Raw genomic sequence first — 121062 nt, forward strand, 5'->3', positions numbered from 1 at the left:
TCCGCTCGCATGCTCTGATGAAAAAAGTGGTCAGTATCCTAAGCGTGACGGTAGAGCACGACAGCCGTGTGAAATCTGAAACCAGTGCTTTTCATTTGAAATGTGAGTGTCACAATAATCTGCGGAGTCACTTTGTCGCCAGCGGCCCGTTTGCAATGTGGGCATGGGCCCGTGTGCGCTGCGGGCCCCCCTGCCGCACGGGCCCCAGTGCGGCTGCACTGCCTGCACTGTCTGTAGTTACGCCCCTGATTGTGATAATTGGATTAACCTGATGGCTTCTAATTGCTTTTCCTTCTAGAAAAGGAGTGACTGTCTGTTGCATTTTGAGCACTGAGGATAGCAACCTGCTGAAACGTTTGCTCATGCTCCTCTGTTTTTAACGCACTTGCACTTTGCTCTTTATTGCACCATGCAATTGAAAGAATAAAAATGATATAGTTTCTTAGACTTTTTAGTCTCTTGTGGATTCAGTGTGCGGTCAGCCATCTCTTTTGTTTTGCTTAAGTCATTCCTTCATATACCAAAATATATTTCAAAATGTATTTCAGCAGTAAGAAAATAAATTTTCAATTGTATAGTATAGACAAAATGCAAATGTGGATGGGACATAGCATAGTAGCAATCAAAACGCAATTTTTTAAATTATTATTATTGTCATTATTATTGTTGTTGTTGTTGTTGTTGTAATTTAATGCAAGTTTAATATGACAATTATACCAATTAAGTGTACATCAAATAAAGATGTAAATATAAATACATTTATGATGATAAAAACTGCATAGAAAATATGGTCAAAAAATTCCATACAAATACAGTTCTGATAGTCTGGTTATGTAATGTAATGCATGTAGCCTAAATGATGTTTTTATTAATCTTTGCTTCCTCCAATGGCTTCATTGTGAGAGGATTCATTTTTAAGATCTACCTGTTCCGTATAATCAGGGTTACGCGCAGATGCTTTCGTTCCCTCGCCATATAGAAGAAACCTTGGTTTCTATTCCAGCGTCATGTTGCTGGAAGACTTCATAGACAAATAATTTCCAAAGGGGCGCCACCAACGGAAGATGACGTAGCAGAGCGACGGAAAAACATCTGAGACAGCAATTCTCAGTTTGTGATTTCAAGGAAGATGTTGCAATGGCTTCTGACGACTTTTGCCGTTGTTGTAAAAGAAATATGATAATAGCTGGTGTCCATCGCCACTCCATCAACAATTTTGCAAAATTTGGAAAACCTAATAGCATCTCAGACTGATTGAAACATCTCGGATTGACGGTCGAACAGAACATCGGGCTCTGATCGCATTCACCCCCGTTGTAGGCATTTGTATTGTGATTAGAATATGATTTGAAATATTTTAAAAATTGAATAATATTTGTCTTTGGAGAATTGTGTCCCACAAACCTTTTTTAAATGCTGTGATATCAAATGTGTTAGAACATTTTCAGATTTTAGCATAGTTACGCTAGTTATTTATGTACAATTTTTACAATTTTAACATGACTAGCAGATCTAGTGTGAGGAAATAAGCACAGAAAGGCCAGATCCAGAGCTGTATGTGGTGTATGGTAGTAGCCAGTGTAATCCACATCTGTTAGCCGAGTGTTGTTCTTTGCTCGGGTTTTAACTAAAAATGAAAAGTTTAAATTGCTTAAAGGGGGGGGGGGTGAAACACTCAGTTTCAGTCAATCTCATGTCAATCTTGAGTACCTATAGAGTAGTATTGCATCCTTCATATCTCCGAAAAGTGTTTAGTTTTATTATATTTATAAAAGAAATATGGGCTGTACCGAGTCTTTCCGGAAAAAAACGAGCGCCTGGAGGCGTATCGTGTGGGCGGAGCTAAAGAATGAAGAGCGCGCAAAGCGATGACTTCCTCAAGCGTGAAGAAAACCATGGCTATCAATTGGATTCAGCTAATACGTGATCCAGAATCATTCGGAGGCTGAAATAACTTGAACAGGAGAAACAGCAACATCAGGACGTCCGTCTCTGTGGTATGGACTGTATTTAGTGGCCTGTCGACATTTGTGTGTCTATACTCGCAGTTTATGAGGACATGATTCTGTTTATGGACTATTGTATGCGACTAAACCTTAGCAGTAGCAAGCAAAACGGTTTTGCATGTCAGACTAGTGTAACGTTATCCAGAACAACAATGGAGTAACCGTTAGCGCATTTGAATGACGAAGCACGCGATCGTGTCGTTTACTGATGTTTACTTACACGACGATAGCCAACAGCACAGACATTTGAAGCAGTTTTACTCACCGGCTGCTTCCAAAGCAGGACCGAACCTTTATCGCTGGGACCGCTCTGTCCAAGTCCTGTGACAGCAGTTACCGTGGAGATCCGCGATGGTGTGAAGCTTCCCGTCATTTCTGCGTTCAAATCGGTTCAAATGCAGCGCTGCCTTCCGGGAATGCTGTGCTGAAGTGTTGAAGTCGCTTGATGTCACCCATAGGAATAAAGTGGAGTGTGGCGCGTCATAAGTGTCCACGGATGACTGGATCTGCAGCAGAGCGAGTATTTATGGGCATGCATTTCCTCTCTCGCTCTAGTCACGCGCGCGCGGCCCATACAAGGACCTTCCGCTCTAGTAACGTCAAGCCGACCCATACTCGGAAAAAACTCTCCGAAACTTGTGAGAAACCGGAAGGAGTATTTTTGACAAAGAAATACTCCATCAAACGTCCAACATTCGTTTTTGAAACTTTGTCTATGTTAAGGATGGGAATCCAAGTCTTTAACAGTGTAAAAAGCTCAGTATGCATGAAACAGCATCCCCCCCCCCCCCCCCCCCCCTTAAAACAGATGCGATAGCTGATTCAAACAAGTGATGTTCATGGCGGCATCTGTCCTCATCATGAAAAGTCCGCCCCAACATTTCTGGGTTGTGTTTCCCAAAAGCATCTCTAGCCAACTATGGTCGCAAGTTCCATCGTTACTTACATAGTTCAACGATTTGGTGTTTCCCGTCATCATCATTCCAACGAACATTTGCGAACTGCATCGTAAACTTCGAACGACAGCTCTCGACCTGTGGCTAGAAGCATACTTTCTTGTCTGCATGACGTGGACTTGCATAAAGACTTATCTTGAGCAAAAAAAGCAAGCTAACATTTAGTACAATCTACATCTTTTATTTTGAATGCATACAAATGTCCTTTATGTCTTTTACATTTGTCAAGAGATTCAATTTTTTTTTAACAGAGCGCATGTGCAGACGTGCCCAAGTATGTAAGAACGAGCCTATGATTGGAAATAAAGCAGAACAGGAAATAAGGCACAATCCCATATAATAATGTTTATAATTTATAGCAAAAAAACATGGATGAATTCAATCTCAAAATAATTCATTCAAGCAGTTATTACTCCACCACCTGCATGACATCAATATGGTTTCGGGAAACTAGCGTTTTATCACTATCGTGACTAGCTAGTTGATTTCTTCAACATGGTAGTTCAGCAGTGAGTTACGGCGTTGTACGGGAAACAAACCCCTGATTGATACCGCGATTTCAGCCGATTAGAAATGGGCTTGAATGGGCTTTTTGCCAGACTACTTGCAGAACAAATCTAAATTTGCCTGAAGTTGTCTGGGTTTTTCCAGGCTAGCCCTCTGTGCAAACTGGCACACATCCTGTGGTCCCAAGAGAAAGAAAGAGTCCTGTGTCTCGCAGGGATCAGACGTCCTGTTGAGGCAGAGGGGTTGAGGTTTGGGGAGTGGAGTTCATCCAGAGATGGAGAAGGCCATGTGTGAGAGGTTCGGCCCAGTGGAAGTGGATCTGTTTGCATCTCGAGAGATGTCCCACTGTTCACTGCATGTGATTCTTTCTCGTGCACTTCGTCATTCAAATGCGCTAACGGACTCCATTGTTGTTCAATGTGATGTGGCCGAGGCTGCATCTGTACACATTTTATCCAATCGCTCTGCTTCTGGGAGTCTTGGAGTGGGTCCGCCGAGAAGGGATCAGCCTACTTTTAGTAGCACCCTTTTGGCCGACCTGTGCATGACTCATGGACATTGTAGCACTGCTAGACGGTCTCCCGTGGCAGGTCCCTCTGAGGGTCTGCTATCCCAGGCAGGGGGCACAAAAATTCACCCCCAGCCAGAGCTGTGGGGGGCCCGGTATCTAGAGACTGACCTGTCATCGGGTGTTGGCAACACCTTACTCAGCTCCAGGGCTCCTTCCACCAGCCAAATTGTACAGCCTGAAGTGGAGTGTGTTTTCCACTTGTTGTAGAGAGCGTGAGGTGGACGCCCAGTGGCGTTAGTGCTGGAGTTACTCCAAGACCGTTTCTCTACTGGTCTTCTTACTCCGTCTACATTTAAGGTGTATGTGGCTGCCATTGCGTCTCTCCACTCGCAAGTAGGTGCCACCACCCCTTATCGTACCTGTTTTACCATCTATATTACACATTACTGATTTGCCATGTGAAATACAAGAACTGAAATTTGTTCAGAAAGCAAAATAAGTAACTCTAAACAAAAGCAAAGTATGGAACGCAGAATGTTGAATGCAGAATGGAACGCACAGGATTGTGGGATATCAACGGCAGCAAAGGATACATGTATGCTGCCTTCAAAAATCGCTCAGATCTCAAAAGACAGGAAGTGAAGCTAACATTAGATTCGGACATGCCTTGATGGCTTCCTACCTTGAAATGTGTCCTCTGAGGCAGCATTTTACAGGTTTCAGACGCAGTCCTTGTGTATATATAATGTGTAACACTTGTGTTTTGTTAGTTGCTATGGGTGTTATGTGTGGTGTTTCTTCATGTGTACCTGTTCCTAGTATTTCCCCATGTGTTTCATTAAAATATTCCTGCGTTTAGGTCCACTAGCTACAAAACAGAAATGAAATATTAACAACAACTGAGATTACATACCTCAGAGATAAATTAAAACATTTATTCTGCATGTGTTTATGCACCAATTAAAGATTATTGTTATTACAATGCCCTGCAGCTCAGTTCCAAAATGACAGTCTATGTACTACTTATGTTCTACAAACACTTGTGCATTATTTCATAATGGATTTTATACATTGTAACATGTAACTTTTTTGCGGTGTGCAAAACACATTGTTTTTGTGATTACAGACACATATTTTAATGAGTTTTAATCTTTTGATATGACTTATGGTGTAACAATAAAATTGTGATTTATTGACAAACTACATTTGCTGTTCATAATCAAATTATTTGTGGAAGGCTCCTCCTGCATTAAATAAGGAGGTGATGTAGTCAGTTTTATTTACTACACTACACAAGTTTACTTATTTATTGAAGTCGTGTTTAGAGACGCGTACAAAGAAAGGAGTTTCCACGACATTCTTGACTCGTAATGTGTGACTAAATTTAATAGATAGAAGTTTTAAGCACAATAGTTCATGTCAAGACACACTTTTCATGTTGATGCATTATGTGTCTTGTGCTTCGTACACAGACCAGATGTCCTGAAAGAACATCACAGTTTCAGTGTAAACTCTCATGGGAGTGTCGTTTGTTCATGTTTTCATTCATTCCTGCGAGTAGCTGCATGTTTGACAACATCCAGAGAGCATTCTTCATCTAAAACTTTACAAAGCAAATGAAAAAAAAGTGTTATCTGGTAGTGCAATAAATGGCATTTATAAATTCGAATCTTTCACTATAGAATGGAAGAGATGATTTCTGTATTATGTTTTCATTACAGCAAAATATCTCTTATCTTTTGTATAATATCTGTATAGAGAATATGATTGAATTCCATCTCTAGCTTTAAGGGCACGCAACATTATAGTTCTTAAACACGCTTTCATTAAAATAGTGCATTACAGACTCTCTAGCAAACTGTGTACTATAATAAAGAGTCAAAGATCAGCACATGGATGCTGATGATTGTGTTCTTCTATCAAACAAGGCTGGACAAGGCAAACAGAAGCTAGCTGACAGGTGGAAGTCACCGCCGTCTTTCTTGTGGTGGATAGTAATGTTGACACTCAAGATAAGGGAAACACTATGCATAAACATTGTGCAACCCAACCTTTTGCTACCTGTGAACGTTTTGCCATTGGACAAAGCGGAGTCTGCAGTATCTGACACAGTTTGGGCAGAGTGTCATAGATGGTGGTTTGGAAAAACGCATGAGTTTATCAACATCAATTGTTCAACTTGTTAAATTTTGGTGAGGATAATAGACAGCCATTGTCCATTTTAAATTATTTCTTTATTTGGTTATTTTGCATATTATAGCACATGTTAGATCTTGTCTGTCTGAGCCAGTGTTTTTGGGTGGGATCTGGTAGTGTGAATAGCCTTATGTTTGTTCATACAATTTTCCAAAATAAGGAGAGATGTGAGTGCTATGATAGGTGAAATGTTTTCTTTTGTGTTTATATGTTGTATTTTTCATATAATTACAGTATTTAGGTTTATAATGTCATGCTGTGATATTCTGGGTAACTCTTTAGAATACTGATCCTTCATTAATGAATAACTACATAGGAACAAATGAGTAATGCAGTAATAATATATATATATATTACTACATTATTCATTACCATGATTAATGCATATTATATAATTCATTCTAAATTGAAGAGAATGGTAACCCACTAATGTTACTACATTCTTCTAAAGGAATTATGGTAACGCAGATTACAGCCTAAAAGTACTGCGTATAAGCAGAGGTGGACAAAGTACACAACTCTATTATTTGAGTAAAAGTAAAAGTACTACTGGTCAAATATTACTCGTTACAAGTAAAAGTTGTAAAAACAGATTTTTACTCATGTAAAAGTACAGAAGTATTTGTTTTCAAAAGTACTTAAGTATAAAAGTAAATTTCCTTATTTATGCCAATGCATTACTTTATTATTGTTGTATGAATGCACATTATACCACCATGGTTTAAGTCAGTCAGTGATGCTCCATCTGACATACTAGCATACGACAACAAATTTGAACAGCAAACGCTCTTTACAAAGCTGCTGTCACTTTAAGGCCGAATGCACTTATCCAATACATTAATACACATCTGATATTCTCCCAACTTTACTCTTCTCTTTCTCTCAGACGTTTATATTTTTTATATTTTATAAGACATGCACCAAGTGTAAGCCAACTAAACTAATCTTGATTTTTTTTTAAACTGAAACATACTTTCAAAGTTTGGCTATGGGTGCACACACTTGTGCCTAAGAACCGTCTTCTTCCATTTTGCTATGAACAGATCAGTGTTCAAAGTTGGGAAAATGTATATGACCCTGATGAATGTATATGAGTGATTCCTGACAGACTGTCTGAAACAACAACAAAAAAACTTTTAAAGAAGGAAAAATCATCCTCCAACTTTCAGTGCTGCTACAGAAACGATTTCGACCTTGATAGAAATATAGTGGAGTAAAAAGTACGATATTTGTCTTTCAAATGTAGTCAAGTAAAAGTCCAGAAAAAATTATACTCCAGTAAAGTACAGATACTCAAAAAGTGTACTTAAGTACAGTACTCAAGTAAATGTACTTAGTTACTGTCCACCTCTGCGTATAACTAAGTAAAGCAAACTGACAGCATAACCTTTGGTAATTATAGTGTAACTATAAAGTATGTATATGAGAATAATATGTCATTTTTGGGGGATAAAGGGGTAATTATCAGAACAAATTATTTATACTGTAAGTATTTTTTAACTAAGGGGTAATTGTCTTTGTTAAAGTGGTAATTGTTTCCCTCTTGTTCCATGTAGTTACATGGCGAGTACAATGAACAACACAAGAAAAATCTGATATCACTCAGAAACATTTATTTGAAAAACAACTTTATTAAAAACAGATTCATGACACTTCTTATTAATAAAAAAAAACACTTTTCATTTCAAATAATAACATTCAGACAGAAAGAGACACAAGTAGTCCCTTTTTTATTTCTCTTGCTTGGGTTCTCCTCCTCGTTCCACTTCTTCTTTTCGTTATTTTCACTGATGGATCTCATTTTGCGAGCAAAATGTGTCATTTTGACAATGAGGGCCACTGTTTAGGCCTGTGTGTTAACTGTTTTGAAAATGTGGCGTTTGAGTTGACAGCTGCATCAAAGCAAACAAGAAAAACTGTAACTTTGTTGGATTTTTGTGTAAATTTTGAGGACTGGTCAGGATACATTTAATAAACATAATGGGCCATTAAAGTACCATTAATGAGTACATAAGTACAGCTGCATTGGAGTGTATTAGGAATACACTAAAGTAATGAAACTTTCTTTCACCATTTCAAACTGACTATATCTTGTTTTCTTTCATTTTCTCATAATTAGCCAACATATAACATTTATAACTACTTGTATGTAAAGCCATTTTGCAACCGTGCAAAATTGTGGAATGTGCAAGAAATACATTTGAATTGAATTAAACAATAGCCTACCTGATATCGAAAGTGTGGGCAAATTATTGAAAAGTTTAAGGTCATAATTATAAAACTTCATGATTATTATTATTATTATTATTATTATAAATAATTTTCCTAAAACACATTTACTGTAAAGTTTTATCTATCTATCTACCTATGCTGTTTTTAAACTTAACAAGAACTCTAATACAGTGAATTGAATTGTACATTGAATCATAACAGGTCATAACAGAGGATTCAACACAAATGCATTACTGAAATGGTACTTAAATATTTAACAAATTAATTTTATTTGCAAATTTCTCATTGTTGCATTTGCACTGTGGGATATTTCGAAAAAATGATGGCATTACAGCACCTGTTAGCAGAACAAACTGTTTCAGTTCATACCTCACATTTCTATTGGTTTGCACAAAAAGAAAGCCTCATCTAAACAAAATTACATAGCATCATCTAAAGATAATTTAATCATTCTCAAAATCTGCAACATTCCCAATAGTGTGCTCTCAAGTGAGTTGGGTTATTTAGCGATAGTACAGAAAAAATGATTGTTTGTGAGTGTGATGGCATTGGCTTTATAGTGTGTTTGAAACATTGATCAAGCATAGCGGTCAGACCAGTGGGGGACAAGGTTTAGCTTCCGCAGTTTTGTTGTTTTCAAGTCATGTCAAAAAGAATGTATTTATTAGTTAATAAGGTGCGTAATGGTGAGGATACATGTCAGAGCCAATGCAGAATCGGCCCTAGTGCAAAAAAACTATTCTAATAAGTATTTCCAATAGGCCTACATTTATTTCATACTAACTATATTACAAACCCATTAATATAATTACTGACATATCACCGAGACTTATTGATATAAATATTAGAAATAAACTTTATTTGGAGTTCTTCATTGCACAATGCATATTTCTTATTAGCCTAAAATGTGTTTAATATCACTATTACTAAGGATAGTATGATAATTGTATCAGTCAGACCTAAGATTTTTTATGGATAATTAAAGAATGTTAACTGCAAAATTTAACAGACTTTAACTATACCAACTGAGTATACTAAAAGTACAACTGCAGGCTATTTATAATAAATACACAGATCTAAATGTATTTGTAATGTATTAAGCATTAAATAAATGTATTTCACATAATGAAATTGCATTGGCTCTCGTATGTCTTGTGGCCAATCGCGTCATTACGTCAGCTTTGATTGTAAAATGTCATTGGCTCTTGTGCGTCTCGTCATTAATCATGTCATGCTAAAGAGTCGGTGTGTGTATCATTTGAATGATACATGAATAAGTGCATTCACTGGAGCGCCGGGTTGGATCATAATTTCAGACATTAAAACATTAAGATCAACTTTGTTCTTTACATGAAGATATTGTATGACTTCAGAAGACTTGGAATGCAACACGAGTTAATACTTTTTATACTGTTTCTGGTTTGATGGGAGACTTTGGTGAGCCAGATGCAGTTGACTCTCCCTGAGTGTGACCATAGAGCTCATTTTCAATCATCTCGCTGCATTCGGTGACTGACTTTCTGAGTGGTCTGTCAGGTAAAGGTGGGCTGCTCTCATCTGTACATTGTTCATTTTCAGCATCTCCTTTGAGCAGATGTGAATATACTAGAGTGTCATCTATGTACTCATAAGCGTAAGGATCCTCCTCTTGTGTTTTGGGGATACCATGGAGGCCTGGAAGGAAAGCATTGGGATTGCAGACGGACACTGGGGGAGCCTTTCTCCTCTTCTTTTTCCTGTGCAATATTAAGATACTTTGTTAGAATTAAATCAAGTGTAGCGTCAGTTCTGGCAGGTCATGTCAGTCAAACTAGTATCAGATGACTGTCAGCTGATCACGTCTACCTATAGGAATACAACGTCTATCACAGCATAAAATTCTGAATTATTTAATATGAACATTAATGATTTCTGCAATACATTCTGTTGGTTCTGTTCTGTTTACTCTAAACAAGTTATTGCTTCTCTCCCTGCTCTTATCCATGCTCGGCTGCATGGATGCGCAGGGAGTTCTTGCCTAGAACAGAACTATACCGCCAGTTTGCAGCGTTTGGTCACTTGGTGGTGCTATAACTGGAGAAAAAAAGTGAAAATGGCTGATCTTAATTTCGTAATTCCCACTTCCAAAGTCGTAATTACAAGCTCATCACATTGAAGTGAGTGATTTCAAAGGCCGTTCATGTGCAATTTTTAACTAGGAAACTCATATTTACGATAATTCCGATAGCACTTGAAGGCAGCGTTGAGAGTAATGCGCTACAAACTTACTTTAAGCATTGACGCCCATGTAACTACATTTTTATCAAGTAATGCAATTACAATTACTGAAATTTAAATGAGTTGGTTATTCGCGTTCCTCTCTTTTGTGAAAAAAGCTCAAATCTAGGCCCTAGGTTTGTTTTTATTATTTTTTTATCCTCCCTATTACACTCTTTACAAATATTAAAATAGTTCAGTTTTGTTTTTAATGCCAAAGTTGTTATATTTTGTTTAGGTTCTTTATTAAATGAATTCAGAAAAATGTTTGGAGCATTTTTTTGTTTGTTAAATTAAATATTTTATTTTTTAAAGTGACAATTAAGTGGCCAGCGGCCGACAGTGAGTTAACCACATGTTTGATCAATTAAGCCTCTCAAATCAACTATTGACTTGTCTTGCCTATAATAAAATCCATAGATAGCAAACACTTCAAGCATCACAATTTTAGGTTAAACATTTAGCCTTTTTGAGCATCTAAGGCCACATTTACACTGCAGGTGTTGATGCACAAATTCGATTTGGTGACTATATCCGATTTCTTTGAACCCGCTTACATCATCTTTTAAAAGTGACCCATATCCGATATTTGTATTTACACTATACACTGGCGAAACAGGCCAAGATGTTCTGACCAGGAAAGTAAAACAGTGCGATATGTAATGGACGCAATGGATGTAGACGAAATGATTATTCAATGTTTTGCTTTCCACACCATCTTTAAAGGTCAGCAAAACATTGCTCTCGTAAGCCAGAGAAAAAAAGAGGAGAGCCCTTGATCGCAGTTCGTATCCACCTGAGTTGACATCATTGGCCTCCGTCCCTTTTTCAGTGACATATGACTCACATTTACTGGGGATTATACAATTTGACCGCTTACATGGCAGACGCAAATGCACATATCTGAAACATATTTATTGCCATACGAGTGAGGCCTGAATTCGATCTGAGGAAAGCGGAATTTATGCGGTTTTTTTCCTGCTTAGACACATTCACGTCATATCCGAACCATGCCACATGAGAGGGAAGAGTCGGAATTGGGTCACATGAACCATTCAGGGTAATGGGGCCAAAGTGGCAGGTTTTGGCTTGCTTTACTCATTTGCGCCAACGTGTGTCACAGCAGTGGCTTCATATCTGACTACAACGTCATATAGCCTATAACACACTCTCACACATTTATTTTTTAACAATTTTCCAGGAGTAAAATTTGCATGTGTGCTTTAAAACGATCAGATACAGGTCTTTTTGTGAAATTGTCAAAACAACCAGGTCTTTTCACAATCAGATAGATAACTGGTCAGAGAAAACGAATGAAGTGACCAGATTAAAAATGCCATAACTCTCCCAGCTGCGCCAAAGGAAAGCTTGCTGCTGCTGGAGGTGGATACTTAACATCGCACTACTGCTTGATTTGAAGGCCTGTTGCCCTGTTGATTACAATAAATAGGTGTAAAAATTGTGTTTATTGTGTTTATTGTTTGACTGTGCAGTACTATTCATATTTACATTCAAAAAGCAGACATAAAAGTAATTTAAACGATACTTTCCCTAGTAACAAATTACTTTTGATATACAGTAATTGGTAAAGTAATTAAATTACTTTTAAAAGAAGTATCTAGTAACTGTAACTAATGGCTTTTTTTGAGAGAACTGTAACTAGTTACTAATTTTCAGTAACTTGCCCAACACTGATTCAAATCAGTTGGCCTCAAAAGACAAATTTTAAAGGTCCCATGGCATGACATTTTTATTTTATGAGGTTTTTCAACATTAATATGAGTTCCCCTGGCCTAAATATTGTCCCCAAGTTGCTAAAAATTTTGATCAGTATAAAACGAGTTCTGGCTGTCTTTCTCTGCCTTTGAGAAACTGAGAGCTCAGACGAGCTGATCTTGAATTCTCCTGTTATGACGTCATACCAGGAAAGGTTACCACCCCTTCCTCTGCTTCACCCGCCCAGAGAATTAGTAGAGAAAGGAGTCAGTTTATCAGTGGATGTCAGCAGCTCAGGCTTTACCATACGGATTCAACAGTACCACCACAAACAGTGAGTAACAGTGTTCATTAATGCCTGATCTGGGATCAGTGAGTTCTGATGTGTAGCTAATCATTCAAGTTCACACAGACTTTCTTTCAAAATCGTTTAAAACTGTCAGTCCTGCAGCTGGCCGTCTTGATGCATCAGTGAATCAAGCCAGTGACTAAAACCATCAACTTAACGTTGTTTCTGTTAGCAGCATGAGACAAATCTGTTATTTAAATGACTAAACTACAGAGAGCATTCAAAGAACACTTTATAATGTTCGGATCGGTCAATCACACGTCTGAATGATGCTGCTCATTATGCTCAACAGAAGCTCTTACTGTATTCATGTCGATGTCGTGTTTGTTGTTAGCTGTGGTGAAAGCATTTTGTGAGAGAAATAACGTTGCAAAGTTCACTCGTGTTTATTCAGAGCTCTCAGAGACAAACAAAATAAACTCACGCTCTCAACAACTCGGTAGAATAACACTTCCAATCTTTACCCAGCTCTGTCTCTCTTTGCTTCTCTTTCCACTGGCAGCGCTGCAGCTGCCTGCTCTGACTAAACCACGCCCCCATCCGCATGTTATCTAATTTTAAATGTAAAGATCTCAGCCAATCACAACAGTGGGTGTTTTCACTGAAGACTCACATCAGACACGCCTCTTGAAACAGAGCATTCTAAACAGAGGGCTAATATCAGTATAGAAAAAATGCCTTTTATTTCTAAATTATGACATTTTTTATGCAAAAAACATACTATCAATATAAGTACACCCCAGGAAACATTATAAAACAATAAAACAACCCATGCCATGGGACCTTTAAAGAAATTGCCATCAGGCACTATCACATATTACATGCGTGGAACTTGTATACTGATTGTACATTACAAGATATTTCACACATACATATGCTATTCAAATCATATGTTGGATCTCCTCATTCTGCACAACTTTCACTCTAAAAAATCCTGGGTTGAGCCTTTTGGGTCATTGTTTTTTTTACCGTTTGTGTACTTTTTGTATTACCCAGATCCTGGGTCAGACATAACAACCGAGTGGGTGAGTTATTTATTGCAGGCTTTTTGCGGACTTTGGTAAAATACAGGATTGTGTATTTTGTTTATAAATTTGTTATTGTTCTGTATATCATTTGCTTTTATGCAAATCAACATAAAGAGGCACGATGTAAGTCACCTACGCGAGTGTCACATTTGCTTTGTCATTTTAGATTAGTTGATTTTAAATTTCATAGCATCAACACATCTTTAAAAAAGGTTGGGACAAGGCCATGTTCACCACTGAGTGGCATCCCCTCTTCTTTTTATAACAGTCTGCAAATGTCTGGGGACTGAGGAGACAAGTTGCTGAAGTTTAGGAATAGGAATGTTGTCCCATTCTTGTCTAATACAGTCTTCTAGTTGCCCAACTGTCTTAGGTCTTCTTTGTCGCATCTTCCTCTTTATGATGTGCTAAATGTTTTCTATGGGGGAAAGATCTGAACTGCAGGCTGGCCATTTCAGTATCCGGATCCTTCTTCTACGCAGACATGATGTAATTGATGCAGTATGTGGTCTGGCATTGTCATGTTGGAAAATGCAAGGTCTTCCCTGAAAGAGACGACGTCTGGATGGGAGCATATGTTGTTCTAGAACTTGGATATAGCTTTCAGCATTGATGGTGCCTTTCCAGATGTGTAAGCTGGCCATGCCACACACACTCAAGCAACCCCATACCATCAGAGATGTAGCTTCTGAACTGAGAGCTGATAAGAACTTGGGTTGTCCTTGTCCTCTTTAGCCCGGATGATATGGCAGTTTTCCAAAAAGAACTTCAAATTTTGATTCGTCTGACACACAGAACAGTTTTCCACTTTGCCACAGTCCAATTTAAATGAGCCTTGGCCCAGAGAAAACGCCTACGCTTCTGGATCAAGTTTAGATATGGCTTCTTTTCTGATCTATAGAGTTTTAGCTGGTAACGGCGAAAGGCACGGTGGATTGTGTTCACGACAATGTTTTCTGGAAGTATTCCTGAGCCCATGTTGTGATTTCCATTACAGTAGCATTCATGTATATGATGCAGTGCCGTCTAAGGCCTGAAGATCACGGGCATCCAGTATGGTTTTCCGGCCTTGGCCCTTACGCACAGAGATTGTTCGAGATTCTCTGAATCTTTGGATGATATTATGTAGTGTAGATGATGATAACTTCAAACTCTTTTTATACCCAATCATGTTACCCAATGTTATGTTTAAACTAGTGGTGGGCCGTTGTCGGCGTTAACATGCTGCACTAACGTGAGACTCTTATCAGGCGATAAAAAAATAACGCTGTTAACCTATTCTTAAAGTTGGGTTGGGAGCTGGGACTATACCAGCGTTTCCCAACCGGGTGTGCCACCTGACGTGAGCAGGGGTGCCGTGTAAAAGGTGCACTTGCACGGCGGTTCATCTCACATCTGATGATGCATCTTTAATATAGGTTGTAACTTGAAAATAATGCTTTATGTATGTTTCTGTCGATGGATACACGTGCTGGCTCCTCAGTTATACATTACAACAGCGATAATAAAAGAAAAAAAATGTGGGCAAAACGGCATTTCACATTTCACAATGTCTCACTTTCAACATTTTATGTTATCTATATTCTATTGTGAATAAAATATAAGTTTATAAGATTTGTAAATTATAGCATTCCTTTTTTATTCACAATTTCTACAGTGTCCCAACTTTTTTGGAATCGGGTTTGTACTCTATCTGTGTTTGATCATCATTCTGAATGATACAGTATTTAGATGAAAAATAAACTCTTTGTAAACTGTTCAGTGCATGCGAGTGCTGCCGTATGTCCGAATATGATCGCCGTCATCCCCCGCGTGAAGAGCCAGAAGATGCAAATGAGAACTTGCACGCGCTGTGAGAAGATTTATCTCTGTGCATCATCCGAAAGCATGCACATGTCTCACAGCATGCAAATATTGAGTTCTCTTTCAAGTCTTGCTCTCGAATGGACAAACTCACACAGAAAGTATGTCAACATGTTCATCTTGATGAGTATCCGAGCAAACATAGTCTGAATATGCCTTAGAGAATTTTATACAGTCAAGAAAGACGACGCATATCCCTGCATTAGGTATTAAAGGGACAGTAGCCTTTACTGCTGTCTGTCAAACAAAAGATCACTCACTGCTCTTGATTAAATAGCTTGTGTAAGTTTAATAAGGATTAATCTTTAATTTAAACAGTGAAATATGCTATTATTTTACATTTGATTACTTTATTCAATTTCTCTACCTAAAAACTAATGTTAGACCTACCTGAAAAGCAGTTTATTTTATTAGTATCTTTGCTCAATAGTATTTATTTGTGCTGCTGCTTGTATTTAAGTTATTTGTTCTTAGTTTCTTTATTTTTATTTGACAGTAGTCATTTTCCCCCTGGACATAGTAAATACAGAAACATACCGAAACCGTGAACCTAAAACCGTGATACAAACCGAACCGTGAGCAATCTGTACCGTTGCACCCCTAGCGTAACACATGTGAGAGGGTAGCGCACACATTCTGAAAGCCTTCGGCAGAATTCAGATGAGCCATTTTAATCTAGATACGTTGCAAACTGGTGCTCCAGCTGTTCTTTATAGGTACATCTTTTCCTGCCTCTTATTGCGTGCTGTCCCAACTTGTTTGGAATGTGTAGCTCTCATGAAATTCAAAATGAGATATTTGGCATGACATTTCAAAATGTCTCACTTTCAACATTTTATGTTATCTATATTCTATTGTGAATAAAATATAAGTTTATAAGATTTGTAAATTATAGCATTCCTTTTTTATTCACAATTTCTACAGTGTCCCAACTTTTTTGGAATCAGGTTTGTACTCCATCTGTGTTTGATCATCATTCTGAATGATACAGTATTTAGATAAAAAAAATCAACTTTTAAACAATTTTCTTTAAAAGAAGAGGGCCAGCTCTTTGTTTTGATATATTGCATGCTCAGATGTTCATAAAACAAAACATTCTATGAGCTATTACATTTTTGTGAAAATGGTGAAAAACCCTGGCGGTGGCTGACAACTTTATTTTTTAAACGCTGGCAGCGAAAGAGTTAAAGTGCTTGAACCCCTGTAAAGGCTGCTTTCAGCTAAATTAAAAAAATTCAATTTTAAATCGAAAACTCTCACCTGAGAAAAATCCAGATCCCCACAGCTGTTATGATCATTAACACAATGCCCACAATACTCAGGATGATAGCCAGAAGTTTGTCTGAAAACATATCAATACATTTCACTTCATCAAGTCTTTCCCCAATTGATATATTATATGTAAGTTCAAATGGGAATCTAGTGGACAGAAGAAAGTAAGGCTCTTACTTGTGTTGTCCGGCAGAGTGATCTCCATAATTGCCCCAAAGGCTCCTGTCGGGGACTTGCAGTTAGTCATGTTAAGGTAAAAACTTTCTGGGACCAGGACATCAATAATATTCTCATCCTTTTTAGTGCTGTACACCATCGTTTGAGACTGAATGGTCTGCACTGAAATGTCTGTGTTCCCCTCCTCACACTTGGGCTGGCTGACATTCCTGAACTTCAGATTGCTCGTTAGCTCTGTGTTAATGATCCAGGACACAGTGCTGGAGGGTTTCATCCCAGACGGCCAGGCTGGTGTCACCAACACAGTACGGTTATCCATTTTGTGTGAAACAGTGAAGTTATAGTGCTCTGTATGAGAAAGGCAGAAGAGCAAAACTCAATAACTGTTGTGATTTTTTAAATGAAGTCACTCAAACTGAATTTATTTCAATGCTTTTCTCCAAAACATGTTGGCCATAATTATTGACATCCATTTATTAAATACTTTTTGCAACCTCCTTTTGCCAAGATAACATCTCTGAGTCTTTTTCTATAATGCCTGATGAGTTTGGAGAACTGGCAAGAGTTCAGAGACCATTCCTCCACACAGAAGCTCTCCAGATCCTTCAGATTCCCAGATCCATGTTGGTTCTCTTCAGTTTAGCCACTCATTCTCTAAAGGGTTCAGGTCAGGGAACTGGGATGGTCATGGCAGAAGCTTCATTTTGTGCTCAGTGACACATTTGTGTCTTGATTTTGAGGTTTGTTTTTGGATCATTGTCTTGATAGGAGAACCAGCCACGGTGATACTTGGAGAGTCTTTGTCCACACAAACTTTTCTCCTCTCCATGCATTAGGACGATATTGAAGGTGTCAGGGTTCTAACCTGGCAGCTCTATCTGTTTTGTCTTTGTTTAATGTTTCTATGTTTGTGTTGTGTCTTAGTGCATGGATCTGTCTCTCTTTGTGTCTGTCATGTGTTCCTCTTGTCCTACCTCCTTGTTTGCTGTTACCACGCCCCCTTGTTTAGTCTGGTCTAGTCCTCGTTTCACTAATTGTGCTCACCTGTTCCTCATGTGCTCTGGTCCCTTTATATTGTGCTACCTTCCCTCATGTCTTTGCTGGTTCGTTGTGTATGTTTGTGAGCGTTTGCTTGTGCGTACATGTCTCTAGCTCCTTGTCTAGCTTAGTCTAGCCTTTTCTAGTTTTAGTGTCTCCTGTTTTTCTAGCTTTGCATTTATTTTCAGTTTTTTCTTTGTTCCTGAGTTTTTGAGTCTAGTGTAGTTTCTGTCTTTATTTTGCTCATTTTCTCCAGGTTTTATTTTGGCATTTCTCTTTAGCCTTATTGTTTAGTTTTCTTGGTTTCGATAGCTTACATTTTTATTTTTCCTGTTTTCCACTTTTATTTCTCAGTTAAGTCTTTTTATAGAGATTAGTTTTGTTTTATTTTTCCTTGTTTTCTAGCTCCAGTTATTATTTTAGTTTTTGTTTTATTTAGTCATAGTTCTTAGTTTGTCTGTTGTTTCTTGTTGTCTTGTCTAGTGTCTTGTGTGTGTCCTGTGTTTTCTGTCCTAAGTTTTTCCCTGGCCGCTGTCTCCACTGCCTCTCAGCCAAGAAGGGAGCTGATTCTGTGAGACCCTCAAGCCCTTGGTTCCTGCCTGGATTGGTTCACCATCGCCCTGCCTGGAGTTGCCTCACGAGCTGCCGTCAAGTTCATTGGCTGCCTGGACTGGTCTCAGTGGTCATCCTCCCCTGCCTGTCGTCGTGGTGTCTGTCCCCTGCCCTGGTGTTTGGACTGTCACTCATCCACTACCCTCTTGTGTCTTGTTGATCTGTCTTTTTAATAAACTGTCCTTTTGTTCACTCTGCATCTGGGTCCTCCACTTCCTGATCCTTGACAGAACGAACCAGCCACGATCGGACCCAGCAGAATGAGCTTCCGTATCGTTCCTCCTGCGACTGCTCAAGAGAGGTTGGCACTCCAGCAGGGTGTGGCATCCCTTCGCCAACAGGGCCGGGAAGTGCGGTCCTTCGCCCAGTTCTTCTGGACAATGGCTAAGGGCCTTGAGTATGATGATGCAGCCCTCAAGGATGCCTTCAACATCTGTCTGGATGACCCCCTACCACAGTGGGAGATGGAACAACTTAGGATCCTGGATTTCTGGAACTTCTCCAATTACTTGCATCACCGCAGGGATTGGCAGATCCTGACACCACCCGAGCCAGTCGAGCCCACACCTGTCAGTCCAGAGCCAGTCGAGCCCACACCTGTCAGTCCAGAGCCAGTCGAGCCCGCACCTGTCAGTCCAGAGCCCGCACCTGTCAGTCCAGAGCCCGCACCTGTCAGTCCAGAGCCCGCAGCGGCCAGTCCAGAGACCGTCGAGCCCGCAGCGGCCAGTCCAGAGACCGTCGAGCCCGCAGCGGCCAGTCCAGAGACCGTCGAGCCCGCAGCGGCCAGTCCAGAGACCGTCGAGCCCGCAGCGGCCAGTCCAGAGACCGTCGAGCCCGCAGCGGCCAGTCCAGAGACCGTCGAGCCCGCAGCGGCCAGTCCAGAGACCGTCGAGCCCGCAGCGGCCAGTCCAGAGACCGTCGAGCCCGCAGCGGCCAGTCCAGAGACCGTCGAGCCCGCAGCGGCCAGTCCAGAGACCGTCGAGCCCGCAGCGGCCAGTCCAGAGACCGTCGAGCCCGCAGCGGCCAGTCCAGAGACCGTCGAGCCCGCAGCGGCCAGGCCAGAGCCAGTCGACTACAAATTGTCATGCCCTCGAAAGCGGAAGAAGAGGAGAGCCCATGCCTGCAAGTCAGCTGCCATTCTAGATGCCCCTCATCTGTTGGTCCAGGAGGGCCGGAATCAAGCGGCTCCAGCCCCTGAGCGCAGTCCAGTGTCGGCTCCAGCCCCTGAGCGCAGTCCAGTGTCGGCTCCAGCCCCTGAGCGCAGTCCAGTGTCGGCTCCAGCCCCTGAGCGCAGTCCAGTGTCGGCTCCAGCCCCTGAGCGCAGTCCAGTGTCGGCTCCAGCCCCTGAGCGCAGTCCAGTGTCGGCTCCAGCCCCTGAGCGCAGTCCCGTGTCGGCTCCAGCCCCTGAGCGCAGTCCCGTGTCGGCTCCAGCCCCTGAGCGCAGTCCCGTGTCGGCTCCAGCCCCTGAGCGCAGTCCCGTGTCGGCTCCAGCCCCTGAGCGCAGTCCCGTGTCGGCTCCAGCCCCTGAGCGCAGTCCCGTGTCGGCTCCAGCCCCTGAGCGCAGTCCCGTGTCGGCTCCAGCCCCTGAGCGCAGTCCAGTGGCTCCATCTCCTGTTCCTAACCCAGTGAGGGCTTCACCTTCTGTCCCAGGGCACACTTCAAGGCTGGCCGTCCCAAGAGCCCGCTTCAGAGGAGGCCGTCCCAGAGCCCGCTTCAGAGGAGGCCGTCCCAGAGCCCGCTTCAGAGGAGGCCGTCCCAGAGCCCGCTTCAGAGGAGGCCGTCCCAGAGCCCGCTTCAGAGGAGGCCGTCCCAGAGCCCGCTTCAGAGGAGGCCGTCCCAGAGCCCGCTTCAGAGGAGGCCGTCCCAGAGCCCGCTTCAGAGGAGGCCGTCCAGAGCCCACCAGTCAAGCCCAGGAGGGCGCTCCCGAGTCAGTCCCTGAGCACGCCCGTCAAGCCCAGGAGGGCGCTCCCGAGTCAGTCCCTGAGCACGCCAGTCAAGCCCAGGAGGGCGCTCCCGAGTCAAGTCCAGTATCTGTCCCTGAAGTCATGTCCAGTCAGAGGTCCCCACCATTGAAGAGGCCCCATGCCTTTGGTCGGGTGCCTAATACCCCTCCCATCCCACCCTCCCTGTTTCCTGGTCCTTGTGGGTTCCCTAGGTCGGCACCCCCCTGGTCAGCCCCTAACCACTCCCCTAGATTATTTTCCTCCCCAGTTCTGCCTCCCATGTTTCCTGTCTGCCCTGGTACTCCTAGTTTTGTTCCCCGCCCACCCTCCCAAGTGTTACCGCCTTTGTTTCCCTTGCCTAGTTTGGACGCCAGGGGGCGTCCATTGGGGGGAGGGTACTGTCAGGGTTCTAACCTGGCAGCTCTGTCTGTTTTGTCTTTGTTTAATGTTTCTATGTTTGTGTTGTGTCTTAGTGCATGGATCTGTCTCTCTTTGTGTCTGTCATGTGTTCCTCTTGTCCTACCTCCTTGTTTGCTGTTACCACGCCCCCTTGTTTAGTCTGGTCTAGTCCTCGTTTCACTAATTGTGCTCACCTGTTCCTCATGTGCTCTGGTCCCTTTATATTGTGCTACCTTCCCTCATGTCTTTGCTGGTTCGTTGTGTATGTTTGTGAGCGTTTGCTTGTGCGTACATGTCTCTAGCTCCTTGTCTAGCTTAGTCTAGCCTTTTCTAGTTTTAGTGTCTCCTGTTTTTCTAGCTTTGCATTTATTTTCAGTTTTTTCTTTGTTCCTGAGTTTTTGAGTCTAGTGTAGTTTCTGTCTTTATTTTGCTCATTTTCTCCAGGTTTTATTTTGGCATTTCTCTTTAGCCTTATTGTTTAGTTTTCTTGGTTTCGATAGCTTACATTTTTATTTTTCCTGTTTTCCACTTTTATTTCTCAGTTAAGTCTTTTTATAGAGATTAGTTTTGTTTTATTTTTCCTTGTTTTCTAGCTCCAGTTATTATTTTAGTTTTTGTTTTATTTAGTCATAGTTCTTAGTTTGTCTGTTGTTTCTTGTTGTCTTGTCTAGTGTCTTGTGTGTGTCCTGTGTTTTCTGTCCTAAGTTTTTCCCTGGCCGCTGTCTCCACTGCCTCTCAGCCAAGAAGGGAGCTGATTCTGTGAGACCCTCAAGCCCTTGGTTCCTGCCTGGATTGGTTCACCATCGCCCTGCCTGGAGTTGCCTCACGAGCTGCCGTCAAGTTCATTGGCTGCCTGGACTGGTCTCAGTGGTCATCCTCCCCTGCCTGTCGTCGTGGTGTCTGTCCCCTGCCCTGGTGTTTGGACTGTCACTCATCCACTACCCTCTTGTGTCTTGTTGATCTGTCTTTTTAATAAACTGTCCTTTTGTTCACTCTGCATCTGGGTCCTCCACTTCCTGATCCTTGACAGAAGGGGGGTGGGCCGACACCCTTGCCTCTTCATCATATGCATCTTATCCTTTTGAATGATTTTTAATAACCTCATGAATTAAATAATCAGTTATTATTCTTTCAAAATAATGAATTATTGACAATCAATATTTTGTGATCATTAATACATTTAACTATTATTTAATATGATGTCTGCTGTATGGTGTCTAGTTTGCTTTCCAAAGACAGTCTGACCGAGATAGCCTGACTTCTATCTCTGGGTCCTGACCAACAGGGCCTTTGACAGAAAGTTAGAACTTCCAAGAGGTGAATCCTGCCTGTTGTTAGTAACCCCAGGACAGGATGGGGTGGGAGGATTTGAGTCTCCCAATTGTGATTTCTTCCAATTTATATAGTGTGATTTTTCACATTGATAGAAGTACATTTTTGTCTTTATATTTCTTTATAGAATGAGGTAGATGATATTAGTCATACTAATTTTTTTCTGGAGATTCGTTTGTCATGTGGTGTTGATATCTTGTCCTGTTGATAAGCTCACAGGACGCACTAACCTTGGAGGAGAGATGTGCCCTAGAGTCTTGTGTGTGTGTGTGTTACATGTTCTGTGCAGGTCTTCCGACTGGATTGGACCGCTTTTCTCACACCCTAGACCTCTTGGGGTATTTCTAGGACTCCTCTGAAGTCAACACTACCCCAATCTTGGGATTGTCTGATGTATACATCCTGATTAACAAAAACAACATCATCTCCTATCTATTCTCGTGTGACACATTGTTTAGACTTTATGCCAATCAGGAATATTCCACGTGTCCATAATGATGTACATCATGCTCTTGAAATTGGTATAACTAGTGTGGTAATTTTGTGTAGAGTAGAGTCTGGCCTGACACCGCCCTGAGAGACTCTGAAGCTGACTCTACTGATGAAACTGCAAACTATTCTTCAGTAAAATTCTCTCCGATGATTGAACATCCTGACTCCTGGTCTTCATTTCGCATATCTAGTCTATGGGTCAAAACTGTAACCCCTAACAATATATACACACGTCCTCTTCCAGGCAGATTTGTAACATCTTTAGTCGACTGGAAAATCCTAATTAGTGCCCTGATGATGAAAATGGGGAAATTTTCAATGCTTTAGCTATTTTCCTAGTCACTTTCTTTTCACATCAGGGGCCATATTCAAAAAAACATCTTAAGGCTAAAGGTAGTTTCTTACTAGCCGATATAGGAGAAACTCTTAAAAATAATGGCCGTGTCAGTCCTATTTTTTAGGACTACTAAATATTTGCTCTTAAAGAGTATTGCACTAAAACTAGCTCCTAAATCCACAAGATGCTAAAAGTAGTCCTAAGTCAATAAGACCAAATATCTAAACAATGCTACTGGCTTTTGCTGCAACCCACCCAAAGACACTAAACAACATTGAGGCAATAGGGATAATTAATGCATCTTTAATAAAAAATAAAAATAAAAATAATAATAATGTCAGATTACCAGTGCTAGTTGATTTTACGAGTTCACACTTACAAATGTTTGAATAAAGTAAAACAATATAAGCCCTTATCTGTACCCAGACCCAGAGTTCTGCCCCATATCGCCGACCCAGAGAGAGAGGAACAGGGTGGCGGAGTGATGCAGAAAACTGCGGAGGTAACTAACGTTAGTCGGCTCTCAGCTGTGTATATATACCTTCTCTCGCGCTGATTAGATAGACAGTTCGAACGTGCTCCTCACAAACTTTGTTAATAAAACATAATTTTTGCTTGAATACTGCAAACTCTATAGATGCAATCATGTAAGAGGCTGACAATTAGCTGAACATATACTAGTTTAATTAGTGACACATTTTGAAATATTTATTGGAATATGGATAACATTCTTATTTTAAACATTTTGTTTGAATATAGCAACATGAAACCTCAACAAAATGTTTTTATAATTAAATCTCTTAAAGAGAGCCCTCCCCTATCAGCCAATCACTGTGGTGGTCATAGTTAGGGTGATGACATCATCCATAGCAGCAAGGTCAACTCCACCCTTACTCTTAGCTTAAGACTTCTCTCTATTCTTTTGCGAAAGTTGTTCCCAGCAGTTTTGTGAATAGGTTTAAGAGAAAACTCTTAGCTAAGAACTTTTACTGACATTTAGGAGAACTCTTAGTGGTAAGATTCACATTTTTGTGAATACAGCCCCAGAACTATATTCTGTTTTTACTCATTGTGATGACGATTAAGGGAATTTGGTCTTTGTGTTTCCTCATATTTATACTCCTGTGAAACAAGACGTCATAGCTGGACAATTTAATGTTTCTAATAACCTCAGTCTGCTCAAAAAAAAAAGAATTTTTAATGGGAATATGTGACCCCGTCTGTGAAACCCCGGCTAAAGTAGCAAAATTTAATTATGAGATTTTGATCGTCAAAGTGAATTATACCAAGGGGTTTGAGATACAATACTCAATTCTTTATACACAACATTATAAATACTGAAATTAGTGATTTTATTGACACTACACTTTATACTTTTGCACACAAAAAATATCGGATGCGGGCTCCCTAAACGTCGATTTAAATCATCTCAGGGGGTTTTCATCACAACAACACCAGCGGATTAGTATGATAGATCGGTTCAGGAACTTCTTTTTTTACCATTAGGAAGACATTGATATCAAACGGCACAAGCTGGAAACAGGTCATTGCGATTTAAGCCGGATTCAGATGTCTGGCGAGATATTTTCGTGTCATCGCCAATATTTTAATATTTTCTTCTTTGTTTTGTAGCTCAACATTGTGCCAATAATAACCATCCTAATTTAAAGTCATATTAGGCCTGCTATGTGTCAATATAAAACATGTTGTGGATGGTGGTGCGTCAGATTAATGCAGTTTTTCCAAACCGGGGTGCGCGGGGTGCCGCGTAAAAGGTTTCAGCACGGACTTTGCATCGCGGTTCATCTCACATCTGAAGATGCATCTTTAATATAGGTTGTAACTTGAAAATGATGCTTTATGTATGTTTCTGTCGATGGATACACGTGCTGGCTCCTCAGTTATACATTACAACAACAGCGATAATAAAAGAAAACGTGGGCAAACGGTCTCTCTTAGTAAACTTTGTTTAATGCATGTGAGTGCTGCCGTATCTTCGAATATGAATATGGGTGTAGAGCCAGAAGTCGCGATTGAGAACTCGTGCGATTGCGATGTGAGAAGATGTGTCTCTGTGCGGTCATCAAGCGCGCACATGCACGTCTCAGCGCGCAACTATTGAGTTATCTTTCAAGTCTTGTGCTTGAACGGACAAACTCACACAAGAAGTAGCCTGTCAACATGTCCATCTTGATGAGTATCCAAGCAGACATAGTCTGAATATGCCTTAAGTGAACATACAGTCGAGAAAGCGACACCCCTGGGTCTTAAAGGGGCAGTAGCCTTTACTGCTGTCTGTTTAATGTCAAAGAAGATTAAGAATCACTCACTGCTCTTGATTGAATAGCTTTTGTAAGTTTAATAAGGACTAATATTCAATTTAAACAGTTAAATATGCAGTAATTTTTCATTTGATTACTTTATTCAATTAATTTACCTAAAACTTATGTTAGACCTACCTGAAAAGAAAAGAAAAACGCATTATTTTATTATCTTTGCTCAATAGTAATTATTTGTGCTGCTGCTTGTATTTAAGTTATTCGTTCTTTTCTTTATTTTTATTTGACAGTAGTCCTTTTTTCCATGAACATAGCAAATATCGAACCATACAGAAACCGTGAACCTAAAACCGAATCGTGAGCAATCTGTACCGTTACACCCCTGGCGTAACGTATGCGAGGGGGTGCCACAAAATTTAGAACATTTTTAAAGGGTGCCATGACTGAAAAAAGGTTTGGAAACACTGGATTCATGAATTAAGTTATCTAGGCTATTTGACATGGCAGCACTTAAACGCGAGCAGGAACAGAAAATAGCTGATTGCTTAAACAGCTTTTCCAATATTAATCTCTGTGGAATTACCCCGAATAATGATATAACCGGGTTTACTGAAGAAAGTGCAGGTTTGGAACAACATGAGGGTAAATAAATGATGACAGAATTTTCATTTTTGGGTGAACTATCCCTCTTTTATTTTTTATTTTTTACTCTAGTATTGTACTTAATGTTACACAGTAGCCCAGTAAAATAATTTAAGTTAGAGATTTTCTACTGAAATGTAATATATTAATTTATATATTAATGACTTTTTCCATGGATATTTAATTTTATTAATAAAGTTATACAAATAATTTCAATTAATTGACATGGTAATTGTTGCTACAATCAAGCTCTTGTACCCCCAATTCGTTTGAATGTTTTTGTGCTTTTTGGACATGCATCATCATAAATAGGCCTGTTTTACAAAACTTTAAGAATTTTCCCATAAATGTGTCATATATCACTGAACATGGGAGAATCTCAGCTTTAATGTGGTATATGGCTCATATTCAGGATAATTATGCATCAAATGTGTTGCAGTTTTAAAAATAAGCTTGTGTTTACATTGGAATTTCTCAAAACATGATTTTCTGAGCCCGAAATTCAGCAAATCTTTAACATAGCCATACTCAGTTAATATTAGAGATATCAAGGTAATATTTTAACAGAATGTTCTTTACATTATGTAGAAAACAGTGAATCACAAAAAAATGACATTAGGAGGGTTTTCTCAGACAGGGTCACATATACATTCTAGGAGTGACAATAATTGTGGTCAATGTGCTTTGGAAAAAAAAAACATTTATTTCATAATGTGATTTTCCCCAGACTTCCTATTCTTTCACTTCAATGATAGGTTAGGTTTTTGCATTTTTTTTTTGAATGATAGATCAAAAGAATAAACAATGCAGATTTATTTTTAAAGTCATCTTTGATCATATTTACCAGGGGCTCATATACACTAAATCTGACCATGACTATTTTCAATTTAAAATAATTTTTTTTTTCTTTCTAAAATGTAAGTTGTTTCTGTGATCAAAACTGAATGTTCAGCTTCATTACTCCAGTCTTCAGTGTCACATGATCCTTCAGAATTCATTATAATATGATAATTTGCTCCTCAAGAAGCATTTCTTATTATTATCAATGCTGAAAATTTTCAGCATTTTTCAGCAAGTTTTGCTGCTTAATATTTTTAGAAAGTTATAAATATTTTATTATATTATAAATGCCTATGGGCACTTTTGTAAAAAAGGATTTAAAAAAAAATATCTAACTGAAACATTTTAACCGTAGTGTGGTACAGACAGTTTCTACACCGTTTTACCTAAAGAGTTTCCTCAAGATAAAAAGCAGATTATGTACAGTAATGTATGATGAATGTATTATGAAATATTTTACCTGATATGCTTTGTGTAAATGAATAAGTTAAAAAGGGTTTAGTTGCCAAATTCCTGTCACTGAAACCTGTAACGGAGGCAGTTACTGCAATACTGGATTCACGGATCTGGATTTTCTCAATGGTTCCCTTTGGACAAAACTGCCCAACAATGATGCCAGGGTTAAGATGGGACACATTTAGGAGGAGAATGCTCTTAGATTTGTCCTCAGGCGGACAGTAACGCAGACCGTCTGGTGGAGACTGTAGCTCCACTGCACTGTTCTGTGGGCCATGAAGGTGCCATGTCATCGTCTTCACAACTCCTGGGATACATTGCTGCCCGTAATTGAAGGTTAAGGGGAATGAAGTGGATGCACAGTCTCTCCATTCTTTACATTCTGTTGATAAAGAAACAAAGTAAGTGACGATGAATAGAGAAATGCTTAATTATTATGGGCCAAGAACTGAAAGAGCATAAAGGCCCATTCACACCAAGAATGATAACTTTAAAGATATACTATAACAATAACTATTTTAGCGTCCACAACGATTGGATGATAACATTCTGTGTACTGCATATAGTCATGAGCTGCTGAAGCTCATTAAAGTCGGTGGATTCTGATTGGCTGTCATTGTTTATATAATTTTATCAGTTGGAAAAATCAATCTATAAATCCAACAATATCCTTCCCTCATTATCAATATACTTAAGGATTATTGAAGCTTTATAGTTGTTATCCTATAAATTATCTTCCTTGATGTTGTCAGGCGTTAAAGGATAAGTTCACGTTAAAATGAAGATTTCCTGATAATTTACTCACCCTCATCTCATCCAAGATGCCCTTAAGCCACATGCCCTCTATGTAGATATCAGAGAACAATTTAAAATATTGTTTCAACTCATTCTAGGGCCACCTTTAATCCAGTGTGTTACAGAGCAATGCGAAATGAGCCTTTAGGTAAAAAAATATATATATTACATTACAAATGTATATATATATATATTTTTTTTATTTTATATTAAAATATATATATTACAAATATATACGTTTTTATTTTATTTTTTTAGAAAATGTGACCCTATTCCTCATCTAGGATCGTACAGAGACCCTTGAAGCACTTCGAAACTGCCTTGATTTGGACCTTCAACATTTTGGTTGCCATTAAAGTTAATTATATGAAGAAAAATCCTGAAATGTTTTCCTCAACAACAAAAAAACAAAGTAATTTCTATTCCACTCAGGGTTTTTCCTACATTGATTTTTTTTTTGGCGGCCGCCAAAGCACATTTTTGTCCCGCCAAAGCCTGCGTGATTCTGCTCGTTCTGACACTCAGTTAACGAGGGCGCACGTTAACTGACGGAGAACGAGCAGAGCCCACACACACACTCTCTGCCTTCAAAACCATCACCGTTCTCTCTCTTTCTCACTCGCGCATATCAATCAAAATCAACAGAACTGACAAAATGGTAAAAGGTCGGAAGACTGAATCCGTGCGCCACGTGGCGCGTTCTCACAATATTTTCCCTGAATTACTGCTGGATGTGAACTGTGCTTAATAAACGCACCTCTTTTGACACGTTTTGCACACGCAGCTGACATAAACCATACTTTCAAATAAACTGAAAAATATCTTTATGAAGTGTTTTCTGTGATCAATCTTTTGCGTTGTTTTAACAGTCTGGGTTCACACATAACGCGTCCGCTTTTGTCCGATTCGCAAACTAATGACTCATTTGAACCGATTCATTTTAATGAACTGATCTATCTGTGAACGCAAGTGTGCCATTAAACAAGAGAGGTTAGTAAGAATTAGTCTTAATAATCCACAGTATTTTCATGTATTTATTTTGAGTATTTATATTGATAATGTGTAGTAACTACACTGATTCCTTTAGACTGGAATAAGGTGAAACCAGAACAACGCAAGTTAAATTGTTTATGGCAGAGAATTAGATTATTTGTTATTAAATTTTTGCCAAAATAATGAATCAGTAAACCATGCAAACTGTGTAAAAATGAGGAACTAAAGAAACAAATATTAAGACATCATACAAAATGAGATATCAAAATTAGATGAGCAAAAAAAGCAAAAAAAAAACATTTGCATTTATTTTACATTTATTGTCAGTATTGGGCTCACAGATGACGCGGTTAGGTACTTTTACTGTTGGTTTGTGTGTGCGCATACATGCATGTGGATGACCATGACTGGTCAGCCACCACCGAAGACCATTTCTGACCCAGGAAAAACCCTGCCACTAAAGAAAAAGAAAATACACAAACATCTTGAATGCATGGAGGTTGAGTAAATTATCGAGACCCTCGCTGCAGCCTGTAGCACGTTGCTGGATCAGATCTAATACGTGCTGGATGGTGGATCGTTATGGCGACGTCATACCGATCTCTGGGTTAACTTATAATGCGTATGCGCTGGTGTTAAGTGACATGTATGATCAATATTGTATATAGATGATCTAAACTGTGTAGTTGTATTACTGATAAATAGTATTAAGTAATTATAGATGAATAAATCATCTTTTCATAAATGTGATGCTTAAATTATCATAGTTTCGCTGTACATGCATGCAAAACAGTTAAAATTTTAATATATTCTACTCATATTTGTAATTGTAATTTGTAAAAGTAATTGTTTCTGTAATGTTAATCCTCAAAGTACAATGCAACAGGATCTGTAAAGTACGGTGGCCGAGACAGCTCAACATGCTGCAAATGAAGAAAGAACCAGCAAATAAAGAAAACATCTTCATCAGTTTGACAACACGCGCGCAGCAAAAGTTCACAACACATACAAATACAAAAACGCGCAGCAAATCCTCACAACACATACAAATACAAAAACGCTCTGCAAATCTTCACAACACATGCAAATACAAAAACGCGCTGCAAATCCTCACAACACATGCAAATACAAAAACGCGCTGCAAATCCTCACAACACATGCAAATACAAAAACGCGCTGCAAATCCTCACAACACATACAAATACAAAAACGCGCTACAAAAAATTACAACACATGCACATTCAAAAACTGACCTGAAAGTTGAGTTTTTTTTTGTTTACTTTTATATCATGATGGTATAATTGCTTTGTCGTTTGGATATTGTTGGCCTAAATATATTGTTACACTGTATAAAAAAGACCATGCAATCATACGTTCAGGATGTTTAAATAAACAAAACAAAACTCACCTTTCAGCTGGTCAGTGACAACAACACTGGCGACAGGCGAGTAAACAGGTCCCGTTCGTCACTCAAAGGAGTCCCCTTAAAACATTTCTGTTGTGGTCTGTGTTATTTGCAGCGCGTTTTTGTATTTGCATGTGTTGTGAGGATTTGCAGCGCGTTTTTGTATGTGTATGTGTTGTGAGGATTTGCAGCGCGTTTTTGTATTTGTATGTGTTGTGAGGATTTGCAACGCGTTTTGTATGTGTATGTGTTGTGAGGATTTGCAGCGCGTTTTTGTATTTGTATGTGTTGTGAGGATTTGCAGCGCGTTTTGTATGTGTATGTGTTGTGAGGATTTGCAGCGCGTTTTTGTATTTGTATGTGTTGTGAGGATTTGCAGCGCGTTTTGTATGTGTATGTGTTGTGAGGATTTGCAGCGCGTTTTTGTATTTGCATGCATTGTTAACATTTGCAGCGCGCGTGTTGTCAAACTGATGAAGATGTTTTCTTTATTTGCTGGTGCTTTCTTCATTTGCTGCGTGTTGAGCTGTCTCGGCCACCGTAGAGTAAAGAACTTAAAATACCAGTAGCCTACACATTCAAGGGAAAATGCAAACCGTGTGTCCTGATGGCGTGAGCATGTTATTAATCATTATTTTTGCGTGAGCGGTTTGAGTATTTATCTATTAGGGCTGAACGATATTCTGTTTTAACATCGACATCGCGATGTGTGCCTGTGCGATAGTCACATCGCCGGAACATGCGATGTGAAGGATAGTAGCCCATGGTGTATTAAGAGAATAGCACACAGTAAACACGAGTTTGTTGCTGGAGTGACACGCACGTTCCTCATGCCTGCACAGTGATTGGTTCGCTGTGCCGCTGCTCACCGCTCACGGCCAAACATTCACTGCTAAAATGTGCGACGAAGAGGATCGGAAGAGGGAAAAAAAAGGTTTGTACCAGAAATCATCTTTTTGGGACTATTTTGGCTACATAAAGGAGGATGTTGACCAAAAAGAGGTACTTTGCATGGAGTGTCTTGTGGCCACAAAACAAGAAAACACCACCAATTTGTCTGATCACTTAAAACGGCACCATAAAGATCTTTACGACGAATACAAAGCAGGGCTCGACATTAACGCTTGCAACAAGTGTGAACGATTCAGCGTTCGAATGAATCGTTTGAATGAACGACTCAGTGACTCACTCATTAAGACGGTCACCTGCTGCCACCTACTGGAGGTTTAGTTTCATGTTTGCACATACTTTACAACATTTCTTTTTGTCACTTGTAATGAAGCTTGCTTATTAGTGAAATTATTAATATCACGGAATGGTAATTATTGACTTTAGCCTGGATTGATGGCCCTCAATATCGCAATATATATCGTTGGGGAAAAAAATATCGCAATGTAATTTTTTTCCAATATCGTGCAGGCCTATTATCTATCCAGCAAAACTCTTAACTGTGCATTCAAACTCTACTGCACATGTGTAAATGACGTCATTGAATTGTGAATGAAACCACCGCGCATGCGCGTCCAGTACGTGTTGGATCTGATCCAGTATGTCATCGTGCTACAGGCTGCAGCGAGGACTTCTTGAAATTATCAGGAAAACTTCATTTTGAAGTGAACTAACTGAAGTGATCCTTTAACACTCTTGTTTTCATTATTTTCTTCTTTTCTTGTGCCACTGCTATTCGAAGGACAGTTGGCACACTGAAAAGTTTGCAGAGGTTTCATCATCATGTACCCGAGAAGTTTAGGGAATACCTACTAACAAAATTTTGGCCCAAAGGCATGTCCCTGATCTGCTTGAGTTAACTAATGAACCTTCTAATAATGACTGGGAGACACCAGAGTATTTTACACAGTGAAACAAATCTCAAAACATTTAGGATATTGTGTAATTTATGGTTTAGAGGTGTAGATCGTTCCACACAGAGTACCTATGGTCTGGGTGACAGTCAACTCCAGGTCATCATTGTTACAGTCAAAGGTCTCGAGGAGAATACGCTTCCCTGAAGGTAAGATATCGGTGTACATAAGGACCGAATTCAGTTTCAACAAACAGGTGGACCGATAACCCCCTTTCACATGGATCTGTACCATTTGACTCTCAGGCAGATCCACATTGCACTGCCCTGCAACAGTGACAAGAATAAGAAAAACAGTTATTAAAGTGGTGATGAATTGAGCCTTACATCAACGCACAACGAAACACCGCCTCTACAGAAAAATAAACATAAAGTGTAAAGTGCCCTTCAGCAGAAATAATATTTTCTTGATCTTTTCTTGACACACATTGTGTGCATGTGTGTGTGTGTTCGCGCTTATATCCACAGATCGTGCTGGCCATGTAATACAGAAATAATATTCCAATCAATCGCGGGTGGGTGAGAAATAAATCATGGTGTTTGTTTGATAAAGACGTTTACGAGCCCTGTGGGAGAATCATCCCGGTTGCTGCTTTCAAAACAATCTCTCCCTCATGTGAACAGAAGAGAAAGGGGAACTGAAGCTCGTTAAATATGCAAATATTATCCAATCCTAGCCGTGGGCGTTTACTTCTAAATCTCCAGTGCTGCACGCCCATCAAAACCCAGCGTTCAGGAGAGAGCCTCAAAAACATTGTAGAAAATAGCCTATTTCTTATTATTTATGATGTTTTTGAATGTAAAAACCACACAAACGTCATTAGTTGACCTCAGTGTATGGCAAAATGTAATGTAAGGTATAATAAACAGTCAGCTGTCATTTTTGCGAAATAAAACCCTGAGAGAGATCAAAAGGTTAGAGGGGTCCTACAAACCCGATTCCAAAAAAGTTGGGACACTGTACAAATTGTGAATAAAAAAAAATCCAATAATTTACAGAGCTCATAAACTTATATTTTATTCACAATAGATAACATATCAAATGTTGAAAGTCAGATATTTTGAAATGTCATGCCAAATATTGGCTCATTTTGGATAGATACACATTCCAAAAAAGTTGGGACAGGTAGCAATAAGAGGCCGGAAAAGTTAAATGTACATATAAGAGTCAGCTGGAGGACCAATTTTCAATTTATTAGGTCAATTGGCAACATGACTGGGTATAAGAAGAGCCTCTCAGAAGTCAAGATGGGCAGAGGATCACCAATTCCCCCAATGCTGCGGCGAAAAAAGTGGAGCAATATCAGAAAAGAGTTTCTCAGAGAAAAATTGCAAAGAGTTTGAAGTTATCATCTACAGTGCATAATATCATCCAAAGATTCAGAGAATCTGGAACAATCTCTGTACATAAAGGCCAAGGCTGGAAAACTATACTGGATGCCCGTGATCTTCAGGCCCTTAGACGGCACTGCATCACATACAGGAATGATACTGTAATGGAAATCACAACATGGGTTCAGGAATACTTCCAGAAAACATTGTCGGTGAACACGATCCACCGTCTCATTCACTGTTTCTGGCTAAAACTCTATAGGTCAAAAAAGAAGCCATATCTAAACATGATCCAAAAGTGCAGGCGTTTTCTCTGGGCCAAGGCTCATTTAAATTGGACTGTGGCAAAGTGGAAAACTGTTCTGTGGTCAGAAGCATCAAAATTTGAAGTTCTTTTTGGAAAACTGCCATATCATCTGGGCTTAAGAGGACAAGGACAACCCAAGTTGTTATCAGCTCAGAAGCTGCATCTCTGATGGTATGGGGTTGCATGAGTGTGTGTGGCATGGCCAGCTTACACATCTGGAAAGGCACCATCAATGCTGAAAGCTATATCCAAGTTCTAGAACAACATATGCTCCCATCCAGACGTCGTCTCTTTCAGGAAAGACCTTGCATTTTCCAACAAGACAATGTCAGATCACATACTGCATCAATTACATCCGGATACTGAAATGGCAAACCTGCAGTTCAGATCTTTCACCCATCGAAAACATTTAGTGCATCATAAAGAGGAAGATGCGACAAAGAAGACCTAAGACAGTTGGGCAACTAGAAGCCTGTATTAGACAAGAATGGGACAACATTCCTATTCCTAAACTTCAGCAACGTGTCTCCTCAGTCCCCAGACGTTTGCAGAATGTTATAAAAAGAAGAGGGGATGCCACTCAGTGGTGAACATGGCCTTGTCCCACATTTTTTTCAGATGTGTTGATGCAATGAAATTTAAAATCAACATTTCAACATTCGTTAGTGTGTAATGCTGCTGTTTGAGCATAAAAAAGATCTGTAATGTTACAAAGCTCAAAGTTCACTCTAAAGGGAGTGTGGCAAGCAGAAGGAGGCCGAAGGATTGTGAGAATGGAGTGAGGCTGGTGGCATGGGTGATAATGAGCACCAGCTGCACGCTGGTAAATTTAGGTTTAAAAGTCAACATGTATTCACATATTTTATGAGAGTAGTAACTGTAAAGGGATAACAGTGTAATTGAATATATATGTAAAATGTTTCTACAGGATAAAGAAATGACAGTAACAGTTACTGTGTCCAGACCAAATGTGTGTTCCTCCAGAACCTTTTTTATCTGCTTACACTAAGTTTGTGTTTTTGTTTTTCATCAATATCATTTTAATGTAGGGATTTAAACTGTCATTTGCTTAGTAACTTTTTTTAATGATATCTGCAAATACATTATGTTGGTTCTGTTCTGTTTACCCTTCGGGGGTTATTGCTGCTCTCCCTGCTCTTATGATAGGCTACCTTATGCGCAAGTCATTGCCCAGAACAGAACCATACCGGCAATCCAAACTGCATGTTAATAATCAGTCAATCATCTTTGACAATAGTGGTCCTGACAGCAACTCTATCACAAATCATACTGGACATCTGTTATTTAAAATAGCGTATTCATTACCATCCTACATAATAAACTATATTTTTGAATTATTAGTAAAAAAAATATTAACATATCACATAAAAATATCACATACCCTGTGTTCTTTTATTGGTAGATATTTGAAAGTGCACCATCAGATCTTGCGATGGCCGGGACATTTTGCAGTTCCTTATGGCGAGTGTAAAGCTGCCAGTTATCTTCGATGGCTGGGTTCCGTTCAGTGGTTTAACCAGAGGTTTCTTTAAAAGCCCATCGTAATTCATTGTTGGGATGTTTTCAGGTTGAAGGCATGTTGGAACAGTGTGGTTCAGAATGTGCACATCTGCATAGTGCGTCTGGGGCACGGTGAAAGTCCATGATGTCTGTGCATCTTCAGGGAAAGTGTTTGGGGTAAAGAAATCCTGGGTTGAACTGCTCTCTGGGAGATGAACATGGATATCAGCCAGTGCTGTAAAAGAAATAACGTTCAACAATTCACATTTGACAACTTTGTTTAGACAATTTGTACTTAAACATGTAAGTTTTACCATTGCACTTACATTGAGAGGGAACTCCCAGTGATACAACGATGACGTTCGTGGACAGAGTTTGACCTCCAGACACTTCCAAAGACAGTTTGCCAACATTACGCAGCCTGAAAATTTTAATGGTTCCATTCTGACAAAATCTCCCAACAGTGAGATTGTCCGTCGTGATCGTGTAAACGTGCTTGTCCGGGCAGCCATCTGTCGGCCGAATCTGTCGTAATCCAATTCTACTGAAATTCAAATGGATAGTATATGTATCTGTAGGCTTCAGATTCCAGGCGAAGGTCCGATTGAACTTTTTAAAGGCATTGTATTCTTTGGGAACAATGTTTATCACTGTTGAACAAATGGGTTATGTCAGAGAAAAACACATTAGACTCATTGATTTTACAACAAGCACACAGTGTTAATTTAACCCTCTGGTGCTCCTCATTTAGTGGTCATGCTCAATTCTCCCAATCAAAAGTAGTTGAAAATCTCAAAGTAGCAATGTCTGGTTTGTGCACGAATCATTCTTTTAAACGTTTTTTTTGTTTTTTTGTGAACTTTCACCAAATTGGACCGAATCGTTCTAAACAGCTTGCATCTCGAGATGGCACTGATCTACAAGTTACTAAAGTTACTCACTTTCGCATATGCCTGACAGTCCCTCCAACTCAAAATAAACCAATATTACAGATGTGGCAAACAGGGCAGGCAAGAGCCGTGAGAGAGTGGCATGGCGTCTTGTATCTCATAGAAGGAGCTACGGAGGCATTAAAGGAGGCAGTGAAGGATGCGAGAGGACCAAGCCTGGACTTTTACGTTGTGTTTTGTTTGTTATATTATCTGTGTGGCAGTCGTCCATAAGGAGGCTGGCATTTTTATTTTATGTTTTTTTTATTGAAGTGCTTGAACCTTTGTGGATTCCTGCCTCCTTTTCCCATATGAACATACAATGTTACAACGGAGTATATGACACTTCAATTACTCCAACAGTTCACTGAATTGAGACATGTTTTGCTGAGAGAACTGATGAGCACGAACTGCTGAGACTGAGCATGTGTGTACCACCGAACAGGAACAGTGCACTGACACTGCGGCTCGAGTCAAGAATTCCATCATACGCGCCAAACAGACAGAACGTAATCAAGAGAGAGAGAGAGACCATTAATATTCAGCGCAAAAACATTAATTCATCTGAAATATCTCCTGTTGGAAGCTAAATTTATATTTAAAAGTCAACATGTTATGACAGTAGTAACTGTAAAGCGACAACAGCGTGAAATTGAATATAAATGTAAGACGTTTCTACAGGATAAAGAAATGACAGTAACAGTTACTGTGTCCATAGAGAGAGAGTGTGTGTGTTCCTGCAGAACATCCTCCCTCGTAGCACTGCTTTTGTGTTTTTGTTTAATATAATTTTAATGTAGGGATTTACTTATGCTAACGTTTTTGCAAATAATGTAGGCTATAGCACAGATACACCCTTACGGAAATTAACCATGGTTTTATCACACTCTAAAAACTTCTACTATGATTTACTCAATTTTTTTGGTGAAACATATTTACACAAAAAAATTTAGTACATTTTAAAGCAGTGAAATCAATTACAGACACCGTATGAACTGAGTAAATGTAAGTAAAAAAATTAAGTATATCTGAGTAACTGCATTTGTTACATTAACATACAATTGAGTAGAAAAAAATGAGTAAAAAAAAAACATTTAAAAACCAATATTTATGACTAATATGAACTGTTTTTATTTATGAGTATTATTAACTTGTATAGTATAACTTTAATTTCCTCTAAACCTTTGTAAAGTACTCCACACAAACACACTTATACATGACATGGCCTTTATTGTTGACGAGCAACAGCAATAACGTTACAGCAAATATTACTGTTTTGACATGTAAAGAATATTTTACAACATTTAAACTCATGTAACAAAAATTTTAGAAGTAAAATTAAACATTTAAAAGTAATTAAAGTGTAATCAACCGGTCTGTTATCCCATTTCCACCGTATCAGCGCTGTTTCTCAAGCCTGACATGAACTCATGGTCTGCAAGTGGACTTTGCACTTAAGATAGCCTGCACGGAAATCAGAGGTGGACAGTAACTAAGTACGTTTACTTGAGTATTGTACTTAAGTAGACTTTTTGAGTATCTGTACTTTACTGGAGTATTATTTTTTTCTGGAAACTTATGACTTTAACTTCACTACATTTGACAGACAAATATCATACTTTTTACTCCACTACATTTCTATCAAGGTCAAAAGTCGTTTCTGTTGCAGCTCTGAAAGTCGTCGGATGATTTTTTCCTTCTTTAAAAGGTTTTTTTGTTGTTGTTGCAGATAGTCTGTCAGGAATCACTCTTATAGGGTCATATACATTTCCCCAACGTTTTTTGAACACTGATCTGTTCATAGCAAAATGGAAGAAGACGGTTCTTAGGCACAAGTGTGTGCACCCATAGCCAAACTTTGAAAGTATGTTTCAGTTTTTTTTTTAAATCAAGATTAGTTTAGTTGGCATACACTTGGTGCATGTCTTATAAAATATTAAAAATATAAATGTCTGGGAGAAAGAGAATGGTAAAGTTGGGAGAATATGAGATGTGTATCAGTGTATTGGATCCGTGCATTCAGCCTTAACGTGACAGCAGCATTATAAAGAGCTTTGTAACTTATATACAAGTATTTAAATGAGTTTAAGTTAGTCGTATGCTAATATGTCAGATGGATCATCAATGACTGGCTTAAACCATGATGGCATAATGGGCATTTATACAACAATAATAAAGTAATGCATTGGCATAAAAAAATGAAATGTACTTTTATACTTAAGTACTTTTGAAAACAAATACTTCTGTACTTTTACTTGAGTAAAAATCTGTTTTTACAACTTTCACTTGTAAAGGAGTAATATTTGACCAGTAGTACTTTTACTTTTACTCAAGTAATGAAGTTGTGTACTTTGTCCACCTCTGACTGAAATGAAGGGTGTTTAATGCTGGAATTATTGTTCGCTCAGTGATACGAGCTTTGCATTCCTCAGTTCCTATGGAAGAATCACTGATCTATCACTGACCTAATCACTTATCTATATAGAGTTACAGTATTGTTCAAAATAATAGCAGTACAATGTGACTAACCAGAATAATCAAGGTTTTTAGTATATTTTTTATTGCTACGTGGCAAACAAGTTACCAGTAGGTTCAGTAGATTGTCAGAAAACAAACAAGACCCAGCATTCATGATATGCACGCTCTTAAGGCTGTGCAATTGGGCAATTAGTTGAAAGGGGTGTGTTCAAAAAAATAGCAGTGTCTACCTTTGACTGTACAAACTCAAAACTATTTTGTACAAACATTTTTTTTTTCCTGGGATTTAGCAATCCTGTGAATCACTAAACTAATATTTAGTTGTATGACCACAGTTTTTTAAAACTGCTTGACATCTGTGTGGCATGGAGTCAACCAACTTGTGGCACCTCTCAGCTGTTATTCCACTCCATGATTCTTTAACAACATTCCACAATTCATTCACATTTCTTGGTTTTGCTTCAGAAACAGCATTTTTGATATCACCCCACAAGTTCTCAATTGGATTAAGGTCTGGAGATTGGGCTGGCCACTCCATAACATTAATTTTGTTGGTTTGGAACCAAGACTTTGCCCGTTTACTAGTGTGTTTTGGGTCATTGTCTTGTTGAAACAACCGTTTCAAGGGCATGTCCTCTTCAGCATAGGGCAACATGACCTCTTCAAGTATTTTAACATATGCAAACTGATCCATGATCCCTGGTATGCGATAAATAGGCCCAACACCATAGTAGGAGAAACATGCCCATATCATGATGCTTGCACCTCCATGCTTCACTGTCTTCACTGTGTACTGTGGCTTGAATTCAGAGTTTGGGGGTCGTCTCACAAACTGCCTGTGGCCCTTGGACCCAAAAAGAACAATTTTACTCTCATCAGTCCACAAAATGTTCCTCCATTTCTCTTTAGGCCAGTTGATGTGTTCTTTGGCAAATTGTAACCTCTTCTGCACATGCCTTTTTTTTAACAGAGGGACTTTGCGGGGGATTCTTGAAAATAGATTAGCTTCACACAGACGTCTTCTAACTGTCACAGTACTTACAGGTAACTCCAGACTGTCTTTGATCATCCTGGAGGTGATCATTGGCTGAGCCTTTGCCATTCTGGTTATTCTTCTATCCATTTTGATGGTTGTCTTCCGTTTTCTTCCACGTCTCTCTGGTTTTGCTCTCCATTTTAAGGCATTGGAGATCATTTTAGCTGAACAGCCTATCATTTTTTGCACCTCTTTATAGGTTTTCCCCTCTCTAATCAACTTTTTAATCAAAGTACGCTGTTCTTCTGAACAATGTCTTGAACGACCCATTTTCCTCAGCTTTCAAATGCATGTTCAACAAGTGTTGGCTTCATCCTTAAAGGGGGGGTGAAACACTCAGTTTCAGTCAGTGTCATGTCAATCTTGAGTACCTATAGAGTAGCATTGCATCCTGCATATCTCCGAAAAGTCTTTATTTTTTTAATAATTATATAAGAAAGATGCGCTGTTCCGAGTCTTTCCGAAAAAAGCAGAGCGGGTGGGGGCGTGTCGTGTGAGCGGAGCTAAATAATGACGTGTGCAGCAGCGCGCTGTGTGTTGAGTCGAGTGCGTCGTAAAGCTGTCTCATCCCTAACAGCGGGAAAAAAACTTTATTCAAAATAAAAATATGGCTTTTAATCAGATACAGCCATACATCTATGATCCGGAATCAGACCCAGAGGCTGCAGTTGAACAGGAGCAGCAGCAAAAACGACTAGAGCAGGACGTCTGTATGTGGTACAAGTTATACACTAACTATATAATATGCTTAGCGGCTTGTGTTATTTACATATTTATACTTGAATTATATCGTCATATTTTTGTCTTTGAAGGTGTACATGTGGGAAGTGCAGTTGTGCACGTGTGTTTGTGTGTTTACGCGTGGTTTGTGTAGACAGTAAGCGGACTAAAAAAAACACAGACATTTGAAGCAGTCTCACTCACCCTTCTAACGTTGGGACTGCTCCATCATTCAGCATTAGGTGATTGGGAAAATGCGGCGTCGAGCTGGGCCTTGTTTATGAAACAGTCGGCACCGAAATGCAGCGAACAGATATAAACATTCGCGCAACTCAGTTGCTGATCCGGAAAAGCAAATTACATCCACTGTTGCCTTACCGCGGGGTTTTGGGGGAATCTGTGCAGGACTGTCTTGGTCTGGCAACCAAAAACGCACTTTTTTGGTGACATTGTTATGTGCACATCACCTGTCCAGCATCCTACAAGCCAGCGCTTTGATGGGCGTAGCCTGTTGCTTTCGCTCTCTCCCTCTCTCTCTCTCTCTCTCTCACGCTCTTCCGGTAGAATTGTCCGTAAGGCCCATACAAGGAAATTCCGCCCCCATTAACGTCAAAGGGGACGCATGATCTCAAAAAACTTGCCGAAACTTATGACTAACCGGAAGTAGTATTTTTGACAAAGAAATACTCCCATCAAACGTCCACCTTAACTTTTGAAACTTTGTCTATGTTTAGTATGGGATTCCAAGTCTTTAACAGTGTAAAAAGATCAGTATGCATGAAACAGCATTTCACCCCCCTTTTAAATAGGGGCCACCTGATTCACACCTGTTTCTTCACAAAATTGATGACCTCAGTGATTGAATGCCACACTGCTATTTTTTTGAACACACCCCTTTCAACTAATTCAACTAATTGCCCAATTGCACAGCCTTAAGAGCGTGCATATCATGAATTCTGGGTCTCATTTGTTTTCTGAGAATCTACTGAACCTACTGGTAACTTGTTTGCCATGTAGCAATAAAAAAATATACGAAAAACCTTGATTATTCTGGTTAGTCACATTGTACTGCTATTATTTTGAACAATATTGTATATAGATATACAGATTTATATAGATCAGTGGTCGTAACTGTTTTTCGGCGGCACTGGGCAAAGCTTGATTGGTTGGAGCCAGTCAGCACGATATGGCCGTTATCTGATTGGCTTAAGTAGAAGGTGGATGGAGGCTACCTATTTGTGGATTTGTTTGAGTCAAGACGCTAGAAATGTTTCAAAAACCACGCGATTTACGCAATAAGAGATCCACAAATGCCAAGGAAGCAATTAACAAATGAATGCAACCTATGCAACTTAAGTTGTGTTTGTGACATCAAAATATATGTGTGGATTTTTTTGTTATTCACAAATGTCATTGTATTTATTTGTGAATCTAATTCATTTATGTGAAAATCCTGCATATATTTGTGGATCTCATTCTATTGATTTGTGAAATTATTTCTTTTTTGTGAATCACTTTACATTTATTTGTGGATAACAATATATTTGTTTGGAATAATGGTACAAAATTACCCCATCTCACCGGCCTTCCTAAAAAGACCATTAGACAGCTGCAGCTCATACAGAATGCTGCTGCCAGGATTGTGAGCAGAACTAGAAAATATGACCATATCACACCAGTCCTCAGGTCTTTACACTGGCTTCCAGTTACATTTAGGATCGACTTTAAAGTACTATTACTTGTTTATAAATCACTCAATGAGCTAGGACCTCAATACATCGCAGATATGCTGATTAAATACAAACCAAACAGATCACTCAGATCAGCAGGATCAAGTCAGTTAGAAATACCAAGAGTTCACTCAAAGCAAGGAGAGTCTGCTTTTAGCTATTATGCCAGCCACAGTTGGAACCAACTTCCTGAACAGATCAGATTTGCTCCAACAGTAGCCACATTCAAATCCAGACTCAAAACACATCTGTTCAGCTGTGCATTTACTGAATGAGCTCTGAGCCACTGTACGTCCCACTGATCTCACCTTATCTTATCTCTTTATTCTTTTTACAATTGTTTTAGTTTACCTTTGTTCTTATCTTTGGTTATTGTTTATTTTATATGTTCATTTGAGTTAAATATGATGAGTGAAAACTGGGTTTGATGGAAATAGTAAGTTTGACAATAAGGTTTGAGTATGTGTAAATCTGTGGAGGGTATGATGAGTGAGAATGGGTTTAACAAGAAGGTTCCTGAGTAAAAATCAGGGAATAGTGATCAAAATGGATGTTATGAACGTGTTTGAGAAAGAAATTAATGAGAGGTGTTCTAATAAAGATGGTACATGTATGTAGGCTGTAAACTGAAGAATGTTTGTTTTTATATCAGACCATTATTGTGGATCTGACCATTTTATTTTATCTTATTTTTTTAATTATTATTATTTTTTTGGAATTACTATTATTATCTTTACGACTGTTTTAACTATGCTTGTTTTTAATTTTTTATTCGTCCATATGGTATTCTTTTTTTCTCATGCATTTGTTACCACTGTTTTAATTAATTTCTATGTAAAGCACGTTGAATTGCCATTGGGTATGAAATGTGCTATACAAATAAACTTGCCTTGCCTTGCCTTGCCTTGCCATACTTTCCTCTCATTTCAAAAACGCTAAACATGACAATATTGATAATCGTGATAATGTAAGTCGCTATAATCATGATACAAAATTCTTACCGTTCCATCCCTAACATGCTTTGAATTTGTTTTGACAATTATATATTCAGGCGGCAGCAGTTCTCAGCTCAACAGTAGACTAAGACATAGGCTACAGCGGTTCTCAAGGCCAGAATTGGTTGCAACAGTATCCGAATCACCAGTACACAGAACTGAAGTTTCTTACGGACATGTTACAGAACTGATGAGCTAGAAATAGTGGGCATGCGTGACAGCACCGTCTGAACCAAACTGTTTAACTATTGCTCTACGGATACTGTATATCCCCAATGTTAAAGGTGTCTGAACTGGCTTTTTTTCTTTTTTATGCTGTTGTCTGAGGTCAACTAATGATGTTTGTGTGGTTTTTACATTCAAAAAACATCATAACTAATAAGTAATAGGCTATTTTCTACACTGGTTTTGAGGCTCTCTCCTGAACGCTGGGTTCTGATGGGCGTGCCGCACTGGAGACTAGGAACAGGGTATATGCAGGAATCCTGAAGTTCATTTCAATACCTTTTTAAGACTTTTTAAAGACCTTCTCAAAATATTTTAAGACCTCATCGCACTTCAAGTTCTAATCGGCAACAAACCTTTAATAAACAGTTGTAGTCGAATGTAGACATAAAATCTCTATCGTAGGCCAATTTGTTATCGATTATATTGCATATCTGTTTCGCAACGTATGGAGGGCGACACATCACCTAACTGCACATTTCACAAAATACATGACGTCACCCGTAGACAGCGCTCGCCAGGGATGGAAATTAACTTTTTTCAAAGTCTACCACTCAATGTTTTTACCAGCCACTTTTTTGTTTCAGACTGAGCGCCCCGTTGTTTTTTAATACTTATGGGGATGAAAAGAAATATATTCATAAATACTTTTTGAAGTCAAACTCTTTTGACAAAGCTTGAACAAAATACTTTAAAAATTTAAGACTTTATAAAGCCGTGATAAGACTTTTTAATACTTTATAAGGGTCTTAATTTTCCCAAAATTGATTTGTCACCTTTTAAAGCTACACTGTGTAACTTTTTTAGTTTATTCTTAGCTAAAACCACTTAGTTCTTTCGAAAATATATGTGCTCATTAATGTATATTTACTTCTTTCAAGTAATAATGCATTCTCGTAATTTTATAATATACCATTGAAAATACATACGGGTGAGGGGTTCGGATGGCGGTCGCCATGTTGCTCCTCCATCTTGAAAGTACATTTGCCAAAGAGGGACATACCCGTAAATTCAAGCTTCGCTTTTCTCGTATTTAACACTCGATTGCACCGTGTTGAATGTGAAGAGGAGGATTGCTTGAGGCTGCTATATGATGATGGAGGATCACTCTTAAGCCCCTCTCACACTGCACGTCGGACCCGCAATATTCCCGGAACATTGCCGGGTCGCCTTCTGTGTGAAAGCAACCACGTCCCGGAATTGATTACCGAATTCGACCCCGGTCGGGGACCTAGTAACATTGCGGAATATGTATCAGAGTCGCCAAGGAAGCGGAAAAGAGAATTAAGACGGCAACGTGACAGGTAAATCAACAAGACAAAAGTAAATATTGGAGTGGCCTTTCCAAGATGGAAAGAGCTCATGAGGAGCAACGATTTTAAAAAGAACGCCGACGTTGCCTGCTTTCTTCTCGACAGGTAATATTAATTCAGCCTATTTGTGTATATTGGAAGTTTTATTGTTGCTTGGCTAATTATATCATGGTGTGCTGTGCATAACGTTAACACTAGAACGACGTCTAGGATAGTTTTCCTCCTCACGTCAATGATGAAAAAGTATTGTTTACCTTATAACATAAATCCGTGTTCTATGACGGATAACATGAGATTAATATTTTAATTGCATTATAATTTGTTTGCCTTACGCTAGTGGTGTTGTACAATATACAGAATAACGATAGCACTGATAAAAGTTACTTTACTAAGAGCTTGCGTTCGTCTGGGAACCTGATAGCTGATGTTAGCAATGAACAGGTTAAAAATAACGAAAACGTAAAACTATTAATCATTTTACATAGATTAATTTGATCATAGATCATTTGGTAAATTAAATAACTGCAAATTATAAGTTTTCAAAAATTACCTCATCACTTGAGTTGAAGCAACACTCACCGAAGAGGTCGAACTGGAAGCCATGACTAAATCGGCCACCGTAGGAGTTGAAACGAAATCGAAATTGAGAGGAGCAGAAACTATTATTCACTCGATGGCCATATACCTTTTCACCACTAGATGGGGGAAAATATCACACAGTGTAGCTTTAAGACTTTTCAAGACCCCGCAGATACCCTGAGGAAGTAAACGCCCACGGCTAGGATTGGAGAAGATTTGCATATGTAATGAGCTTCAGCTCCGCTGTCATATCTATGCCCCTGTCAGTTCACATGAGGGAGGGATTGATTTAAAAGCGCCAACTGCAAAGGTTTTGGTAGGTCTGGAAAACACACAGCCCCCGGACTAATGTACTACATACAAAAAATACGTTTTACTCACATAAGTTTGTTGCACCATTCCTGTCGGATCCAATATAGAAGCACATCATTGTGTCTGCAAATCCAGCACTTGAGGCTTGTTTACAAACGATTCCACAGTGAAATGAAGCAAACACATGTATACGGTCTTCCCCATTTGAGCTGGAACTTAATTAAAAATAAATGAAGTATCACACATTCCTAATATTATGATCTGAAGGAGGCTTATGCAGCGACTGTGTTCTTCCACAATATCTTGCTATCTTCTTCCGCATTGTTATTGCTGCTGGCTAGCGGGATCCGAACAGCTCCATGAGTCGGTGGGCGGGGCTACTGAATTACACGTTCTGTAGGGGGATGAAAGTGTGGGATGAAGCCCACGATTGTTTTCTAGGCCTGGTGTCTATAAAAGCTTTTCATTTAACTAAAAAGGAAGTTTTCAGCTCTGAAACTTACAGGATATTCTTATATTACCATGACCTTTTATATATCAAAAACTCAAGGGAAAGCTGATTTCTCAATTCATCACCCCTTTAATATGCCCAACTTTACAGTGGTTTTGGTCTATACAGCTAATTTTGCCCTTCATGACAACTGTAACGGGGATGACATTTTTTAACTCATCCATTTAAATTATATTAAGGCCCTGTTTATACATACATGGTTATTTTGAAAAACGGAGACATTTCCCTTCGTTTGCGCCCTTCGATTACATGCAAAAAGGAAAATTTGCCTCTAAAAACAAGCCTTTCTAAAAACTCCGGCCAGAGTGGAGATTTTGAAAATCTTTCTTTGCACATTTGTATGTAACCTGACACAAACAAGTATATAGGCAGCCAACGTCACAGTATGTGCCAGAGCTCACACCTACGTCAAAAGTGCGACCTATGTTTATATGTGATCATGGAAGCGTTTAGAGTAGCAGTCACATTTATGTCGGTGCAAACTCTTCTCGTTTGCATTTGCAAATACAGCTGCTCCATTATGTCGAGGAGCGACTTATGCTCCATTATGTCAACAACTTCTCCCTCCAACACGACAAACCAAACCACGTCACCATCAGCGCCGCCGCTATTTTCGGGATTCTAATTGGCTTACGGGGGCCTCAGCTTCTCGTTACACCGCCACCTACATGTTTGGCATGCTCTTGGCGGCATAATTTTCGGGTACATGTACGTGTAAGTGAACACTTCTCTGAAAACTGACATTTGCACAATGTTATTTTTTAAACCAGAGAGTTTGAAATGTTTGTTTATGAAAATAGCCACCCGCGTGTAAACGTAGCCTAAGCCTTAAAAGTTCTGCATAATTAAGGGCTTGGTCACTTTGAGTGACAGGTGGATTGCTGCTGCTTTCACTACATGCCATTTGTCTGTTGTCTGTTAGCCCACCCACGTCCTCTTTGCCCATTTACTGTTGTCCTGGAGCGACGCCCTGCCGGCTCTGAACACTTTTTGGATTCAAAACTGCTCTTCCGAAACCTACTTATGACGTCACGGACACTACATCCATTTTTTTTTAATAGTCTATGTTTGTACGTCATTGTCCTGTAAACATATCCTCTCCATCTTCATTAGTTTATGCACTGTCTAAAATCAAACACTTCCCTTCTATATGCGACAAATACTCAGTCAGAATGCATTGTATTGTGGGGAAAAACTAGGTCGAAAATTACTCGGATGACCTTTACTTCTTTACTATCCCATGAGATCACAGGATTGTATTTATGAATAGCAGTGAAGCAATGCTGGTTGGTCACAATTTAATTCATACAACCCATTTTCATACTATATAGAATTTTTTTTTATCATCTGTCATCATGCATAACTGTTTCGCCAAACATTCTTACATATTTGGGTCATTAGCGACCCGGACCTATATTTAACATGGATAGACCTCTACCTGTCGTGATAATATATAAAACTCCTGATGTTAGAATAACAATTACAGAAGAATAAAATAAAACTTATTTCATTACCTTTTGGAGCTTGGAAGGGTTCAGTTTGAGCAGATGTTTTATACCAAACATTATATGTCCTCGTCAGAGCTTGTTTAGTGCGTTCAGCTTCTGGCTCATATTCGCGATCTCACACATTATCAAAACTAATTTTCAACATCTTCAAAATCAGTATTTTGATCACTGACAGCTTCTTGAGCACATCCATCATCAAGTGACATTGACACTAATATTTGATTGTGTTTAGTATTTGCTCTCTGTAGTAAATCACTAAGACATTTCAAATTTTGCAGATTATAATTATTATTGTTTTCTTTTCTTTCTGAGGTAACTATAAGTGAAACGCCACTTCATCAGACATTGACACGTTGTGGAATAAAGGTGATTTGCGCTTTATTTTGTCATTATAGATTAATTTATCATTGTGCAAAAAAATATATGTACGTACAATCTTACACACCTCGGGTCGTTAGCGACCCTATACAATTTTGACAAAAAAATAGTCGAAAAACAGGCATTCAATTATAATTCTTAATAAATTGTTTAAAATGGATTGATTGAGGAATACTAAGAAAGTTGATGTATAACTGTAAAAAATGAATGAGGAGGGTAGTAAATGACGTCTTGGTTCGTTAATTTGGTAAATTAAAATTTAGACGCAGTGTTGGTCTCTGTTTAAAAGTCCTATCAAATACATGTATGATTAGATAGAACTGTTAATAGAAGATAGAAAAATTATTATAGAGTTTGCTTTTATATTATTAGTAATAGAATGGCAAACATAACACCCTCTCATTTATGGTCAGCATTCAGCATATGCATTATATATTTTAAACAAATTGAATACATTTTTTTGTCTTAATAACCAGTAAAAATGAAAAAAAATGTAAAGTATTATTTTTATCTGACCTCTCCCAGCAGTGTCTCTGATGATCTCCACGGTGAACACATTCTCTGGCTGTGAACAGCTGAAAATCAGACGCGTGTCACTTTTGAGCACCACAGAAGACTGGCACACCTGGCTTATACAAACTTCACACTGTGTGTTTTTGCCAGCACTGGTATTAATGTGGATGCTTGTGCCATTTTCAACAGCAACGTCGAGCTCTGCACCACCTAAAATTATGTAAAGACAGAGATTTAAATATATATTTTTAATGTTTTTCCTACATAGGCTATCCATTATTGATAAAAGCACAAACATATGCAGTTTCTCAATTGAGATAAAGTTATAAATAAAGTTGTTTACACTTAAATACTTTAAAAGAAAGAAATCTTTAGATGATTAGAATGTTGGAATTTAGATGATCTTCAAGAAAATAAGGTTCTTTTAAAATTGTTCTTGTCTCTTGTTCTTGAAAAAATATATTTTTTGAACCTTTATTTTACAAAAGCACTCCCAAACAACACGGTTAAAATGTGTTGGAACCTACAGTGTTTTGGGTGAAAAGAGATTGAAACATCAAGCGAAATTAGACATTAGCCAATATAAATCCTAACAATCTGCAGTCAGCCTTGCTTTCGAGATTACGAAATTGGTAAATCAAGCTTGTTGACCCATGTATTATATTCATTTCTTAACCGAAAAGGCAAATTTTTATAAGGCATATTTTATAAGTCTATAACTAGACTTGTGATAAACAGAAAACGTGATAATCAGACCATTTTTATCGAAATGGATCAGTGTGTCCTACCTGTGAAGAGGGTTTGGCTGTTACCTGTGAGCTCCGAGGACGATGACGACAGGAAAAACCCCAAAAGAAGCCAAAAGCGCGTGGTCCACCAGTTTCGCATTACTTTTTAATATCCAATGAACTCCTATAGACAGTAGATATTCGTCTTTACTATTCCTCGGTGACAACTGAGCGGCTTCCTGGAGTACACTGTTCCTAAAACCTGACGTCTACTGCGCAGTTTAGACGTGTGTGTGTGTTTGAGAGAGAATGCGAGAGAGAGAGAGAGAGAGAGAGAGAGAGAGAGAGAGAGAGAGAGAGAGAGAGAGAGAGAGAGAGAGAGAGAGAGAGAGAGAGAGAGAGAGAGAGATTTTAATATTAACAATACCACAGAGAAGGTAATGTAATACATACATTATACAAATTTCTCAGAAAAGACATTTTCATCAATAACAGTACATTGATGTATATCAGTACATACAGTATACCTTCTATATAATCCATAAAACTATAATATTTAAATTCTTTAAAAAAATTCTAGCTCTGACAATACATTTAAACTATACCAGAGCATCAAAATAATTATTATTTTCGATTTTCCTGGATCGTGTTAAATAAATTGACATTTTAGCTTCAATAATATTTGTACACACTTTACATTTTTATTTCAAAGTTGTAATTTCATTTTTAATTCAATTTGAAGCAGATTTTTTATGTGACAGTATTAATTAAAGTTTCTTAACAGTCAAGATCAAATTATCTGCATCTCTTGAGCTGCATCAAGCCACTCCCATATCTGTCAACACTCAAATTAATGCACGACGGAGATTAACTGCACAATATGTGTAAACCTCCAATACAACTATAATGTAATTATTCCATCACAATTCACAAATGAATCTGTCAATCAAGTGACTGTGTCTATAGTATTATACGCAAATTTTACACAACATTAAAATATTTTTTTCAAATAAACTTTTATAATTATAACCATTTTAAATTATTATTGCCCCTGGTTCAGTAATGAAGTCTTACTGTTACAAGCCCTGCTCAGACGTCTTCTGCCCGAAGCGAGCCTCAGAGTTACCACCACACTGACCATGGGACTGTGCCATCGACCTGGAACCAAGGTGAGCCAGTACCCCGCGGTCATATACCCACTCTACATCCCTGAACAGAAGGCCATGGAAGAGTACATCACTGCGGCTCTCAAGGCTACATTCGATCTTCCACGTCTCCTGCTGCTTCCAGCTTCTTCTTTGTGGCTAAGGAAGATGGCGGTCTACGTCTATGCATTGATTACCGAGCTCTTAACAAGATAACCAAGAAGTTTAGGTATCCTCTTCCCCTCGTTCCAGCCGCCCTCGAGCATCTGAGTGGGGCCACCTTGTTTTCTAAGTTAGACCTGTGCAGTGCCTATAATCTAATTCTTATCCGAGAAGGAGACAAGTGGAAGACGGCTTTCATTACTCCCTCGGGGCACTATGAATATCTCGTGATGCCCTATGTCCTGGTCAACGCACCGTCCATCTTTCAAGTCTTCATGAATGAGGTGTTCCGAGACTTTCTCCATCTCTTCGTACTCATTTACATCGATGACATCCTCATTTATTCTCGTAACATGGCCGAACATCGTCGCCATGTTTTGAAGATCTCCAACGACTCCGCAGGTACTCCGCAGGTATCTGAAGGCCAAGAAGTGCAACTTTCACCAATCCTCCATACAGTTCCTGGGTTATAACGCAAGTTCCCAAGGTGTCTCGATTGACGAGGGGAAGGTTGCCACTATCACTTCCTGGCCCACTCCTACGACAGTCAAGGAATTGCAACACTTCCTAGGCTTCTCGAATTTCTATTGATGGTTTATTCTACAAAGATAAGTTAAGTTAATAAGTTAAGTTAAGTTAAGTTAGATAAGTTAAGACTACAGCCTGCTCACTGCACCTCTTACTATCCTGCTCAAGGGTAAACCGAAAGCTCTAGCCTGGAATCCAGAGGCTGAGAAGGTGATCCAGACCCTGAAGGAAGCCTTTACTTACAATCCGCTCCTGTGCCACCCCGACCCGAACAAGGTGTTTTGGGTAGAAGATGGCTCCAACTCCGGTCAACCACCGGAGTTGAAGCCATCTTATCGCAGCAAGCAGGAGAATGTAGCCAAGACTCTTCCCTGTGGACGAATCGTCCAAGGATGCCAACTGTGTGCTGTATCCAAGGTTCCGCGCCATCTACCATCTGGCAAGCTCCTTCCTCTCCCGATTCCACGATGCCTTTGGTCCCACTTGGGGGTGGACTTCATCACTGACCTTCCTTCACTTTAATTTATAGCCTGCACATTCATACTTACCCAGTAACTACACGCATAATTACCCCTTAATTAAAAAAATACTTACAGTATAACTAATTTGTTAATTTTCCTGACAGTAACCCTTTATTCCCCAAATATTATATATTGCTCCCTTATACCTACACGTACTTACTTTATAGTTACACTATAATTACTGAAAGTTATGTTGTAAATTCACTTTAATTATGCAGTACTTTCCGGGCCATAATCTAAAGAGTTACCGAATGTTCTCTTTGCTTTGTCTGTGCAGCTACTTCTTTAAAATCCTCATTTAAAAATGCAAACAAAATCTTATCCTTAAAGCTTTTCTTTGTACCTACATTCTTTCTTTCAGCACTCCACCAGTCTTTTGCTGTCCCTTTTAGTACCACAGCAAGTGATGACAGCAGTTCTTTATCAGGTAATGGTCGAAGATTATCATTCTCCTCAACTCTCTCAATAAACACAACTGGATCACTATAGCATTAGTGAATTAGTACATTAGCAATTAGTACACAAACATTAGTGAAACTAGGAAACTCTACTGTAATTTAACCAATGGATTTTATGGTGCTGGTACTGTAGGCAGAGACATATACTGTTGGCTTGAATCAGCTTGTATTAGCTTACTTTCTGTCTTTGCAGTTCTATAATGACTTACCGTTGTTGCAGAAATGGGAGTAGATGAAAGTGGGTTTAGAGCTTGAATCCTCTGATCCAGTTGTTTATCCCTCCTTTTCAGACAATCAACCATGCTCTGACCTAAATCAGCTATCCTACTGTCCATTTGTGTTTTAAGTCAATCATTTTTTTCTTTGGATACAGTAGTTCATTTGTTCAATGTCACTCAGGTGTTCTTCAATGTTGGTTAACTGTTGCATTATTACCATTTCATTTGAATACACCTGCTCCTCCTCAAAATCAACTGGTGGTGGAGGTGGAATCACAGCAACATCGTTTGGATCGTCAGGCTGGTCTTATATTTCAGATTTTTCTGTTTCTTCTTCTTCTGAATCGATATGAAGACAACTAAAAGTCAGTTCAAGTCCCTGTTCGAGTGCCATTTTGTAACTTCTCTTTTTGTTTTATAGTTAAGTTACTAGTGAGGGTTTATCACCTGGCTCAAAATAACTAAACAAACTTCAGCAAACCTTGTTTCATTTACTTTTTTAGTGTAAAAATAAAAAAAAATAAAAAAAAGTTTTTATGGTTATTTTCTGTATGGTTATTTTCTGACTCTTTTGTTTTTGGACCTGAAGAAAAACACTGAGTGCATTGAAACATCATCCTTAACACCGTCCTTATTGGCTGAAAAAATGAACAAGACAAAGACAACCTGCACAGCATCCCATTAACCACAGAATCTTATGCTTGCCCTCCAAACTCACCTCAAGACGTGAATAATATAGAAGTTATTACATTGAGCTTAAAACCAACCGGTTTCTCAATTAGTCCAAGTTTTGAGGTAGCCACCAAGAAACAAAAGTTTCCCACCACCCCAAACTGACTGAATTCTTCATGATAGCTCTTACCTTATATGCCAAACAGGTAAGCCTATATAGTGCCCCCTAATGCCTAGTAGTTTTACTACATTTTCATACTCTTACATAGAAGTAAAAATGTTACAGATATTTCACTCTGTTACAGCATTTTGGAGTGTGACTATCAAATTAATCAGACAGCATAATTGTACTTACATTTATTTACTCTATTTTGACATTCCATCCCTAAATCTACCCCTTTGTTTATTATATGATAGAAAACAGGATATAACAGGCATATAGGATTGTAGGCACAATTTATTCAAAAAGTACAAATTCGAGGACAAACAATTAATTTGTGTGAAGAAAATCACCAAAAGCGATCAGCGTCTCCATCCGCAGGAGATCATGTAGATCAAATTTCGCTACCCAGATTTCATAGTGAAATTGCATTGGCTCTCGTATGTCTCGTGACCAATCGCATAATTACGTCAGCTTTGATTGTAAAATGTCATTGGCTCGTGTGTCTTGTGATCGATCGCGTCATGCTAAAGAGTCGGGTGTGTGTATCATTTCAATGATATATAAGTGCATTCACTGGAGTGGTGAGTTGGATCATAATTTCAGAGATTAAAACATTAAGATCAACTTTGTTCTTTACATTAAGAGGTTGTATGACTTCAGAAGACTTGGAATGCAACACGAGTTAATACTTTTTATACTGTTTCTGGTTTGATGGGAGACTTTGGTGAGCCAGATGCAGTTGACTCTCCCTGAGTGTGACCATAGAGCTCATTTTCAATCATCTCGCTGCATTCGGTGACTGACTTTCTGAGTGGTCTGTCAGGTAAAGGTGGGCTGCTCTCATCTGTACATTGTTCATTTTCAGCATCTCCTTTGAGCAGATGTGAATATACTAGAGTGTCATCTATGTACTCATAAGCGTAAGGATCCTCCTCTTGTGTTTTGGGGATACCATGGAGGCCTGGAAGGAAAGCATTGGGATTGCAGACGGACACTGGGAGAGCCTTTTTCCTCTTCTTTTTCCTGTGCAATATTAAGATACTTTGTTAGAATTAAATCAAGCGTAGCATCAGTTCTGGCAGGTCATATCAGTCAAACTAGTATCAGATAACTGTCAGCTGATCACATCTACCTATAGGAATACAACGTCTATCACAGCATAAAATTCTGAATTATTTAATATGAACAATAATGATTTCTGCAATGTTGGTTCTGTTCTGTTTACTCTAAACAGGTTATTGTTGCTCTCCCTGCTCTTATCAATGCTCGGCTACATGGATGCGTAGGGAACAGAACTATACCGTCAGTGTATGTTTGCAGCGTTTGGCCACCTAGTGGTGCTATAACTGGGGAACAAAGTGAAAATGGCTGATCTTATGCTACTTTCACGTGCTATAGGAAATTTTGTAATTCCCACTTCCAAAGTCGTAATTACGAGCTCATTGCATTGAAGTGAGTGACTTCAAAGGCCGTTCATGTGCAATTTTTGGTAACACTTTATTTAAGGTTCAGTTATTAACTATTAACTAGTTGCTTATTAGCATGCATATTACTAGGATATTGGCTGTTTATTAGTACTTATAAAGCACATATTAATGCCTTATTCTGCATGACCTTATTCTACATCCCTTAATCCTACCCAATTCCTAAACTTAAATGCTACAAAAACTACCGTACTAACTATTAATAAGCAGTAAATTAGGAGTTTATTGAGGCAAAAGTCGTAGTTAATAGTGAATATGTGTTCCCCATACTAAAGTGTTACCCAATTTTTAACTAGGAAACTCGTATTTACGATAATTCCAATAGCACGTGAAGGCAGCATTAATTCAAATCAGTGTTGAGAGTAATGTGCTGCAAAGTAACATGTTACTGTAATTTCACTACTATTAGCATTGATGCACATGTAACTACATTTTTTTAATCAAGTAACACAATTACAATTACTGAAATTTAAATGAGTTTGTTAGTCACTGTAAGGCTGGAAAAACTAGCTGATGCCGAAATGTCTAATCGCTCTGAGAAAACAAAGGAAATTAGCATCTGAACTCATTCACACAGTTAGCATCTCTGTCCGAGACGACACCACACTGAGTGAACCATTTACGAATGACACTAATTTACATGCCGACCTGACTGCTGTCCAGAAGGCCATCATTGACACCCTCAAGCAAGAGGGTAAGACACAGAAAGACATTTCTGAACGAATAGGCTGTTCCCAGAGTGCTGTATCAAGGCACCTCAGTGGGAAGGAGAAAGTGTGGCAAAAAAACGCTGCACAACGAGAAGAGGTGACCGGACCCTGAGGAAGATTGTGGAGAAGGACCGATTCCAGACCTTGGGGGACCTGCGGAAGCAGTGGTCAGTCTGTAGTAAAAACATCCAGAGCCACCTTACACAAGCATGTGCCAAAATGCCTGAAGTCAGAGGTCATAATTATTATTAATTATTAAGGTTGACCTTTTTTGTATTAAAAACACTTTTCTTTTATTGGTTGGATGAAATACAGGTCCTTCACAGAAAAATTGCATATGTGATAAAAGTTCATTTTTTTCCATAATGTAATGATAAAAAATTAAACTTTCATATATTTTAGATTCATTGCACACCAACTGAAATATTTCAGGTCTTTTATTGTTTTTAATACTGATGATTTTGGCATACAGCTCATGAAAACCCAAAATTCTCAAAAAAATAGCATATTTCATCCGACCAATAAAAGAAAAGTGTTTTTAATACAAAAAAAGTCAACCTTAATAATTAATAATAATTATGTTCAGTTATGCACTTAATACTTGCTGGGGAATCCTTTTGCAGAAATGACTGCTTCAATGCGGTGTGGCATGGAGGCGATCAGCCTGTGGCACTGCTGAGGTGTTATGGAGGCCCAGGATGCTTCGATAGCGGCCTTAAGGTCATCCAGAGTGTTGGGTCTTGCGTCTCTCAACTTTCTCTTCACAATATCCCACAGATTCTCTATGGGGTTCAGGTCAGGAGAGTTGGCAGGCCAATTGAGCACAGTAATACCATGGTCAGTAAACCATTTACCAGTGGTTTTGGCACTGTGAGCAGGTGCCAGGTCGAATCTTCATCGCCATTAAGCTTTTCAGCCGATGGAAGCATGAAGTGCTCCAAAACCTCCTGATAGCTGCATTGACCCTGCCCTTGATAAAACACAGTGGACCAACACCAGCAGCTGACATGGCACCCCAGACCATCACTGACTGTGGGTACTTGACACTGGACTTCAGGCATTTTGGCATTTCCTTCTCCCCAGTCTTCCTCCAGACTCTGGCACCTTGATTTCTGAATGACATGCAAAATTTGCTTTCATCTGAAAAAAGTACTTTGGACCACTGAGCAACAGCTTCTCTGTAGCCCAAGTGTCTTGACCTGGTGAATGCAGCACCTGTAGCCCATTTCCTGCACACGCTTGTGTACGGTGGCTCAGGATGTTTCTACTACAGACTCAGTCCACTGCTTCCGCAGGTCCCCCAAGGTCTAGAATCGGTCCTTCTCCACAATCTTCCTCAGGGTCCGGTCACCTCTTCTCGTTGTGCAGCGTTTTTTGCCACACTTTCTCCTTCCCACAGACTTCCCACTGAGGTGCCTTGATACAGCACTCTGGGAACAGCCTATTCGTTTAGAAATTTCTTTCTGTGTCTTCCCCTCTCGCTTGAGGGTGTCAATGATGGCCTTCTGGACAGCAGTCAGGTCGGCAGTCTTACCCATGATTGCGGTTTTGAGTAATGAACCAGGCTGGGAGATTTAAAAAGCCTCAGGAATCTTTTGCAGGTGTTTAGAGTTAATTAGTTGATTCAGATGATTAGGTTAATAGCTCGTTTAGAGAATCTTTTCATGATATGCTAATTTTTGGAGATAGGAATTTTGGGTTTTCATGAGCTGTATGCCAAAATCATCAGTATTAAAACAATAAAAGACCTGGAATATTTCAGTTGGTGTGGAATGAATCTAAAATATATGAAAGTTAAATTTTTATCATTACATTATGGAAAAAAATTAACTTTTTCACAATATGCTAATTTTTTGGGCCGCATTTAGACTGCAGGTCTTGATGCACAATTCAGATTTCGTGACTATATCCAATTTTTTGAACAACCCACTTACATCATCTTTTAAAAGCGACCCATATCCGATATTTGTATTTACACTATACACTGGCGAAACAGGCCTAGACGTTCTGACCAGGAAAAGAAAGTGAAACGGATGTAGACGAAATGATTTTTCAATGTTTTGCTTTCCACACCATCTTTAAAGGTCAGCAAAACATTGCTCTCGTAAGCCAGAGAAAAAAAGAGGAGAGCCCTTGATCGCAGTTCGTATCCACCTGAGTTGACATCATTGGCCTCCGTCCCTTTTTCAGTGACATATGACTCACATTTACTGGGGAATATACAATTTGACCGCTTACATGGCAGACGCAAATGCACATATCCGAATCATATTCATTGCCATACGAGTGAGGCCTGAATCCAATCTGAGGATATCGGAATTCATGCGTTTTTTTTCCTGCTTAGACACATTCACGTCATATCCGATCTGTACCCCATTAGAGGGAAGAATCGGAATTGGGTCCCATGAACCATTCAGTGTTAATGGGGCAAAAGTGGCAGGTGTTGGCTTGCTTTACTCATTTGCATTACGTGTGTCACAGTAGCGGCTTCATATCTGACTACAATGTCATAGAGCCTATAACACTCTCACACATTTGTTCTTTAACAATTTGCCAGGTCTTTTCACAATCAGATAGATAACTGGTCAGAGAAAACGAATGAAGTGACCAGATTAAAAATGCCATAACTCTCCCAGCTGTGCCAAAGGAAAGCTTGCTGCTGCTGGAGGTGGATACTTAACATCGCACTACTGCTTGATTTGAAGGCCTGTTGCCCTGTTGATTACAATAAATAGGTCTAAAAATAGTGCTTATTGTGTTTAATGTTTGACTGTGCAGTACTGTTCATATTTACATTTAAAAAGCAGACATTAAAGTAATTTAAAAGTTACTTTCCTTAGTAACTAATTACTTTTGATATACAGTAATTGGTAAAGTAATTAAATTACTAGTAACTGTAACTAATTTCTTTTTTTCTTTTTTTGAGAGAGAACTAACTAATTACTAATTTTCAGTAACTTGCCCAACACTGTTTCAAATTAGTGAGTCAGAATCCTGTTTGACTCATGGCCTCAAAAGACACATTTGAAAGAAATTGCCATCAGGCGCTATCACATTATACATGCGTGGAACTTCTATATTGATTTTACATTACAAGATATTTCACACATACATATGCTATTCAAATCATATGTTGGATCTCCTCATTCTGAACAACTTTCACTCAAAAAAATCTTGGGTTTTTTTCTCTACCCAAATCCTGGGTTGAGCCTTTTGGGTCATTGTTTTTTCAGTGTTTGGGTAGTTTTTGTGTTACCCAGATCCTGGGTCAGACATGACATAAGCCAGGGGGTGAGTTATTTATCGCAGGCTTTTTGCAATAAATCAGGATTTGAGTCTTTGGTAAAATACAGGATTATGTATTTTGTTTATGAATCCGTTATTGTTCTGTATATCATTTGCTTTTATGCAAAGCAACATAACGAGGCACGATGCGAGTCACCTACGTGAGTGTCACATTTGATATGTTGATTTTAAATTTCATGGCATCAACACATCTCAAAAAAGTTGGGACAAGGCCATGTTCACCACTGAGTGGCATCCCCACTGCTTTTTGAAACAGTTTGCAAACATCTGGGGACTGAGGAGAGAAGTTGCTGAAGTTTAGGAATTGGAATGTTGTCCCATTCTTGTCTAATACAGTCTTCTAGTTGCTCAACTGTCTTAGGTCTTCTTTATCGCATCTTCCTCTTTATGATGCGCTAAATGTTTTCTATGGGTGATAGATCTGGACTGCAGGCTGGCCATTTCAGTATCCGGATCCTTCTTCTACGCAGCCATGATGTTGTAATTGATGCAGTACGTGGTCTGACATTGTCATGTTGGAAAATGAAGGGTCTTTCCTGAAAGAGACGACGTCTGGATGGGAGTATATGTTGTTCTAGAACTTGGATATACCTTTCAGCATTGATGGTGCCTTTCCAGGTGTGTAAGCCGCCCATGCCACACACACTCAAGCAACCCCATACCATCAGAGATGCAGGCTTCTGAACTGAGCGCTGATAACAACTTGGGTTTTCCTTGTCCTCTTTAGCCCGGATGATGACAAGCGTCCCAGTTTTCCAAAAAGAACTTCAAATTTTGATTTGTCTGACACACAGAACAGTTTTCCACTTTGCCACAGTCCAATTTAAATGAGCCTTGGCCCAGAGAAAACGCCTACGCTTCTGGATCATGTTTAGATATGGCTTCTTTTCTGATCTATAGAGTTTTAGCTGGTAAAGGTGAAAGGCACGGTGGATTGTGTTCACCGACAATGTTTTCTGGAAGTATTCCTGAGCCCATGTTGTGATTTCCATTACAGTAGCATTCATGTATGTAATGCAGTGCCGTCTAAGGGCCAAAAGATCACAGGCATCCAGTATGGTTTTCTGGCCTTGACCCTTCGCACAGAGATTGTTCGAGATTCTCTGAATCTTTGTATGATATTATGCAGTGTAGATGACGATAATTTCAAACTCTTTGCATTTTTTCTCCACTATTTTTTGCCGCAGCATACAGGGAATTGTTCATCCTTTGCCCATCTTGACTTCTGAGAAACAATGCCACTCTGAGAGGCTATTTTTATACCCTTATATGTACATCTATCTTTTCCAGCCTCTTATTGCTACCTATCCCAACTTTTTTGGAATGTGTAGCTCTCATGAAATCCAAATTGAGCCAATATTTGGCATTGACATGACATTTCAAAATGTCTCACTTCAAAATGTTATGTTATCTATATTCTATTGTGAATAAAATATAAGTTATTTGATCTTATATTATTATTTAATCTTATTTAACTATTTAATCTTATATTATTAAATATAAGATTTGTAAATTATTGCATTCCTTTTTTATAATTAATTTGTTCAGTAACCCAACTTTTTTGGAATCGGGTTTGTACTCCATCTGTTTGATCATCATTCTGAATCTGATATGATACAGTATTTCACAAAAACTTTTTTCTCAGATTTTCTCAGCTTTTTGTTCAAAATGTTGCTTTTTTTAAATAAAACTTTCCAACATTCAAGTGTTGATAAAAAAGGAATGCATGAAGCTAGAATAAAACATTATTTATATTATTTAAAACATTATAAAACATTTAAACAATTTTCTTTAAAAGAAGAGGGTCAGCTCTTTCTTTTGAAATATTGCATGCACAGATGTACATTAAACAAAATATTCTTTGAGCTATTATATTTTTGTGTAAATGGCCAAAAACCCTGGGGGTGGTTTGCCACTTTATTTTTTAAATGCTGGTAGGGAAAGAGTTAAAGTGCTTGAACCCCTGTGAATGCTGCTTTCAGCTAAATTTAAAATGTTTTGGAAAACTCTCACCTGAGAAAAATCCAGATCCCCACAGCTGTTATGATCATTAACACAATGCCCACAATACTCAGGGTGATTGCCAGAAGATTGTCTGAAAACATATCAATACATTTCACTTCATCAAGTCTTTCCCCAATTGATATATTATATGTAAGTTCAAGTGGGAATCCTGTGGACAGAAGAAAGTAAGGCTCTTACTTGTGTTGTCCGGCAGTGTGATCTCCATAATTGCCTTAAAGGCTCCTGTCGGGGACTTGCAGTTAGTCATGTTAAGGTAAAAACTTTCTGGGACCAGGACATCGTTAATTTTCTCATCCTTTTTAGTGCTGTACACCATCGTTTGAGACCGAATAGTCTGCACTGCAATGTTTGTGTGCATCTCCTTACACTTGGTCTGGCTGACATTCCTGAACTTCAGATTGCTCGTTAGCTCCGTGTTAATGATCCAGGACACAGTGCTGGAGGGTTTCATCCCAGACGGCCAGGCTGGGGTCGCCAACACGGTAGGGTTATCCATTTTTGGTGAAACAGTGAAAATATAGTGCTCTGTATGAGAAAGTCAGAACAGCAAAACTCAATAACTGTTTAAATTGTTGATATCAAGTCACTCCCACTGAATGTATTTGAGCATTACACTACTGTAAAAGGTTTGGGGTTGGTTAGATGTTTTTAATGTCTTCGAAATAAATATCTTTATGCTAATTAATTAAAGCTGCATTTATTTGATCAAAAATATTGTGAAATATACAGTTGGGGTTAGAATTATTTGCACTCCTGGTAAATATGATCAAATATGGCTGCAAAAATCAATCAGCATCGTTTTGATCTTTTATTACAAAAATTCACAAAACTATAACCTTTCATTGTAGTTAAATAATCAAAACTGGGGGGTAAATCACATTAAGAAATAATGCTTTTCTCCAAAACATGTTGGCCATAATTATTGACACCCATTTATTAAATACTTTTTGCAACCAAAATAACAGTTGAGATGAGTTTGGAGAACTCCTGGCAAGAGTTCAGAGACCATTCCTATATACGGAAGCTCTCCAGATCCTTCAGATTCCCAGATCCATGTTGGTTCTCTTCAGTTTAGCCACTCATTCTCTAAAGGGTTCAGGGAACTGGGATGGTAATAGAAGAAGCTGAATTTTGTGCTCAGTGACACATTTGTGTCTTGATTGATTGTTTTTGGATCATTGTCCTGATGGGAGAACCAGCCACGGTGATACTTGGAGTCTTTGTCCACACAAACTTTTCTCCTCGCCATGCATTAGGACAATATATATACACACATCCTCTTCCAGGCAGATTTGTAACATCTTAAGTTGATTGGAAAATCCTAATTAGTGCCCTGATGGTGGAAATGGGGAAATTTTCAATGCTTTAGCTATTTTCCTAGTCACTTTCTTTTTTTGAAGCTCACATCAGGGGCCATATTCAAAAATCATCTTTAGGCTAAAAGTAGTTCCTAACTTGCCGATTTAGGAGAAACTCTTAAAAATAATGGGTGTGTCAGTCCTATTTTTAGGACTCCTAAATATTTGCTCTTAAAGAGTATTGCACTAAAACTAGCTCCTAAATGGCAGCTCCTAAAACTAGCTCCTGTTAAAAGTAGTCAAGAGGACTCCTAAGTCACTAAGACCAAATATCTAAACAATCCTTATGGCTATTGCTGCAACCCACCCGAAGACACTAAACAACATTGAGGCAATAGGGATAATTAATGCATCTTTAATTTAAAAAAAAAAAAATTAAAAATAATAAAATCAGATTACCTGTGGTAGTTGATTTTACGAGTTCACAATTACAAATGATTGAATAAAGTAAAACAATATAAGCCCTTATCTGTACCCAGAACCAGAGTTCTACCCCGTATTGCCGACCGAGAGAGAGGAACAGGGTGGCGGAGTGATGCAGAAAACTGCGGAGGTAACTAACGTTAGGTGAGTCGGCTCTCAGCTGTGTATATATACCTTCTCTCGCGCTGATTAGATAGACAGTTCGAACGTGCTCCTCACAAACTTTGTTAATGAAACATAATTTTTCCCTGAATTATGATGCAATCATGTAAGAGGCTGACAATTAGCTGAACATATACTAGTTTAACTAGTGACACTTGGCCTACATTTTTAAATCTTTATTTGAATATGGCATGTTCCTAATTACCCCAGTCTGCTAAAAAAAGAAAAAAAAAATTATATTAATGGGATAAACATTCTAGACGTGACAAAAATTGTGGCCAATGTGTTTTGGAAAAAAAAAAAACATTTATTTAATAATGTGATTTTCCCCAGACTTTTTATCCTTTCACTTCAATGAAAGGTTAGGTTTTTGCACATTTTTTGAATAAATATTGTGACGGGGTGAAGTAGTACACGACACAGGAGGGCAGGTGAATTTCCCCGAAGGGTGGATTTATTGATGAAAGTGAAAGTGCGTTGAGTGGGGTGCTCCGTGCTCGGTGTGGTCTCTCTCTTGCTTCCTCGGTGCTCGCGGTGATATGGGTCCGTGCTCAGAGTGAGTGCTGGCCGTCACACGCTGCTCTCTGGAGGGAAAATGGAGACAACAGTTAGCCGAGTCTTCTGGAGACATCTCTCACCTCTCTGGCCGGCGTGCAGGCTTATAAAGCCGCCCGCTGATGAGCTGCAGGTGTGACGGCTCAGCCTGTGATGAGCGGGTGCAGGTGTGCCCGCCTAGTTTCCAGGGCGACGCTGATGAGCGCTCAGGACACTTAGCCGTCGGTGACCTGGGAGAGGACGGCTCCCAACCCGGTGTCGGAGACGTCCGTCTGCAGCAGGAAGGGGCTATTGAAGTCGGGTGCTCGTAGGACAGGGGCCGAGGTGAGGGCCGTCTTGATGCGGTGGAACTCCGACAGCACCTTCTGCAGCCGGTCCAGGTGGTCCTCCCAGGTCTCGGAGTGAATCACCACGTCATCCAGGTAGGCCGCCGCGTAGGCTTGGTGGGGACAGAGCAGGATGTCCATGAGCCACTGGAAGGTGGCGGGTGCTCCGTGCAGGCCGAAAGGGAGGACGGGGTATTGCCAGTGGCTGCTCGGAGTGGAGAAGGCTGTCTTTGGCTTGGCCTAAAGGGAGAGGGGTACCTGCCAATACCCTTTTGTGAGATCGAGGGTGGAGATGTACCGCGCCCTCATCTACGCGGGGCATGGGATAGCCGTCGAACTCCGAGACCCTGTTGAGCCGGCGGAAGTCGTTGCAGAAGCGGAAGGTGCCATCGGGCTTTGGGACCATCACAATCGGGCTGGACCACAGGCTGCGTGATGGTTTGATGAATTCTAACTTCAGCATCTCCTGTACTTCCGCCTCGATGGCGTGTCGCCAAACCTCCGGAACACTGTAGGGCCGCTGCCGAACGACGACTCCTGGGGGCGTCCGGACGTCATGCTCCAGGACGCGAGTCCGCCCGGGGCGAGGGGAGAACACCGCAGAAAACTGACTGACCAGGTGCTGCAACTCCGACTTTTGGGCCGCCGACAGCTGGGGGTCCATGTCTACCATGGGGCCCGGTCCCGACCCAGCGCTTCAGGAGGTTGATGTGGTACAGCTGGTCGGCTCTCCTCTTCCCAGGCTGTCGGACCCTGTAGGTGACGGGCCCGACCTTCTCCGCGACTGTGAAGGGACCCTGCCAGGTGGCCAGGAATTTACAGGCGGCTGTTGGGACTAGGACCAAGACGTGGTCCCCGTGCTGGAACTCTCTGGGTTGGGCGGCCCGGTCGAAGTGCCTCCGTTGGGCCTGTTGGGCTTTGGCCAGGTGCTCCCGGACGATGGGCATCACGCGGTCGATCCTGTCGTGCATCTGTCGCACGTGCTCGATCGTGGAACGGTGTACCCCCGGTTGTTGCTTCCAGGCCTCTTTGGCCACGTCGAGCAGTCCGCGGGGTTGCCAGCCGAAGAGGAGCTCAAACGGGGTGAAGCCGGTGGACGCTTGGGGGACTTCCCGAATGCCAAAGAGGATGTAGGGCAGCATCTTATCCCAGTCCCGCGGGTCTTCGGCGGCCACCCGGCGCAGCGTCTGGTTGAACCGCTCGACGAGGCTGTCGGTCTGGGGGTGGTACACCGTCGTGCGGAGCTGTTGTACCTTCAGGAGCCTGCAGAGGTCGGCCATCATCCGGGACATGAACGGGGTGCCCTGGTCAGTCAGAATCTGGGTGGGGATGCCGACCCGGCTACACAGAAGAAAGAGCTCCTGGGCGATGACCTTGGTGGTGGCTTTCCGGAGGGGAATGGCCTCTGGGTACCGGGTGGCATAGTCCACGATGACGAGGATGTGTTCATACCCCCGGGCGGACTTCGGCAGCGGTCCCACCAGATCCATTCCAATTCGCTCAAAGGGTACCTCTATAATGGGTAGCGGAATCAGCGGGCTGGGGGGAGGAACTCGCGGCGACGTCCGCTGGCAGGTGGGGCAGGCTTGGCAAAAGCGCTTCACCTCAGCCTCCAGTCCGGGCCAGTGGAAGCGATCTCGGATTCTTTGGATGGTGTTCTGAGCCCCGAGGTGGCCTGCCATGGGGTGTGCGTGGGCAATCTCCATCACTGCCTCGGTCTTGCTTCGGGGCACGACGAGCAGATTTTTTTCCTCCCCCCTTCGCTGAGCGACACAGTAGAGCAGGCCTTGCTCGATTTTGAAGTGGGGCGTAGGGTGCGGCGCGGGCTGTAGGTCCTTCTCCTCCGCGACCCTTACTTGAGCCCAGCAGTGTTTCAGACGGTCGTCCTCGTGCTGCTCGCGGGCGAACGCCCCGGCCCCCGAGACATGCTGGAAGAGGTCATAGAACAGGTTAGCAGCTTGGGGGGTGGACTCACCGTCTCGGGGGCTGTCGGAGGCCAGGAGCACAGGACGCCGTCTGGATCTCCGCGCAGTCCGGCGCTTTGGGCGGTTCCCGGGCTGGCTGACAGGCTGTGTGGCGGCGGTGAGGAGACGGTCAAACCCCGGCCAGTCCCTTCCGAGTAACACGGGGACCGGCAGATCCTTGACGATTCCTACTTCGATGGCCCAGGTGCCCGGGGTGGCCTCGATGGACACGCGACGTGTGGGGACTTCTCGGGTATCGCCATGCACACACACAATGGGGACGGAGGTCTTCGAATCCACTCGCGGCGGCAGAATGGCCGCCTGTACGAGGCTGATGGCGCTGCCGGAGTCCAGGAGAGCCAGGAAGGGACGGCCGTTGATCTTCACCTCCGCCCAGGGCGCGTTCTCCGTGTGCACGGCGCAGCCTGCCAGCCATGCTCGTCCAGGGGATCGCGGGGCTTCCATGGGCATGGGCTCGTCCGGAGGCCCGGGAACCGCCGGCCTGCCTACTGGTCACGAGGTACCCTCCGGCGTGCGTCGCTCCTAGACCACCCTTCGGGGAAAAGGCGACGCTCGCTCCCCGACCTCCCGGTGGAAGGTGGCATCCGCCAGCTCAATGGCCTCGACCAGCTCATCCTTGGTGGTGGGCTTCCGCATCCCCACGGCTTGACGGAGGTGGCGCGGGAGCGCGCGCAGGAGGCGGTCGACGACGACTAAGTGCTTTGTGCGGGGGGAAGCGCGAAGTACGCCCGCTGAGCTTCCCCAGTCAGCAGCGGGGCGACGATGCGGGCCCAGTCGTCCTCTGGCCACGCCTCGCGGGTAGCGATGGTCTCAAACATCTCGAGGTATATGGAGACGTCGTCGTGATCGGTCATTCGAGGCATGAGTTGGGTTGCTTGGGCGCGAGGGTCAGGCAGCGGAGCGCGTTGGGCAGCGGCCGCCCGGAGTGTGAGCAGCTCCCGCTCTGCAGTGTCTTGTCGAGAGGCCATATGCTCCATAATTTGCTGCTGGCGGATGCTCACCTCGGTGAGGTGTTTCAACAGTTCCTCCATCGTCACAGGGAGGAGCGCCACCTGGAGAAACAGAGGGAAAAACCAATGAGTGCGGGGAAAAATAAATCCAGGGAAAAGTCTCGGGGAAACGGGAACCACTCCATGTGAACCTGATGTCGGTACTTCTTCACGCTCTTGCCCGCATTCTCCACCAGTGTGACGGGGTGAAGAAGTACACGACACAGGAGGGCAGGTGAATTTCCCCGAAGGGTGGATTTATTGATGAAAGTGAAAAAGAATGTGCATCGAGTGGGGTGCTCCGTGCTCTGTGTGGTCTCTCTCTTGCGTCCTCTGTGCTCGCGATATGGGTCCGTGCTCAGAGTGAGTGCTGGCCGTCACACGCTGCTCTCTGGAGGGAAAATGGAGACAACAGTTAGCCGAGTCTTCTGGAGACGTCTCTCACCTCTCTGGCCGGCGTGCAGGCTTATATAGCCGCCCGCTGATGAGCTGCAGGTGTGACGGCTCAGCCTGTGATGAGCGGGTGCAGGTGTGCCCGCCTTGTTTCCAGGGCGACGCTGATGAGCGCTCGGGAGACTTGTCACAATATAGATAGATAGATCAAAAGGATAAACGATGCAGATTTATTTTTACAGCCATCTTTATTAATATTTACCAGGGATTCATATAAGTCTGACCATGACTGTATTTTCAATATAAAATATATATTTTTTCAAAAATATAATTTGTTTTTGTGATCAAAGCTGCATTTTTTAGCTTCATTACTCCAGTCTTCAGTGTCACATGATCCTTCAGAATTAATTCTGAATAATGATAATTTGCTCAAGAAGCATTTCTTATTATTATCAATGCTGAAAACAGTTTTGTTGCCTAATCTTTTTATGCAACAAACCATGATACATTTTTCTTTGATGAATAGAAAGTTATAAATATTTTATTATATTATAAATGCCTATGGGCACTTTTGTAAAAACAGATTTTTTAAAAAATTTTACTGAAACTTTTTAACCGTAGTGTGGTAGAGACAGTTTCTACACCATTTTACCTCAATAGTTTCCTTAAGACAAAAAGCAGATTATGTGCAGTAATGTATAATGAATGTATAATGAAATATTTTACCTGATATATATTGTGTAAATGAATAAGTTAAAAAGGGTTTAGTTGCCAAATTCCTGTCACTGAAACCTGTAACGGAGGCAGTTACTGCAATGCTGGATTCACGGATCTGGATTTTCTCAATGGTTCCCTTTGGACTAAACTGCCCAACAATGATGCCAGGGTTAAGATGGGACACATTTAGGAGGAGAATGCTCTTAGATTTGTCCTCAGGCGGACAGTAACGCAGACCGTCTGGTGGAGACTGTAGCTCCACTGAACTGTTCTGTGGGCCATGAAGGTGCCATGTGATCGTCTTCACAACTCCTGGGATGCATTGATGCTCGTAATTGAAGGTTAAGGGGAATGAAGTGGATGCACAGTTTCTCCATTCTTTACATTCTGTTGATAAAGAAACAAAGTAAGTGACGATGAATAGAGGAATGTTTAATTAATATGGGCTGAACCAAAAGAGCATAAACACCCATTTACACCAAGAATGATAACAAAGATATATTATAACAATAACTACAGTGAAGAAAATAAGTATTTGAACACCCTGCTATTTTGCAGGTTCTCCCACTTAGAAATCATGGAAAGGTCTGAAATTGCCATCGTAGGTGCATGTCCACTGCGAGAGACATAATCTAAAAATAAAATAAAAATCCAGAAAATCACAATGTATGTTTTTTTAAAGGATTACTTCAGTGATTAGCATATGGCTTTGTATCAGTAGAAATCCCCCCCCCCCCTTTAGATTTATGCATTTTATTTCTGAAAAAATTCCCCCTATGATGCAAATATTGTCAATTTGCATCATCTGAGAAATTTTTGCCAAGAGGCTTAAAGACTACAGCCAGCAGAGGAAGCTATTTCCGCATGTTTTCAATCCCCATGGGGAGTGGCATCTCACTCACAGCACTCAGCTCAGGCAGCCACGGGCACTAATGTAAACGGTGTGGCTGACGTAGGCAAGCGAGTGTTTCAGCTTCTCAAATTAATTCCTATGAAAGTTAAGCTTCCAAAGGCATGAACTAAAAACGACCCAGACATCAGGAGCTCATTTAGCTCATCAGGAATGTATGTAATTTGACTCCTACTGCGTTTGAGCTGACACTTCCTCAGCGGCTAAATAACATATTGAACACACACATTCAGTTTTTAATTGTAGTGTCTGTTCTCTAACTGAACTGATTTTATGAAAATGAACGGTGGGAATGGTCACGGTGGGAAAGTGAAAGTGATCCAGTAATCTAGTAGCGGTGGCTTTGGGAGTGGCCTCATAGGGCAGCGAAGCATTGCTGGGAATTGTAGTCTTTCATCCCCATGTGTCTTTTCTCAGTCTAGAAAGCACCAAATAAATAAAAAAATTCACATTTCTACTACATTAATGACACAGTTTAAATACAGATTCATCTTCCCAGCGCTGAAGTACCCCTTTAACTATTTATTTGTATGATACAGCTGCAAATAAGTATTTGAACACCTGAGAAAATCAATGTTAAAGGGGGGGTGAAACACTCAGTCAATCTCATGTCAATCATTGAGTACCTATAGAGTAGTATTGCATCCTTCATATCTCCGAAAAGTCTTTAGTTTTATTATATTTATAAAAGAAATGTGGGCTGTACAGAGTCTTTCCGAAAAAAACCGAGCGGATGGAGGCGTATCGAGTGGGCGGAGCTAAAGAATGACGAGCGCACACAAGGAGGTGACGTCCTCAAGCGTGGAGAAGAAAACATTACCCTAAATAAACCATGGCTATCAATCAGATTCAACTACAGATATGATCCAGAATCAGATCCAGAGGCTGAAATAAATTGAACAGGAGTAACAGCAGCAGGACGTCCATCTCTGTGGTATGGACTGTATTTAGTGGCCTGTCAACATTTGTGTGTTTTTACTCGCAGTTTATGAGGACATGATTCGGTTTATGGACTATTGTATGCGACTTAACCTTAGCAGAAGCAAGCAAAACGGTTTTGCACGTCAGACTAGTGTAACGTTATACAGAGAACAGCAATGGAGTCCGTTAGCGCATTTGAATAACGAAGCACGCTTTGTGAGAAAGCTAGGTTTATGTTTGGGTTGGTTTTACAATAAACAAACTGACACCTATAGTGGTCAGCTAAACAAATGTATTTAAACACACACCATAGATCGCATACTCCATTGATAAATTAACTAATGCTATACACGATCGGGTTGTTTACTGATGTTTACTTACGCGACGATAGCCAACAACAGACATTTGAAGCAGTTTTACTCAAGCACGACGTGTTTCCAAAAGCACGACCGTGAACCTTTATCGTTGGGACCGCTCCGTCAAAAACACACTTCTTTGGTATGATTTGGTGAAGTCCTGTGACAGCAGTGACCGTGGAGATCCACTTTTTTGCGACACGACTGAAGCGATGTTGTGACGCTTCTCGTCATTTCTGCGTTCAAATCGGTTCAAATTCAGCACTGCCTTCCCGGAATGCTGTGCTGAAGCGTTGAAGTCACTTGATGTCACCCATAGGAATAAAGTGGAGCGCGTCTTAGTGTATTACCAACAGTAACCTTGGAAACGGTGGTCCCAGCTCTTTTCAGGTCCCTGACCAGCAGCTCCTCCCGTGTAATTCTGGGCTGATTTCTCACCTTTCTTAGGATCATTGAGACCCCACGAGGTGAGATCTTGCATGAACCCTAGTCCGAGGGAGATTGACAGTCATGTTAAGCTTCTTCCATTTTTTAATAATTCCTCCAACAGTGGACCTTTTTGCATCAAGCTGCTTGGCAATTTCCCCGTAGCCCTTTCCAGCCTTGTGGAGGTGTACAATTGTGTCTCTAGTGTCTTTGGACAGCTCTTTGGTCTTGGCCATGTTAGTAGTTGGATTCTTACTGATTGTATGGGGTGGACAGATGTCTTTATACAGCTAACAACCTCAAACAGGTGCATCTAATTTAGGTTAAAAAAAAGGAGTGGAGGTGGACATTTTAAAGGCAGACTAACAGGTCTTTGAGGGTCAGAATTCTAGCTGATAGACAAGTGTTCAAATACTCATTTGAAGCTGTATCATACAAATAAATAGTTCATATAAAAATCATATATTTTGATTTCTAGATTTTTTTTTAAGATTATGTGTCTCACAGTGGACATGCACCTACGATGACAATTTCAGACCCATCCATGATTTCCAAGTGGGAGAACTAGCAAAATAGCAGGGTGTTCAAATACTTTTTTCCTCACTGTATATTAGTGTACACACCGATTGGATGATAACATTCTGTGTACTGCATCTAGTCACGAGCTGCTGGAGCTCATTAAAGTCGGTGGATTCTGATTGGCTGTCAATGTTTATATCATTTTATCAGCTGGAAAAATCATTCTATTAATCCAATGATATCCTTCCCTCATTATCAGTATAGTTAATGATTATTGAAGCTTTATAGTTGTTATCCTATAAGTTATCTTCCTTGATGTGGTCAGGCGTTAAAGGATTAGTTCACGGCGGTACTTCTGCCTACGTCTAGCGTTACCTTTTCAATGTGATTACTTAAACCAGTGTGTTACAGAGAGGTGCAAAATGAGCAATTTAGGTAAAACAAATCTCTTTTTTAGAAAATGACAGATGGTTTCGATAGATAAACCCCTATTCCTTGTCTGAGATCGTGCAGATCCCATTGAAGCCCTTCAAAACTGCCTTGATTTGGACCTTCAACATTTTGGTTGCCATTAAAGTCAATTATATGAAGAAAAATCCTGAAATGTTTTCCTCAACAACAAAAAAAGTAATTTAAATTTTCATTTTAAAGTGAATTAATCCTTTAACATTCTTGTTTTCATTATTTTCTTCTTCTTCTTCTTGTGCCACTGCTTTTTGGAGGAAAGTTGACACACCAACAAATTTGCAGAGGTTTTACAATCAATATATCCAAGAAGTTTAGGGAATGCCTACTAACAAAATTCTGGCCCAAAGGCATGTCCCTGATCTGCTTGAGTTAGCTAATGAACCTTCTAATAATGACTGGGAGATACCAGAGCATTTTACACAGTGAAACAAATCTCAAAACATTTAGGATATTGTGTTATTTATGGCTCAGAGGTGTAGATCGTTCCACACAGAGTACCTATGGTCTGGGTGACAGTCAACTCCAGGTCATCATCGTTACAGTCAAAGGTCTCGAGGACATAACGCTTCCCTGAAGGTATGGTGATCGTGTACATACGGACCGAATCCAGTCTTAACAAACAGGTGGACCGATACTCCCCTTTCACATGGATCTGTAGCATTTGATTCTTAGGCAGAACCAATTTGCACTGCCCTGCAACAGTGACAAGAATAAAAAAACAGTTATTAAAATGGTGATGAATTGAGAAATCAACTTTTCCTTGAGCTTTTGATATATAAAAGGTCATTGTAATATAAGATTATCCTGTAAGTTTCAGAGCTGAAAACTTTCTTGTTAGTCAAAAAAAAAAGCTGGTAACACTTTATAATAACGTTCAGTTGTTAGTCATTTATAAGTGGTTAGTTAATGATGAACTAATCATTTACAAAACATTCATAAATTATTATCAAGTGATATGCTAACATTTTATGAATGTTTTGTAAATTCCGTTACAAGTCATTTACAAGTGATTAGTAAATAATTAACTAATGATTTAGTAGATTAAGTTATAAGTAATTTACAGTTTAATAGTTAATAATGAACTAATGATTTACAAAACATGACAATGCATTTCATAAATGTTACTAAATTGTTACTTTTTGTATATTTTGTAGATTCAGTTATTTATAAGTTATTAGATAATGATAAACTTTTATGCTAAAGCAATTTTTTTAAAAGAATGATAAATTACTAGTTGTCAAATTAATAAACATTTTAGAATGACTTTAAGCCCATCTTTCAAGTTGGAGATCACTGTGAATGAACGTGTAGATAAATAGTATAGGAACTCGACTTGCATGAAGAAATTAATCATAAATGTGCATTAAAACAGTTTTTTAAAATATATTGTGAGTAAAATTACTTCCGTTGTAAAAAACGCTCTGATCGGAAGTGACGCAACGGCCGGTAAACATCGTCTCTTTGTAATGGAGTCAGACAGCGAAGAGGTTGCAGTTGGGATAAATGTCAACTCTTACGATGGGCTATTGCCGTATAATTACGAGCCGCCTAGGCGAGAGAGGGGTCAGGGAGAGTTAAGGGGAAGGGTAAATGGACAGAGGAGAGAGATATAGAGTTGTGGTGTGAGGAGAATCGGTTGAGAATTGGGCAGGTGTCTGGCAGGTGTCACACAGCGATTCCGGCAAATACACGGATAATGCGACCCGGCATTTGTTCCCGGGCCGCTAGATTTGGTCCATTCTCACTGCCAGCGAAATACCGTAATATGTGCGCTTTCACACACAACCCGTAACGGTCACGGGTCGAGTTGACACGTGACATCCGGATGTGATGTATTATGGCGAGCGATCTCAGCTTCAGCGCGGATAGTAAGGAGCTCCGTGGTCTCGACTTGTGTCCAGTTTGCGCATAATTTCTGCTTGTTTAATTTTAGTTTATTTTGTATACGAACACTCTCTGCGTTTAAAACACAGACAAGCTCTTCTGGCACTGCAGGGTTGTATTATTGAAAAAACAAGCTCTAGGAGTCGCACGATAACTACGTACACGTTGCGGCATTAGTTTCGTTTTTTGTTCACACAGCGCTCGTCCCGGGTCGAACCACACAATGTTACTAGGTCCCCGACCCGGGTTCAATTCGGTAATCAATTCTGGGACGTGGTTGCTTTCACTCAGAAGGCGACCCGGCAATGTCCCGGGAATATTGCGGGTCCGACGTGCTGTGTGAAAGGGGCTTTGGTGAGTGACCACAGGGTATAGCTAATTGTGGCTAACGTTGCCTCTCTATGTTTATCACATTGCAGTATCTTTAATAAATCATATTTAGCAATATTGTTGTCGACGTTGTTGTTTTTCAAGCATCCATGTAGATTGTAACCATCTATGCCAGCAATATGTGTCTTAAAATAAATAATTTAGATCCCAGATTTTAAATGAATGTTGTAGGATGTAGGCTATAGCTTACATCTGTGACGGTCAGATAGGGATAGACATTCTGCGCATTTCTACACAACATAGTTTATCGTGAAATTTTGTAGAAATTGCTAGCTGATGTTTAATCATTAACTGCTTTTAGACCTAGGCGTCCGCATGTTCTGCTTCTGCAGTTGGTTATTATTGCGTTTAGGCCGTATATCTGAACAACATAACCGGACAGCTGGAATTCCAAGCTTAGTTGGCTGTTATTCTACTCACCTCCGACGGACATAATGTAAATGAGCTCACATGTACTGTGGAGTACGTGTATGAAAGCAGTTAGTCTTTCGGCTAGGACGGGAATATGCTGTTCATGTAAATACAGTCATTGTAACAACGATCTTTTATTGATTCACCATTGTGACAACAGAATTCACCATTGTGACGACTCAAACCTACTATAACTATAATAACGATAACGACAATCTCTATTTTCTGTTTCCACCTCTCAAGACTACGTAAACCCACACTGAGAGCCAGGGCTGCAGCAGCGCTTGTTTGCCTGTCGTTGCGTCATATGACGCGTTCTCTGGGAAAAGGCGGGTTTTTGGAGCGTAGCTTAGAACAGGCACTTTTTTTTCTTAATTTCTGCCCGTGGGTGTTGTAAAACATATGTATTCTTATGTATGTCTTTTTAAATTTACATTTTCATACAATATTCTGTATAAATTAAGTTAAAATTAAAATGAAAGATGGCCTTTAAAGTCAGGGGATTGCAGTGCGGTAAGTTAAATCCTTTTACTCAGTGGTGCAGACTGGTGTTCTGTGTGGGGTCTAGTGATAATGTGAACTGGTTTACCCTCCAGTGAAGCATCAGGTGCACGTGTCAGAGAAGACAGCTGTCTATACCCTCACCAGTCAGCATTTACATTAAAGTACACACTAAAGTCTTCATCACCTGTTAGAGATGATGTTGTAAACGCATGAATAAATCATTTACCAAACTTTATCAACCGTTACAAATGATCTGTACATGTATACAAAGCATTTACAACGCTTTCTGCGTCCCCTAATCTAAAGTGTAGACTATTCATCACTTGTAAATGTTTTACACATCATTCGTAGATCTTTCTTACCCGTTACAAATTATCTATACACGTATACAAGGCATTTACAATGCTTTTAGCGTCCCTAATCTAAAGTGTAGAATATTCATTACTTGTAAATGTTTTACACGTCATTTGTAGATATTTCTCACCCGTTGCAAATGCGTCCATTGATTGCTACAACAAATGTAACATTAAATGTGAAAATTAAATTCTGCTATTCCTCACCTGTTGCAATAGAAATGTGTAAATAGGTAATTCATCTAATTACTGTAAGCATTTAACTCCTATTCGTCACATAACCAATCCCTTCCCTAAACCTACCAGTTTGTGTTTTATATATAAAAAAAAACAGGCAGATACGACTACAGGAACAATTAATTAAAAAAGTACAAATATTCCAAGTGTCTCGAGGCCAAACGATTGGTTTGTGTGAAGTAAATCCCCAGAATGAGTCCATCCACCGGCCGATGAGTAACACATTTCAAAATTTGCCTCCAGGAACTTCCGGAAGAAACATCACCCCTGCGTCCCAATTCGCATACTATCCATCCTAAATAGTATTCGAAAATAGAATTAGTATGTCCCAAATCATAGTATGTTGAAAAGAGTATTCCAAAGGTACCCGGATGGTTTACTATTTCCGGTCCGAATTCGAAGTACGAATCGATGGGCACGCTAACGGCTGATATTGCCCACAACCCACTGCAAGGTCGTATGGGGATTCGATTAGAACTACAAACGCGGATAAAAAGCATGAAAAACTACAAACATAGCGGATGTGCAAGTCCGGCGGTTAAGTAGAGAAGTTTAGATAAAGGGGTTTGAGTGACCAACTATCAATATTTAACCCGACAAAACTATATTTATTCAGTGTTGCCCACATTATATTTCACCTGCAGCAGCATTGTGAACTTTTGTAATGACATGTTTGGCCATTAACTTTTAAATGCATCATTATATTTAAACTGCAAACACATGAGGAGAGTCTCTGCATTAAAGACCCACGAATGGCAGATCAACGAGCGGCTACATTTCTCTCTCGATACGGTAGGAGATTAAACTGAATGTGGAGGATTTGAACTGTGACGAATCTGACGATGATTGACAGGGCAGTTAAACGGTGACGGGATGCACGTAACTAAGCGACAGAGTCCGTTAAAGATGGCGAAGTAGTCCCGAAGCTTGCACTTTTCTGCTACACACTCAAAAGTATATACTTTTTCTTCACAAAAAGAGTACATACTTTTAGGACGTAGTATAAGTAGGCGAATTGGGACGCAGCACACGTCAGCTTTGACAGCATTGGCTGTCGAGTGTCTCGTGACCAATTGCATCATTACGTCAGCTTTGATTGTAAAATGCCATTGGCTCTCGTGTGTCATGTGACCGATTGCGTCCTGCTAAAGAGTCAGGACAGGAGTATTATTTGAATGATAAATAGGATAAATATGCGTTCATAAAGGGATCATCATTTCAATGATTAAAACATTAAGATCAACTCTGTTCATTACATAAAGATATCGTATGACTTCAGAAAACGTTGAATACAACATGAGCTAATACTTTTAAACTGTTTTTGGTCAGTTTTTGCAATAAAAAGTAGACTATTTATATTTATAAAATCATGTCTACTTTTACAAATGCAAACAATTAAATGCGTCTTGATTTGATGCATTGGGATATGCATCAATACATTATATAGACTACTCATCATTTACTAATGGTTTGATCATCATTTGTTCATGATTAACAATTTATTGAGATAATGGTATATTGACATTTCGTTGATTAATAATATATTAACTAGTAACTAAACCATTTACTAAGGATCTGTTTGATTATTTTATGAAATGTTTTTTTTTTTTAAAGATAGGCCTAACTTATGACAGATTTGTAAATCGTTACCATATTAATAATTTATGAATGTATAATTATGATTTGTAAATTATTAGTTTATCATTATCTAATAAATTGTAAATAATTTATAACTGAATCTACTGGCATGTTTTGTAAATCATTAGTTCATTATTAACTAATCATTTGTCAATCACATATACCTGAATCTACTAAATATAAGTAAAATAATTAACAAATCACTCATTAATCATTAATGAACACGTACTCATGTTTACATCAACGATACATATATTCGCAATTTTATATTGTGATACATTGATTAACGATATATTGTTATACCCCTAAACACAATATCATGAATAAAGAGTATATAAACTTTTGAACTGGTTAATTTGTGTAAATCTAGTTATTACTTTGAAGTTGGACATCTGTTATTAAAAATAGCGTATTAATGACAGTCCTACATAATAAACTATATTTTTGAATTATTAGTACAAAGAAATATTAACATATAACATAAAAATATCACATACCCTGTGTTCTTTCATTGGTAGATATTTGAAAATGCACCATCAGATCTTGCGATGGCCGGGACATTTTGCAGTTCCTTATGGCGAGTGTAAAGCTGCCAGTTATCTCTGATGGCTGGGTTCCGTTCAGTGGTTTAACCAGAGGTTTCTTTAAAAGCCAATGGTAATTCATTGTTGGGATGTTTTCAGGTTGAAGGCATGTTGGAACAGTGTGGTTCAGAATGTGCACATCTGCATAGTGCGTCTGGGGCACGGTGAAAGTCCATGATGTCTGTGCATCTTCAGGGAAAGTGTTTGGGGTAAAGAAATCCTGGGTTGAACTGCTCTCTGGGAGATGAACATGGATATCAGCCAGTGCTGTAAAAGAAATAACGTTCAACAATTCACACTTGACAACTTTGTTTAGACAATTTGTACTTAAACATGTAAGTTTTACCATTGCACTTACATTCAGAGGGAACTCCCAGTGATACATCGATGACGTTCGTGGACAGAGTTTGACCTCCAGACACTTCCAAAGACAGTTTGCCAACATTACGCAGCCTGAAAATTTTAATGGTTCCATTCTGACAAAATCTCCCAACAGTGACATTCTCCGTCGTGATCGTGTAAACGTGCTTGTCCGGGCAGCCGTCTGTCGGCCGAATCTGTCGTAATCCAATTCTACTGAAATTCAAATGGATAGTATATGTATCTGTAGGCTTCAGATTCCAGATGAAGATCCGATTGAACTTTTTAAAGGCATTGTATTCTTTGGCTTCAATGTTTATCACTGTTGAACAAATGTGTTGTGTCAGAGAAAAACACATTAGACTCATTGATTTTACAACAAGCACACCGTGTTAATTTAACCCTCTGGTGCTCCTCGTTTAGTGGTCACGCTCATAATTATCATGAACTAAATGCATTACTAGCTTACATTAACTAAATGCATAATGCAATATACATTTTACAGCATGTATTAATATTTGAGCAATACACTTGTACCTTAATCAATTAATAATATGCAATTCATAGGGCATAAAAGATTTAACAGATAAAACTAACAATGAATAATACTTCTACAGCATTTATTAACCTTATCAAATGTTAAAAATGTAATATTATTGTATTATATTAAGTGTTATCATTTCATATAAATCTAAATAGTTTGCTTTTTTAGAACACTTGACAATTTTCTAATCAAAAGGGCTCCAACGCCACCCACTCACAGCGCACACCCTCCCCTGAGTTTTAATCACCCACACCTGCTCCTCATCATCACCTCAATCACCCCCAGCACAAAAGACACACACAAAACACGATCAGTCACTGTCCGGTCTCTTCTATGAGAAGGTACTAACGTTTTTTGCTTTACCTCAGGACTCCCTCAAATTATCCCTGTGATCTTCCAAGTCTCTTGTCAGAATATCCTTGTGTTTCCCTACCCATTGTGTCTCCAGCAAACTCTCCATTGATTATCTCCAGCGATCTCTCCAGCGATTCCCACTTCCCTCACGAACATAGATATCCATAATAAGGACTAGATATCTTACGGCGGAGTCACCATCGGCATCACCGGCGGCCATCTTGTCACAGGCAAGCTTTCTGTCGGGCTCTGTGGAACCGGATGTAAGATGAGTGATCTGTACGAACATAAATACTCTTATCTCGCTGAAATCTTGACGGATTTACAAATGGTTTGGTTTCTGAAAAACGCTATTAACATGGCTACAAATCTGGATGCTTTAACACGTTGAAATTGCAGCTTTTCGTTTCGGTAAACGACTTAATCGTGCAGCTTGTGTATCACGGCTAACTTACGTGCACGTTATCAAGGCTGAGATCAAAATCGAGCTGTTCAATTATATAGGTTTTATTGACACCAATAACGATTTTATGACAACCAATCTTTTGTCTAGTTAAAAAAAAAAATATTATAATAGTGATATTCTTATTATAAAAGCATATATATATATATATATATATATATATATATATATATATATATATATATATATATATATATATATATATATATATATATATATACATATATAATATATATATATATATATATATATATATATATATATTATATATAGCTGGCTCTGGAAAAAAAATTCAGAGCTGTATATGTGTATATATATATATAATTTCTCATGTAGCCATTCGGTACACAGTTTTAGTAGCCTATATACCTTGTGTGAACATGCACACAAGGTATTTATGTTAAATCAATATATAGGCCCTATATATTGATTTAACATAAATACCTTGTGTGTATGTATATGTATTGCACCTATCTAATCTGTTCAATGTTACTTTTATATTGAAGTCCATGGTTATAATTATTCATAAGTATGTAGTGTCATAACTACATCTCTGACAAGTATAACAAACGAAACAGTTTGAAAATCGGTTGAAAATTGAGCAAGTTACGGCTATTTAAAAGTATATGCACCATTAAAACACACTGTTACGAGTGAGCGAGCTGCCTGTGACAAGATGGCCGCAAGTTGCGGACGGCGACCTCCATTGGCCAACAGCGCGCACGAGACATCTAGCCTTTATTATGGATATCTATGCTCACGAAGACCTCCATTCACCTGCCCACCTGCACTTCACTACCGTTACACTCTCTGGTGCTCAATAAACTCTGCTAACTAATACCTTTGTCTCCTGCATTCTCTGTACCCGTGACAGAAGACCGGACCAACATTGTGAGCACCAGATGAGTTCCCCGGATCCCTTCCAGGAGCTGGTGGATGCGGTGCGCCGCTCACTGCCCTCATCTTCACCGGCGCCTGCTTCCGCATCCGCCAGCACACCTGCCTCAGTACCCCTGATCGCCAGTCCCATGGCCAAACCAGCGCCCCTCTCTGGATCGGTGGAGGACTGCTACGGCTTTATCCTGCAATGCTCGCTGGTCCTGGAGATGCAACCGCACCTATTCCCCACCGAGCATTCACAAGTTGCTTTCATCGTCTCCCAACTGAGCATCAAGGAATAACGATGGGCGGAAACACTGTATGCTAAAGAAAATGAGTCTCGATTCCCTCTCCAGTTTTATGGCTCACTTCAAGAAAGTTTTCGGAAGCCCAGCATGGGATTCTTCGGTTGGTGAGCAACTCTATCATTAAAACAAAATAATATGTCTGTACATGAGTGTGGCTTACAGTTTCGTACATTGACAGCCGCCAGTGGATGGAATGATCAATCCATTCTGACCACCTATCGGCAAGGGTTATATCCCCGCGTGCGGTTGCATCTCGCTGCATACGAGGATTCCATCGGGCTTGAACGCTTCATCCAACTCTCCGTCCGGTTCGCCACCCATATGCACGCGTGCCTAGAAGAGCACCAGGACCAGTGTCTGAGCCTGCCATCCCTCCGTCGACCGGAGCGCGTCAGCCCTCCAGCCCTACAGAACTAGTCAACGAACCCATGCAACTGGACCATCACTGATTATCCCCAGCGGAACGGAGAGGACGGTTGGCTAACGGCCTGTGCTTATACTATAGGGCTTCTGACCATTACATCTCCAAGTGTCCTACACGTCCATCCAGGCCTTTGGTGAGTGTGATCTATCCAGCTACATATAAGAGCAAACCATTGACCACTGTTGTGAACCTCATTACCGTCGATGTTTCTCTGTAAGTCTCAGCCCTCCTCGATTCCGGTTCCGCTGGGAACTTCATCTCCGGCACCCTCTGTCGTCAGCTCCACCTCCCAACAACCCGTACTCCGAAAACTTTCAAATTGAGTCCATCACCAGCAGGCCATTAAGCAGATGGTACGTCAGCCTCCTGGCTGGTCCATTGAAGCTTCAGGTCGTGCTTCTACACGTGGAAGAAACTCATTTACTGGTTCTGGAGGAATCCACCACTGACGTGGTACTAGGGCGTCCGTGGTTGGAGCAGCACAGTCCTGTCATCTCGTGGAAGTCCGGTGAGGTCCTCAAATGGGGAGAAAGTTGTTTTAATGGATGTCTTTCTGCTCTGCCTGTCCCCATCACGTCTCGTTCCAGAAATATCGCTGTCTGTAACACCTCCATAGAAAGTCCTGTTGATCAACGATCTGTTCACATCCCCGACTGTTATTCAGACCTCCAAGACGTCTTCTGTCCTCACCGGGCTTCCAAGCTGCCTCCCCACTGGCCATGGGACTGCACCATCGACCTGCTTCCGGGTAAGCCAGTGCCCAGGGGAAAGATTTATCCCCTTCCCTACCGGAGGAGAAGGTCATGGAGAATTACATCAAGGAAGCACTCAACCAGTGCTACATTCGACAATCCACGTCCCCTGCTGCTTCCAGCTTTTTCTTTGTGGCCAATAAGGACAGAGGCTTGCAGCCCTGCATAGACTATCAAGCTCTGAATAAAATAACAGTTCAGATATCCCCTTCCTCTCGTCCCATCCTCGCTAGAACATCTCCGTGGTGCCACTGTCTTCACCAAGTTGGACCTCCGCAGCGCGTACAACCTCATCTAGATTCGTGAGGGGGATGAGTGGAAGACCTCCTTTGTGACCCCTACAGGCCACTGGTGATGCCCAATGGCCTTGTAAACGCCCCCTCCGTATTCCAGGAATTCATTAATGAGGTGCTCCGGGTGTTCCTCGACCGATCTGTCTTGGTTTACATCGACGGCATATTAATTTACTCCCAGAGCCTGGCCGAACATCGCCGTCACGTTGCGGAGGTCCTGCAACGCCTGAGGGAGTTCCAGCTCTACCTCAAAGCCGAGAAATGCTCCTCCCATCAGCCCTCAGTGCAGTTCCTTGGATACTCCATCGATAGCAGTGGCATCCTGATGGACGAGGAGAAGGTGGACGCAGTACGGACCTGGCCCACACCTTCCACCATAAAAGAGCTCCAGCGATTTCTTGGTTTCGCTAACTTCTACCGTCGATTCATCAAGAACTACAGCATCATCACCAGCCCTCTCACTCACCTCCTGCGCAGTAAGCCCAAGTCTCTGTCCTGGACTCCAGCGGGCACGGAGGTCTTCGACACCCTCAAGGAAGCCTTCACCACCGCTCCCCTCCTAGTCCATCCCGATCCCAGCAAGCCCTTCATCGTGGAAGTGGACGCCTCCACTACCGGAGCGGGAGCGGTGTTGCCACAGCAGCAGGGGATGCCCATTAAGCTCCATCCATGCGCCATCTTCTCCCGGAAGTTCAGCCCGGCGGAGGTAAATTATGATATCGGGAATCGGGAGTTACTGGCCATCAAGCTCGCCCTACAGGAGTGGAGGCATTGGTTGGAGGGCGCTCAACATCCCTTCCTGGTCCTCACCAATCACAAAAATCTAGAATATCGGAGAGACGCCAAGCGACTGAACCCCCGCCAAGCCAGTTGGGCTCTCTTCTTTACCCGGTTTAACTTTACCATCTCCTACCGTCCGGGGCCAAAGAACGTGAATTAGATGCTCTCTCACGCCTGTACACTTCAGAGGAGCACCCTGAGCACACCGAACCCATCCTACCCAGTAAGCTTTTCATGAGTCCCATTTCCTGGTCCGAGGATACCTTGCCTTCCTCCAATGCCTCCACCAACCACGCAGAGGGTGTCGGGAGTGCGCCATGTCCAAGAGCTCCCGGCACCTCCCTGCAGGAAAACTCCTCCCCCGCTGCGCGTTCCCAATCGTCCATGGTCACACCTAGGAGTAGATTTCATCACCGACCTTCCTGTCTCCGATGGAAATAATGCCCACAGCCCTAGAAACAGCAGAGGTACTATTCAACACCATCTTCCGATACTGTGGGGATTCCTGAAGATATTGTGTCGGACCGAGGCCCACAGTTCATGTCCCGGGTATGGAAGGCGTTCTTCATGCTCCTAGGTGTGACCATGAGTCTTTCCTCAGGATACCACCCACAGACCAACGGGCAGACGGATGTCACAGACATGCCAGGCTCCAACGCCACCCACTCACAGCGCACACCCTCTCATGAGTTTTAATTACGCACCCCCAGCACAAAAGACACACACACACACACAATCAGTCACTGTCCGGTCTCGTCTATGAGAAGGTACTAATGCTCTTTGCTTTACCTCATGACTCCCTCGAAGTATCCCTGTGATCTTCTACGTCTCTTGTCAGAATCTCCTTTTGTTTCCCTGTCCAGTGTGTGTGTCTCCAGCAAACTCTCCATTGATTATCTCCAGCGATCACTCCAGCGATTCCCACTTCCGTCACGAAGATCTCCATTCACCTGCCCACCTGCACATCACTACCGTTACACTCTCTGGTGCTCAATAAACTCTGCTAACTAACATCTTTGTCTCCTGCAGTCTCTGTACCCGTGACAGAAGTGCAGACAGAATGTAAACATTCTAGAGGCCGTTCACCTGCTATATAATGCCACAGACCCTTCTCAAAGCTCTCTTAGGCTACTGTGTAATGACAGCGCACCTTTCTCAACCGCTGTATTGCAAATACAGACAAATATTGTTCTTTCCGTCAGATTTTCCAGTGGTCTGCTCAACCCATCATTCTTGGCAGCATATCTGCTGCAAATGTGACCGTGTTCCCCACTGTTCCAAACACATGCATATAACATCCTGTGTATGGGTAGTTTACATGATAAAAGTAACCTTAAAGTTTAGATAAGTCTCTAGTTTTAATCATTTAAAGGGACCTTTGAAGTTTGGGGAAAAAACTTCTGGCAGTGTTGTGTTTTTAGTGGTGAAAACAAAAACTTCCATAGGTTGTGTTTGACTGAAGCTGTAGATAAACTGCAATCAAGATTTTCACCATACTGATCTTAATTTAGTCAGTACTTTTGCTAGTACTATTCTAATCAGAGTTAACTCTTTACATGTTTTGTGTGATGGCATTATTGCAATTATTGCATTATATTAGTTTTTTCTTCTTTTCAGGGTTTGGATAAAGACTCTGTTCACACACAAATTGAGACCACCACTTCGGGGATCTATGTAATTAAACACCCCACTGATGGTGAAAACCCAACAGACATTGGGAATGTGCTGGAGGGAATTAAGGTTCGGCAGGAGTTGGATGATGTTGCACATGCGGTTGCTATGCTTTTTGGCCTATTTATGCCCTCAACCTCAATTACCCTGCCAGGTCCTTCAAAAAGTCTTCATGGAACTGAATGGGAACAAACTATCGAACAAAGTGATTGCTTTCAGAAACAAACTGCTTCAGAGATAACTGAATACAGAGATAACAATTTCCAGTGGTCCGAGACATCTATATGTCAATCACAGTCATATAAACTCAAAAAGCCATCACAACGTGTTTGAATGTCCATGGAGAATTGTGACCCAAGACCACAGTAGCAAGCAAACAAAAACGTTGGTGTTACTAAATTTGCTCATGCAGGCCCTGTTCTGCAGTCTGATACACATTTAAAGTGAATCTGATGAAACATGCTGCTATGTTTAGAGTTAATAGATGAATAGAGTGATTTATTGCTTCTCTCTGTTGCTTTTTTTAAGTACAAAAGAGTTAATATGATATGTAAATTTCAGCAATTTTGTCTTGTGTTTTGCGCATTGTTTAACTTGTTTATGAACTGAATGAGGACAAACTGTCCGAAGCTGTTGCATTCAGAAACGAACTGCTTTAGACTGCACTGCAGTGTCTGATACACATTTGAACTGAATCTGATCAAACATGCTACTATGTTTGTAAATGATCTGTGTGATTTATTTCTATTCTTTGTTCTTTTTTTATCAAATGTACAAGTGTCAGGTTGTAAACATGAAAAAATAATTTTTTGCTGTTTTGTCTTCCAGTTAACTTTTTTTTTTTTTTTGCAACTTATAACTGTTTATGAATTGTTTAAGATAAACTATTGTTAAGGTATTTTTTCCTATTAACTTGTAATTACCATCGTTTAACTTTTTATGGTAACTGAACATAACTGTTCATGATTTTAATAAAACTTAATTACAAGGTTTGGAGTAGAAAGTTTGAGTCTGGATGATAGTTTGATCTTTTGCACTTCAAACACTAATAATTACTCTATGGCAACTTTCAGTGACATTGTATTTACATGATTACTTTCAGCAGAAAGTATTCATGTAAATCAGTGGTTCTCAACCTTTTTTGGGCCAGCGCCCCCCTTCCCATTCTCTAGGTCCCCTACTGCCCCCCTACTGCCCCCCATCAAATAAAATGTAGTCCAATAGTCTTCCCTGAATTTTAATGGTGATTATATGCTTATGCTTATTGATTATTAATTTATTATAGGTTATTTACACTACCATTCAAATGTTTGGGTCAGTACAATTCCTTTTTTTGTTTTTTTGCAATTTTGAGGTTCTTTTAAAATCCTAACTGACATACCCTGCTCTCCCGAAGGTTAAAAAGACTTTAGATTTTTTTTTGACTTGTTACAAAAAAAAATTTGGGGATATTTACAGATACGTTTTCAGTTTGTTCTTCCTTTCCTAATACTCTTGCACAATAATAATTATCCCTTAGTTTCTTATTTTTACTGGCATCACTAGTGCATCTCTGAGCCTACATTTAGTACTAGGAATTGCTGACTTCAACTTGTAACGTGTAATTGTTATTTTCTCTGTAAGGAATCTGTACTTTTACCAAGTGTGGTTTTTAAGTAGGCAACTCTTTACACCTGTATTTGATCAGATAAATGCAGCCTTGGTGAGCAGAAGAGACTTCTTTTAAAAAATTGAAGAAAAAAAATCTTACTGAGCCTAAACTTGCAGTAGTGTATATTATATATTTGTATTTATAATATTTTGGTAATTATTATTAATAATACTATCATTATTCATTGAATGCCACATAACCGATTTGATTTGAATGAACAGATGGGATATCATTATCATTCGCTTCCTGACCCCAAAGAGCAAAAAAGGTTGTGTGTAGAAGTTCTGTGTGCGTCCTTAAGATGCAAGTATGGCTTTGCATGAATGACGCATTTATTGCAGAGTTATTTGCCCAGGAGACGAAGTTGTTATACCTGTGTCATTCCCTATTGCTATACTGCTGATGCCGCTACGGCGCTCCACAAGCGCTCCTAAAGTAGCCATCTACTGTATATACTTTAGCAAATATTATATTTAATGTATAGTTCACCGGTTTTGGCACTTTTTACCATTTGGAGATTTATGGCATTTATGCAAGTTCATTTATAGTGTAACACACACACACACACACACGCACACGCCCACACACACACACACACACACACACACACACACACACACACACCTCTTTTGTCATATTAATTCCTACAAACCCTCATCATCTACATGTACCTGACTCCTCCTCAATAAATTCTCAAACTGCATCATTGGATTTGCCTATTCCGTCTGACCGAGGAAGACTGGTCGGTCTCTTACAGCCCTGTTTAAACGCACATGGTTATTTTGAAAAACTGAGACATTTCCCTTTGTTTGAGCCCTTCATTTACACACAAAAAGGAAAATTTGCCTCTGAACACAAGCCTTTCTAAAAAACTTCAGCCAGAGTGCACGTTTGTATGTAAACTGAGACAAACGGGTATTTAGGCCAGTATGCGCCAGAGCTCACACCTACGTCAAAAGTGCGACCTATGTTTATATGTGATCATCAAGCGTTTAGAGTAGCAGTCACATTTATGTTGGTGCATATTTTTTTAATAGTCTATGGTTGTACATCATTGTGGTGTAAACATTAGGGGTGTAAGAAAATATCGATACACATGAATATCACGATATTATGTTTGGCAATACTGTATCGATTCTCAAAAACACTGTATCGATATTTATATATTTATTTATTTACATCCAAGATTCGTGGCTTTGTGTTCGGTTTAAACCACAGACTGTATAACACCCAACCGCTAGATGGCAGTGTTATCTCAGAACGTATAACGGACGCGGAGCCGGAGAAGCGCAAGGTAAAAGTGCGTGCGTGCATCACTAGCGTTTACATTAGCAAACCCAGCTCTCAAGACGATAGCATTATTCCGCTCCTGCAGTATACAGAGCTGAAGTGTGGACTCATGTTGGCTTCAGCTAAAAAGAAGCCACTAAGGAAATCGACAAGAATCATTTTGTTTGCAAAATAGGCCAAGTTATAATCTAATACTCAGGAGGAAAGACATTGAAACAGAGAGCTCGCTTAACATCCTGACGTCACCCGCGCTGCTGAGAAGCATTTCGATAGAATGTCCTGCACGTTTTCCTCTCAGTAACAAAATAAACACACTCCAAAACTGACAGCGGTGGCAGGAGAACGAAAGATAATAGCGATGTGGATATGGATGCACCAGCTCTGCAGTTCAATAACGTTACTTGAAATAGCACTTTATACAATAGACTGCTTTATAGAAAACAGCTTTAGGGTCCGATCACACAGAACGCGTTTTTCAGGTTCGAAAACGCGAGGCGCACTGCACTCCCTTTTTTGGTCGGCGTTCTCTCATTCAAAAATGAGCAGTGCGCTTTAATGTTTCTAGGCAACCCCCGAATCACCTGTACTGTCAGTCAAATCAATGTAACGGTCAACACAACGGAAGGCCCGCCGCTTCATTCATTCCATTGGACAACAGAAAATAAGCGCGATGATGTTGCGAGCTTTTCCGCTCAGAGTGGACTTTTTTTCAACTTCATGCGCTCGGAGCGCTCCTTCAAAAACGCGAGGCGCCCAGGGCACATAAGCAGCGCGCATAACGCTCTCTGCCAACCGAAATCCATTCAAAAAAGGCACTTTGTCTCGTGTTTTAGGCTTATGGTTGTGTTCTTTATTCTTTTAAATTATAAAAAACAAAAACACACAAAAAAGAAATATCGCAATATATTGCCTCTCTTACAATATCGCAATATATTGCAATATATCGTATCGTAACCCCTGTATCGTGATACGTATTGTATCGCCAGAGTCTTGGCAATACACAGCCCTAGTAAACATATCCTGAGAACACAGCGCCCTCCGTCTTCATTAGTTTATGCACTGTCTGAAAACAAACACTTCCCTTCTATATGCGAAAAACAGTACTCCAAAATTGTCGTATGTCAGAATGCATTGTATTGCGGGGAAAAACTAGGTCGAAAATTACTCGGATGACCTTACTTCTGTCGAGATTCTGAAGTGTAGATAGATGATAGACTCTTTACTATCCCATGAGATCACAGGACTGGATTTATGAATAGCAGTGAAGCAACGCTGGTTGGCCACAATTTAATTCATACAACCCATTTTCATAGAACATTTTTTAATCATCTGTCATATTTATTTTAGAACTTTTTTAACCCTTAAATGCATAACTGTTTCACCAAACATTCTTACATATTTGGGTCGTTAGCGACCCGGATCTATATTTAACATGGATAGACCTCTACCTGTCGTGATAATATATAAAACTCCTGATGTTAGAGTAACAATTACAGAAGAATAAAATAAAACTTATTTCATTACCTTTTGGAACTTGGAAGGGTTCAGTTTGAGCAGACCTAGTAACATTGCGGGATATGTATCAGAGTCGCCAAGGAAGCGGAAAAGAGAATTAAGACGGCAACGCGACAGGCAAATCAACAAGACAAAATAAATATTGGAGTGGCCTTTCCAAGATGGAAAGAGCTCATGAGGAGCAACGATTTTAAAAAGAACGCCGACATTGTTGCCTGCTTTCTTCTCGACAGGTAATATTAATTCAGCCTATTTGTGTATATTGGAAGTTTTATTGTTGCTTGGCTAATTATATCATGGTGTGCTGTGCATAACGTTAACACTAGAACGACGTCTAGGATAGTTTTCCTCGTGTCAATGATGAAAAAGTATTGTTTACCTTATAACATAAATCCGTGTTCTATGACGGATAACATGAGATTAATATTTTAATTGCATTATAATTTGTTTGCCTTACGCTAGTGGTGTTGTACAATATACAGAATAATGATAGCACTGATAAAAGTTACTTTACTAAGAGCTTGCATTCGTCTGGGAACCTGCAGCTGATGTTAGCAATGAACTGGTTAAAAATAACGAAAACGTAAAACTATTATTCATTTTACATAGATTAATTTGATCATAGATCATTTGGTAAATTAAATAACTGCAAATTATAATAGTTTTAAAAAATTACCTCATCACTTGAGCTGAAGCAACACTCACCGAAGAGGTCGAACTGGAAGCCATGACTAAATCGGCCACCGTAGGAGTTGAAACGAAATCGAAATTGAGAGGAGCAGAAACTATTATTCATTGGATGGTCATACACCTTTTCACCACTAGATGGGGGAAAATATCACACAGTGTAGCTTTAATATAATTTGTTTTAATGGATTGATTGAGGAATACTAAGTTGATGTATAACTTTAAAAAACGAATAAGGAGGAGGGTAGTGAACGACGTCTTGGTTCGTTAACTTGGTAAATTTAAATTAAGACGTAGTGTTGGTCTCTGTTTAACAGTCCTATCAAATACATGTATGATTAGATAGAACTGTTAAATAAAGACAGTAAACTGTATAGAAAAAATATTATAGAGTTTGCTTTTATATTATAAGTAATAGTAATACTCTCTCGTTTATGGTCAGCATTCAGCATATGCATTTATATAATTTAAACAAATTGAATACATTTTTTTGTCTTAATAACCAGTAAAATATGATCGTCTAAATGAAAAAATGTAAAGTATTATTTTTATCTGACCTCTCCCAGCAATGTCTCTGATGATCTCCACGGTGAACACATTCTCTGGCTGTGAACAGCTGAAATTCAGACGCGTGTCACTTTTGAGCACCACAGAAGACTGGCACACCTGGCTTATACAAACTTCACACTGTGTGTTTATGCCAGCACTGGTACTAATGTGGATGCTTGTGCCATTTTCAACAGCAACATCAAGCTCTGCACCACCTAAAATTATGTAAAGACAAAGAGATTAAAATATATTTTTTTATGTTTCTGAAAGATTAGCATCATTACGCCAGTCTTCAGTGTCACATGATTTTACTAATCATATTTTACTATATTGCTGTTTCTAATGTATTTTGTTCCAATAAATACAGCCTTGATGAGTATAATAGACATCTTTCAAAAACATTAAAAAAATATTAATGTCTCCAAACTTTTGACCAGAAGTGTATTACAAGAAAAGAAAAAAGAAAATAGATTTGATATTTTAGATTCTGCAATAACACTTTAAGACAACACTTGTTTCCCACATGGGCTATATGAGTGTGACTCCATTATTTATAAAAGCACTTATGCAGTTATTCAATTGAGATAAAGTTATAAATGTGTCCCCCAACAACACAGTTAAAATGTATTGGAACCTGCAATGTTTTGAATGAAAAGAGATTGAAACATCAAGCGAAATTAGACATTATAACTCATATAAACCCTAACAATCTGCAGTCAGCCTTGCTTTCTTAGGAGATTACGATATGGGTAAATCAAGCACATTGTTAACCCATTTATTATATTCATTTATAAAGCAAAAAGGCCTATTTTTAGCAAAAAGCTAATTGACCAAACCACACTGTAATAACTCGACTTGTGATAATCAGACCATTTAAAACGGTGTAACAGTTACCCAGTGAGTGCGAGATTGAGATTAATAGTGTGAAAAGGTAAAGATTATCCCGATTTCATCGAAATGGATCAGTGTGCCCTACCTGTGAAGAGAGTTTGGCTGTTACCTGTGAGCTCCGAGGACGATGACGACAGGAAAAACCCCAAAAGAAGCCAAAAGCGCGTGGTCCGCCAGTTTCGCATGACTTTTTAATATCTAATAAACTCCTTACAGTGGGCTAAAAATGTAAGCAGACAGTAGATATTCGTTTTCACTCTTCCTCAATGACAATTGAGCGGCTTCCTGGAGTACAGTGTTCCTAAAACCTGACGTCTGCTGCGCCGTTTACATCCAGAAGTGTGTGTGTGTGTGTGTGTGTGTGTGTGTGTGTGTGTGTGTGTGAGAGAGAGAGAGAGAGAGAGAGAGAGAGAGAGAGAGAGAGAGAGAGAGAGAGAGAGAGAGAGAGAGAGAGAGAGAGAGAATAGCTTTTAAATACAAATACATTTTAAACATTTACATAAATGTAAAAAAAAAAAAAACAGAGCATCATTATAATTATTTTCAATTTTCCTGGATTGTGTTAAATAAATTGACATTTTAGCTTGATCCAAAATAAAATTCAAAATGTTACAAATATTTTTCTTGTTTTTCCCAAATTTCACTCCTAAAATAAAAGAAACATTTGAAAACAACTCTTCAAAAGAATCAAAAACAAAAGTAAAGGAATTAATCGTTCGCATCTGAGAAAACAATGAAAAACTGTCTCTATAATTACAAAAAGGATGGTTCCCTTTCGAGAGAGGTTCCTCGTATTACGTATGGGAAAAACTCCTTTTCTCGAGAATGTGAAGCAAAACTTTTAATAAAGGTATCTATGTAAAGCACAGTGAGCTGCACGGCCATAGCCCAGCGCGAGGAGCGCTCTGATTGGCCGGGCCGCGGCAACTGCAGGAACCTATGGTGAGGCGGCTGAGAGGAACGAACCAATGGTTCCAGAAGCCCGCCGAAAAAGGTGCTTATATTTGCATACAGGAGGCTATATAAGACCCTAATTCGCCATAGGTGTCAGATTTTATCTCCTTCAGCGATACCTTCGCTGGTCTCCGGAAGAAGCACCGCCGTTGAAAAGGCACCAGCGGAACCTGCAGCTGAGGACGACGGACTCCCTCTCCGCCTTCTCTGCCGTTCCAGCTACGCCATCCGGCGTTATATATCCTTTAAACTGTGTCTATGTCTCGCCGTGCTAGAAGCGCCGCGGACAGAGTTTTTCCTCACGCTTCCAATTCACGTTCAGTCGCGCTGTCGCCGCGGACAGAGAATACTAGAGTGAATAAACAAACTCGAGCCGAAGCTCTCGCCGTGCTAGAAGCGCCGCGGACAGAGTTTTTCCTCACGCTTCCAATTCTCTCGTTCTTTCGCTCTATCGCCGCGGACAGAGAATACTAGAGTGAATAAACAAACTTGAGCCGAAGCTCTCGCCGTGCTAGAAGCGCTGCGGACAGAGTTTTTCCTCACGCTTCCTATTCCCTCGTTCAGTCGCGCTGTCGCCGCGGACAGAGAATACTAGAGTGAATAAACAAACTCGAGCCGAAGCTCTCGCCGTGCTAGAAGCGCCGCGTACAGAGTTTTTCCTCACGCTTCCAATTCTCTCGTTCTGTCGCTCTATCGCCGCGGACAGAGAATACTAGAGTGAATAAACAAACTCGAGCCGAAGCTCTCGCCGTGCTAGAAGCGCCGCGGACAGAGTTTTTCCTCACGCTTCCTATTCCCTCGTTCAGTCGCGCTGTCGCCGCGGACAGAGAATACTAGAGTGAATAAACTAACTCGAGCCGAAGCTCTCGCCGTGCTAGAAGCGCCGCGGACAGAGTTTTTCCTCACGCTTCCAATTCTCTCGTTCTGTCGCTCTATCGCCGCGGACAGAGAATACTAGAGTGAATAAACAAACTCGAGCCGAAGCTCTCGCCATGCTAGAAGCGCCGCGGACAGAGTTTTTCCTCACACTTCCAATTCTCTCGTTCAGTCGCGCTGTCGCAGCGGACAGAGAATACTAGAGTGAATAAACAAACTCGAGCCGAAGCTGTGCCGCCGTGCTGAAGCGCTGCGGACAGAGAATACTAGAGTAAGTTAGACGAGCGAGCTCGGGCTGTTGGGTATGTCAAGAACAATGTCGCTGCAGCGCGCGCTTACTGCCAAGGAAGTTGTAATGGCTGCCTTGTCATGATAGCACGCGCCCCTTCCACAGCGTGTTGCTGACTAGAGCGCGGCTTACGTCATAGCACGCGCTCACTGTCAGAGCATAAGGGCGTCGGAAAATGGCTGCCAAGCTAAGCCCTTTTTTCACTCTATCACTTCCAGTCCCCTTTATTCAGGCGGCTGGAAAGGTTTTTACACTGTAGACAAAGTGTCCACTACACAGTGTGCACCCCTACATAAGCATTGTTAATTCAGCCTCACAAAATCACAAATAAATCCCGCCGCGGCCGGATTACACCATATAAAGTCAACTAGCCTGTGGTCAAACACGCTTGTCTGCATGCGTGCTTTCAGTCTAGACTAGAGCATAACGGCATTGTGGAATGGCTCACATACCACCCGCACTTCCTTACATTCTCCCAGTTCCCTTAAGTTAAGTGACTGGAGATGAAATATTGCAGTCAACTAGCCTGTGTTAAACACGCTCGTCTGCACACTAATGCTGTGTGCGTTTACCCCTGTGGATTTGCTCACTGGTTTGCACCGTGGGTATTCTACGTTGGTTGTGCGCCACTGCACATTGTTTACACTACACACAAAAGAGCTTTCTATGTAGGAAATGTGCCCACTTTACAGTCTGCACTCCTGCACCCAAGCACTTTTTACAAAGTTCACTCTCCCACACACAATATAAATGTGAGGCGCGCGCCCACTGCAAAGCCTGCACCGCCAAAACTAACACTATCCCCACAGTGTTACAAGCAGTGTTACAGCACAAGCAACCCGGCTAACAGGCCCCTATTACTAAGCGGCCAGCCCCCGAATCTAATTCAACCCCTGGCTTTACGAGCCCAGGCCTGGCAGGCCATTCCTGGTATATAATATTGGGTGTTGAACATATAAAACGAGGTTCTCGCTACAGTTTTGCTCGCAGACCCCGCGATTCAAGCCGTGGTCGAGCCCTCTGTAAGAAGCAGTGTCAGTCACGTGCTTCTCGCTGAGGCATTGAGACTGTTAAAGGAGAGAGCGGCGGAAACAGTACACCCGACGCTAGCGAGTCAGGTTTTACTGTCGCTAATTCCTCATGCCGAAAATGGGTGGCGGTCTCAGGCCCATTTTCCAGGCATCTGAACAAAGCACTTATGACACGCTCGTTTCAAGGTGCTGACGGTGAAACAAATCCTCGCGCACATTCGCCCCGGGGATGGGGTTTTCTCAATAGATCTGAAAAACGCATACTTCACGTTACGATAACCCCCCACCCCCACTACAGGCCATTCTTGAGATTCGCCTTCGAGGGGCAGGCTTATCAGTACAGTCATTGTCATAGACTCAAGACTCAACGAGCGTCTTACGGCATAAAAACCACCACGTCTTGATAATGTACATAAAATCGCTAGGGCAGCCGAGATCAGACTCTCTTCACTGCATGGCTAAGCATCTCCTTTTATGGGCAGAGCACAATCTGAGCTCCCTAAGGGCGGCTTACGTGCCAGGTATTCTGAATCAGGGTCCGGACATGTTATCCAGAGGACCCATGTCCCCAGGGGGATGGTCCCTTTACCCGCAAACGAGTCAGCTCGCACAGCACACGCTGCCCAATATTTTTTCTGCAAACGCAGGGATGCCCTGGCCCATGTTGGCCCAGGCTCCCTCTATATGTTCCCTCCGATCGCGATCCAGCTGCAAGCCTGTGCTTTTTAATAGCCCCACTTTGGAAGAACCGCACATGGTTCTCCAAACTGTTTCAGCTGTCAGACACAGCCCCATGGCCTATTCTGCCAATGAAAGGGAAGGTCTGGCATCCCAATCCCGAGCTGTGGGCCCTCCACGTATGGCCCATCAACGGTATCCGGGAACCTCTCTGACAAGTTATGAACACTATTTCGGAAGCTAGAGCCCCTGCTATCTGGCAGCTCTGCTTTGAAGTGGTCAGTGGTTTTCTAACCAATGTGCTACGCGAAACATCGACGCACACTCATGCGAACTGGCGGAACTGCTCGCTTTCTCCAAGAGCTAATGGATGCGGGTCGTCCCCCCTCCATACTCGGGGTGTGTGTCTCCGCCATAGCAGCTAGCCACGCTCCGATCGCGGCACATTCACTAGGGAAAAGTGATCTTATTGTGTGTTTTCTTAAAGGGGCCAGGAGATTCAGCCCGCCTTGCCCCTACCTCGGTCCCTATTTGGGACCTCGCCATGGTTTTGGAGGCCGTGAAGGGTTCCCCCTCCTAACCACTTCAGAACACGAGCTTGAAGCACATATCACTCAAAACCGTTTTTCTGCTGGCTGTGGCCTCGGTTAACCGAGTGGGTGGCTTACCTGCACTCTCCGTGAGCCCTTCCTGTCTTGAGTTTGGGTCCAGCAACTTCAAGGTTGTGCTCAAACCGAGGCATGGTTTTATGCTGAAAGTGCTATCAACCCCTTCAGTATGCAGGTCTTTTCACTGCTTAACCCGCGTCTCAGAGAGAATAAGACGCAAACCTATTCTGCCCAGTCAGATCATTGAGATTGTATCTAGAGCGCTCCGCCCCCTTCAGGCAGTCGGATCAGCTCTTCATTGCTTCGGTGGCCGCACTAAAGTTTGTGCTGTCATGAAACAGTCTCTCACACTGGATAGTGGATGCAGTCCCACTAGCATATAGGTCTAGGACCTAACCTGTCCTACAGGCATTTAAGCCCACTCCTCTAGAGGCATGGCCTCATCTTGGGCTTGGTCGTGTGACATTTCTTTGGAAGATATCTGTGCGGCGGCAGGCTGGGCCTCTCCGTCCACTTTTATCAGATTCTACAAGTTGGAGGTTCCAGCTCTACAAGCAGGGCTTCTCTCCATCTAGGCTCTATCTTGACCCTGGCAAACAGATTGCCTTACGTTTTGGCCTGTACACATTAGTCCTTAAGCACTATTCATTCATCATAAGATCCGACTATGTCCGATCAGCTGTTCAAACGAACCGACTCTTCCGGTTCTTCATTCCCCTTATAAGCCGCCTCTGTCGGTGTCTCGGGGGTTTATAACATGTGCTTTGGGTATAATGGGTCAGTCAGCACACACGGCGCTTTACATTGTGTTCCCATACGTAATACGAGGAACCTCTCTCGAAAGGGAACGTACTCGGTTACTTTCGTAACCTCGGTTCCCTGAGAGAGAGGAATGAGTATTACGTTCCGTGCCGTGTTTATGCTTCTCAGGTATCGCTTCAGTCGATCTTAAAACCTGACACCTATGGCGAATTAGGGTCTTATATAGCCTCCTGTATGCAAATATAAGCACCTTTTTCGGCGGGCTTCTGGAACGCCCCCCATTGGTTCGTTCCTCTCAGCCGCCTCACCATAGGTTCCTGCAGTTGCCGCGGCCCGGCCAATCAGAGCGCTCCTCGCGCTGGGCTATGGCCGTGCAGCTCACTGCGCTTTCTATAGATACCTTTATTAAAAGTTTTGCTTCACATTCTCGAGAAAAGGAGTTTTTCCCATACGTAATACTCGTTCCTCTCTCTCAGAGAACCGAGGTTACGAAAGTAACCGAGTACGTTATCTGTAACTTCAGTATTCAAAATTGACACAAAAGTGTTAACAGCAGCCGAAACATCTTTCCTCACACCTCCCCCTCACTCTCTCATTTCTGTCAATAGGGAGATGTGAGGGAAGATGTTTCGGCCGGGACTTTTTACTGTGCCGAGCCGAAGTACTCTCAGAAGTGCTATTCCGCCATACATTATAGTTCTCCTTTTTAATCCGATTAGAAACGTGCCACGTTTATTTTGTCACCATACTTGATCGTTCAACTATTCGTGTAACTGTATTTAAATAGGGGAAACGTGGAGGTGTTTGGTACTTCTAACTTGATCTCTGTTTGGTTCCATAGTGAATGAACTGGGCTTAGTGGGCTAAGCTAAATGCTATCAGATCATCACTGCCCGTCAAAGAGATTAAGTGCATGCACTGAGACGAGAGAGGTGTGTATCAACTCGTTTAAGTTAAGGGAATAACATAAATTAATATGAAAAGGCAGTGAAGTATCCCTTTAAATCATTGCGAAATCTGTTCAGTAAGGGTTTAAAGGCGATTGTATACCACATGCCCGATAATGAGCACACTTGTCTTATCCTCCTTTTCACCTTAAAAGATTAACTTAAGCCACCATTGATCTTTAAAACCAACCTTGTCTCATTGGCAAAACGTAGCTGTGGCAACGTTTTTGCAAACCACAAAATACGTACCAATAGGAACATATCACGACAGTTTCAAAGTGAAATGATAGAGGCAGTAAGACAGCATTTTTTTTATCATTTTTTTTTTTTTTTTTACCATAGTCCATGATTTGTAAACAAATACATTTTGGAGTTTGTGTCACTTAACCAGCTCCATATGTTCGGATTTGCTGGCCTATTAAGCTTGCTCGATAGCTCAGCAGGTACAGATTTGAACTTGCCATGTTGAAAGCTCGGGAACGAATCCCGTGAAAAACAGGTCATGATAAAAGAGCTCAAAGACGAGTTCAAAACACAAGCTAAAATGACATGGATATAATCTTATTTTTGTCACATTTGCTTTTGTTAACACTCGGGTAGGTTTAGGGTTTAGTGAGGGTGTACGTTAAAAAAAACAACTTAACCAGATTCACGCACATCTGTTCCGGAAAAAAACTAAGCTTTTAGCGCCACCCAGTGGACATTTCACTTTGAAACTGTCGCGATATTTTGAGGTTTGCAAAAACGTTGCCACAGGTACGTTTTTCCAATGAGACCAGGCTGTTTAAAACACTCTCCGCCAGTGTTTAGATAAACACAATGAGTTACCATCATGGGGAGCTGGTTAACACATGAGTTTAATGGTCACCACCATCAGACTAATAAACCATCACACATAACATACCACAACACTAGGGATGAGATGTCACATCCCATACACGACACCGTGAATGCGGTGCCACTGGCGGTGCCACACATCCCATTTTCCATAGGACCACACTACCTCTCCTACAGTAACTGCTGACCTGTAAATCACAGTGAGGTGACCAGGATAGCTATGTGGCAACAAGAAACATCTGTTAGAATCACATATATAGTACAGCCTACTAGGCTAATAAAGAACACCAAAGATACAAAATGTATAAACCTATCAAATAACTCTTCCCCCCCACACCCGAAAAAGGATACAAGTCAAGGGTATATGCCTACTGTGGCTCATAGTCCATCAGCTTAACAGGGAGCAGGCGAAGACGCCCAGACTTTCGGGGTGTCGGCACCAGGCTGTGACAGGGGAAACTACTTGTACTGCTGACAGGACCAACAGGTAACGGTGCTGGAGGAGGACAGGAGTGTCAGAAACCGGCGATGGTGCTGGTGACGATGCTGGTTCGGCTATTGCTCTAGGAATGTAAGGTATCTGTGGGGAAGGGCTCACACCCCATTCCTCGCTCTCAGAGTCCGAGTCCTCCTCAACTGATGACTTTTTCTCTCAACTGATGATAGAGACTCAACTTTGTAGCAATCGCTCAATTCAATTCTAAATGAGCCAGGTCGTAGCTGTGAGCCTGTAAACTTTCGAATGTTGCACCATGCCCCTTGAGTATTAAGTACCCGATAACGACTCAGACTTATTCGGATCACAATACAAGAACACCAAATCTCTTGGGCCAACATCTGGGCAAACTGCAAATCGGTTCGATGGTAATTTGGCCTTAGAGCTGTAAGGATGGTTTACCAGGCGTTGTATATCCTGTGGAGCAATTAACTCCTGATCATGAACCGGTAATTGTTTAAGAGAAAACTGATCACGTTGGAACAGCATCTCACGTGCCGAAATGCCCCGTGATCTAATCCAGCTGTTGAACTGAGCGACAGCCATAGACAAAAGGAGAGGTGTGATAAACTGACAATGTGGCTCCAATCGCAAAACCTCATTCTGCAGCTCTTAAATGGCCTTTTCAGCGACAGGGTTTTTGTTATAATTTTTAGCTGCACCCACTTCGATGACCAATCTATTCCATGCAATCAGCTTGTAATTTGTTACTGCTGCAAATCCTGGCAAATCCAGTCCTGACCACTGCCAACGGGCCATCAAGTGGACACAAATCGGCTTACAATACCATCCCGCAATGTTTCCTTTTGCTCATCAGCTATTAAAATGGCAGTTGTGAAAGATGTCACACCCTCACAAACAACTAGAATGAGTTGACGTTCACGCTTTAAGACATCCGCTGCAAAAGAGGATCCTACAGTCTCTGGCAGGTGACTACTGGACTGTTCCACTACAAATGTAGGGGTCTTTGCCAATGCGACACATTGATGGCAACCCTTATTGGTATGTTGAATAGCAGCCTCCAAATCCAGTGCATAGAAGTATTGGCTAACTACGAGTCTCAACTGATCCACAGAAGGATGATTTAGCCTGATTCAGCCAATGACATAAGCAAGCCATGCAACAAATTCCTTGGAACGACAATGCACTCAGAAGACCTCACCAGCAGTGTATGACGATGTATGACTAAGTGGCATCCTTTAACATAGTTGTATTGTTCAAATAGCGTTTTACATATCTGACATTGGTTACTCTCTTATAGGGTCATGAACTCTGGCGAAGATGTGCACATACTCTACGAAGATCTAGACATGCTGCTTGTATGGACACCCATGACGCTCTATTTGAAAAGGTTACCTTTTGTGCTCCCTGCAAAATGTCGCCAACATCAGACCGGCGTACAACCATATCCATACACTCCTCAACGAATCCACACACCTGACATGTCGGGCTGTTGCACTCGAACATAGTGACGTGGACTTGCTGAAAACTCGCCCCTACACAACTTTTCAAAGGCTTGCACACACGGTTTGCTGTCAGTAAGAACACACGCCTTCTTTGTTGACTGGATAACAAATGGGCCAAAGTGCTTTAAAGCAGCCGCTATAGCGAGAGCTTTAATTTCACACGGAAGCCAATTGATTTGGTTTTTGCAAAGTTTAGCCCTAAAGTAGCCAGCCACTATTAATTTTCCCTAACGTGTTACGTACAGTGTTGCACCAAGGCCTGGGTCCCTGAAAGCACCGTCAGTAATGATCCAAAGTTGGTCATCGGGTCGCAGTATTGTTACTGCACGGTAACTGGATAATGTCCTCTGAGCCCTGTGAAAACACTGGAGAAGCTCATCTGACCACACAATCACACTCTTCGACACCCAGTAACCATGTCATCAAGGGGAGCAAGAACTGACGCACATCCCTTAAGTACACGCGCTAAGACTTTATAAGCACCAATAAAAGATCTCAATCCTCTAACACAGCTAGGAGGGGTGCATGAGGCTAAATTGGCAATGCGATGTGGACTAGCGCTGATGGTACCTTAGCTCCATACCCATCCTAGGATGTTGGTCTGTGCGGGAGTAAAACTGTTTTTGTTAATGATGGATTAACATACTTAACTGCAACACCCACATCCTCAGGTTTTTGAAAGACTCCCATCTGTTCTAACATGTCAAATTGAGCCTCCAGTTCCTGTAACTTATCATAAAAAATGCAGTTCCTGTAACTTATCATAAAGCAGTTCCTGTAACTTATCATAAAAAAATAAAAATAAAAACCTCTAAACTCTTCCTCCTCTATTTTTCTTTCCTTTTTCCCTTTTTCTGGTTTTTGCTACTCTGAGTAGTATACAAATCTTGGTATTTGGGGCACTTTTTGCGTTTCTTTGCCTCTTCTTGACAGATCACTTCCTGTACTCCTGAGTTCTAAGTCACTTTGGATAAAAGCGTCTGCTAAATGCATTAATGTAAATGTAACTGGCCTCTTGAATACTGGGGAATTCTACTCTTCCGTTGCGGTGGTTGAACAGGGCCCATATTTACTCTAGGTGGTGTAAATGCCTCTTCTTTTCACTTCTTCTGCCTCTTCTTTTCACTGCACACAGTCCTTAAAAAACGGGGCAAATCCAGAGTCCAGTAACAGCGTGTAGACAAGATTCTGACACCAATTCTCAAATGAGTTCACCGTCTCAACTTTAGTAAGAAACCACTTCTTCGGTGCTCTATGCTTACAACCCGTGTCTTGTCACCAAAGTTACTATGCTCCTAGTTTTACAAACATTCGTAGCGTAAACTTGCGTAAACAAAAGCTCAACTAATGCATTGAAGGAGTGGATTCGTAACCGCTGCCACCACCCCAGTGTTTAGATAAACACAAGTTACCCTCTTTTTCGGTAACTTTTCGGAGTTACCGAAAAGAGGAGCTGGTTAACACAAGAGTTTAATGGTCACCACCGTCAGACTGATAAACCATCACACATAGACCCAAACCCTTCCCCACGCTTAATACCTCCATAAAGAACTTTAACAAAATTCTGAAAACTGAATTTCAGAATTTTGAAAAAATTAAAAGCCTCCATTGTGCTCAATAAATATTTGTGCTCCACATGATCAAAAGCCTTTTCTTGATCCATTAAAAACAATCCTAATTTAAAAACAAACAAATTAGAAATATGAATGAAATCCCTTATAAAAGATATATTATAAAAAATTAATATACCGGGAATACAATAGGACTGATCATTATTTATCACATACTCCATTGCCTCCTTTAACCTAAATTTGCCAAAGCTTTAGAGAGAGTTTTGCATTTATTTCAGGTGGTACTTTCGGAAGACCGTCAAAAAACTTCTGTCCAACATTCAAATCTTCTTTGTATACAGAAGCATAAAGATTTGAATAAAAATCAACAGCTCTCTTACGGATCTCAGAAGACTCAACCAAATCATTCCCATTATCATCCCTTAAGGAATTAATTAATCTACTTTGCCCATTTTTTTTGGTCAAGACCAACAAAAAAAAACTGGTTGGTGCATCCATCTCTTTTAAATTCTGAAAATGAGGTGAAAGTGGGGAAGACATGTTCACTTCAGTTCACTGCGGGATCGTTTGTAATCAAATCTCTGGTCGATGCTGGATTTGGATCCGACAGGAATGGTGCAACACACTTATGTGAGCAAAACGTGGTTTTATATGTAATAGTACTGCATTGTTATAGATCGTTTTGCTTATGTGTACGTGTCTAACAGAGCATACCTTTAGCACGCTGGACTCAGACAAGTATGGGCCAGGGCTCGCAAAGCCCGGCAGGCCGATGAATCTCATTATATTCCGTTCTAGATCTGCTATTCCCAGTCTCTAGTTGATATTTGAAGGGCGACGCGCGCACGTGTGTGTGTGTGTGTGTGTGTGTGTGTGTGTGTGTGTGTGTGTGTGTGTGTGTGTGTGTGTGCCGGTTCGTGCTTATATCGTCCGATCTTGCGGGCTATGTTTAATATAAAAAATAAAAGTCCAATCAATCGTGGGTTGAGGAGAGATAAATCATTGTGTTTGTTTGATAAAGACGTTTACGAGCCCTGTGATCGAGAAAATCATTCCGGTTGCCGCTTCTCCCTTAATCTCTCTTCTCACTGAACTGACAGTGGAGCTTAAGCTCATTAAATATCCAAATCTTATCCAATCCTAGCAGTGGGCGTTTACTTCCAAGTCTCCAGTGGCACGCCCATCAAAACCCAGCGTTCAGGAGAGAGCCTCAAAACCAGTGTAGAAAATAGCCTATTACTTATTAGTTATGATGTTTTTGAATGTAAAAACCACACAAACATCATTAGTTGACCTCAGACAACAGTATAAAAAAATAAAAAAGCCAGTTCATGACACCTTTTAAAACTGAAGTTCAACTATTTCAGATTCAAGGTCCTCAATTAATTTAACATCTTAATACCTCTTAATAATTTAGAGGTATTAAGAGTGTATTGCTTACAGAATTGTTGAATCTGAACCTTTCCCACATCCCACCATTGTTAAGTTGATTCATATACTTGTAAATTCATCTTTCATTGTTTCCAAAAAAACATAAAACCTTTCTTGAAACGAGCATCATTTGTTAATGAAACATTCAAATGCCAATATGCACTCTTTGCTTTCACAGAATTAATAAAAACGACTCCACAAACCAAACCATGATCTGAAAAACTAACTGTAGTTATAGTACAGGATTCAAAAATCTGTGAATAATGTTTATAACAATATATTCTATCAATTCTTGCCATGGAAATAGAGTTCTCGATAATGTGCCCAAGAATATTGTCTAAAATCTCCATGCTCATCACGCCATACATCTGTCAAATCAAAGGCACAATACTTGCAAGCTTCTTTCTCGAAGCCATTTGTGGTTCAATATGATTTCGATCCAAATTGTTGATTGTACAATTAAAGTCCCCAGCTAAAAAAAGGAAATCAGCAGACTCACATCCTGTCAGAGTATCTGACAATTTTTCACAAAAAAGCACACTTTCTTTTGCATTAACAGCACCATATACATTTGTGGTGTGACAGGCAGCGGGGCGAGGGACCGCGAGAGCGGGCCGGTGATTAACGTTCACGAGTGCCAGCTGCGTGCCACACCGGTCTCGTCTCGCGGCCATGTGACGGGAGCATATAAGGAGGAGCAGGAGCTTCGGAAGACGAGAGAGGACCAGGCCTGGAATTTTATGTTATGTTTTGTTTATGTGTTTGTGGGCAGTCGTCCGTGAGGGGCTGCCCACGTTTTATTTTGTGTGTGTTTGTGGGCAGTCGTCCGTGAGGGGCTGCCCACCTTTTATTTTGTGTGTGTTTGCGGGCAGTCGTCCGTGAGGGGCTGTCCGCGGTTTTACTTTCATTTTGTTTCTTTACTTTAAATAAATGTTTGTGAAACGTTCGCCGGTTCCCGCCTCCTTCCTTCCCATCCACGAACTGCGTTACATTGGTGCCGAAGCCCGGGAGGAAGGAGGGACGCGCTGTCGGGGAGCCCTCGCTGCTGAGGGGGATCGCGGTGCTGAGGAGTTCGGGCAGCGCGGATGAGGAAAGACCACGAGGGCTGCCCGAGGCGATGGTGCTGGAGCGGGAAAGGTGGGACAGAGACCTCGCTGCCGTGCCCCTGGGTCGAGGTGGGGTGGCTGCCGTCCGAGAGGGAGCGGAGGAGTCGCCGCGCTTGCCGGGGGCCGGAGCCTGCTGCCATCCGCCTGACAGGGGAGGAGCAGGGAGCGCGGGGCTCGCTGCCGGGTCCCTCGAAAGGAGGAGTCACCGCCGGCCGCCAGGGGGCGGAGGAGGATCGAGCGGCCCACCAGGCGTCCTGCGCCATCGCGAAGCACCGCGAGGAAGAGCCTCTCGGCGGGCGGAGGGCCGAACGGCAGTGTGTCTGGGAACCGGACCAGAATTTTTTTCCTCTTTCTTTCTTTTTTCCCTCTCTCCCCTCTCTCGTCCGCGGGCTCCTCGTGCTCCTGTCTACATTTCTCTCGCCTCTCTGTCCTTACCCCCAGGTGCCGCGGCCGCCGTGATCGGCCCCCCCGGGAGAGGGGGGGGGGGGGAGTAGAGCGCAGTCTCGGGAGTGCCCCCCGGCCTGCGAGGGGCGATGGGGGTATGTGGTGTGACAGGCAGCGGGGCGAGGGACCGCGAGAGCGGGCCAGTGATTAACGTTCACGAGTGCCAGCTGCGTGGCACACCGGTCTCGTCTCGCGGCCATGTGACGGGAGCATATAAGGAGGAGCAGAAGCTGCGGAAGACGAGAGAGGACCAGGCCTGGAATTTTATGTTATGTTTTGTTTATGTGTTTGTGGGCAGTCGTCCGTGAGGGGCTGCCCACGTTTTATTTTGTGTGTGTTTGCGGGCAGTCGTCCGTGAGGGGCTGTCCGCGGTTTTACTTTCATTTTGTTTCTTTACTTTAAATAAATGTTTGTGAAACGTTCGCCGGTTCCCGCCTCCTTCCTTCCCATCCACGAACTGCGTTACAACATTAATCAAAACCCTTGTTCATTTTTCATATTGTACAATGACTTTAATAAGCCTTCCTACTATAACTTCTTCTAGTTCCTATGACAGAGGTATAGTGCCATCCCATTCCTTCTGCCAATCAACTTCATTTTCAATACATGAATGCGTTTCTTATTCCTTAATTTCATTAACTCATAAAAATAAACTCTTTTCCGTGCTCCATTTAAGTTTAGTGAGGAAATCTTAAAATCAGCCATAAAAAAGACCTATGACTATCAAGACAACCCTCACAACATAGCGTTTCCATTCATCATTGTGACCCTTCCAATTCATCTTGTGTTATTTGTGCTCGTGCTCTCTGCACCTATTTCTTGACACAATAAACCTCAGCTTCAGTGAGGCCATCTCCTCCCACATTTTTCATCAACACTTTAGCGGATTCAATAAACTTAGCTCGATTCGGAAAAGAAATCGTCAACAAATACATTTGTCTTCCCCTTTGTTACTTTTAGGAAGCTATACGAAATTGTTCTAAATTGTACTCCTCCCCTTTTGCATTTATCATAATCTGAGTGGAAAATTCTTTTTCACTATCAGATTCTGATGTGTACTCCATCTCACTACTGGCATCAGTCTTATTCACTTTTTTTGGCACTACTTTGTTTTTAATATGACCCCTCTTTGAGTTCTGTTCACCTGCACTCTTCGTTGGTTTGCACTTTACCACTGGTAGGCCTACTTTAAAATTTGGTTCAATGGCTTCCATCAAATTATGTCCAGAAACCAATTCTGCAACGTCCTTTACCATTTCATTTCTTACTACTTCATCTTCTTGTGCAGTAATATTTGTTTCTTCAGTTACACCTGCAGTACTCATTTGTATTTCACAGACTTCTTGCTCAGCATTTTCTGTCACTTAAGTTCCTGCAACGTCAGTTGTATTAGGCTACATTTATTTCTCTCATATCTGAATCTTCTCTTTTTTCAGGAAAAGCTCTAATGAAATGTCCTTCTTTTCCACAACTAAAACACTTCATTGTGTTAGTCGTGACAAAAATGACAGTCAAACCCATCTATCTTGAACTATCTTTCAACTCTTCAACTCTTTGTTTCAATAGCCCACCATCAACACTTATCATCTAAATTAAACTATCAAAACATCATCCTTGATAAATGGTGGGATGTTCGACAAAGTAATTTTCTTAGCTGGATTGACAAGGGGAAAAACGGGAGTATGTGCGGCTTTCACCACAATTCCCTGTTCAACTATTTTGTTCACGTTCTCTACTGAATCCAAAAAAGACCCATCGCACTATTTATTCTAGAGGCCGATTTTATGCTTTCATGCCCAATCACCTGTCCAACTGCAAGACTACATTCCTCCACTGAACACTCAACCCCTGTCACAGAATGGCAACAGGTGTGAGGACTCAAGTGCAGCAAGAAACGTGATTTATTTATAAAAATAAAACAAACTCAAAACAAAACCCATGAGGGGGGAAAAACACATAATAAGAATAACAAACCAACAGAGATCACAGGGAACCGGGAGACGTAGACTGTACAACGATGCGACAAAGATTGACAAACAGACCAGGGAGGGACGGGAGGGACAGACCAAGGTTGGACGGGATGGACAGACCAAGGCTGGATGGGAGGGACAGACCGGGGCAGGGAGGGACAGACCAGGGCAGGGAGGGACGGGAGGGACAAAAATGGGCGGGACGGGAGGGACAGACCAGGGCGGGGCGGGAAGAACAGACAAGGAAGGAACAGACAAGGAAGTGGTAAACAGGGGAGGAATGAGGAAAACCAAAAGTTCAAGAGGCCATGATGGCCTGCAGAGTTCAGGTGCCCAGGATGCAGTCAGAGCAGGGGGCTGGGCGGCATGGTCAAAGCATGGCGGCTGGTCCGCGCGGGCAGAGCAGGGCGCCGGGTCGGCGCAGTCAGAGCAGGGCGCCGGACCGGCGTGGTCAGAGCAGAGTGCTGGGTCAGCACGTGCAGAGCAGAGCGCCGGGCAGCACAACCAGAGCAGTGTGCCAGAGTGACACATCCACCGGCACAGGGACAACCGGCACAGGGACAACCGGCACAGGGAACACCGGCACAGGGAACACCGGCACTGAGACCACTGGCACAGAGACCACCAGAACTGGGATCACCAGCACACGATCCACCGGCACTGAGACCACCAGCACAGAGACCACCGGCACACAATCCACCGGCACAGGGACCACCGGTACACGATCCACTGGCACAGGGACCACCGGTACACGATCCACTGGAACTGGGACCACCAGTACACAATCCACTGGAACTGGGACCACCGGTACACGATCCACCGGAACCGGGACCACCAGACCAGGGACAGAAATAGTCTTTCTCCACCTCCTCCTCCGTTTCTGGGCCGTCAAACTTAGGACCCCCGGAGCAGGGACCACCGGAACTAGATCCACCGGAATAGGAACCACTAAAAAAAATAAAACAAACTCAAAACAAAACCCATGAGGGGAGAAAAACACATAATAAGAATAAAAAAATACAAAACTGAAACAAACCAACAGAGATCACAGGGAACCGGGAGACGTAGACTGTAAAACCATCCAACAAAGACTGACAAACACTAGGAGCTTATAAAGGGAAGAAATCAAGAGGGATCAGGTGGGAGAAATCAAACACTAATCAGATAACAAGGGGGAGGGATCAGACAATGACAGGATCACATGCTCAACATGACAAAACCCACATGTGCACACAAGACAGGACAGGCATGTGACAACACCGACCAGTGTTACAATATATTCGGTTCCTGAAATATTTGGTTCCGATGAGAGCTGACATGAATATTTATGCAGCTCTGTAGTGGGCGGGGCGACCAATACAGGCGAGTGGAACAGAAATTATTAGCATGAGTGCCTCAGATCGCATTCCGTGTTATGGATAATTTCAAACAGGTTATAATGTTGAACGAAGTTAAGCTTAAATTCTGTTTATGACCAATCACATTTTATAAGTCATTCTTTGTTTTTGTAGCATGTGTTTCTCTGTACTATGTGTTTACCTGAACTATAACAGACCACTATGTTGAAAAATTGGAAAAGAAAAATAAGCAACTGCACACGTACAATAAAGGCATATTTCACCTAGATACGTTGTTGACAGTCTATGATAGTAAAAATATGAATGATTGATATAAAGCTTTTAAAATGTGTATGATTGCATGTTTAAATAAATGTTTACAAATATATTCGTGTGTTTTTATTCTGTCTCCCAAAACTGACTACATATTATTAAAATGGCCTTTAAATTATTGGCTGATAGCTCAAGACCACACAAGAACCTTGAGTTGACTGCTTTGAGTGTTGCTCTACACTCAACTGAAAGTCATTCATACACAACCTTCATACTTTAAAGGTTATCAGATGTTAAGCTTCAGTTGCATTAACGGTTGTGTTCTGTAGCAGTGCTTGAGAATGTTGGTCAAATTATGTGATAATGATGACTAAACAATCATAAAAATGACATCATATCAGTTTATCAATGTTACCATTCTTATTTAACCTTTTTGTAAACTGAACAGAAAAACACACTGGTGAAGACACAGGTATATGGTATTTCCTTAAAAAATAATGGAAATGTATATTTATAAATACATAGGCCTATTACAATAATATAATGAATATTGTATTAGTCTTGCTATAGTAATTTTGTCCATGATTAATTATATGGCTACACCACACCTGAGAAATTTATTTTCTGCATTTTAGTTTGCTATAAGCCTATACACAGCTCTGGCCAATAAATAATTGTTTCATTACATATAGTTTATGAAGCATTCAACATCCAATTAGATCTGATGATGTTTTAAAAGAATAACGAGCCTCAAGACCAATTCATATAAATATACTTACCCATCTTTGTTGAATTTGTCATTTTGGCTGTCAGTATGGAGAAGGAAAGGTTCAAAACTTTATATGAATTGAATTTTTTTTAGAAATGTTCCTGGTATTGGTATTTCTAAAAATGAAAAATATGTCCTTCTTAGAATGGCAAAAAAATTTACAATCAAAGGTGAGTTCAGTCACACCTAGTGATTTCTCTCATAGCTTCTTCATGACCTAAGCCTACTATTTTTAGATGAAGTTTTTTACTACAAACGGCAAAGAGGAGAGGGTGTACTGGCCAAAGTTTTGGACTCAGCAGAGGAGGCCAAACCGGTATTTGATGAGTTCCACAGCAGTCCAATTGGTGCACACTGTGGTGTTCAGAAGACAACTGATGCAATCAGTAAACGGGTTTATTGGCCTGTCATGACCATGACTGTAAGGATGTCATCCTTGGCTAGACTTAAACCCGGGTCTCTAGGGTTCTAAGTGTGGTGTGTTCTCCGCTGAGCTAACTCTCAGACAAAGGAACCCAAGAGCAGAAGAGTAACGAGTCAAGAGACTTTAGTCTTCCAAAAAATGAAAATAGTCTTTACTTGAGAAACCAAAGTACAAAGGAACTAGGCAAGCAGAGCTTTGATAAACCAGAGAAACAAAAAATAGACACAAGAGTCAAAAAAAGGTACAATGAGGCTCAAAGCTTGAGACTGGAGAACATAGGCTCAAGACTGAACAGAATGGCAGAATAGCACCCTTAAAAAGTGCTAGACACAGGTGAAGGGAATCAGGGCTAACAAGGAGTGCTCTGAGTACAGTTTCAGGTGGCTGAGCCATTAGACATTGTTGGAATGGATTTGGTGGGAAAGCTCCCACCAACTAAAGAGGGCTTCCAGTACATTTGTGTCATGGTAGATTATTTCACAAAGTGGTGTGAGGCTTTCCCACTAAAGACTAAGAGAGCTGAGGAGGTAACAGCCTACATTGTCAAGCTGTTTTACAGATTTGGTGCCCAAAAAGGCTGTTGACAGATCAAGGCACAGAATTTGTGAACAAGGTTAGATTTACTCCTTTAAGATTTGTTTGTTTTTAATTGGAAAAATATGAATACATCTTGGTTTTTTGTTGTTGTTGTTTTGTGTTTAGATCAATATGGGTGAGTGCCAAATGCTTGGCATTAAAATAAGTTTATGTGCCCCAAACCACCTGCAGGCCAACAGACTGGTTGAAAGATGAAATGGCACAATTCAGAGGTATGAAATTTACCATTTATGATCAAACTTAGTACATGACTGGCACCTAAATAGTACATCTACTCTTGTTCATTGTATATTTACTCATGTGTCAGTTATATTTAATTGAAGTCCTCCCACATTGTTTCACTATAGGTGGTTAACCGTAAGACTTGTTTTTCAGGTCTTTCAGCAAGCTGGTGGGAAACTGGCAAGACACATGGGCAGATTATTTGGAGGCTGCAATGTTTGGTCTCTGAACTAAAAAACAATTAACCACCCAATTCTCACCATATTTCATGTTTGGCTGTGAGGCAAGGTATCCTTGTGAGGTGCCAGACAATTATGAGGTATGAGCACAATACATGTAACTTACATTTATTTTTTGTTTTCTCCTGTAACTACTAATAAAATCTAATTTATTTATATAGATCAATGAAAGTGTGGAGGACACTGTGGCTGTCATGGCTGTAATGAGAGACAGGAGGATCCAATAGCGAAAAGATTAGTTTATTGTTAAACAGGACGGCAAGCGTCAACAATAAACAAGACTCAATAACAGGCAGAAAAGTAGCAAAAGAGACAAGCTCCAGGGCACAGGCAGGCGAACCACAGCGAATGTCAGGTGCAGGCGGCCAGGCAGGCAAGCCGGCGAAGCAGGGAAGCAGCGGACAACCAGAGGCCGAAATCCTGGACCCGGAACAGAGAAATCCCCCAGGGGAACAGAAGCCGAGGCAAGCCACACCAGGAGCGCCTGAAACGATCTGACAATGGGTGCCAGTGAGAGACCATGTTAAATAGTGTGGCTGATGAGTGCAGCAGATGAAGGTGATGAATCCCATAATCAGTGACCATGCCTCCAACACAACCTCAAAAAGACACAGAGAAGAGAGACGGTGAATCTATAAACCGTGACAGTGGCAGAGGAATGCATTAGGGAATGCATTAGAAGGCAGGGCCACATCTTTAAAACCAGACAGGACAACGTGAGTAATGTGCAAGGTAAAGTTAAGAAAAGGAAATTGGAAAAGGGAATGGTCATTGACATTCAGGTTGGAGATTGGGTCCTGCGGAAGATTATCAGAAGCGGGCAGCGAAAAGGGGGCAAGATGGACCCAGATTATTTTGGGGCCATATACAGTTTTAAAAGTGGAGGCAAAATCCATTGATGTGGTGGATGATGAAGGGAAACAAATTCCCAAAATTAACATCATCCTTTGGTTTGTTTTTGTTTTTTGGAGGATTGTCCTCTAAAAGTTCACAAGTTTTCCCCCCTTGCCACTGTGCCTTCAGTACATCATGTCCCTCCATTACCTCCCCAGTCCCCTGCTTCACAAGCACCTCTAAGATTCACACCTTCCCTCCATCCTGTTACCCTGACCTATACACACCTTTCCCTGCAGCATGTATCACTACCTCTCACTGTGCCTTTTTCCATGGCCATCCCGCATGTTGTAATCCATCATGGATGGAAACGCCCTCAAACACCTGCTGGCCTGCCCTCTTCTAATTCAATTTCTGCTGCCTGCCTTGCACATCAGCCTAACTCCACTCCTGCCATCCATCCTCCTCTACCATTACCTGACCGTGCACATCAGCCTAACTCCACTCCTGCCATCCAGCCTCCTCCACCTTTACCTGACCTTGCACATCAGCCTAACTCGAGTCCTGCCATCCAGCCTCCTCCACCTTTACCCGACCTTGCACATCAGCCTAACTCAACTCCTGCCATCCAGCCTCCTCCACCTTTACCTGACCTTGCACATCAGCCTAACTCGAGTCCTGCCATCCAGCCTCCTCCACCTTTACCTGACCTTGCACATCAGCCTAACTCGAGTCCTACCATCCAGCCTCCTCCACCTTTACCCGACCTTGCACATCAGCCTAACTCGAGTCCTGCCATCCAGCCTCCTCAACCTTTCCCGACCTTGCACATCAGCCTAACAACACTCCTGCCATCCAGCCATCCTACCTTGCAAGTCCATAATCATTATTTTTTTAACCACAGGTCATTAATGCATACCTGACCTGAGAAACTATTCAGGCAGGGCATTTTTCCTGGATTCCTTTCGAGCAACAAATATTTGGAAGAGGAAGTCCAGTTCAATGAAAAGGGTAAAACAAATCCTGATTTCTTCAATAACTTTCATGGTCTCAGATAAATGGTAATGTTATTGGAACACCACATTTATACATGTATGCTGCAGGTAGATCCAGAGGCACTGGATCACAGACTGACCACTGGACACTTCTGGTTTGTTCCCTTTTTCCCCTCCATCCATCTTTGTAAGCAACAAAGGCGTATATCCCAGTCATTAATTCATGACCCCATCTTGACAGATGATGTATCCCAAGGAGAGAATAATTTTATATGAGATGAGTGATACCCGGTGGGGTCTTCTGCTGTTGTAGCCTATCCGCCTCAAGGTTGTGCGTGTTGTGGCTTCACAAATGCTTTGATGCATACCTCAGTTGTAACAAGAGGTTATTTCAGTCAAAGTTGCTCTTCTATCAGCTTGACCTCTAGCATCAACAAGGCATTTTCGCCCACAGGACTGCCGCATACTGGATGTTTTCCCTTTTCACACCATTTTTTGTAAACCCTAAAAATAGTTGTGCATGAAAATCCCAGTAATTTAGCAGATTGTAAAATACTCAGACCGGCCCGTCTGGCACCAACAACCATGCCACGTTCAAAATTGCTAAAATCACCTCTCTTTCCCATTCTGACATTCAGTTTGGAGTTCAGGAGATTGTCTTGACCAGGACCACATCCCTAAATGCAGTGAAGCAACTGCCACATGATTGGTTGACTAGATAATTGCATTAATGAGAAATTGAACAGGTGTTCCTAATCATCCTTTAGGTGAGTGTAATATGCAGAGAAGACTTAAGGAGGTGTTTTGTCTTATTCTATATATTAAAGTAGAATAATCTTGAATTTGTGTTAGCCTTCATTACGAAACGAACACATTTAAAATATTTAGACTAAGCATTGTATTTGGCCTTATTACTGGTGCAACATTACATTTGCTATAATTTTAAAATAACTTTTCAACGCACTGGCGCTCATCACTCAACACAGCAGAATATCACATCACAGTTCTTTTACTATAATACAATACACCACTCCCACCTTGTGGGTTATTACATGCATGATACGAGTAAACAAGAGCAGGTACAATTCAGATATCTTAAAATAGAATTGTAACAAGTTGAAATTGAATTAGAGATATCTCTAACTACCTTTGCGTATGTGTGACACATCATTACAGATATCTTAAATAGAGTTGACTAGTCAAAATGGATTTAGAGATATCTTGAAAATCAGATTTCTTACCAGTGCAGATATAATTGCAGATATTTCTAAATATCATTCTGATTAGTCAAGTTATTCCCAGAGGAAAGGAAAATCAAACATGAGATCTCCTTCTCAACTCACATCTTTCTCCAAGATAAAATGCGATCAAGTAAACATCAAATTGAGACATATGGCTAAATCTCCTGCTTTGCACATGTTTCTTCTGAGACCAAAAAATGGCATTCTCTCATGTTTGTCTCCTCTAAAGTTTTATAAGAGATCTCGGTAACATTTCGCACTGTGCTCAGATTATTCTCCTTAACCAGAGACACTCACACTCTCACGTTTATCTCCTCTAATGCTTCATAAGAGATCTCAGTAACATCACTCACTGTGCTCAGATTATTCTCTTTAACCAGAGACACTCTCACGTTTATCTCCTCTAATGCTTCATAAGAGATCTCAGTAACATCACTCACTGTGCTCAGATTATTCTCCTTAACCAGAGACACTCTCACGTTTATCTCCTCTAAAGCTTCATAAGAGATCTCAGTAACATCCCTCACTGTGCTCAGATTATTCTCCTTAACCAGAGAAACTCAAACTCTCACGTTTATCTCCTCTAAAGCTTCATAAGAGATCTCAGTAACATCACTCACTGTGCTAAAATTATTCTCCTAAACCAGAGACACTCACACTCTCAAGTTTATCTCCTCTAAAGCTTCATAAGAGATCTCAGTAACATCACTCACTGTGTTCAGATTATTCTCCTTAACTAGAGACACTCACACTCTCACGTTTATCTCCTCTAAAGCTTCATAAGAGATCTCAGTAACATCACTCACTGAGCTCAGATTATTCTCTTTAACCGGAGATGCTCACACTCTCTCGTTTATCTCCTCTAAAGCTTCATAAGAGATCTCAGTAACATCACTCACTATGCTCAGATTATTCTCCTTAACCAGAGACACTCACACTCTCACGTTTATCTCCTCTAAAGCTTCATAAGAGATCTCAATATAACATCACTCACTTAGCTCAGATTATTCTCTTTAACCGGAGACACTCACACTCTCTCGTTTATCTCCTCTAAAGCTTCATAAGAGATCTCAGTAACATCACTCACTGTGCTCAGATTATTCCCCTTAACCAGAGACGCTCACACTCTCTCGTTTATCTCCTCTAAAGCTTCATAAGAGATCTCAGTAACATCACTCACTGTGCTCAGATTATTCCCCTTAACCAGAGACGCTCACACTCTCACGTTTATCTCCTCTAAAGCTTCATAAGAGATCTCAATATAACATCACTCATTGTGCTCAGATTATTCTCCTTAACCAGAGACACTCACACTCTCACGTTTATCTCCTCTAAAGCTTCATAAGAGATCTCAGTATAACATCACTCACTGAGCTCAGATTATTCTCCTTAACCAGAGACACTCACACTCACGTTTATCTCCTCTAAAGCTTCATAAGAGATCTCAGTAACATCACTCACTGTGCTCAGATTATTCTCCTTAACCAGAGACACTCACACTCTCACGTTTATCTCCTCTAAAGCTTCATAAGAGATCTCAGTAACATCACTCACTGAGCTCAGATTATTCTCTTTAACCGGAGATGCTCACACTCTCTCGTTTATCTCCTCTAAAGCTTCATAAGAGATCTCAGTAACATCACTCACTGTGCTCATATTATTCTCCTTAACCAGAGACGCTCACACTCTCACGTTTATCTCCTCTAAAGCTTCATAAGAGATCTCAGTAACATGACTCACTGTGCTCAGATTATTCTCCTTAACCAGAGACACTCACACGCTCACGTTTATCTCCTCTAAAGCTTCATAAGAGATCTCAGTAACATCACTCACTGAGCTCAGATTATTCTCCTTAACCAGAGACGCTCACACTCTCACGTTTATCTCCTCTAAAGCTTCATAAGAGATCTCAGTAACATGACTCACTGAGCTCAGATTATTCTCCTTAACCAGAAACATCAACGTCATACCTAGACAAGGTTAAGATGCCATACATTCAAGCAGGTGTTGATTTGTTGATTGGAACAAATGCAGCTAAGGTGATTGAACCATATGAAATAATAAACAGTCATGGTAATGGACCATTTGCCATTAAGACCCTATTGGGATGGGTCGTTAATGGGACTTTGGAAGGACATGGTGACCACAAGAATGAAGCTGGGCTTTCTGCTGTTATTGTTAACAGAATTTCTGTTGTTAAGTTGGAAGAGCTGGTTAACAATCATTTCAACCATGATTTCAGCGAAAGAATTGTTGATAAGAGAGAAATGTCAAGGGAAGATCTTCGGTTCATGGACATAATGAACAGCACAGTCATGCTCCAGGATGGTCATTACAGCCTAAAGTTACCATTCAAGACTGATAATGTCATGTTACCTGACAACTTCTGTATTGCTAAGCAACGATTAAAAAGTCTGAAAAGGAAATTGGAACGAAACCAAGGGTTTCTTGAGCAGTATACTACATTTCTTACCGATGTTGTAAACAAAGGCTATGCTGAGAAGGTACCAGCTCACCAACTGGATTGTGTGGATGGCAAAGTTTGGTATATTCCTCATCATGGAGTGTTTCATCCTAGGAAGGGCTCGCTGAGAGTTGTGTTCGACTGTGGAGCAGCCTATAGAGGAACATCGCTTAATAGTCAATTGTTGCAAGGCCCTAACCTTACCAATTCTTTGGTTGGTGTACTGATGAGATTTAGGCAAGAACCAGTAGCCTTCATGGCTGACATTGAAGCAATGTTCCATCAAGCCAAAGTGGCTAAGGAAGATGTAGATTTTCTTCGTTTCTTGTGGTGGCCTGATGGAGAATTGAATAGAGAACCCATTGTATTCAGGATGACCGTTCATCTTTTTGGAGCTGTGTCTTCTCCAAGCTGTGCTTGTTATGCTTTGAAACAGACTGCAAAGGACAATCAAGCAGACTTTTCGGCAGAGATTATTGATACCATCAACAACAACTTCTATGTAGATGACTGTCTGAAGAGCGTCTCTTCTGAGGAAGTGGCCATCTCTATGGTTAAGGATCTCACATTGCTTTGTCAAAGGGGAGGTTTCCATTTGACAAAATGGATCAGCAATGGTCGCAAAGTACTGCAGTCAGTTTCTGAAGAACACAGAGCGAAGGATATACAGCAGCTTGATTTGGATCGAGACAAATTGCCTGTTGAAAGAGCTTTAGGTCTTCAGTGGAGTGTGGAAGCTGACACATTTCAATTTAAGATTTCCTTGAAAAATCAACCATGCACTAGGAGAGGCATTCTGTCTGTGGTAAGCTCTGTCTATGATCCTTTAGGGTTTCTGGCACCACTTATTCTGCCTGCTAAAGTACTGTTGCAGGAGTTGTGTAGACAGAACTTGGGCTGGGATGACGCCATTCCATCAATTTTCCAGAATCAGTGGAACAATTGGATTTTCGAATTGGACAGAGTTGCAGAGTTCCAGGTGAGCAGATGTTTTAAACACATGGATTTTGGGCTGCCCACTCATGTTTGTTTACATCACTTTGCTGATGCATGTGAGACTGGATATGGCACAGTTTCCTATCTTAAGATGCAGAACAGTGCTCACAAGGTACATGTGGCTTTCTTGCTGGGCAAGGCTAGAGTAACACCGTTGAAACCAGTGACCATACCTCGTTTGGAGCTTACAGCGGCTGTTCTGTCTGTCAAGGTTGACATCATGCTGAAGGAGGAGCTGCAACTTTCATTGGAAGATTCTGTCTTTTGGACCGACAGCACAACCGTCCTTAGTTACATTAGGAACGAGGACAAGCGGTTTAAAACATTTGTTGCTAATAGAGTGTCTTTTATAAGAGCTGCAACACAACCTCACCAGTGGAGATATGTTCCCAGTAAAGAAAATCCAGCAGATGATGCATCTCGTGGACTGAAGGTGGAACATTTTTTGAGTAATAGGCGATGGATTGATGGTCCCAGTTTTCTCTGGAGGTCAAGTGACACACTGTTTTCCACAAATGATCTGGTTTTGACTGATGACCCAGAGATTAAAAGGGAGTTGATTGTCAACGCTGTGGGTTTGCAGAATGGACAAGATGCCACACATAAACTTATTCATTATTTCTCAGAATGGAAACGTCTGAAAGTTGCAGTGGCCTGGTATTTGAAACTGCAGAAACTTCTGATGGAACTGAGTCGCAAACGAAAGGAGTTGGGCTTGGAGCAGATTGACCGTGTTGCTGTAGATGCAAAATTGCAGGAATTTAAACTATCTCTGAGCAGACAGAACTTGACGGTGGAGGATCTGTCTAAGGCTGAGACTGGCATTATTCGTTTCAATCAACAGGAACAATTCCAAGAGGAAATTGCTGAGCTCAAGGATGGAAAAGCGGAAGTTAAACGAAACAGTGCCGTCTATAGCTTGGATCCTGTGTTGCGTGATGGACTTTTGCTAGTGGGAGGGAGACTTACTAAATCAGCTATGCCAATTGAAACAAAACATCCCATCTTGTTATCTAAAGATCAGCATGTGTCACATCTCATACTTCGAGACATTCACGAACAGTTGGGTCATGGTGGCAGAAATCAGATGCTTTCCAAACTTCGGTATAGGTATTGGATTACGAATTCCAATTCTGTTGCAAGAAAGATAATTTCCAAGTGTGTCATCTGTAGGCGGTATAAGGGGAAGTTAGGTGAACAGAAGATGGCGGACCTTCCTATAGAAAGGATCACCCCTGACCTACCACCTTTTACTAACGTTGGAGTGGATTTTTTTGGCCCCTTTGAAGTAAAAAGAGGACGAAGTAAGGCAAAGCGTTATGGAGTGATTTTTACTTGTATGGCTAGCAGAGCAGTCCATTTGGAAATGGCGTATTCGTTGGATACCGATTCTTGCATTAATGCTTTACGCAGATTTGTATGTCGTCGTGGGCAGGTTTCTCATATGAGGTCAGATAATGGGACAAATTTCATCAGCACGGAGCGGGAGTTAAAGGAGGCTCTTACTTCATTAAACAACGAAAGGATTCAAAGGTCTTTACGGCAGAAGGGGATTCAGTGGAGCTTCAATCCTCCTGCAGGCTCTCATTTTGGTGGTGTATGGGAGCGTGTAATTCGAATGGTGAGACAAATTCTTTGTGCAGTCCTTCGACAACAAACATTGGACGACGAAGCACTGCAAACTGTCTTGTGTGAAGCAGAAGCTATTTTGAATGATCGACCTATCTCTAAACTATCCAATGATCCTAATGATTTGGAAGCCCTCACACCAAATCACATTCTGCTTATGAGAGGAAATCCTACATTGCCAACTGGGTTGTTTGAAAGATCTGATGTGTATGCAAAAAGGAGATGGAGACAGGTGCAATATATTTCTGATCTCTTCTGGAAAAGATGGGTGAGAGAATACCTACCCTTGCTGCAGAAACGACAAAAGTGGAGCAAAGAACGTAGGAGTTTTACCTCTGGAGACATTGTGATTATTGCTGATTCTACAGCACCACGTGGTTCATGGCTACTTGGAAGAGTGGTTGAGACCTTTCCAGACAAAAAAGGTTTAGTACGTTCAGTAAACGTTCAAACTAAAAGTAACATCTTGAACCGTCCAATTAGTAAGCTGTGCCTTCTATTAGAGTCAACAGACTAGATAGGGCATACAGTAGTTTAATAGGGGTTTAAATGTACTGTTTCCTATATACTTCAGTACCCACTTTGAATAATGTATGGCTCCGTATTTGTATGCATTTGTAATTGTTATGTCAGTATGCCATAATCAATTAAGGGGCCGGTGTGTTGAAGCCATTTGTGTGTAGTTATACATTTGTCCATTGGGTGGCGTTCTGGGATGGGATGTGAAGAGCTAAGAGTAATGAGACACAGGTGTTGTCAGTTGGTAGTGGGGAAGCTCACAGTTTTTCGACCGCACGGCAGAGAAGCAAACAGGGTTGATTGATTGTAAACAGTAGCAAAGGTATGGGCTTGTTATTTGTATTCTAATGCTTGGAAAGAAGAAGACACAACAGGAAGCTTACTGGAAGCAATTGTTTTATCATTGAAGCACAATAAACAAAGACACTTTGCATTTTACCTCCGTCTGCATGGACTCTGTTTGTCCGCGTCTAAACTTACTCCTACTACCAACGAGCGGCTTAATGGAAAGCCGCTACACACACTCTCAAGTTTATCTCCTCTAAAGCTTCATAAGAGATCTCAGTAACATCACTCACTGTGCTCAGATTATTCTCCTTAACCAGAGACACTCACACTCTCACGTTTATCTCCTCTAAAGCTTCATAAGAGATCTCAGTAACATCACTCACTGTGCTCAGATTATTCTCCTTAACCAGAGACACTCACACGCTCACGTTTATCTCCTCTAGAGCTTCATAAGAGATCGCAGTAACATCACTCACTGAGCTCAGATTATTCTCCTTAACCAGAGACACTCACACTCTCACGTTTATCTCCTCTAAAGCTTCATAAGAGATCTCAGTAACATCACTCACTGTGCTCAGATTATTCTCCTTAACCAGAGACACTCACACTCTCACATTTATCTCCTCTAAAGCTTCATAAGAGATCTCAGCAACATCACTCACTGTGCTAAGATTATTCTCCTTAACCAGAGACACTCACACGCTCACGTTTATCTCCTCTAAAGCTTCATAAGAGATCGCAGTAACATCACTCACTGAGCTCAGATTATTCTCCTTAACCAGAGACACTCACACTCTCACGTTTATCTCCTCTAAAGCTTCATAAGAGATCTCAGTAACATCACTCACTGTGCTCAGATTATTCTCTCTAACCAGAGACGCTCACACTCTCACGTTTATCTCCTCTAAAGCTTCATAAGAGATCTCAGTAACATCACTCACTGAGCTCAGATTATTCTCCTTAGAGACACACTCACTCTCACATTTATCTCCTCTAAAGTTTCATAAGAGATCTCAGTAGCATCACTAACTGAGCTCAGATTATTCTCCTTAACCAGAGACACTCACACTCTCACGTTTATCTCCTCTAAAGCTTCATAAGAGATCTCAGTAACATTACTCACTGAGCTCAGATTATTCTCCTTAACCAGAGACACTCACACTCTCACATTTATCTCCTCTAAAGCTTCATAAGAGATCTCAGCAACATCACTCACTGTGCTAAGATTATTCTCCTTAACCAGAGACACTCACACTCTCACGTTTATCTCCTCTAAAGCTTCATAAGAGATCTCAGTAACATCACTCACTGTGCTCAGATTATTCTCCTTAACCAGAGACACTCACACTCTCAAGTTTATCTCCTCTAAAGCTTCATAAGAGATCTCAGTAACATTACTCACTGAGCTCAGATTATTCTCCTTAACCAGAGACACTCACACTCTCACGTTTATCTCCTCTAAAGCTTCATAAGAGATCTCAGTAACATTACTCACTGAGCTCAGATTATTCTCCTTAACCAGAGACACTCACACTCTCACGTTTATCTCCTCTAAAGCTTCATAAGAGATCTCAGTAACATTACTCACTGAGCTCAGATTATTCTCCTTAACCAGAGACACTCACACTCTCACATTTATCTCCTCTAAAGTTTCATAAGAGATCTCAGTAACATCACTCACTGTGCTCAGATTATTCTCCTTAACCAGAGACACTCACACTCTCACGTTTATCTCCTCTAAAGCTTCATAAGAGATCTCAGTAACATCACTCACTGTGCTCAGATTATTCTCCTTAACCAGAGACACTCACACGCTCACGTTTATCTCCTCTAAAGCTTCATAAGAGAT

The 121062-nt window shown here is 41.1% G+C and overlaps 2 protein-coding genes across 4 annotated transcripts; both read right to left on the minus strand.

The window, feature by feature from the left end:
• Positions 1–9589: 9589 nt before the first annotated feature.
• On the minus strand, positions 9590–49768 carry LOC137083892 (CUB domain-containing protein 1-like). Its single transcript, XM_067449836.1, has 9 exons — positions 49693–49768; positions 48884–49090; positions 35980–36303; positions 35535–35888; positions 32566–32760; positions 27444–27821; positions 17070–17417; positions 16881–16962; positions 9590–10144 (listed from the first exon to the last, which is right to left on the minus strand). Exons 1-9 carry the CDS (start codon positions 49766–49768, stop codon positions 9814–9816), a joined length of 2295 nt encoding a protein of 764 aa, XP_067305937.1. The 3' UTR covers positions 9590–9813.
• A 4000-nt stretch (positions 49769–53768) lies between these two features.
• LOC137083420 (CUB domain-containing protein 1-like) lies at positions 53769–91232 on the minus strand. 3 transcript variants are annotated; one of them, XM_067449357.1, is made up of 9 exons: positions 91030–91232; positions 90038–90244; positions 77868–78191; positions 77423–77776; positions 72007–72201; positions 67918–68295; positions 61178–61525; positions 60989–61070; positions 53769–54498 (listed from the first exon to the last, which is right to left on the minus strand). In XM_067449357.1, exons 1-9 carry the CDS (start codon positions 91103–91105, stop codon positions 54168–54170), a joined length of 2295 nt encoding a protein of 764 aa, XP_067305458.1. In that variant the 5' UTR covers positions 91106–91232; the 3' UTR covers positions 53769–54167. The 3 variants fall into 3 exon arrangements, with proteins under 3 accessions (XP_067305458.1, XP_067305457.1, XP_067305459.1); XM_067449356.1 differs by having other exon boundaries at positions 91006–91232; XM_067449358.1 differs by lacking the exons at positions 90038–90244; positions 91030–91232 and adding an exon at positions 83456–83879 and having other exon boundaries at positions 77868–78085.
• Positions 91233–121062: the final 29830 nt, after the last annotated feature.

Source organism: Pseudorasbora parva, chromosome 7 (genome assembly GCF_024679245.1).
Source record: "Pseudorasbora parva isolate DD20220531a chromosome 7, ASM2467924v1, whole genome shotgun sequence".
In the NCBI taxonomy this organism is placed as follows: domain Eukaryota; kingdom Metazoa; phylum Chordata; class Actinopteri; order Cypriniformes; family Gobionidae; genus Pseudorasbora; species Pseudorasbora parva.

Bases quoted from the DNA above. Each gene is read 5' to 3' on its own strand.
- LOC137083420 (XM_067449356.1), bottom strand. From the start codon at position 91,105: ATGCGAAACTGGCGGACCACGCGCTTTTGGCTTCTTTTGGGGTTTTTC. The intron at 90,245-91,005 runs GTAGGGCACACT...ACATAATTTTAG, and splicing joins CAGCCAAACTCTCTTCACAG to GTGGTGCAGAGCTTGATGTT. The intron at 68,296-72,006 runs GTACTCTGTGTG...CTTTATCAACAG, and splicing joins GACTGTCACCCAGACCATAG to AATGTAAAGAATGGAGAAAC.
- LOC137083892 (XM_067449836.1), bottom strand. From the start codon at position 49,768: ATGCGAAACTGGTGGACCACGCGCTTTTGGCTTCTTTTGGGGTTTTTC. The intron at 36,304-48,883 runs GTCAGATAAAAA...TTTGTTCAACAG, and splicing joins CAGAGACACTGCTGGGAGAG to TGATAAACATTGTTCCCAAA. The intron at 17,418-27,443 runs GTAAAATATTTC...TTTCTCATACAG, and splicing joins ATTTACACAAAGCATATCAG to AGCACTATAACTTCACTGTT.